Genomic DNA, 144,179 nt, shown 5'->3' on the forward strand with positions numbered 1-144,179 from the left:
CATGTTGCCCTCTATATAATGCAACAGTATAGCATAAACATTTTTACATTTCAATTGAGAAGACCTGAGGCTCGCTCAAAAAAGATCCTTCACAGATCTTCTGAATGGTCCCAACCCCAAAAGTTTATGAACAGTCTGGTGAAATTCATGATCGACTTGGTCGAAAAATGGAAAAAACCTGGGTAATGGCCCCACAAATTATAAAACATTAGACAAATAAACTCAGCAAAAAAAGAAAACGGCCCATTTCAGGACCCTGTCTTTCAAAGATAATTCGTAAAAATCCAAATAACTTCACCAAAAGAAAGATGCCCAGGATCCCTGCTCATCTGCGTGAACGTGCCTTAGGCATGCTGCAAGGAGGGATGAGGACTGTAGATGTGGCCAGGGAAATAAATTGCATTGTCCATACTGTGAGACGCCTAAGACAGCGCTACAGGGAGACAGGATGGACAGCTGATCGTCCTCGCAGTGGCAGACCACGTGTAACAACACCTGCACAGGATCAGTACATCCGAACATCACACCTGCAGAACAGGTACAGGATGGCAACAACAACTGCCCGAGTTACACCAGGAATGCACAATCTCTCCATCAGTGCTCTGACTGTCCGCAATAGGCTGAGAGAGGCTGGACTGAAGGCTTGTAGGCCTGTTGTAAGGCAGGTCCTCACCAGACATCACCGGCAACAACGTCGCCTATGGGCACAAACCCACCGTCGTTGGACCAGACAGGACTGGCAAAAGGTGCTCTTCACTGACAAGTCGTGGTTTTGTCTCACCAGGGGTGATTGTCGGATTTGCGTTTATCGTCGAAGGAATGAGCGTTACACCGAGGCCTGTACTCTGGAGCGGGATCGATTTGGAGGTGGAGGGTCCGTCATGGTCTGGGGCAGTGTGTCACAGCATCATCAGACTGAGCTTGTTGTCATTGCAGGCAATCTCAACGCGTTACAGGGAAGACATCCTCCTCCTTCATGTGGTACCCTTCCTGCAGGCTCATCCTGACATGACCCTCCAGCATGACAATGCCACCAGCCATACTGCTCGTTCTGTGCGTGATTTCCTGCAAGATAGGAATGTCAGTGTTCTGCCATGGCCAGCAAAGAGCCCGGATCTCAATCCCATTGAGCACGTCTGGGACCTGTTGGATCGGAGGGTGAGGGCTAGGGCCATTCCCTCCTGAAATGTCCGGGAACTTGCAGGTGCCTTGGTGGAAGAGTGGGGTAACATCTCACAGCAAGAACTGGCAAATCTGGTGCAGTCCATGAGGAGGAGATGCACTGCAGTACTTAATGCAGCTGGTACTGACTGTTACTTTAGATTTTGAACCCCCTTTGTTCAGTGACACATTATGTAGGTGGAACTTGTGCAGTTTATGTCTTCAGTTGTTGAATCTTGTTATGTTCATACAAATATTTACACATGTTAAGTTTGCTGAAAATAAACGCAGTTGACAGTGAGAGGACGTTTCTTTTTTTGCTGAGTTTATGTTGATGGAGCATTACAAAAAAAATACCAGAGGAAGCGCAAATCTATTGAGTTTTTGGGGATAGGGTCATTGGTCAATTCTGTTATCCACGCATGTTCCAGCGGTAGGAGAGAGGGAACATTTCTCCTGTACAAGGCCGAAGACTCACTCTCAAAGATCAGTTGGGTCATACAAAAATATTTTTTGGGGACTAAATTACATGACAAAAAAAAAATGCATAATCTGTTTTGTTCCATACGTAACATACAAAAAAGCTTTTCAGCACTTATTTGTTATGCAGCAAGCTTGTGCTTTAATCACCAAAATGGACTGATACAACAAACCCTTCAGTTTCCAGGAAATAAAGATATTTTGATGAGATTGTTGAATAAGCAATTATTTACCAGGGATTGCCAATTCCCAAGATGATATTGAATAATACATTTCGTACTTTATCTTTCCATACAGTTAGTGGACATGTCCCTGCTATATTTGGATACAATAGCATTTTGGCAGTTCAGAATTAAACAAAAACGTACATTTCATAATATGCAAAGGTCACCTCTTTTTAAAAGATAATTAAATGCATAAACTATGCCAGTTAAAAACATTTATTAACAAACAACTGTTTTATGCAACAGAAATGCACTTACTTTTGAAGACTAGGAAGACCTGAATGAATATCTTATCCTATAAAAGAAACACACTGCAGATATATTTTTGCGTGTTTGTTTTTGACAATGCAATATTATTGCAATTTCACATTTAGTGCTCACAGTTGACACTGACTCACAAATTTAACTCAATTACTGCACTGGATCTACACCATTTTAAAACTTTAAGATACCATGTGTGATCTGACTCCACTCTCTCTTGAGATGACCGTCTTTGTTGCCTGGGTCTTCCTCAGCAAGGCCCTAACCAGCCAGCTCTATAAGCAGTTTGCCTCATACTTCCAAAGCACATGGATGCTGCTTTACTTCCTTATTTTTTGCCTGAGGTTTTGTGTAAATGGGTCCATAGTTATTGGTCATGTAAGAGTGAGAATGGGGAAAGGGGAGGAAGGTATTGGGGATAACTGAAGGCTCTCCTGTTTTACCTATTTGATTTTTAACGACGATCAAACACCTCAATGTTTCCCCACTGTTAACAAATACTGACACTTTTTCAAAGCCCTGCCCCCCTCAGCTTTTTTGCTTATCTTTTGGTTTTACTTTGCTCTCAGTTAATGCCGTAGAAACGCGGTCTCTGTTCAGCACGCAGTCTTTAGACATCTCTAACCTGCATCCCCAGGAACAGAAGATAACCTAAGATACAACCCCCATGAGAGTTCCGAGGGGAACTGTTGCAGGCACGCACTGGTGTGATGTTATAAATTATCTTACTTTTACCATTACTACTGTTCTTTTCTATCCTTAAATTGGCAAGCCACCCTTTCACCCATGTTTGGGGTATGATAACCTACAGCATCCAATAGCAATATCAGACTTGGGCTGTAGATCTACTATTTACACAGTCTGAATATACATTGGAATCAAGTATGTATATAGATTGGCAATTTCGGTCACCTTTCAAAAGTGAAAGCTAAAGTCTTCTTTTTTATGTTGGGGGGGTTTTCAATCCAAGAGATGGAGTGTTAGTCTTTATTGTCCAAACTGTCGAGAAGAGCTTGCAAAGATTGCTGGGAAGGTTCTGAGGTTTTGCTGTTGTTGGTGCTGCTGTTGTCAATGTTTGTGTTCTCTTCCTGTTCCTCTTCTATCACCTCCTCTGTGCTGTTCGTGTTGGTGACCTTGTTCTCAGGTATGGTGTTAGTGTTGTTAGTACAGCTCTCATCCATGCTCATGTCAGTACACACAAGGTCAGTGGTAGCATTGGTTGTGGCCACTGTAGAGTTCACTGCACCGACTACTGCGGTGGCTTCCGTCACTTCCTCAGCGTTATTGACCTCAGCAACAGGTTCAACACTGCTGCCCACTGCAGTCTCGGTGCTGACCTCGGCAGCAGGCTCAACGCAGATGTCAACAGCAGCCTCAGCACTGACTCCTGCTACCTTGTCTGTGGCAACATCAGCTACAACAACCCTCGTCCCGGCTTCAACATTGGTGCTGTTCAGTGCTGTGACCTCGGCCTTTACCCCATCCACGGACTGGATATGGACTTCTGCTACAGCATGGGTGTTGATGGCGTCTACTGCATTTTCAGCTGGGACAAATGCATCCTTGGCCCCGATGTCTTCTGTGATGTCTTCTGTGAAGGCACCTGTACCCTCGGTCTCCACGGTTTGACCGAAATTGAAAGCCTGAATGAGGCGGACCAAGTGTCTGACCTTCTCCAACGAAACTTGCATTTCGTTCTGCCGAGACATGATGGTGTTTTTGGTCTCCATGCATTCCTATTTAGAGGGGAGGAAACAGGGTTGGGCATTTCAGAATAATGGACATAATAAATTAAGTCACTTAAATGAATCCAATAAATTAAGTGACTTAAAGGTAGACTCAGTGATATGACGTAAATGCAGAAAGTAATCAGCATATTGGGTAAATTTCCGCAACAACCAAGAGCGTTGAAGCGCGAGGTTCAACTTCATCACTGTTTTGGTCCGGTGGCTACCACGCAGTAACAGCGTGAAGCGAACCTGTGCACATGCACAGATACTGTGACTGTGTGAGAGCAAAGTCTTGCATCTCGCTTATCGAAATATCTGCGGTGCTGCTCATGGCAACGTTATTTCGCTGAGTCTACCTTTTAAAAGAACAGTTTCAAAATACAATAATGGCTTGTGGGGTCCCACAAGGCTCAATATTTAGACCGTTATTTTTTATATTTTACATCACTGCACCTCATCTGGTGTCAAATGTCTCCATTTGGTTACACAAATAGTTTTCAGTCAGATTAAGACTCCCAGGAACTAGTCTAAGCTATATCTTCGATTCACGGTGACACCTATACGTAGAATGTATGCACGCATGACTAAGTCGCTTTGGATAAAAGCGTCTGCTAAATTACATTTATTATGTTGGTTCCTGACAGATCCACATTTGCTTCTTAACAAGCCAGATAGCAAGCTAGATGTCTCCATCTCTGGCAATTTTTGAACAATCTCTAATTATAGCACTACTAAATGTATCTTTGGATGCGTTTCTATGACATTTAAAAAATGTATTTAACCTTTATTTAACTAGGCAAGTCAGTTAAGAACAAATTCTTATTTACAATGACGGTCTACACCGGCCAAACCCAGACGATGCTGGGCCAATTGTGCGCCGCCCTATGGGACTCCCAATCACGGATGGTTGTGATACAGCCTGGATATAACATGACACAAGCTAAGAGAGCATCAAAGCCTGGTAAGCAATAGGGGTAGTTACGTGAATTACCTAAGCCACACTATTATTCAAGATCTCAAATACTTCCATCTATTTCAGTACACCCATCTGAAAACAACTCGCTTATATGAAGGTGGTTTGCGGTTACTATGGAGCTTACCGTTATGGAGTTACTGAGTTGTTTGACCCCTTGTTCCAACTGTTCTCGCTCCAGTTTCAGCTCAGCACTCCACTTCATTAGTTTTTGTTTCTCCTCTTCTTTAGCTTTTAGGAAACAGAAACAACACACAGACAATGGTGAGACTTTAAAGAAATCTGGTTGTTTGAGATTCCAGTGAAGGAACTCTTTCATCTACCACCGCTTCAGCTGACTGAAACGGAGCCACACATTTGATGTTTGCCGAGGCACAAGGTCTTTAGTGTGCTATTCCTACCTTCTTTATAGGCGATATAGGAATGAACAATAGCCAATGTTCCTGGCCATTGAATTGAATCTTCTTTTTTCAATATCTGGAGAGAAGAGCACAGCTTTGTTGTATTGTGATTGCAAAGTCACGACATTACCTAGACGTGGAAGAGAACAATGCTGTGGTCATCCTTTGGCGATGTCACAAAGAACAAACAAAATGAATCAGATGGGAGTGTAAGATGCCATCCTCCACTAACAAAATGAAATGGGAAAGAATTACTTAAAACAATACTGAATCATGTTGAAGCGTTCAAAGGAAGGAACAGTCATATCGTCGTAATGTTTTCGCCTAGAAATAAGGACTAGCTGATGAAAGCCTGAGGGGAAAACTATGTCTCTGCCAATGTCAATAGATTATCCACTTAGAAAGAGTAGCCAAATTCTCAGATCTATACTACTGAACCACTGGACTGCTGGGCCAAGCCCCTCGATTGTCGGTGCTGCGTTTACCTGCTCATGACATTTGGGACAGATCCACATGCCTTTAGGAATGGTTTTCAGGGGTGGGTCCAGGCAGTCCAGGTGATAGACACAGGAGCATGTGTCACACATGAGCAACTGGCCACTGCGTTTGCACACAGTGCAGAAATCCTCATGGATGTCTCCCTGTCAGGATGAATTGCACCAATCAGTTTCACTGCCTGTCTAGGCCTGACCAATCACGTGTGCAGAGGCAGGGCAGAGGGGCCATGTGTGTTGATTTGAGGATCATCCAATCATATTACGGTTTCTGTGTTGTTTTAAAGATAACACTTAAATAAATAATGTGTGTAATTCCAACACTGAAATGGGAAAAGCCCATTCTAAAAGCCATTGTGGATACCATTCTGCATTTCCTATTTGAAAAATATAGTTTAAAGTATGTAATAAACTACTTTAATACTGCAGTATGTTTTTAATGGCATTTAAAAGAAGATCTAAACTAACTGATCCTACTTAAAAAGAAAATAGGTAAAGTAACAATTTCACACAGGCAGCATCACTTGTTCCTTTTTGAGAGTAGGGGGGAGTACTGAATTTGAGGCGAGGAGTACTGTTCACTTTGTAAGATTGCATCAAAAATGAAGGATCAGACAGTAGGGAGTAAATCAATAAAAACGTGTCTGTACTTGTCTAGGTCTTTAGACGTGAGGTACTGGGACATTTCAACTCCACCAAAGTATTTGTAACAGCCTGTGGACAATACCACCAATATAAAAAGGGAGGGGCAAGAGTAGGTGAAGTCAGTATGTTAGGATAGAGCCCCAGAAAGTCCAGGCTGCTGTGCTCTCTCCAGCTGCTACTTACATCCCCAGAGCTGGGGCTGGGCAGGGGGAGAGTGTGGTGGGGATGGACATGGAAGGGGAAGCTCCCCCCTGTGTTGGGCCACTCGGAGGCCGGGGAGGCAGTGAGACAGCTGGAGGGAGAGGTCGGGGTGTGGCTGCCCAGCTTCGGAACGCTGCTGTATTTGGGAGGGCGACCTGGGTGAAATGAGACAGACGAAAAACAAAAAGTGGGAAGGAAACAAACAAATAAACCGTCTGTCTGACATACCTTTGACAGGGGGTCCTCGTTGGCTAATGTGAAAAAGGGAGGGTGTTGAGTTGAGGGTGGAAGAGTAGGAGAAGCACAGAGAGCGGAGTTAGTGCACTAAAACTTACTACAAGCTCTACGCAGACGAAAGAGTGTTGCCATGTCCTTTTTCGTCACAAAAGGGGCGGCTCCTTGTAATACGCTCCAGCATGCAACATACTTTTTTACTACGTGGAAATTGAGACACGCCATTTCATTCCTTTCGCAGTCGTAGGGGCAGTGTTGTCGCTTGGTTCCTTGATCTTATCTATAGGCTATTCATCAAAGTAGACTATTTTTCATTGATAACCAAATATAATTTCAGCGACTATAAACAAAAAAAGAATCCACTCAAAAATGTATTTTGTTTAGAAGTAATAACTAGTGATTACAGGCTATTGTGAAATAGTAGAACCTGCTGTAGCCAACTAGCTAGCCATGTGCTTTTTTCTCCCAGACCAAAACATGATGACGTTCTATTTTTAAATGAAGGGAATGAATACACAAGTAGCATGTCAAACTGGGACAATGTTTAGGTTACACCAAGTACGAATATTTGCCAGGGCATATTTTTATATTATAAATCTGATTATTTCACATGGGGATGTGGGAAGCTAAAAAAGTTAGCTAGCTTGCTATGTTTTTAGCCAGCTAGACATGCTGCCAGCTAACTTATTCTAGCAAGGGAAGCCAACTCTTCCTTGCTTTCACAACATTTAAAGACAAGGCAAAAACTTTGCTATAGCCCCCTTGAATGGAAGTGGGACCGGCAAGGATTTTATGTTACCAAAAGCTGTCCTCTACTCCAAAAATCCCACTCCACTAGCGCTGTTGCGGTGACTGTATTACTGCCCTTACGAAAAAAGATTGCAATCAGAGTGCAGTATAACTGCAGTACAATGCAGTCTAACTGCAGTATGTTGCAAATACTGCGTCCAAAATAACACAGTTTTTTTTACTACAGTAATTTTGCAGTGTAATTGCAGTTACAGTGCAGTACACTGCAGTTATTCTGCAATTACTGTCTCCAAAATACCACAGTCGACTGAAGTTACTGCACTTTAAAAACGGCAATCTTTTTTTTTAAGGGCGCCACACTGGCAGTCATGAGTCATGACCGCAGTAAAATTCCACGTGATCGTTGAGTCACGGTAATCTCCTCTTATGCACCCTGGACATGCTTGGTAGTGCCCAACTTGCTAATGACCATCAGGTCGCTAATGGCCTGGTATTCAGAGCTCTATTGTCCCTTTAACCCAACTCACTGTGATTGATCAATTTGAAGAAAGAAGTTCAACAACAGGTTAAAACTTAGTGGAAAACAAGGTCGTTATGGATGTTGTTATAAAGCCCAAGCACGAAAAATAAAACCTGAATTAAAATAATGGGGGGTTTCCAACAGGTCAATCACAAGCTACCAGTAGTTCGCAGCCCACCTGTGAGTAGCTCGTCAAAAATGTAATTTTCACATGTTCTACCGCAAACTGTCATAAACAAATCTCACAAGTCTCAGACACCGCAAGCTCCCAGCTACTATCTAATCAACGCAACATTGTCCCACCCCTGGTTAGCCACTATTGGTTTAAAAAAATTATAATTAAGACAATATCTGCCAATTATTTTCAGGCAAAATTGCTTGTGTCGGTCTGTGTGGTGCGCCCGTTTGTCTATCACTCCGTGTGTAGCCAGTTGATGTTATAACCGTCTTGTGGGTTGACAGAAATACTTTCCCAAAAACCTTCTCAAATAAATATTAACCGCAAAGTAGGCTTACCTGGCAGAAGTATATCATGAGTAAGTATCATTTGTATCTATTAATTGCTATTTGCAAACTTTGCCATGAAATGAGAAGCAGTTGTACAGAACCATCGCTAGACCAGCACATTAGATGGCATATTACTCACTCGCTACATGCCCAATTAAAGGGCCAGATGAGCAATTAAAGGGGAATTACACTCACCAAAAATGTGTCATCAAATCAAAGTTTATTTGTCACGTGCGCCGAATACAACAGTGAAATGCTTACTTACAGGCCTGAACCAACAGGCCCAAAAATAGGTATTAGGTGAACAATCGATAAGGAAATAAAAAACAACAGTAAAAAGACAGTGAATAATAACAGTAGCGAGGCTATATACAGTAGCAAGGCTATAACAGTAGCGAGGCTATATACAGACACCGGTTATCAAGGCGAGACCCAGATGCAGACACAGGAGGCAGATGGTTGGGGTCTTACTTTGATAAATAATCCAAAGGGGTAGGCAAGAGAATGGTCGTGGACAGGCAAAAAGGTCAAAACCAGATCAAAGTCCAGGTGGTACAGAGTGGCAAACCCAAGAAACCGTTGCAACTGCACCCTGGACGTTGGTTGAGGCCAATCCACCACTGCTTTCACCTTTCCAGGATCCATCTGAACATTGCCCTCAGCAATGACATATCCCAGAAAGGTGATTGTAGAGCGGTGGAACTCACACTTCTCGGCTTTCACGAACAGTTGATTCTCCAGGAGGCGCTGAAGGACCTATCTGACATCAAGAACATGTTCTTGGGCAGATTGGGAAATAAACAGGATGTTGTCAAGGTACACGAACACAAACTGGTTTAGCATGTCCCGAAGCAGATCATTGACCAAAGCCTGGAAAACAGCGGGGGTGTTGGTGAGTCCAAACGGCATGACCTGGTACTCATAATGTCCACTGGCTGTGTTGAAAGCTGTCTCTAATCATCCCTCTCGCGTATCCGAACCAGATGGCAGGCATTTTGAAGGTCCAACTTGGAAAATATGGTTGCCACCTGGAGAGGTTCAAACGCCGAGGAGAGGAGAGGTAGGGTGTAACGATTCTTGACAGTAATGTCATTAAGTCCCCGGTAGTCAATGCACGGACGCAGGGTCATGTCCTTCTTCTCCACAAAGGAAAACCCTGCGCCGGCAGGAGATGCAGACGAATGGACGGCCCCAGTGGCCAGAGACTCCTCTATGTACTCCTCCATAGCTTTGGTCTCTGGTCCAGACAGAGAATACAATCGACCCCAACGTGGTGTACTGCTTGGGAGAAGATCAATGGCACAATCATAAGGACGGTGCGGGGGAAGGGAATTAGCATGTGCCTTACTGAATACTTCCAGGAGGTCATGGCATTCTGTGAGGAGAGCAGAGACATCCACAGTCTTGCTAACATCCAGAGAAAGATGACTTGAGGAAGGCTGTGCTGCTTGAATGGAGTGGGAATGGCAAAATGGGCTCCAACCCACGATGAAGCTTGTGGTCCAATCAATCATCGGATTGTGCTTTTGAAGCTAGGAAAATCCCAAAACAACCGGAACATGGGGAGATGCAATGAGGAACTGTATTGTCTCACTGTGGTTACCAGAAACCTGTAATTGAACGGGCACAGTACTATGGGTGACTTCCCCTATAGAGCGGCCATCCAGTTCCCTAGCATCCATGGTCACAGAGAGAGGCTGAGTGGGAATACCAAGCTCTGAAGCTATCGTGGCATCCATAAGACATTCATCAGCCCCAGAGTCAATGAGCACTCGGAGAGACTTAGATTGGTCTCCCAACAGCACAAGAGCAAAAAGGGGTGTGCGTGTGATGGTAATTAGGGAACTCCCAGTCTGACTCACCATAGTACTGGTACCCACTAGAGACAAGGGTTTCCTAATAGGGCAGGTAGCTATAAAGTGTCCTGCCCCTCCACAGTACAGACAACAGTTATTATTCATCCGTTGTGAACGTTCCCCAACTGATAACCTAGCTCTTCCCAACTGCATAGAATCAGGAGTATCCAACTCACCCGTCGTAGATTCCCGAGAGAGCTCGGGTGGCTTCGAATCCTCTCGGAAGAGCTGTCTTTGGAAGGTGAACGCGCCATAGCGGGTGCACGAGTGAGCCCGAGACCAGACCTCTCAGTCTTGCTGGCGTCCATCAATTTTAATGTTACGGGCGATAAGGGAGTCGAGATCCATCGGCAATTCCCGAGCAGCTAGCTCATCCTTTACATCCTCAGATAATCTGTGCAAAAAAGTATTGAAAAGAGACTCCGGATTCCAGGCACTCTCGGCGGCCAACGTGCAACGTAAGTCAAGCAGTTTACTGGCCGCCTTTCTCCCAGAAACCAGAGACTCAAATACCTTTCTCACTTCTGCCATGAAGTCCTCCAGATGACCACAAATGGCAGATTGTTGCTCCCAAACTGCCGTAGCCCAGGAGAGCGCCCTTCCCGACATTAGCGTAATAATATACTCTATCGTCGATCTGTCTGAAGGAAACGAAGATGGCTGTAGCTAAAAAATAAGAGAGCAGTGAGAAAGAAAACCCCGGCAGGAAACCAGGATACCCCGAATATCGCTCTGGAGGAGGGTTCTCGGGGAACCGGGATAGGCTGTACAAACTCACCACAGATAGGGGGAAAGTGAATGGGTGATTGGGGTTTTCAGAGATGGCAGGTAGCATCTGAGCTAACTCCCTGATTTGCTCCATAATAGCCTTTAATCCATGGTTGTGGTGTTCCGTCAAGGAACTGAGCCCTTCCAAAAGGCAATGTAACAACTCCTCATGTCTTCCAATGGTGGCTCCCTGTAGGGAGACAGCGTGGTGGAGCTGGTCCAGGTCTGCTGGGTCTGTCATGGCCAGTTCGTACTATCAAGGCACAAGGCAAGACCCAGATGCAGACACAGGAGGCAGATGGTTGGAGTCTTACTATGTTTAATAATCCAAAGGGGTAGACAAGAGAATGGTCGTGGACAGGCAAAAAGGTCAAAACCAGATCAGAGTCCAGGAGGTACAGAGTGGCAGACAGGCTCGTGGTCAAGGCTGGCAGAAATGGTCAGGCAGGTGGGTACAGAGTCCAGAAACAGGCAAGGGTCAAAACCGGGAGGACTAGAAAAAGGAGAATAGCAAAAGGAGTACGGTAAATACACGCTGGTTGACTTGACTAAACATACAAGACGAACTGGCACAGATCGGAAACACAGGGATAAATACACTGGGGAAAATAAGCGACACCTGGAGGGGGTGGAGACAATAACAGGAACAGGTGAAATAGATAAGGGCGTGACACCGGTTAGTCGGGCAAATTGAGGTAGTATGTACATGTTGGTATGGTTAAAGTGACTATGCATATATGGTAAACATAGAGTAGCAGCAGTGTAAAGAGGGGTTGGGACACGCACGCACGCACACACGCACACACACACACACACAGACACAAACAATGCAAATAGTCCGGGTAGCCATTTGATTACCTGTTCAGGAGTCTTATGGCTTGGGGGTAAAAGCTGTTGAGAAGACTTTTGGTCCTAGACTTGGCGCTCCGGTACCGCTTGCCATGTGGTAGTAGAGAGAACAGTCTGACTGGGGAGGGTGAGGTCTTTGACAATTGTTAGGGCTTTCCTCTGAGGTCCTGGATGGCAGGCAGCTTAGCCCCAGTGATGTACTGGGCTGTATGCACTACCGTCTGTAGTGCCTTGCGGTCGGAGGCCGAGCAGTTGCAGTACCAGGCAGTGATGCAACCAGTCAGGATGCTCTCGATGTTGAAGCTAAAGAAACTTTTGAGGATCTGAGCACCCATGCCAAAACTGTATAGTTTCCTGAGGGGGAATAGGCATTGTTGTCCCCTCTTTATGACTGTCTTGGTGTGTTTGGACCATTCTAGTTTGTTGGTGATATGGACACCAAGGAACTTGAAGCTCTCAACCTGCTCCACTACAGCCCTGTCGATGAGAATGATGGCATGCTCGTTCCTCCTTTTCCTGTAGTCCACAATCATCTCCTTAGTCTTGGTTACCCGGCCAGGTCTCTGACCTCCTCCCTATAGGCTGGCCCTGAGGGGCCCACGTGTTGAGGATTCTGCTTGAAACATGTTGGTATTACAGACTCAATCAGGGACATGTTGAAAATGTCAGTGAAGACACCTGCCAGTTGGTCAGCACATGCCCGGAGCACAAGTCCTGGTAATCCGTCTGGCCCCGCGGCCTTGTGAATGTTGACCTGTTTAAAGGTCTTACTCACGTCGGCTACGGAGAGACACAGTCGTCCGGAACAGCTGATGCTCTCATGCATGCCTCAGTGTTGCTTGCCTCGAAGAGAGCATAGAAGTGATTTAGCTGGTCTGGTAGGCTCGTGTCACTGGGCAGCTCTCGGCTGTGCTTCCCTTTGTAGTCTGTAATAGTTTGCAAGCCCTGCCACATAAGACGAGCATTGGAGCCGGTGTAGTACAATTCAATCTTAGCCCTGTATTGGAGCTTTGCCTGTTTGATGGTTCGTCAGAGGGCATAGTAGGATTTCTTATAAGCTTCCGGGTTAGAGTGCCGCACCTTGAAAGCGGCAGCTCTACCCTTTAGCTCAGTGCGAATGTTGCCTGTAATCCATGGCTTCTGGTTGGGGTATGTACGCACAGTCACTTTGGGGATGACGTCCTCGATGCACTTATTGATAAAGCCAGTGACTGATGTGGTGTACTCCTCAATGCAATCGAAAGAATCCCGGAACATATTCCAGTCTGTGATAGCAAAACAGTCCTGTACTTTAGCATCTGCTTCATCTGACCACTTTTTTATAGACCGAGTCACTGGTGCTTCTTGCTTTAATATTTGCTTGTAAGCAGGAATCAGGAGAATAGAATTGTGGTCAGATTGACCAAATGGAGGGTGAGGAAGAGCTTTATATGCGTCTCTGTGTGTGGAGTACAGGTGATCTAGATTTTTTTTCCTATGTTGATAAAAATGAGGTAAAACTGATTTAAGTTTCCCTGCATTAAAGTTCCCGGACACTAGGAGCGCCACCTCTGGGTGAGCGGTTTCCTGTTTGCTTATTACCTTATACAGCTGACTGAGTGCGGTCTTAGTGCCAGTGTCCGTCTGCGATGGTAAATAAACAGCCATGAAAAGTAAAGATGAAAACTCTCTTGGCAAATAGTGTGGTCTACAGTTTATCATAAGAAACTCTACTTCAGGCGAGCAAAATCTAGACACTTCCTTAGATTTTGTGCACCAGCTGTTGTTTACAAATATGCACGGACCCCCCCCCCCCCCCCCCCCTCGTATCCTGCTAGCTGAATGTCCATGTCATCATTCAGCCACGATTCCATGAGACATAAGATGTTACAGTTTTTGATGTCCCGTTGGTAGGATATTTGTGATCGTACCTCGTCTAATTAATTTTCCAATGATTGTACGTTGGCGAGTAATATTGACGGTAACGGAAGCTTTCCCACTCGCCTTCTCCGGATCCTCTGTGTCCTCTGTACCTGCGTCTCTTTCTCTTTCCAATAACGGGGATGTCGGCCTTGTTGGGTGTTCGCAGTATATCCTGTGCTTCCTGTTGTTGAAGAAAAAGTATTTGTCTAATCCGAGGAGTGATCGCTGTCCTGATATTCAGAAATTATTTTTTTGCTGTAAGATATGGTGGCAGAAACATTATGTACAAAATAAGTTACAAATAACGCAAAAAACCCCACATAATAGCACAATTGGTTAGACGTCGGTAAAACTGCTGCCATTTCTTCCGGCTCCATTTTAAATACCGTTGTGATTTAAGAATTGACGTGGACTCAGAACATCCAATTTCATTGGTTCTCTATGAACAATTGTAATTTTAAGAGTGAAAAAATGTAACATAATTTGGGGAAAAGAATGACAGATTTTATAGGGCCCCCTTTGCAGTTGTTTATTAACCATTATTTTACCAGGTATATTGACAGAAAGGACCCGGAAGGGGAGAGGAGAAGAGAACTAGCTAGACTTTGAAAGCTATAAAAAAATGAAGAAATTGTAGCTCGCGACATGTTACATTTTTTTTTATAGTAGCTCTCATGCTAGAAAAGGTTGGTGACCCATGGTCTATGCCAGAGCTGGGCAATTCCAGTCTTCGAGTGCCTGATTGGTGTCAGTTTTGTCCCAGCTCCAGCTAACACACCTGACTCCAATAATCACCTAATCATGATCTTCCGTTTAGAATGCAATTTGATTAATCAGCTGTGTTTGCTAGGGATGGAGAAAAAGTGACACCAATCAGGCCCTCAAGGACTGGAGTTGCTCACCCATGGTCTAGGCTATACTCCAAAATTAAAAATCTAGTATCGCCTTTAAGTGTGGACTGTATTATTATACCAGTCCACCTTAAACCAGTCCAAACTTTCTATCCAGGAGTCTGGGAGAGAACGTATATAGGCGATGCTGTGGGTTCATTGATTGTGCAGGGCAGCTTACAGAGTTAGCCTACAATTATAGTGAATTTGTATTTGATTTTGAATAGCCTAGTAATAGGGCATTTTTTAAATATTTTCATAATTAATAGGCTGACATATTACCTTTAGCTACAGAATATCTCACCACCGTGCATTTCCGTCTCCTCCCCTCTCTCCTTCATTCCTTTCTTGAGAGTGCAGAGGGGGGCTGTCAATAGTTTAATGAAATATGTTTAGTTGTGAAAACATGTAACTATCGATGTTCCCGAACAGATTTCACTTGGTTTGCCAAATTAGCAAGGGTAACTACAGGAACAGCGTTGGAGAGCTCATGGCATACAGAGTTGGGCGGAATATCACCTGTCACGCAGGGAGAGGCTGCAGGCTCCTCAGTGGTTGATGGGTGGAGTGAAATAAACGTTGCCTACCAGGCATGATTGAAAAAGCTATTTGCGTGCATAAGGATGACATGTTTCTTCCCCCTGCCCATGTTCCTGCCCATTTGGTAATGGGCCATTCTAAATAGAAACAAATGTTACATATTAGTAAAGGCAAGATTCAATTGAGAATAGTCTGATGGCTGAAAATATGATCACTTGAGAGAACAGCGTGTGCAGCCTGAGAGGCAAAGAACAGTGCACAAGCTTTTTTTTGCGACTTTCTCAATAGCCTATAGTCGCATCATGCAGCCCATATATGTTTTGATTTCTAAGACATTGTAAGGTTTGTATCATTCCCAACTAAAGTTGCCAAAAAACTCTCAATCTAGCATATAGGACCCGTTTCAAAAGCTCACGTTTACGCTCACCTTAGCCATTTCATATGCTTACTCGCTCCTTAACTTCTCTAGGATAGGGGGCAGCATTTTCACGTTTGGATGAAAAGCATATCCAAATTCAACTGCCAGCTACTCATCCCCAGAGGATAAGATATGCTTATTATTAGTAGATTTGGATAGGAAACACTCTGAAGTTTCTAAAACTGTTTGAATCATGTCTGTGAGTATAACAGAACTTATTTAGCAGGTGAAACCCCGAGGACAAACCCTTCAGTTTATTTTTTTTGAGGTCACTCTCTTTTTAACGGACTTTCATTGGGAAGCCAGATTTCTAATTGACCTTCTTGCAGTTCCTACCGCTTCCACTGGATGTCAACAGTCTTTAGAAATTGGTTGAGATTTATTCCTTTGTGTAATGAAGAAGTACGGCCATCTTGAACTAGGGTCACTGGAAGTGTCCTGTTAGATAGAGGCGCATGACCAGAAAGCTAGCTACAGTTTGTTTTAATCCTGTATTGAACACAGATCAACCCGTTTTCAATTTTATCGATTATTTACGTAAAAAAATACCTAAAGTTGTATTACAAAAGTAGTTTGAAATGTTTTGGCAAAGTTTACAGGTAACTTTTGAGATATTTTGTAGTAACGTTGCACAAGTTGGAACCGGTGTTTTTCTGGATCAAACGCGCCAAATAAATGGACATTTTGGATATATATCGACGGAATTAATCGAACAAAAGGACCATTTGTGATGTTTTTTGGGACATATTGGAGTGCCAACAACAGAAGCTCGTCAAAGGTAAGGCATGAATTATATTTTTATTTCTGCGTTTTGTGTCGCGCCTGCAGGGTTGAAATATGCCTCTCTCTCTTTGTTTACTCTGTTGCTATCCTCAGATAATAGCATCGTTTGCTTTCGCCGAAAAGCCTATTTGAATTCTGACATGTTGGCTGGATTCACAACAAGTGTAGCTTTAATGGTATCTTTCATGTGTGATTTAATGAAAGTTAGATTTTTATAGTAATTTATTTGAATTTGGCGCTCTGCATTTTCTCTGGCTTTTGGCCAAGTGGGACTGTCAATTACATACTTTTATTTTGAAGGCTAACCGCAAATTCCCCTATTGTGGCTAATCCTTATTGTGGCTAGCTTCACAAAGATGGGTCCGACCACCATTAATAATCAAATAAGAACTGACTTATAAATTAAGGTCGTTTTAGATGTTGACACCTAGCTATAAAGTTTGTTAGCTAACTATAGCTACTGAAATAGATTATATCGTTTTGCTATGTTTTTCGGGAAGAACATTGTTTGCATCCATGAGCTAGCTAGCTTTTTTTTAATGACCAGCACTGTAGGTGCGCGAGACAACTTTACCAGCATCGTAGCATACGTATTGATGAATCGTTGTGACATATGAAATACAAGTGATAGTGTATTCAATATGTAATAACTACGTAAAAAAAAATATGAACTCGTTAAATTATTGTGACATGCAGTCATATTCAGGTTCTGATTGGTCAACAAGCGTATTTGACGTGTATCTTTTTTGACACGCAAAGACCCAAACAGCGTTCCCTAGAAATCCTGGTTGAGAATGAAACGACTGAACAAATGAACAACGAAACAGCACAGCAAGTAAATGAAAGAAATAGGTTTTGATTATGTTTTCCTGGTAATGGGGACATACGTAAATGCCAACAAAATAACTTTTTGGTCAGTGGTGTGTGTGTGTGTGTAACCTCAGGAGCCCCACTCGGGATAAAGAAAAAGCGGTCTTTTTAATCAAGTCTTCGAGGTCAGAATAGAAGTCTCTCAGTAAGTGCAGGGAGACACACACAGGGAGACACACACAACTAGCTAAGGGCACTGCACTAACTCGGCAGCCGTTTCATGTAAACTAATCCATTGTGATTTAATACAGTGCATTCGGAAAGTATTCAGACCCCTTGAATTTCCCCACATTTTTTTTACGTTACAGCCTTATTCTAAAATGTATTAAATAGTTTTTTCCCCCTCAATCTTCACACAATATCCCATAATGACGAAGCAAAAACAGGTTTAATTTTTTCCGCAAATGATTAAAAAAAGAAGGAAATATCATACTGTATATCATCAGTATTCAGACCCTTTACTCAGTACTTTGCTGAAGTACCTTTGGCAGCGATTACAGCCTCAAGTCTTCTTGGGTATGACGCTACAAGCTTGACACACCTGTATTTGGGGAGTATCTCCAATTCTTCTCTGCAGATCGTCTCAAGGTCTGTCAGGTTGGATGGGGAGAGTCGCTGCACAGCTATTTTCAGGTCTCTCCAGAGATGTTCGATCGGGTTCAAGTCCGGGCTCTGGCTGGGACACTCCAGGACATTAAGAGACTTGTCCCGAAGCCACTCCTGAGTTGTCTTGGCTGTGTGCTTAGGCTCGTTGTCCTGTTGAAAGGTGAACCTTCACCCCAGTCTGAGGTCCTGAGTGCTCTGGAGCAAGTTTTCATCAAGGATCTCTGTACTTTTCTCTGTTCATCTTTCCCTCAATCCTTACTAGTCTCCCAGTCCCTGCAGCTGAAAAACATGCCCACAGCATGATGCTGCCACCACCATGCTTCACCGTAGGGATGGTGCCAGGTTTCCTCCAGATGTGACGCTTGGCATTCCAGGCCAAAGAGTTTAATCTTGGTTTCATCAGATGAGAGAGTCAATTAAGTGCCTTTCAGCAACTCCAAGAGGGCTGTCATGTGTCTTTTCCCGAGGAGGGGCTTCCGTCTGGCCACTCTACCATAAAGGCCTCCCTGACCAAGGCCCTTCTCCCCCAATTGCTCAGTTTGGCCAGGCAGCCAGCTCTAGGAAGAGTCTTGGTGGTTCCAAACTTCTTCCATTTAAGAATGATGGAGGCCACTGTGTTCTTGGGGACATTCAATGCTACAGAAATGTATTGGTACCCTTCCCCAGATCTGTGCATCGACACAATCCTGTCTCAGAGGTCTACGGGCAATTTCTATGGATGACCTCATTGCTTGGTTTTTGCTCTGACATGCACTGTCAACTGTGGGACCTTATTTAGAAAGGTGTCTAATCATGTCCAATCAACAGAATTTACTATAGATCAATGGAAACAGGATGCACCTGAACTCAATTTCGAGTCTCATAGCAAAGGGTCTGAATACTTATGTAAAGGTATTTATGATTTTTGAAACATTTCTAAAAACCTGTTTTCGCTTTGTCATTATGGGGTATTGTGCGCAGATCGCTGAAGACATATTTCTTATTTAATACATTTTAGAATGATTAGTTCAAAGTCAAGTTGTTGGCCACTGCCGAGAATTGCAATTCTACAAGTAGAAACGGCACGTTCGTCGATACCAGGTTGGCACGCAGCTCGTACCAGTTTTGTTCTAGCAAGAGAAGGAATGGCCTCTCACTGTGATACGTACCTATTGGCAGTCTATCGACAGTGAGTGTGTTTCATGCTTAAGTGTCCCTGTGCAGGATTCGGCCAGCAAGCAAAGAGGTATCAGCAGAAAATGTGTGTGTGTGTGTGTGAGAGAGAGAGACTCACAGCATTTCGTACCATATACATTGAATAGATTAGAACATACAAGCATCAAATATAGGCCAGCTCAGGAATCTATATTAACATGTACAGGGAACTGCCAAAATAAAGGAAACACTTGCGTAAATGAGGGATACAAAGTAAGCAAATGCTTCCACACAGGTGTGGTTCCTGAGTTAATTAAGCAATTAACATCCCACCATGCTTAGGGTCATGTATAAAAATGCTGGGCAGGCCCACTTGCCCATTACTTTGGCTACCATGGCTAGAAGAAGAGATTTCAGTGACATTGAACGAGGGGTGATTGTTGGGGCACGTTTGGCAGGGGCTTCGGTGATGAAGACTGCTCAACTTGCTGTGTTTCATGAGGAACAGTGGTACTGATTGAACCCAATTGAACACGTATAGGAGATTCTGGAGCGGCACCTGAGACAGCGTTTTCCACCGCCAGCAACAAAACAACAAACTATGGAAGAACTGTGGGAGAATGATGTTGCATCCCTCCAATAGAGCTCCAGACACTTGTAGAATCTACGCCAAGTTGCTTTGAAGCTGTTCTGGCGACCCTATTGAGACACGTTATGTTGGCGATTCCATTATTTTGGCAGTGACCTGTATATGTCCTGGGCATTGGAGAAGGTGTATGTGCAGTTGTTGAGTGGATACTGACCTCTCTTCCTGGTGCCCTGGTGGAGCGGAGTGTTGAGGTAGGTCACTGCACTCTTCTTCCTCTGCACAGCGTGGATGGGAACACGCATGCGGGAGAAGAAATACAGCTGTGATTTGACTGCAAGTCTGTCATGTCACTCACTCAAAAAGAAAACCTGTTTGCTATTCATACGCTACACAGGGCCAGATCCTACCTTCATTCATTCAGATATGCACATTTAAAACAGTGGGTATTATGCTCGCATTTTAAAAAGCATGTGCACTGGCATCCAATTGAATAAGAAACACATTGTGTATCGGGCTGTTGTAATAATGTGTGGTTACACTATCAAAAATGTTTGATAAGTGGAAGAACAGCAGTGCAAGTCCATACCTCAGGCTCAAACACAGCTCCACTGTACACCGGATTGGCCGTTGTTCTTCGCTTACGCTCCTGCCTCCTCCTCTGAATTTCTATAACCACAGAGTGGTATATTAATACAGGCATTGCAGTATACGCTCCTAGGGAATGTGGGTGAATGTAGGAACTGGAATTTACTTCAGGCGAAACTGGCAGTGCTTACCTTCCAAATGGTCATGGGTAACAAGTCCGAGGGACACCATGAAGGCAAGCTTCTGGGGGGAAACAATAAAAGAGTATTAGGACAACCCCCTCCATAAATGGTGCCCTCTGTGAGGAGAATTCCTAACATGAACATATACACTATATATAAAAAAGTATGTGGACATCCCTTCAAATTAGTGGATTCGGCTATTTCAGCCACACCCTTGCTGACAAGGTAATAAAAAAATCGAGCACACAGCCATGCAATCTTCATAGAATTGCCTTACTGAAGAGCTCAGTGACTTTCAACGTGGAACCGTCATAGGATGCCACCTCTCTAGTTCGACAAATTTCTGCCCTGCTAGAGCTGCCCCGGTCAACTGTAAGTGCTGTTATTGTGAAGTGGAAACGTCTAGGAGCAACAACGGCTTAGCGACGAAATGGTAGGCCACACAAACTCACAGAACTGGACCGGCAAGTGCTGGAGCGCGTAAAAATATAGTCTGTCCTCGGTTGCAACACCCACTACCGAGTTCCAAACTGCCACTGGAAGCAACGTCAGCACAATAACAGTTCATTAGGAGCTTCATGAAATGGGTTTCCATGGCTGAGCAGCCACACACAAGCCTAAGATCACCATGCACAATGCCAAGCGTCGGCTGGAGTGGTGTAAAGCTCACCGCCATTGGACTCTAGAGCAGTAGAAACGCGTTCTCTGGAGTGACGAATCACGCTTCACCATCTGGCAGTCCGACAGACGAATCTGGCTTTGGTGGATGCCAGGAGAAAGCTACTAATCGCCTAACATCAGTACCCAACCTCACTAATGCTCTTGTGGCGGGGCCACAGTGTCTCCTGACCCCTCCTGTCTCAGCCTCCAGTATTTATGCTGCAGTAGTTTATGTGTCGGGGGGCTAGGGTCAGTCTGTTATATCTGGAGTATTTCTCCTGTCTTATCCGGTGTCCTCTGTGAATTTAAGTATGCTCTCTCTAATTCTCTCTTTCTTTCTTTCTTTCTTTCTTTCTTTCTTTCTTTCTCTCTCTCGGAGGACCTGAGCCCCAGGACCATGCCTCAGGACTACCTGACATGATGACTCCTTGTTGTCCCCAGTCCACCTGGCCGTGCTGCTGCTCCAGTTTCAACTGTTTTGCCTGTGGCTATGGAACCCTGACCTGTTCACTGTGATTACTATTATTTGACCATGCTGGTCATTTATGAACATTTGAACATCTTGGCCATGTTCTGTTATAATCTCCACCCGGCACAGCCAGAAGAGGACTGGCCACCCCTCACAGCCTGGTTCCTCTCTAGGTTTCTTCCTAGGTTTTGGCCTTTCTAGGGAGTTTTTTCTAGCCACCGTGCTTCTACACCTGCATTGCTTGCTGTTTGGGGTTTTAGGCTGGGTTTCTGTACAGCACTTTGATATATCAGCTGATGTAAGAAGGGCTATATAAATAAATACATTTGAATTTTAATTTGGCTGAATGGAAGCAAGTCCCCGCAGCAATGTTCCAACATCTAGTGGAAAGCCTTCCCAGAAGAGTAGAGGCTGTTATAGCATCAAAGGGGGGACCAACTCCATATTAATGCCCATGATTTTGGAATGAGATGTTCGATGAGCAGATATTTATAACAGTGGCAAGATAAAGTATGTGAACCCTTTGGAATTACCTGGATTTCTGCATAAATTGGTCATGAAATTTGGTCTGATCTTCATCTAAGTCACAACAATAGACAAACATAGTGTGGTTAAACTAATAACAGACACATTCTTGTATTTTCCTTGTCTATATTGAATACATCATTTAAACATTCACAGTGTAGGTTGGAAAATATACGTAGTTTGGAAAATGTAACCCCTCGGCTAATGACTTGGAGTCAGCTAACCTGGATTCCAATCAATGAGACGAGATTGGAGATGTTGGTTGGAGCTGCCTTGCCCTATAAAAAACACTCACAAAATTTGAGTTTGATATTCACAAGAAGCATTGCTTGATGTGAACCATGCCTTGAACAAAAGAGATCTCAGAAGGCCTAAGACTAAGAATTGTTGACTTGCATAAAGCTGGAAAGGGTTCCAAAAGTATCTCTAAAAGCCTTGATGTTCATCAGTCCACGGTAAGACAAATTGTCTATGAATGGAGAAAGTTCAGCACTGTTGCTACTCTCCCTAGGAGTGGCCATCCTGCAAAGATGACTGCAAGAGCACAGCGCAGAATGCTCAATGAGGTTAAGAAGAATCCTAGTGTCAGCTAAAGACTAACAGAAATCTCTGGAACATGCTAACATCTCTGTTGACGAGTCTATGATACGTAAAACACTAAACAAGAATGGTGTTCATGGGAGGACACCACGGAAGAAGCCACTGCTGTCCAACAAAACATAGCTACATGTCTGAAGTTTGCAAAAGTACACCTGGATGTTCCACAGCACTACTGGCAAAATATTCTGTGGACAGATTAAACTACAGTTGAGTTGTTTGGAAGGAACACACAACACTATGTGTGGAGAAAAAAATGCACAGCACACCTACATCAAAACCTCATCCCAACTGTAAAGTATGGTGGAGGGAGCATTGAGGTTTGGGGCTGCTTTGCTGCCTCAGGGCTTGGACAGCTTGCTATCATTGACGGATAAATAAATTCCAAAGTTTATCAAGACATTTAGCAGGAGAATGTTAGGCTACCTGTTCGCCAATTGAAGCTCAACAGAATGGTGTATCTGGTGATGCAACAGGACAACGACCCAAAACACAGAAGTGAATCAACAACAGAATGGCTTCAAAAGAAGAAAATACGCCTTCTGGAGTGGCCCAGTCAGAGTCCCGACCTCAACCCAATTTAAAATACTGTAGCATGACCTCGAGAGCGGTTCACACCAAATATCCCAAGAATATTGCTGAACTGAAACAGTTTTGTAAAGAGGAATGGTCCTCCTGACTGTTGTGCAGGTCTGATCCGCAACTACAGAAAACGTTTGGTTGAGGTTTTGCTGCCAATGGAGGGTCAACCAGTTATTAAATCCAAGGATTCACATACTTTTCCCCACCCTGCACTGTGAATGTTTACGCAGTGTGTTCAATAAAGACATGAAAACGTATAATTGTTTGTGTGTTATTAGTTTAAGCAAACTGTGTTTGTATATTGTTGTGACTTAGATGAAGATCAGATCAAATTGTATGACCAATTTATGCAGAAAGACAGGTATTTCCAAAGGGTTCACATACTTTTTCTTGCCACTCTACTTTGTCATGTAGTGTATACTGTATCTATAAATTACTTTATGTTTACACTACATCTTTGGCAAAGCCTGCCTCCGTTTACAGAGTCATCTGTGAAGAACTTTAAGGTTCTATCAGTAGGCTGACATTCAAAAAAGTATGGTATGTATTTGTTATGCAGGTTTGACCCCAAGTTCAGAATGAAGCATAAGCTCCATCTCCAGTGTACCTGAGGATTGTCCTCTCTCTTTAGTCTGGGTGCTGGAGACAGAGGGGTCCTGCTCACCAACATCTTCTGCCCAAATCCCCCCCGTGCTTTAACAGTCTGGAAACAGAGGGAGGAAAACAATGCTCTTAAAACATGAACGATGAAAGTAACAGTTATACATGTGGAATTACTTCAATTATGAAAAGGGAACAAGTCACTTTCCCATCCAAACTGTCCTGCTGACCTCACAAAATTAATTAATTTTCCTGAAAATGGACGATTATAACTTCCCACCCAAACCGTGGTGCTGACCTTGGTGTCGGAGGCGAGGCCGCTGATTTGCAGTGTTTGCACCGATGCCGGGGCCGTGATGACAATGCCCGTCAACATGCCTGTGGGCTGGCCGCTCTTGGCGGCGCAGGGCTGGCCATTGATGATGCGCACCTGGTGGATGAGCCCGGCGCTGGAGGGCAGCGAGGAGGGGCTCAGCTTGTTGGTCAGCATCACCGGGCCCCGCTGGAGCAGCTGGAGCGCCGTCATCATGGGCCGAAGGGGCGCTGGGGCGATGGTCACGCTGTTGGGCTTCGCCCGGACCTGAGTCGGGAGGATAGGGGTCAGAGGTTAGCCAATCATTCATCAGGTGTCATATTGGAGCTTAGGGGTCTTCACAAATATGTGTAAAAGAGACCGACCAGGGAAAGGTAATTCCAATGTGGTGCTCTGAGATATCACTGTAGATGGAGGCATACTATATAATCACTTTTGGCTTTGCTGGTGTTCCTAACTCTTACAAGCAGGAGGTCATGTGTGCTTTTGACGAGGATGGCTGTGTAGTTGAGGAGCTCCGTGGAACTGAATTGATTTTGGCAATGCTATTTACCCATTTTGGGGCATAGTTATACAAGTGAAAGGCAGATTTTTGTTACAACCAAAATTAACAGTTCTAAACTGGATAGCCGCAAATCACAGCGTGCAAAGGATTCACCGCAGACACAACTGTCCAAGCTTAGCAAGGAAATTGAGGCTGCCTACAGGCCAGATATGCCAGGCACTGCAACTTGCGAGCCCACTCTGACCTTTCTTGCCTCCGAAATCAGAGCAATTTGTTTGTCCACCCAAAACATGGAACAAGTCACATCAGAAATCAAGACCACAATGTAGTGTTGGGTTCTGAGAATATGAAAATATACTTATGTCACTGATGGAGTGCTGAGGTTTAGAGGGTCTACACCAGAAGTTAAGGGTTATAAGAGGAAGGTATATAGTGTGTGCAACTAAGCTTGGAATGTGTTGAAGACTACTTCTGGCATGCATTGATAAGGGGAGAGAGCCATGGATTGGTGATGGAGGGGGGTTGAGGTCAGGTCAGCTTAACTTCTTTGGGACAGGGGGGCAGTATTGAGTAGCTTGGATAAAAAGGTGCCCAGAGTAAACTGCCTGCTACTCAGTCCTAAAAGCTAGAATTTAGATTTGGATAGAAAACACTCTGAAGTTTCTAAAACTGTTTGAATGATGTCTGTGAGTATAACAGAACGCATATGGCAGGCAAAAACCTGAGAAGAAATCCAACCAGGAAGTGGAAAATCTGAGGTTTGTAGTTTTTCAACTCTTTGCCTATCCAAGATACAGTGGAAATGAGGTCATATTGCACTTCCTAAGGCTTCCACTAGATGTCAACAGTCTTTAGAACCTTGTTTGATGCTTCTACTGTGAAGGATGGGGGAATGGGAGGTCTGCCAGAACGGCATGAGCTGACCACGCGCGTTCACGTGAGAGCTAGCTTGCGTTCCATTGCAATTCTACAGACAAAGGAATTCTCCGGTTGGAACATTATTAAAGATTTATGATAAAAACATCCTAAAGATTGATTCTATACTTAGTTTGACATGTTTCTACGAACTGTAATATGACTTCTCATCTGAACTTTCGCCTGGACCTGCCCGCGCGTCATGAGTTTGGATTGTGTACTAAAAGCGCGAACAAAAAGGAGGTATTTGTACATAAATGATGGACTTTATCGAACAAATCAAACAGACAGACAAAATGAGAAAAAAAAATCCAGAAAATCACATTGTAGGATTTTTAATGAATTTATTTGCAAATTAGGTGGAAAATAAGTATTTGGTCATGTCACGATCGTCGTATTGTGAAAGAGAGGAGGACCAAGGCGCAGCGTGATAACAATACATTCTTCTTTTTATTAGAAGACGAAAACGAAACGAACACTATACACACTAATCAAAACAACAAACAGACGACCGTGAAGCTATACAAACAATAAGTGCAGACACTGGCAACTTACACATAGACATGACAGTATCACCCACCAACCTAGGACCAAGCAGCGTGGGAAAAAGCAGCAGCAGCGATCGCAGGACTCATGGAATTGGGAGGAAATTCTGGACAGCGGAGGACCCTGGGCACAACCTGGAGAATATCGCCGCCCTCGTGAAGAGCTGGAGGCAGCTAAAGCCGAGAGGCGGTGGTATGAGGAGGCAGCACGGAAGCGAGGCTGGATAGGTAAGCAGCTTGGTTTGAAGAAATCAACTGTGGGAGCAATTATTAGGAAATGGAAGACATACAAGACCACTGATAATCTCCCTCGATCTGGGGCTCCACGCAAGAGCTCACCCCGTGGGGTCAAAATGATCACAAGAACGGTGAGCAAAAATCCCAGAACCACACGGGGGGACCTAGTGAATGACCTGCAGAGAGCTGGGACCAAAGTAACAAAGCCTACCATCAGTAACACACTACGCCGCCAGGGACTCAAATCCTGCAGTGCCAGATGTGTCCCCCTGCTTAAGCCAGTACATGTCCAGGCCCGTCCAGGCCCGTCTTGCTAGAGAGCATTTGGATGATCCAGAAGAAGATTGGGAGAATGTCATATGGTCAGTTGAAACCAAAATATAACTTTTTGGTAAAAACTCAACTCGTCGTGTTTGGAGGACAAAGAATGCTGAGTTGCATACAAAGAACACCATACCTACTGTGAAGCATGGGGGTGGAAACATCATGCTTTGGGGCTGTTTTTCTGCAAAGGGACCAGGACGACTGATCCGTGTAAAGGAAAGAATGAATGGGGCCATGTATCGTGAGATTTTGAGTGAAAACCTCCTTCCATCAGCAAGGGCATTGAAGATGAAACGTGGCTGGGTCTTTCAGCATGACAATGATCCCAAACACACCGCCCGGGCAACGAAGGAGTGGCTTCGTAAGAAGCATTTCAAGGTCCTGGAGTGGCCTAGCCAGTCTCCAGATCTCAACCCCATAGAAAATCTTTGGAGGGAGTTGAAAGTCTGTGTTGCCCAGCAACAGCCCCAAAACATCACTGCTCTAGAGGAGATCTGCATGGAGGAATGGGCCAAAATACCAGCAACAGTGTGTGAAAACCTTGTGAAGACTTACAGAAAACGTTTGACCTCTGTCATTGCCAACAAAGGGTATATAACAAAGTATTGAGATAAACTTTTGTTATTGACCAAATACTTATTTTCCACCATAATTTGCAAATAAATTCATTAAAAATCCTACAATGTGATTTTCTGGATTTTTTTTTCTCATTTTGTCTGTCATAGTTGAAGTGTACCTATGATGAAAATTACATGCCTCTCTCATCTTTTTAAGTGGGAGAACTTGCACAATTGGTGGCTGACTAAATACTTTTTTGCCCCACTGTAGGTGTCCTGGAGGGCAGGTAGTTTGCCCCCAATGATGCGTTGTGCAGCCCGCACTACCCTCTGGAGAGCCTTACGGTTGTGGCCGGAGCAGTTGCCATACCGTGCAGGGTAGGTTCCATAAGGATAGGTCCCGAGTGGAGGTTTTCCTCTGCGAGATCCAGGTAAAAAACAGGTGTAGGGTTGGTTCCTTCAAGGATAGGTCCCGAGTGGAGGTTTTCCTCTGCGAGATCCAGGAGTGACAATACAGTGTAGGGTAGTTTCCAAATTAGGATAGGTCCCTAGTGGGGGTATTCCCCTGCGAGATCTAGAAAAGGGACAGAAGTCCCAGCTGCAGTGAGTTTTTGTAAGAGTTCTAGAAGCTAGTGAGTTTTAGGAAGATAAAGTGTGAATAATTTTGGTAATGTGGGTTATCAACAACAATGATATTTGAGGCGCAATACTGGAATAAACATTAAGTCATCCGTATTCTCCAGTAATACATTTGCAGACGCTAGAGTATAGGTTCTAATACAAGGTATTAAGTGCCGTGACCAATGAATTATTATCCGGGGAAGTGGGCAGCGCTACGCTGGAAAATGGTTAATAGAAGGTGTCTATTATAGACGGGAGTGAAGAAATCTAAAACACCCTAGACACAGTTGGGAGAGGTTTGGGAATAACTATATTAAAGGTCGACCGAATAATCGGCATGGCTGATTAATTAGGGCCGATTTCAAGTTTTCATAAAAATTTGTAATCAGCCTTTTTGGACACCGATTATGGCCGATTACATTCCAATCCGCGAGGAGACTGCGTGGCAGGCTGACCACCTGTTACCCGAGCGCAGCATCAAAATGACCTTGTGGAGCCAAGGTAAGTTGCTGGATAGTATTAAACGTATCTTATAAAAAACAATCAATCTTCACATAATCACTAGTTAACTACACATGGTTGATGATATTACTAGGTTATCTAGCTTGTTCTGTGTTGCATATAATCAATGCGGTGCCTGTTAATTTATCATCGAATCACAGCCTACTTCAACTTCGCCAAACGGGTGATTATTTAACAAAAGCACAAATGTACCTAACCATAAACATCAATGCCTTTCTTAAAATCAATACACAAGTATATTCTTTTTAAACCTGCATATGTAGTTAAAAGAAATTCATGTTAGCAGGAAATTGTGTCACTTCTCTTGCGTTCAGTGCAAGCAGAGTCAGGGTATATGCAGCAGTTTGGGCCACCTGGCTCGTTGCGAACGGTGTTAAGACCATTTCTTCCTAACAAAGACCGTAATTAATTTGCCAGAATTTTACATAATTATGACATAACATTGAAGGTTGTGCAATGTAACAGCAAAATTTAGACTTAGGGTTGCCACCCATTCTATAAAATACGGAACGGTTCTGCATTTCACTGAAAGAATAAACGTTTTGTTTTCGAAATTATAATTTCTGTTTTTATTTTTTTATTTTATTTCACCTTTATTTAACCAGGTAGGCTAGTTGAGAACAAGTTCTCGTTTACAACTGCGACCTGGCCAAGATAAAGCAAAGCAGTTCGACACATACAACAACACAGAGTTACACATGGAATAAACAAACATACAGTCAATAATACAGTAGCAAAAAGTCTATATACAGTGTGTGCAAATGAGGTAAGATAAGGGAGGTAAGGCAATAAATAGGCCATGGTGGCGAAGTAATTACAATATAGCAATTAAACACTGGAGTGATAGACGTGCAAAAGATGAATGTGCAAGTAGAGATACTGTGGTGCAAAGGAGCAAGATAAATACATAAATACAGTATGGGGATAAGGTAGTTGGATGGGCTATTTACAGATGGGCAATGTACAGGTGCAGTGATCTGTGAGCTGCTCTGACAGCTGGTGCGTAAAGTTAGTGAGGGAGATATGAGTCTCCAGCTTCAGTGATTTTTGCAGTTCGTTCCAGTCATTGGCAGCAGAGAACTGGAAGGAAAGGCGGCCAAAGGAGGAATTGGCTTTGGGGGTGACCAGTGAAATATACCTGCTGGAACGCATGCTACGGGTGGGTGCTGCTATGATGACCAGTGAGCTGAGATAAGGCGGGGCTTTACCTAGCAAAGACTTGCAGATGACCTGGAGCCAGTGGGTTTGGCGACGAGTATGAAGTGACAGCCAGCCAACGAGAGCATACAGGTCGCAGTGGTGGGTGGTATATGGGGCTTTGGTGACAAAACGGATGGCACTGTGATAGACTGCATCCAGTTCATTGATAATTTGTGTGCGATTGAGGGCATCAAGCCTAGATTGTAGGACGGCCGGGGTGTTAAGCATGTCCCAGTTTAGGTCACCTAGCAGCACCAGCTCTGAAGATAGATTGGGGGCAATCAATTCACATATGGTGTCCAGGGCACAGCTGGGGGCAGAGGGTGGTCTATAGCAAGCGGCAATGGTGAGAAACTTGTTTCTGGAAAGGTGGATTTTTAGAGTAGAAGCTCGAATTGTTTGGGTACAGACCTGGATAGTAAGACAGAACTCTGCAGGCTATCTCTGCAGTAGATTGCAGTAGATTGCAGTAGATTGTTATAGTTAGGGATGGAAATGTCAGGGGTTTTGGTGGTCTTCCTAAGCCAGGATTCAGACACGGCTAGGACATCCGGGTTGGCGGAGTGTGCTATAGCGGTGAATAAAACAAACTTAGGGAGGAGGCTTCTAATGTTAACATGCATTAAACCAAGGCTTTTACGGTTACAGAAGTCAACAAATGAGAGCACCTGGGGAATAGGAGTGGAGCTAGGCACTGCCGGGCCTGAATTAACCTCTACATCACCAGAGGAACAGAGGAAGAGTAGGATAAGGGTACGGCTAAAGGCTATAAGAACTGGTCGTCTAGTATGTTCGGAACAGAGAGTAAAAGGAGCAGGTTTCTGGGCGCGATAGAATAGATTCAAGGCATAATGTACAGACAAAGGTATGGTAGGATGTGAATACAATGGAGGTAAACCTAGGCATTTAGTGATGATGAGAGAGATATTGTCTCTAGAAACATCATTTAAACCAGGTGATGTCACCGCATGTGTGGGATGTGGAACTAAAGGGTTAGCTAAGGCATATTGAGCAGGGCTAGGTGAGATCTTGCATGGAGCCTCAGACCGAGGGTGATTGACCGTCATCTTGAACTTCTTCCATTTTCTAATAATTGCGCCAACAGTTGTTGCCTTCTCACCAAGCTGCTTGCCTATTGTCCTGTAGCCCATCCCAGCCTTGTGCAGGTCTACAATTTTATCCCTGATGTCCTTACACAGCTCTCTGGTCTTGGCCATTGTGGAGAGGTTGGAGTCTGTTTTATTGAGTGTGTGGACAGGTGTCTTTTATACAGGTAACGAGTTCAAACAGGTGCAGTTAATACAGGTAATGAGTGGAGAACAGGAGGGCTTCTTAAAGAAAAACTAACAGGTCTGTGAGAGACGGAATTCTTACTGGTTGGTAGGTGATCAAATACTTATGTCATGCAATAAAATGCAAATTAATTACTTAAAAATCATACAATGTGATTTTCTGGATTTTTGTTTTAGATTCCGTCTCTCACAGTTGATGTGTACCTATGATAAAAATTACAGACCTCTACATGCTTTGTAAGTAGGAAAACCTGCAAAATCCTCAGTGTTTCAAATACTTGTTCTCCCCACTGTATATAAAAAAATCGGACGATTAATCGGTATCTGCTTTTTTTGGTCCTCCAATAATCGGTATTGGCAATGAAAAATCATAATCGGTCAACCTCTAATTCATATGGCGACAGACGGCCCCGATTCTCCAAGCGGAGCTAGAGGATTTTAATAAAGCCATTGAGTCGCTGAAAGAAGCGCACGAGCACTCTACAAATTCGGCTCGAATATGTACTTAGCTACAAAAAGACTGGGTACGTGAGTACATTGATATAATTTGTACTTCGGCGTTGATGGCAGGTTTGAAACCTGTGATCAAAACGGCAAATTTGCCAGAGGAAAACGTACTTTGGGTTGAAGAATCTAGGCGAAATGCCAGGGGAATGGATTCTAGAGGTAACAAATTTTAATTATTTGGCCAAACACTCCTTGCAAACTCAGAAAGCCTTGTTTTTTTTTTGATCTCATGAGACATTTTATGTGGTTTTATTCTGAAATAGATTTACATTTTATATCGTCTTATTCTGAAATAGATTTCTAGAATGTAAGAAAGGGTGGAGGGGTAACGAGGAATTAGCAAAGGGGTTACTAAACCTAAAATGAACATTGTGGTGCAGTGGTTATGGAGAATAGTACATGCTAAACAAAAGTTAAATAAACGATACATCGAAACCTGAATCTAAGGGTGGTCTTGCCCTTCCCTCCCTTCAATTGTACTACTGGCCTGCCCAAATCCGCAACATGCTAACATGGATCACAAACAGACAAGAGTCAACGTGGATCCAGATAGAAGCCCAATCCTGTGGTTCATTGCCACTAAGCTCAACTATATTCATTAATAACTTTAGTGAAGTGGGCAACATAGCCAAAACATTTGTGATTTACAGCACCCTACTAGCGTGGAGGGACTGTAAGAAATACCTGGGCATCTCCTCCCAAATATGTTCTCACTCGCCTATAGTAGGCAACCCAGACTTGCCAAAAGCCCTGAGGGATGCCAACTTTAATCTTTGGCATACTCTAGGAATCAGGACCTTTTCAGACCTATTTCATCAGAAGACCACTACACTGAAATCCTTTCAAGAGCTCTGCAGTGAATTCAATGTGCCAAGATCCCATTTTTTAAAAAAAAATATCTTCAAATTAGACATGTCATCTCCTCATTTACTTCCAAGAGGAGGTTTAGAACTCAGTTGAATGAAGTTGAAACCCTTCTTGTCACAGCACAATCCATTAAAGGCAAAATATCCTATATCTATAGACTCCTTTCTGAGAAAGGAGGCTCCTCCTTTACTCCTTTGAAAATAATCTGGGAAAAGGACCTTGGTCTGACTATCAGTGATGAGTTATGGGCGGAGGTTTGCGACAGGGTATACTGCTCCTCTACTAATGTAAAAATGAAAGAATCTAATGACAAATTTTTGTACAAATTTTATTACACTCCCTTGAGACTCCATAAAATGAAAACAGACATTTCTCCTAACTGTAAAAGATGTACCTCTGAAAGTGGAACCTATATGCATGTATTTTGGAGCTGTAGAGAGATTGCCAGATTTTGGCAATCTATACATACTGCTGCACAGAAAATACTAGATGTACAGTTTGATATGACCCCGTGTCTATATCTTCTTAATGCCCAGCAGGACTTTGTTCTTGATCCTGACAGAGAAAATTTGCTCATGACCATTACATACTTTGCTAAGAAATGTATTCTTCTATTGTGGGCCTCTAGTACCTCTCCTACATTTAAAATGTGGATTGACCAGATTGTTGACTTTCTCCCTCTTGAAAAGCTCACTTATGACCTCCACAAGAGACAGCCCAAGTTTGATAGACTCTGGTCTCCACTACTCAACTATATTTCAAATTGGACAGAGTGAATGGGGGGGATCAGGGAGATGAGCAGATGCGTGTTGTGTAAGGTGCTGTAAAATCTAAAAACTAATTATTTGCTCGTCATCTCAGCTAAGGCTGGAAATAGCTAATAAGAACCTTGATAGTGCTGCTGCAAGTTCTATATTTTAAATTTTGTTATAATTATTATTTGTGTGTATGTGTGTGTGTATGTATATATATATATGTATATGTATGTGTATGTATATATATATATATATATATATATATATAAAACAATTTTTTATTATTATTATTATTATATATATATTTTTTTAAGTCTGTCACATCTGTGAATGTGGAATGTGTTTGGTTGGTTGATTGAAAACTTAATAAAGCTTTAAATTGAAAAAAATATATTTTTAAAAAAAATAAACGATACATAAACATCAAGTCAATATGTTTTTAGGTTTCATGGAACATAAGAGTGATCATTGTTCCAGAGGAGGGACTGATGTATATTGACTAATTGATTTGAGAATGTTTTAGTATGTTTATAACTGTAGAAGTGCGCTAGGAGTAGTGACTAGTGTGTTATGGGTTCGATGGACTGATATATGTGCAAATGTATCTGTAGCAGGAGGCGAGGTGTTTGAGACAGAATGTTTACATAGGGCTGTTAAGTGGGATGGAACGTGACTGCAGTGGAGATCTGTGGGGGCTCATTAATTAAGGCCGTGGTGGTAGAGGGGTATCATTCCCAGAGACTATGTATATTGTTACAGGACATAGCTCATAGGAGGGAGGACAGCTAACTGTTAAGTTAAATTGAACATTACACATACCCAGGTCATGGTGAGAGTAGAAAAGATAGTGGTAGCATTTCAGACACTATGGTAAACTTTCAAGAAACCTGTAACTCAGTGTTTTGTTAGATTGGATATTCTTCCAACTCATTAATCTCTTTCCCAATTTCTAACAGCCGGAAAACACTTGACAGATTACATGCAGTAGTTATTCTCACGGCAGTCGCTGTAGGGACCGTAATTGAAGGAGGCTATAGTCATGGGCCATGTTAGTAGTTGCAGGGGTTGCTTTAGTAGCGTTGTTGGGATATCAGTTTATGAGGACTCGTGCCACATGGATTGGTAACTGGGAGACCGATGGGAGTACAGGGGAGGCTATTATTCAAATGTCACAAATTAGTGATCTTGCCATAACAGGAGAGTTTATGTTGTCAGGAAATGACCCATGTGTTGCAGTGTGTATATCCTCAGGTGAAAGCAGAAGATGAGGAGCAGGAGATAACCGAGGGCACGGGCTGAATTCTGGAGATTGAGTGTACATCAAGATATGCCAGGCGGGGGTATTGGGACAGCGTTGGTCTGGTCCACACACAGTACTCCATACAGCACCTGCAGCGGTAAAGATCATCATGTTTCTCCTTGGTAGGTGCATAGTTCTCACGTGAAGTGAGATCCAGCTGCATAATGGGTGAGTTTTAAATGAAAGAGGAAGCTGAGCTAAAGAGAGAGAGACTAGATTCCACTGTAGACATGCAGATGGGTTGGGTCTGGGAGCTACTTTAACATCATAGTTGGGTTGGGTTAGCTGCTTTATTGGTTAATGCATCATATGATAGAGGATAGATGTTGGGGTAATTGTACTCTAAACAACATTTTGAAGGCATTGATGTGAAAGCATATACAGTGCTGAGTTACCTCAAGAGGATGTAGCGTTGATTAGGGATACGTACTTGCCTATCAGGTGACGTGCCTATCAGGTGGCAATGGAGGAGATGGGGAACAAAGTGAAAATGACATGGCTTGGGAACATCTCTCGAAACCTGGGGCCGGAAAGGTGAAGACTGGGCGAAAGCATGAGGAGGCTTTTTAGGGCATTTATTTTTGTGGAATCCAGCAGTAAAGTATCCTGGAGGCATGGAGTCAGGTAAGGAGAGAGTGGGAATTGTCATGGTCTCAAACTTTGGTTTTCATGCATATATAATTATGCACAGTTTACCACATTGTTAATACTGTTATGTTTTATGTGTCTTTTTGTTGCTTTCCAAGTGTTATGCTATCACTCTCTTAGGAACCAGAAAGAGAACGTGGAGAAACTAAAAGCAGCTCCAGCTGTTGTGTGATGAGAGATGGAAACACGATTGTGTATGGTGTGATCATAGAACAGAGACCATAAGTCTCTGAGTTTGTTATCATTGTTTGTTCATTTATAATCATGTTTTATTTATTTTTTGCTAATGTTCTGTTATCATTGTTTGTTCAATTATTAGTAATTTCCAAGTGTATGTAAGTTGAACAGTAGGAAGCTATTGTTCAACAGGGGGGTTCTGAGAATATGAAAATATACTTATGAAACTGATGGAGTGCTGAGGTTCAGAGGGTCTACACCAGAAGTTAATGGTTATAGGAGGACGGTATATAGTGTGTGCAACTAAGCTTGGAATGTGTTGAGGTCAGGTAAACGATTACATGTGGCAGGCATTGATAAGAGGAGAGAGCCATGGATTGGAGAAATAAAAGTTTATGGCCCGTATCACTAGTGTCCTGCCTAGCAGTAAAGAACGATGTGTAGGAGGAGACTCACCCTATGAGGAACCGTTAAATATCAGTGCTTGTGTGAAAATGCTTTAGTCTAATGCAGCTGTATTGATCTTCTGGGCAGAAAAAACTTGTTTAATTTCTTGCGGATTAGTGGGACGCTTTCGACAACATCCGGTGAAATTGCTGAGCGCCAAGTTCAAATTAAATTACTATGAATATTAAACTTCATGAAATCACAAGTGTAATACATCAAAATAAAGCTTAACTTGTTGTTAATTCAGCCGCCGTGTCAGATTTCAAAAAGGCTTTACGGCGAAAGCAAACCATGCGATTATCTGAGGACAGCGCCCAGCACACAAATGCATAACAAATCATTTTCAACCAGGGAGTTGCAACACGAAAGTCAGAAATAGCGATATAATATATGCCTTACCTTTGAAGATCTTCTTCTGTTGGCACTCCAAAAGGTCCCAGTTACATTACAAATGGTCCTTTTGTTTGATAATGTCCTTCTTTATATCCATAAACACTCAGTTTAGCTGGCGCGCTTCAGTCAATAATCCACTCGGTTTCCCTCCTTCAAAATGCATACAAAATTAATCCCAAACGTTACCAATAAACTTATCCAAACAAGTCAATCAACGTTTATGATCAAACAATAGGTACCCTAATATGCAAATAAACGATACAATTTAAGATGGAGAATAGTTATTGTCTTGACCGGAGAAAAATACCAAAGAACACGCGCTACAGCCAAAATGGGAGCCACCTAGAAAAACTACAATTTCAGGATTTTTTTTTTACAAAAACCAGCCTGAACTCTTTCTAAAGACTGTTGACATCTAGTGGAAGCCCTAGGAACTGCAATCGGCACGATTTCGCCCTATTATAAAAGTGCCAGCCATTGAAATCAGTGGTAGGATTTTTGGGATGGTTTGTCCTCGGGGTTTCGCCTGCCATTTCAGTTCTGTTATACTCACAGAGATTATTTTAACAGTTTTCGAAACTTTAATCTACCAATTATATGCATATCCAAGCTTCTGGGCCTGAGTAGCAGGCAGTTTACTTTGGGCACGCTTTTCATCCGGACGTCAAAATACCGCCCCGTATCCCAAAGAAGTTAAGCTTTCATAGTATTTGTAGAGTTTTTTACTCTGAGAATTAGAACCTAACAGTAGGAAATAGAAGGAACATTTATTTGCTGACCACCCGCTTTAGAGAAGCAGAGGACCATGTTGCAACATAGGAGAATGGTGCCATCTCAACGAAAGGTCAGCTATATTAAATCCATAAGGAATTTAAAAAATGACAGGACCATGTTGATAACTTGGATAACAGAGGGTGTCGCTGTAATATTAAAATCTTGGATGTTCCCGAGATGGTAGAAAACAAAGGCATGATACAGTTCCTACAGAGGAAAATCCCAAATGTGCTGGAATGCCAGTTTGAGAGTCCACTTGAGATACAGAAAGCACATACAGTGGGGCAAAAAAGTAGTTAGTCAGCCACCAATTGTGCAAGTTCTCCCACTTAAAAAGATGAGAGAGGCCTGTAATTTTCATCATAGGTACACTTCAACTATGACAGACAAAATGAGAAAAAAAAATCCAGAAAATTACATTGTAGGATTGTTTATGAATTTATTTGCAAATTATGGTGGAAAATAAGTATTTGGTCAATAACAAAAGTTTATCTCAATACTTTGTTATATACCCTTTGTTGGCAATGACAGAGGTCAAACGTTTTCTGTAAGTCTTCACAAGGTTTTCACACACTGTTGCTGGTATTTTGGCCCATTCCTCCATGCAGATCTCCTCTAGAGCAGTGATGTTTTGAGGCTGTTGCTGGGCAACACGGACTTTCAACTCCCTCCAAAGATTTTCTATGGGGTTGAGATCTGGAGACTGGCTAGGCCACTCCAGGACCTTGAAATGCTTCTTACGAAGCCACTCCTTCGTTGCCCGGGCGGTGTGTTTGGGATCATTGTCATGCTGAAAGACCCAGCCACGTTTCATCTTCAATGCCCTTGCTGATGGAAGGAGGTTTTCACTCAAAATCTCACGGTACATGGCCCCATTCATTCTGTCCTTTACACGGATCAGTCGTCCTGGTCCCTTTGCAGAAAAACAGCCCCAAAGCATGATGTTTCCACCCCCATGCTTCACAGTAGGTATGGTGTTCTTTGGATGCAACTCAGCATTCTTTGTCCTCCAAACACGACGAGTTGAGTTTTTACCAAAAAGTTATATTTTGGTTTCATCTGACCATATGACATTCTCCCAATCTTCTTCTGGATCATCCAAATGCTCTCTAGCAAACTTCAGACGGGCCTGGACATGTACTGACTTAAGCAGGGGGACACGTCTGGCACTGCAGGATTTGAGTCCCTGGCGGCGTAGTGTGTTACTGATGGTAGGCTTTGTTACTTTGGTCCCAGCTCTCTGCAGGTCATTCACTAGGTCCCCCCGTGTGGTTCTGGGATTTTTGCGATCATTTTTCATCACTTGTGATCATTTTGACCCCACGGGGTGAGATCTTGCCCCAGATCGAGGGAGATTATCAGTGGTCTTGTATGTCTTCCATTTCCTAATAATTGCTCCCACAGTTGATTTCTTCAAACCAAGCTGCTTACCTATTGCAGATTCAGTCTTCCCAGCCTGGTACAGGTCTACAATTTTGTTTCTGGTGTCCTTTGACAGCTCTTTGGTCTTGGCCATAGTGGAGTTTGGAGTGTGACTGTTTGAGGTTGTGGACAGGTGTCTTTTATACTGATAACAAGTTCAAACAGGTGCCATTAATACAGGTAACGAGTGGAGGACAGAGGAGCCTCTTAAAGAAGAAGTTACAGGTCTGTGAGAGCCAGAAATCTTGCTTGTTTGTAGGTGACCAAATACTTATTTTCCACCATAATTTGCAAATAAATTCATAAAAAATCCTACAATGTGATTTTCTGGATTTTTTTCCCTCATTTTTTCCGTCATAGTTGAAGTGTACCTATGATGAAAATTACAGGCCTCTCTCATCTTTTTAAGTGGGAGAACTTGCACAATTGGTGGCTGACTAAATACTTTTTTGCCCCACTGTAGATTCCCCGACTATCAACGTCTGTCTGATAAGTGCCTTTGACTTTTCATTGCTATGATTAGACTCAGCCCTAGAGCTGGATTTGACTGGACTGTTTCTTACCCGTAGGTTATTTTTATTTTTGTTGGTTTGTTCAACATCACACTAGCTAGCTGGCTAACATTAGCTAGTCAGATAACTTGCTAAATAGCGATTTTCGTAAATTAACTTTATGACAAAATAATATGCACTAACGTTTGTCTCTACATTAACTAACATATTCCTCTCAATTGTAAATGTGTTTCTTGACTCGTTATGACGTTATAACAACTTACATCTGGTTCTTACATGTTTTGTCAGCCATATTTGTTGAAGAACGCCACAAAGGCAAGGGTCGCTCGCTTCAAAATTCATCATTGGAACCACTCGATATGATTGGTCATTTAAAACCTTGGGACCAAAATGCATAATGAGTTTTCTAACTCCCCCTTGTGATGGTCTGGAGCAATGAAGCAATTAACCCGTGGGGAGTGGCTCCAATAATGTATCATCTGCTACAGGAGCAATTGTATATCCCTATAAATAAGATTAAAGTACATATATAGATACAGTACCAGTCAAAAGTTTGGACACACCTACTCATTCCAGGGTATATTTTTTGTGTAAATGTAAGAATGAGCCCAGTGTTGAGGGACTCTGAGATCCCAGGGGCATTACACACCTCAATAGCAGGGCATTAAATCACACATTCACAACCAGGGTTAAAAACAGGTTATCACACTGACAGCCAAAACAACGAGTTTTCACCATAAAGACACAACAGCCGCAAAGGAAGGTATTAACACAGACCAAAGCAACAACATGAGCACACATCATTCTGAAAGCAGAAGAAGACTAGAGGAAAGGGTATGAACAAAGCAGCACAATGCAAACAGTAGCTTGGAGCCATGGAGCCAAGACTGTGACTGCACTGGGTTTGTGTCCTTGTGTACACTGTCGCCCTCTAGTGATGTCTGAGTTAAATGCCTCGTGTCCACTCACACATTGGAAAGTATTGGTGGGGATTAGGGTTAGGGGGCAGGTCTTACTAGGACGCAACTTTGGTTGAAAGGTGGGTTGAGGCGTCATTCTAGGAGAGACAAACTGAGGAACTTTGACTGGCTGTGCTGAGGTGGGGGTGGTGGTGGCCTGCACCTGAGACAAAACCACAGCAAATACTGTATTCTCTACTGGAGCTGCAGACAACAGTTAGATCTGAGAAAATATTTAAATTCCGCAGGTAGTTTTACAGAGAGAAAGATGACTTTGTGCCAAGTGCCACCACTGCCTCAAAGCACCTCCTCATTAAGAGACATTCTCAATTTTGACCATGCATATTTCCATACAAACATGTTCAACCCACTAAGAGACTTTGTAAAACAGAAAAAAAACTGGTTGAATATTTACTGCTTAATTTGAACACATTCTGGGGACCCCAAACTGCCACCAGTTACAAGAGAAAGAGTTTGAAAGAGTTGAACTACAAAGGATGACAATGATAGTACTGTAAAATGTACAGGAAGTGAATGCCCCTTACCACAACTGGATTCTTTGACACCAGTCGCACGGACTCTGAACCCTGATTGATCAACCTGCTGGCCACCTGGAGGTTGACTGGTGTGTTTCGGGAGATGGAGTTGTCAGAGATGATGGCGCCGGGCTTGGAGGTGTGGCTGATGGCAGTGACCGTGGAGGGGGGCTGCACCACGACAGAGGCAGGCATGGTGGGAGTGGCAGCTTTCAGCACTAGAGGTAGAGTCTTAGTGGTGATGACTGGGGTGACTGCCAGCATCTTCTGACAGCGAGAGGAGAGAAAAAATACAAATAAATAAATAGTTGATAAATCGGAGTGCAGAGACAGAAGAGAGAGAAATGAGATGAGATGGGGTCAAAAAAGGGAGTGGAAAAGTGAGCATAATAATGCCAAATCCAACAAATATGAACTAATGTGAAGCCCAGTGACTCACTACTAAGGCTACATTCATTAAACCATTCCCTGGAGGAGGGAATCTTTCCTCCCGATTATATCAAACGCCACAGGAAATCTGCCAGCCGAGCACGTACATCTCACTAAGAGCTGGAGATAAATCTACAGTCATGAATGACGGAGGGTTTACAACATGGCTGTGTCTGTCTAGCCGGGAACGTGGTCCGCGAGGTCATGGGAACGAAGAAGTACTACCTGAAAGAACTGGCATGGCTGAAGGTCATTTGATAACGTAGCTAATGCCAGTACAGAGAACCATCCAGAGTATCAGGGACTTTATCTTAGCATGATTCTTCACTCTCTATCTTTATAGTAGTATATGATTGTGAACACTGACAGGTTTGGGGCTTTTCAGGGCAGGCTAGTGTTGCAAACTTTCCCAAACTGCCTAGGTTTTCCATAAATCCTGGTTGGAGGATTCCTTGAATCAGGAGAGAATAAGTTATCCAACAAGAAATCATCCAAATGGTATTTCTGAAAAACCTGGGAAAGTTTCAGGAATGTTTCTAGGCTACTGCAAATGTATGACACAACAAGCCTTTGTGCAACATAACAAGCAGCTGAGTTGAGCTAAGGTTGACAGTGTCTGTTGACTTGTGTGGCTACCTGCTGCAGGGCCTGGGTGTGTGTGGTCTGCTGTAGGGCCAGCAGAGTGGCAGAGGAGGGGATCTGGAGGACGTGTTTGTCTGCAGCCGGCACCTGCACCGTCACCTCTGGCTCCTGTTTCACCAGCAGGTCCTTCCTCAGCTGCTCCACAACGCTTTTCTGGAGGACAGAAGTGAGAGGGGGAGAGAAAGAGGGGGAGTCAAAGAGGGATGAAGGATGGTGAGAGAAGAGTGGGAAAAGAGCGGTGAAGAGCATGGGGAGTGAGAAGAGGGCGAGAGAGGGAGGGGTGTAGAGGATGGGGAGAAAAGAGAAGAAAGAAGATGAAGGAAAGCGGATTGAATAAAACTCCAGTTGAGTTTAGTGTCACTGTTCCCTTTAAATGTTCTGTACCCTTTTTTGGCCATAACCCCAACCGGTGATTAACAATGTATTATGTTAACTACTCAAAAGTCTCTTATATCAACATTTGCTGACAATTGGTCGTCAAATCAAATCACTTTCATTGTTCCACGTTGACATAGTTGATTAATTCATGTTGAGAATACCGAAATGTGGCTTTAAGACCAAACCAACTTTTGTGACTTAAATTTGAGTCCGGGGGCTCTGACATTTCACTTTGACAACAACTGCAGTTCTCACAAGAGCAAAATACCAAATTAGCATCTGCAGCAATGCCAAGTCATTTCAATAGCTAATTCCGCTACTACGCTAACACAAAACGATTTTCCCGACAGGGAATTAGACCTGCTCTGAGGAGGGGTAGAGACTGGGGAGCAGAGGAACAGGCAAGTATGAAATAAGTACTGTTGGAGTGCACTCTCATTCGTTCTAGTAAACATTAACGCATGGAACAGGCCTTAGGCCATTGAATATGCAGTCACTGTGTCAAACCAATAAGTGTGCGTACTTCCAGAAATGCTTACTTCCGGCTGCTTCTCTTTGTTTTGTTTTGCTCATCATATTAGCTGCAGTATGCATAGAGCTGCCTTTCACACTTTACTTGACACCCAGTGTCATAACACGTTATCTGTGACATTGTCATAACCTGTCATAATATGGTAATAACACTGTCATGACGCATTTAAATCTGTTGTGACATATGGCATTATTTTATGGCGGGTTACAACCCCTACATGAGTGACAAAACCCACAACACCTACCACACCATAGCTTACTTATCAACAGTATGTTTATGTTATATAACATTTTCTGAAACTGACCACATTAAATTATCATTGTAATTGCGCACAAATTGATGTCAGACATCCCTACCCCAATGCTCTGTTGCTGATGACTGGGATGAATACAGGAGCAGGACGAGACACCCTCTTTTTGACTGATGACTGACATAAGGGCATGCACGTGATAGGCCTATCTGGCTTATATGATTATGATGGTCATAATGCTTCTTGACAGTGTCATAAAGTGTATTTTCTTTGTCCAAGTAAAGTGACCGAGGATGGTCATAACCCATGATAAACTAGATTCAGCCACGGGCCAATTTTCTTTTTTTTGCGGATGGTCAGGGGGCCAGAACATAATAAAACAAATAGATTACAAATTAACTTCAAGAAGCCTAAACAGATATAATATTTGACTAAACCTTGATTACATTTGGGGACATTCCCCTCCGTAGGGTGCCGTCTTTTGGATGGGATGTTAAAATGGGTGTCCGGACTCTCAGTGGTGTCATGACTGTCCACGAAAATCCAAAAAGATCAGATTTGCAATGAATAACTTCAATCAGATGGAAATAACTAGTGGGGTTTAACAACTCACGTCCTGATGTAAATCAAGGGATAAGATCCAGGCCTGCGCTCTCCAAATTCACCAAAGGAATGTGCTTTGTCTCAACAGACCTTTTTCCCGCAGAAACTCTAACACGTTCAAAAACAAATACTGGAACAATATTTCTAGTATATAATGTGGGGAATGGTCAGAGGCGATCTATAGAGCACTAATGTCATTTTGTTTGTTCTTTTGTGATGTCATTACAAATTTTATAAAGGAAATACTGTAACTTGGAAAGTATACCCACTACATATTTGAAGTTTCCATACTGTGCGTTGTGATTGTAATATTAAAAATGATTAGTGTTTTTGTTAAGGAAGGGATGTGATTTAAGAAGTTATAAGAGATAATTGTTTTCCATAAGTTTGCACAGTGAGTAATCACCGCCCTGGAATGAGGTCGGGGAGCGTGCCAGCCTGCCGGAGCGCCCCTTTCGAGCAAAAGGTATACATTATGAGTTAAGAAAAAAACACATTGAACCAGAAAAAACGTGAAGCGGCAGCTGCGCATTTAAATGGTTTGAACATTGAATCTCAACATGTGTAACGCTCGTCTTTCTCCTCATCTGAAAAGGAGCAAGGATCGGACCAATATGCAGCGTAGTTTAAAGACATAATCACGTTTATTTAAACGAAGACGAAAAACACTTGAACAAACTACAAAATAACAAACGACGTGAACAGACCTGAACTTGAGAACAAAACACATGAACGCACGAACAGGACGTAACACACGAACGAACGAACGAAACGAAACAGTCCCGTGTGGTACAAACACTGACACAGGAACACTCACCCACAAACAAACAGTGAGAACAGCCTACCTTAATATGGTTCTCAATCAGAGGAAATGTAAAACACCTGCCCCTGATTGAGAACCATATCAGGCTAATGAAAATGAACCCAACATAGAAACACATAACATAGAATGCCCACCCAGCTCACGTCCTGACCAACTAAACAAAGACAAAACAAAGGAAATAAGGTCAGGAACGTGACAGTACCCCCCCCCCAAGGTGCGGACTCCGGCCGCAAAACCTGAACCTATAGGGGAGGGTCTGGGTGGGCATCTGTCCACGGTGGCGGCTCTGGCTCTGGACGTGGTCCCTACCCCACCATAGTCAATTCCCGCTTCCGTGGCCGCCTCCTAACGGCCACCCTCCATATAAACCCCACTGGATTAAGAGGCAGCACCGGACTAAGGGGCAACACCGGACTGAGGGGCAGCACCGGACTGAGGGGCAGCACCGGACTGAGGGGCAGCACCGGACTGAGGGACTTTTTTTTTAGGATTTGGGGTCCCATGCCAAATCCTTTCTGTCTCCTGAGGTTTGAAAAGGTGTTGTCGTGCGCTCTTTACGACTGTCTTGGTGTGTTTGGACCATGATACAGTGGTTCCTCCTTTAAAAGTTGCGAGCTTGCACCACAGGACTTAAGAGGTACCTAGCGTCACAGCTTCATTGCTCCAGACCACCGCAAGGGGAGTTAGAGCACTCATTATGCATTTGGGTCCCAAGGTTTTTATATGACCAATCATATCGAGTAGTTCCAATGATGAATTTGACGCAAGCCCCCCGTCGCTGGTGACTTTCTTCAGCAAAGATGGCTGACAAAACATTAAGTGGAAGCAAATGTAAGTAATTATAACATAACGAGTCAAGCAAAAAACGTACAATTGAGAGGAATATGTTAATGTAGTGTCAAACATATTTTTTTGTCACAAAGTTAATTTACAAAAATCGCTTTTTTAGCAAGTTAGCTGACTAGCTAATATTAGCCAGCTAACTAGCTAGTGTTATGACATGAGTATGAAATTGTAATTCATGTTTAATGTTTTAGGGACTCCTGAGAAAACCAGCAAACCAGGCTGTCGTCTTGTGAAACAGTGGATGTAAAGAATCTAGCTAGCTAAAGCATTTACTGCAAATTGAATGTACAATTGTGTAAGCTTGCTTTGCTTATACTTGCCATGCAATGCAGCTGAAGTAACATAGCTAGCTAACTATTTACTTGCTTATTGTGTAGTGGAGGATAAAAATAAATGTATGCCTATGGATGTGTAGCTAGCTATAGTATGTAGCTGATCTGCGTATGGACCCTAAAACGTTTGGTATGAATATTAGTTCAGAACCTATGAACCTCAGCTATCATAGTTGTTGTATTGACTTCAAACCTGAATGGCATTAATGAAGCCTATGGATTGAGTAGAATATAATAACTTTATTGTGCCAAGGATGCAAGTTCTATATACATGCAGTTATTACCACGCATGAGATCCCCACGTTGTATATTCACTGATCATGTACTCTTCCTTGGCAAATAAAGGTGAGGTTCAGGTATGAATCTCTGTGAGACATTCTTTTTCAGTCATATCCAATACCAGGTGTATCAAACTCCATTCTTTGAATGATGGTGTGTCTGCAAGTATGTATTACATTTATACACTTCAACAGTGTTTACCACTCCTGCTCCTGGGACATCAATGATTACACATTGTAACTATGCAATAGACTAGAGACATGATTTAAGTAAAGGCTGATTTGTAATTCATATATACAGAAAAAAAACAGTACACTACACTTCCTATGCATATCTAACTCCCTTCACCTGCATTAATCTGAGGACACAGGATAGTATTTCAAAGAGATACTTAATTTCAACCAGTGGGGAATGTGAAACACTTTATTGAAAGTTCATTATCCAGGTGTTATAAATACATAATAAATGCATTATAAATATTATAATTGTAATATCATATTCTAAAATACAAGTTCAATCTGTACACTTCAATGCACATATGGTGTGCATTATAAAAAAAAAGAGAGAAAGAAAGATGAGGTGGAAAGAGAGGTGTAGAAGACCGAAAGGGAAAGAGGTAAGAGCAGAGGAGCAGGGAAGACAGCATATGATTAATGAATTACAGTGCTACAGTGCTAGTGTCTCTAGCGGTGTCTCCTAACCAGCCAGTTGGCCCGAAGGTTATCTTAAGAGCGGGTGAGGTGGCGATGATGGAACTGGCTTCCTCTCTCACATCAAAACATACCTGCAGACGAGAGACAGATGGATAGAGAGGGAACATGATTAAGCTTAGTTTTTTTTTATTCTAACACGGTCAGTCATCATAACATACAAATATATCAAGATAGCTAGCTAATATGAAGTTAGGTAGCTGGTCAAATGTAATTAACTTAGCTAGCTATCTATACAGTATGTAAACTAGCTAGCTACGTTAGCAGCTCAATTGAGTTAAAATGCACTGTAGCTAGTTACTGTAGCTAATAATACATTGTTTCTACAACCTTGAATAGGTTCTCCCAGCCATGTGGACGATTGAAAACAGGGCAGCAAACTTTGTTTGTCACCAGAGCGGTTTAGAGCATATTACTATTGCCTGTGAATAACCCGACCATCATACAAACTTGCTGTGCTGTATTCTTGACGCACAACTGAATGTGCTACCATATCCTGCCAGCAAGCCCACAAGCGAGCCACTCAGGCAGACAATGAAACGTGGAAGAGGGCGAGGAACGAGATGGGAGTAACAATCCAGGCTATTTAACAAGTGGAAAGGGGGAAAAGTAGCATTATTATTATTATCATTAACCCTGCATTATAATTATATAAAAGCCCCTTAGATATTTAGTGTTTCGACAGCTGGAGGCATTTTGTTTTCCACAAGCGTACTGTAGCAGGCTGTGAATTCTGGAAACAATGTTTCTAGGAAGGGCTATTAGCTGAACAATAGACTATTCAACCTTTACTAAAGAATTGTCTAATAGCCGAGCTAGGTGTGAAACCCCCCCAACTTGCAACAAATAAATGTTTTTGACCTTTCTAAGGCACTGCATGCATCTCAGTGCAAAAGGGATTACTACGGTTCCTGGTTTGAATACATCCGACCGTGGTTGGGCGTGCCATAGGGCGGTGCACAATTGGCCCAGCGTCATCCGGGTTTGGCCAGGGTAAGCCACCTTGGAAAAAATAATTTGTTCTTACCCGACTTGCCTAGTTAAATAAAGGTTCAATTTAAAAAACAACTGGCGACAACCGCAGCGCAATCAATAGGAGGTGAACAGTGGCTGGTGCAGAAAATATAGCTAACTTGTTATGCAAGTGTTGCACACCAACAGATGGAGAAAACCTACACCAGTCGAGCAATTCATTTCAACAATAATCTTCATTTTAATTTGACTTTACAAACAACAAGAGGGCTTAATTGGAGTCTATTTCTTCGGAGCCTAGAGCTATATTAAATAACTGGCTGAAGCAGGTTCGATACCCATGCCGGCCGCCACCGGGAGACCCATGGGGCGGCTTTTGGTTTTTATTTAGAATCCTCCAATCCTCTATATGTAATTATCGGCGGAGTCACGTCATATTTTTCAATATACTGTAGGCGACATGAGTCTCACTAGTGTTGAGTAATGTGCTGTTAAAAGTGGTGTAGGTCTTATTTATTTAAAGGGCATATTGAAGTTAGAAGCAATAGGATTTGAAGCAAAAGCATATTTTAGCACCGTTTCGCGCTGCTTTGAGACAAGCATGGCGACTGGTCTTGATAAATCAATGAGATTTTTATTTTCACTTAATCTCCATTTGGGTATTGGTTAGACTAGAATAAAAAAAATTGGGTGCAGAAATGCTCTTAGTGTAACCTTTATTTAACTAGAAAAGTACGTTAACTTCACTAGGGTAGAGAGCAGCATTGGGAATTTTGGATGAAAAGCGTGCCCAAATTAAACTACCTGCTACTCAGCCATAAAAGCTAGAATATGCATATAATTAGTAGATTTGGACAGAAAACAATCTAAAGTTTCTAAAACTGTTTGAATGATGTCTGTGAGTATAACAACTCATATGGCAGGCAAAAACCTTAGATATTAACCTTAGATATTAACCTTAGATATAAATGTATTATTGGTGGAGAATCACATCATTGAAAACATTTTTTTTTAGATACTCATTTCGCCTATGGAAGGCCTACAGGGTATTGGTAACACTACAATTAGGGTGAGGAAATGTTATGCCCCTTAGAAATAAATTTAGAATCCTCCGATCCTCTTATGTTGTCGCCTACTCCCGACCGCCACGTTGAACAGCGCAATATTTTCCAATCCATCCTAATGGAAACCCTGAGGGTTTCGTTTAAAAAAATTATCGGAATAGAAACACCATAATATTAATCAAATTCATTAAGCCAAATTTCTTAAAATCAATCCCATGTACTATGTTATTACAAAAAAGGTTTTAAATTCCCTAGTAATGCCAATATGGCAGACTATCAAGTGCTTCTCAAAGATGTCCTCTGATGGTCAACCTAGCACTAAAAAAATGTCTGACAATTAAATAACGTGCCATAGAATGCTGCTGCAGCCCGCAATGTGTGAGGAACCACTGTAGTTCGGTCCACTACACCCCGTTGATGATAATGGGGGCCTGTTAGGCCCAACTTTTCCTGTAGTCCACGATCAGCTCCTTTGTCTTGCTCACATTGAGGGAGAGGTTGTTGTCCTGGCACCACACTGCCAGGTCTCTGACCTCCTCCCTATAGGCTGTCTCATCATTGTCAGTAATCAGGCCTACTACTGTTGTGTCATCAGCAAACTTAACGATGGTGTTGGAGTCGTGTTTGGCCACGCAGTTGTGGGTGAACAGGGAGTACAGGAGGGGACTAAGCACGCACCCCTGAGGGGCCCCAGTGTTGAGGATGAGCGTGGCAGATGTGTTGTAGTCTACCCTTACCACCTGGGGGCGGCCCGTCAGGAAGTCCAGGATCCAGTTGCAGAAGGAGGTGTTTAGTACAAGGGTCCTAAGCTTAGTGATGAGCTTTGTGGGTACTATGGTGTTGAACGCTGAGCTGAAGTCAATGAGCATGGGGCGGCAGGTAGCCTAGAGGTTAGAGCGTTGGACTAGCAACCGTAAGGTTGCAAGATTGAATCCCCGAGCTGACAAGGTCTGTCCTTCTGCCCCTGAGCATGGCAGTTAACCCACTGTTCCTAGGCCGTCATTGAACATAAGAATTTGTTCTTAACTGACTTGCCTAGGTAAATAAATAAAAAACAGCATCCTCACATAGGTGTTCCTTTTGTCCAGGTGGGAAAGGGCAGTGTGGAGTGCGATTGCGTCATCTGTGGATCTGTTGTGGTCTAGGGTATCCGGGATGATGCTGTTGATGTGAGCCATTACCAGCCTTTCAAAACACTTCATGGCTACCGATGTGAGTGCTACGGGGCGGTAATCATTTCGGCAGGTTACCTTCACTTCCTTGGGCACAGGGACTATGGTGGTCTGCTTGTAACAGAGCCTTACAAGCATGCTGCTTGTAACAGAGCCTTACCATGGCTGCCCCATTCCCGAGACATGCCCGGCGAACACAGAGCGGGCGGCGATTCGTGTGCAAAGTATATGTTTACTGCTGTGGTGTGATGTGCGTTTTTGATGTTTGGAAAAGTGTGGCGCTAAGTGAGTGACAAAGGAAATGGTTGCATATCCCAGAACCAATGTGTGTCTGTGAGCAAGGGTTGTGAGAGAGAGCTTTCAAATTTTGTGCAGATGAGGGATATACATTTTTAAATGAATTATACATCTAATTTATTTATTGTCCTATGATGAGGGAATGGTCCCCAACCCTAGACACCCACCTGAATGACCCATACACTAAAGAGAAGTCGCTATCTGTTTTATGGGCTTGCTGTACGCTGCCTATATGTAGCCAAAACAGAAAGATAAATGCGGTCAGAGACCTACTGAGCCTGCCTGGCAAGGTTGGTCCTACAAAGCCAACGCCCCCTGATGGGCTTTGCATAATATACAAGGAAATTCTCAAAGCTGCTAATGAGAACCTTGACGACCTTGTACCTAGCCGGTGGGGATTCCGGTGAGGTGCCTCCACCAAGGAAGTGGCAGTGCTGGCAACACTAGCTGCAGTAAGAGGGGTCATACTATTGTGGCCCTGGTGGCACAAAATAATCAAAGGTCTGACTGCACAGAGATGTTTGGGGAAATGGTCACAAACGGGGGACCAGCGTCTGTGTTTCAGGGGAACAGGGTGGACCTGATCTCCATCACCTTGGACTTGACAATGGCAAATTTTTCATAAGGTTGAATAGTGAAACAATATTTCTGTAATCCAAACAGTTGGAAATGGAGGGGGGGCTTAAACAATCCTGTCGAATTTGTTCTAATTTGTGATGTAACTAAGGACAGTATAACAACATCTCTGAATGTGTATATTTCCCAGTGGTCAGATTCACATCCAAATGTTGGGGAACTTATACTTATATAAATATGAAACTATTTGTGAAAAGATTAAACGTGATGTTAGCCTTATAAATGAGAGAATTGTTTTTCATGTAAAGTCTTAACCAGTCAGCGACCACACCTGCGTGAGCACAGACATTATGTCGGCGTCATGGAACACCCCCTTTTCGCAATAAAATCCACTTCTAATGAAAATGTACATTAGACCAGACAGCATGAAGCGGTGGCTACATGGCTGAGAAATGGTTAAGAAATCTACAAAACTAAAGACCAGAGAACGTGAGGACATGCGTCCCCACAATGAAATGGTTACCACTCTATAGGCCAGCGAGACCAACAGTGTGAGCTGAAAGGTACGGAATGGCTAGACACTCAAACTTTCTTGAGTGAAGAAAATGAAGACTACACAGGAACATTCAGTCTGCAGATGTTTAAGTACTTCATCTACAAAGTATTCGCATTTCCATGAGCATAGTTCTCAGCTGTATGTATGTAGTGGGTCCATTCTGTCCCCACCCCTTTCCATTGTCTACCAAGCCGTCATATTGGGTTTAATCCACAAGGGACTTTTCATTGCATTATGTAGCAAACAATGTGTAAGGTATTCTGTTTGTGTGTTTATGTAATTATGTGCGATTATTTAGTTAGTTAGTAAATAAACAATTTGGGGAAACTCAAAAGGGGTGACGATATTAATTAACAGTAATTTTGATCCGAATGTGCAAATTGTCCAAACAGATCCACAAGGTACATCGAATATTTTAAATATGTTATTGGACCATAAACAGATTATGGCTCATTAACCTTTACGGACCAAACAATGATGATCAACGCTTCTTTGAAAATATATATAACAAATTATCAATCCTACAAGCAATACAAGACTCTATTATTATGGTGGGAGATTATAATACTGTTTTAAATTCCTCAATGGACCGCGAAGGAAATCACACTACATACTATCACCCTCATGCTCTTAAGGAAATCATGAATGTCATGGATATATTGGAACTAATAGATATATGGAGGCTTAATATACATGGCGGAGGCCCAATCAAGCTAGTCATCTTGACTTCTTTCTTATGTCATTCTCGTTGGCACCAAAAGTTTTTTAAAAAGTGTTGAAAGTAGGGCTGGACGATATGGACTAAAAGTAATATCTCTTTTTTTTTCAAAGGTTTGGACGATTCACGATGTATATCTCGATTAGAGGTTGACCAATTATGGCCGTTTAATTAGGGCCGATTTCAAGTTTATAACAATCGGTAATTGACAACAATTTTGGATGCCGATTATGGCCAATTACATTGCAATCCATGAGGAAACTGCATGGCAGGCTGACCATCTGTTACGCGAGTGCAGCGTCAAAAGGACCTCGTGGCTACAAGGAGTCAAGGTAAGTTGCTAGCTAGCATTAAACTTATCTTATAAAAGACAATCAATCTTCACATAATAACTAGTTAACTACACATGGTTGATGATATTACTAGGTTAACTAGCTTGTTCTGTGTTGCATATAATCAATGCAGTGCCTGTTAATTTATCAACGAGTCACAGCCTACTTCAACTTTGCCAAATAGGTGATGATTTAACAAAAGCGCATTCGCGAAAAAAATCACATTCGTTGCACAAATGTACCTAACCATAAACATCAATGCCTTTCTTAAAATCAATACACAGAAGTATATATTTTTAAACCTGCTTATTTAGTTAAAATAAATGCATGTTAGCAGGCAATATTAACTAGGGAAATTGTGTCACTTCTCTTGCGTCCAGTGCAAGCAGAGTCAGGGTATATGCAACAGTTTGGGCCGCCTGGCTCGTTGCGAACTGTGTTTCATCCTGACAAAGACCGTAATTAATTTGCCAGAATTTTACATAATTATGACATAACATTGAAGGTTGTGCAATGGAACAGCAATATTTAGACTTAGGGTTGCCACCCGTTCGATAAAATACGGAACAAATCTGTATTTCACTGAAAGAATAAACGTTTTGTTTTCGAAATGATAGTTTCAGAATTTGACCATATTAATGACCAAAGGCTCGTATTTATGTGTGTTATTACAATTAAGTCTATGATTTGACATTTGATAGAGCAGTCTGAGCGGTGGGAGGCAACAGCAGGCTCGTAAGTATTCATTTAAACAGCACTTTACCGCGTTTGCGAGCAGCTCGTAGCAGTGCTTGAATCACAGCGCTGTTTATGACTTCAAGCCTATCAAATCCCGAGATTTGGCTGGCAATACTAAAGTGCCTATAAGAACATCCAATAGTCAAAGGTATATGAAATACAAATGGTATAGAGAGAAATAGTCAACGCGTCATAATTCCTATAATAACTACAACCTAAAACTTCTTAACTGGGAATATTGAAGAACTGGGAATATTGAACCACCAGCTTTCATATGTTCTTAGATTCTGAGCATGGAACTTAAACGTTAGCTTTTTTACATGGCACATATTGCACTTTTACTTTCTTCTCCAACACTGTGTTTTTGCATTATTTAAACCAATTTGAACATGTTTCATTATTTATTTGAGACTAAATAGATTTTATTTATGTATTATATTAAGTTAAAATAAAAGGGTTCATTGTTCATTCAGTATTGTTGTAATTGTCATTATTACAAATATATATATATATATATATATATATATATATATATAAATCGGCCGATTAAATCGGTATTGGCATTTTTTTGGTCCTCCAATAATTGGTATCGGTGTTGAAAAATCATAATCGGTCGACCTCTAATCTCGATTTCTTGTTTTTCTCTTAACAAATTAAAAAAGGCCAAGACATAATTCTTAATTGAATTTTCTTAATATATATATTTTTTAAATATACAAGGCCTCAAAGCCTATTTGTGCAACACAAATGAACAACACACACCCACATGTCTATTCTATTCTTTAGGAATGTTTGACCACTATCTATTTGAATATGTAATTTATGTAATAATTTTGATTTAAAATGTATTAATTATTTAAATTTGTCATTATTAAAACAGCCTGTGGTTATTTGCTATTGGATTGGCAGAATGACACAACTACTAACACATTAGCCTACAGCTGGCCTGAACATAACTTTTTTGAATGCACTTTAATTATCCAATGTCACACTTACCGATGGGGAGGTGAAGCCTGTGCCCAAAGCACTGCAGGCGGGTCCAGTTGTTCAAGCGCAATGCTTTTATCATGTTGCTCCCGCTGTCAGTTGTCATGCACACCTGTCAGTATTCGCTCATCTTCCATGATGTTTAGAGAGTCTTTGGGGAAGTAAGATGTCTGGAGGCAGACATTGTGCAATTTCTAGTCTTCATTTATGTAGTGGACTGTCAAACTTAGTTATGGCTCTGACGTTCTGCTCGACCATAGATTGGCTGTGGTGGAAAAATAAGAAACACTAGCCAGCTTCTCTGCGACGCTTTCGCGGGTAGCAGTGTATAATCGCGGCAGGGCTTCTTCCGTGAAATACTTGCGGCTTGGAAGCTGATATTTGTGGTCAACTGTACCTAGCCGATTTTTAAAGCCTGGCTTTTCTACTGTAAAGAATTGAACCATGACTTTCGCTATGTAATTGGTCACTGCGTCCGTTATCTCCTTCCACCTCAAACTTTTCTTGTCATAAGCGATAACGTTTGAAAATGAAACGGCTATGGTAGTTTGTCTTTAAGCAGACGTTTTGGGAATCGGCCGACTGGAATCGGCATTACGTAGTCTCACGCATTCCTCCCATTCCACCGCGTGTTGCAGGTGATGGAAGGGGTTGGTTGTGCTGCTGCTTTTCGTAGCAATTGTCTTTAGACACATTTTGCACAGGACATTCGTTTTCTGAACAGCAGACCTCTTAAACCTGAACCACTTCCATATCACTAAAAAACATTGCTACCCTTTTTGGGGTTGATTTCATCCTCACAATCCTCACGAGGCTGAGTTGGCTTCCTCGCTTTCCATTTTGGTGGAACTCTTACCGCCGCTACACTTCTCCGGCGTGGTTACAATTTGTGAAAGGCTGTCTAGGGTTGTGATTGGTGGGTAACCTCTGCATGTGTTGTCAAGCAATTGGGACATGATTCGACACTGGGCTGACAGAGAAGAGACAGTGAGATGCTGCATTTGTAAATTGTCACAACATTATAACAGAACCTCGATTCTTGCGATACAGGCATTTTCAATATCGTGCAAAAAAACTCAATATATCGCCCAGCTCTAATTGAAAGGAGATAGAATGTGGTCGGACCATCAGATAATTGGCATATACATTACTCTTACTGAATTTCCACGTGGGCGAGGATATTGGAAATTGAATAAAAGCCTATTGGATGATAACTTGTTTTTAACTAGGACAGAGGAATTTATAACTGAATTTTTACGACATAACATAGGTACAGCAAATCCGCTTATTGTATGGGACTTATAAATGTGCATTTAGAGGTCATGGAATTCAGTACTCATCTCTAAAACAAAAGCAAGTTAGGTCAAAGGAGTCCTTACTTACAAAGGAAATAGAAGATCTAACAGAACAGATTGATAGCAATAAAAACTGTACCATAGAGGCTCAGAGTAAGTTAGAAGAAAAACAAAAATAAATGGAGGAACTCATTCAACAAAGATCAAGTGTAATATATTATAATAATAAAGCAAACTGGATGGAATATGTGGAAAATGCAACAAACATTTTTTTTCTCTTAAACATAGAAATGCTACCAAAAATAATTTACTGAAACTTGTTAACTTCTTTGATATAGGGGGCAGCATTTTCACTTTTGGATGAATTGCATGCCCATAGTGAACTGCCTCCTACTCTGTCCCAGATGCGAATATATGCATATTATTATTACCATTGGATAGAAAACACTCTGAAGTTTCTAAAACTGTTTGAATGATGTCTGTGAGTATAACATAACTCATATGGCAGGCAAAAACCTGAGAAAAAATCCAAACAGGAAGTGAGAATTCTGAGAGTGGTCGATGTTAAAGTCATCGCCTATTCAATTCCCTGTAATATATGGATCTGTTTGCACTTCCTACGCCTTCCAATAGATGTCAACAGTCAGTAGAACGTGGAATGAAGCTTATGCTGTGTTGTGGGACCGGATGGGAGGTGTTTGAGTCAGTGGTCTGGCAGAGTGCCAGTTCTTGGTCACGCACTTTCCTCATGATATCGTCATGCGTTCCATTACTTATAGAGACTGAAAAGAATGCTCCGGTTGGAACGTTATTGGATATATATGATAACAACATCCTGAAGATTGATTCTCTACTAAGTTTGACCAGTTTATTCGACTTGTAATATAACTTTTTGAAGTTTTTGTCCGACGTTTGCCTGCATCTGCGCGAGCGTTTGGACACATGCTAGCAAAATTAGCTAATTGGACATAAGTAAATGGACATTATCGAACAAAACAACGATTTATTGTGAAACTAGGATTCCTGGCACTGCATTCTGATGGAGATAATCAAAGGGAATATTTATGATGTAATTTCGTATTTCTGTTGACTCCAACATGGTGGGGAAATGTTAAATCTGAGCGCCGTCTCAGATTATTGCATGATGTGCTTTTTACGTTTTTTTTGTTTTTTTTATCTGACACAGCGGTTGCATTAAGAACAAGTGTATCTTTAATTAAATGTAAAACATGTATCTTTCATCAAAGTTTATGATGAGTATTTCTGTAATTTGACGTGGCTCTCTGTAATTACTCCGGATATTTTGGAGGCATTTCTGAACATGGCACCAATGTAAACCGAGATTTGTGGATATAAATATGCACATTATCGAACAAAACATAAATGTATTGTGTAACATGATGTCATATGAGTGTCATCTGATGAAGATGTTCAAAGGTTAGTGATTAATTTTATCTCTTTCTGCTTTTTGTTACTACTATATTTTGCTGGGAAAATGGCTGTGTTTTTCTGTGGCTATGTACTGAGCTAACATAATTGTTTGCTGTGCTTTCCCCGTAAATCCTTTTTGAAATCAGACATGTTGGCTGGATTCACAACATGTGTAGCTTTAATTTGGTGTCTTTCATGTGTGATTTCATGAAAGATAGATTTTTATAGTAATATATTTGAATTTGGCGCGCTAGATTTTTTCTGGATTTTGGCCAAGTGGGACGTTAGCATCCCACATATCCGAGAGAAGTTAACTTCTTTGGCTGGGGGCAGTATTGAGTAGCTTGGATGAATAAGGTGCCCAGAGTAAACGGCCTAATACTCAGGCACAGAAGCTAAGATATGCATATAATTTGATAATTGGATTTGGATAGAAAACACTCTGAAGTTTCTAAAACTGTTTGAATGATGTCTGTGAGTATAACAGAACTCATATGGCAGGCAAAAACCTGAGAAAAAATCCAACCAGGTAGTGGGAAATCTGAGGTTTGTAGTTTTTCAACTCTTGGCCTATCGAATACAGTGTCTATGGGGTCATATTGCACTTCCTAAGGCTTCCAACAGTCTTTAGTGGTCTGTGGTCACCACCTGCAGAATCACTCCTTTATTGGGGGTGTCTTGCTAATTGCCTATAATTTCCACCTTTTGTCTATTCCATTTGCACAACAGTATGTGAAATTTATTGTCAATCAGTGTTGCTTCCTAAGTGGACAGTTTGATTTCACAGAAGTGTGATTGACTTGGAGTTACATTGTGTTGTTTAAGTGTTCCCTTTATTTTTTTGAGCAGTGTATTTTAAAAATTAAAAGGTGTGTGTATATATCTTTTTTTTCAGTTCTGCACACAAATTTTCTATAGGATTGAGGTCAGGGCTTTGTGATGGCCAATCCAATACCTTGACTTTGTTGTCCTTAAGCCATTTTGCCACAACTTTGGAAGTACGCTTGGGGTCATTGTCCATTTGGAAGACCCATTTGCAACCAAGCTATAGCTTCCTGACTGATGTTTTGAGACGTTGCTTCAATATATCCCCAACATTTTCCTCCCTCATGATGACATCTATTTTGTGAAGTGCACGAGTCCCTCCTGCAGCAAACCACCCCCGTGCTTCACGGTTGGGATGGTGTTCTTCGGCTTGCAAGCCTCCCCCTTTTTCCTCCAAACATAACGATGTTCATTATGGCCAAACAGTTCTATTTTTGTTTCACCAGACCAGAGGACATTTCTCCAAAAAGTACGATCTTTGTCCCCATTTGCAGTTGCTAATCTTCCTTGCTGAGCGGCCTGTGACCAAATTTTATAGGTCACATACACATGGTTAGCAGATGTTAATGCGAGTGTAGCGAAATGCTTGTAATGCCTGTACACATGTTACTGTCAAGTTTAACACAACAAAACCACTATCTTTGGGCTACACTGAACATTATTACATTGTACACTTTCTGCCTGTGAACATCTGTCCTACAATGTGCCACCAAAGAAACTGTGTGGTGTTCCTTTCACCTCTATAGTGGCATGCAGCTTAAGCCAGGCCCAGCTCCAGCTACACTTGATCTCTGAATCCACTTGTTGAATAAGAAACGCCTCATTTTCACCTAATTCTCTCATTCTGAAAATTAACCACATACTGTAGAGGGAAAACTTTAGTTAACAGATAGTGGTTAGTTCGTTAGCTAGTTAACATTTCAGATTGCCAGGGTCCAGTAAGCAACTAACGCGTTATAACTTGAGGAACGGCAAGGAGTCGTATACCAGTAAATACTATAGGGAATTGGTTAGGTTACTAATGTTAGCTCATCTGATTTTGTAATGTTAGTTAGGTAACGTTAGCTGTCTGACTTTATTAGCAAGCAAATTTTCACACCATAAACTCAATTATTTGATCAGATGAGTTGGCTAATGTTGCTCAACATTTCTCTGGCTAGCTAACGGAGAATTCCATAGCAAGATATTTAACAATGCTAATACTTGTTCCACCACACTTTCTCCCTCACCTCAAACTTTCCAAACGCCAGTTGTTTTTCGGTTACAGCTCATGAAGTACGCTTCATCACCTTCTCACCCCCATCTCCATGGTCAGACTTCTCACCTAACCTTACCTCTTCGTTATCGTTCAGGAGACGAGATGCTGTAACTGACAAGCTGACTTTCCAGAGTGCGCGCTGATGCTGTAACTAGTCAAGTGGTTGTCTCTTCTTTCTTCAGTCACGTGCTGCGCTGCATTCTGTTGTTATGCAAACGACTGGCTGAGCCTTGGATACAGCCAGTATTGCTCCAAACGCGCATCACTCATTCGCTTACAGCCAGTAGTGATCCCACCCCCCCCCAGTTTGCATCCCTGCATGTTTGTTTTTTTGCGTCAACCAAAGATAATAAGAGGAGACAAGATGAGTTTGTCTGTTTGCAGTATGCATGTTGAAGGTGGTGTGTTGTCTACGATCATTTGCTTCCCTTCATTCACTTCCGGAAGTTTACATGAAAACATTAATAAAACTGTAAATACATTAAGCCCCATACATACATACATACTACAGTAGAAACGGAAACACCATATACAGAAAGTAAGGTACTTTGATAGGAACGTACAAGTCCAAAGTTATTTGTAAGAAAAACAATGGAGGCAATGCGAGCGCCAGCCAGAAAATGTGCCAGTTCGTGCAAGACTGCATACAAATGTCTGCATATGTGCAGAAAAAAATGGGGAAGGGCTCTCCCTGAAGAGGGGCATTTGACCGGCTCAGTAAAGCCTCAAACATAAATTGTCCGCAACACTGAAATGTGCTACTTCTATGTGAATTAATGAGGTGGCAGAACACACCTCAATTCAAACTGTTGTTAGAAAATACAACTTCTTAGAAAATTATTTGAAATTGATCAATTGAAACATAGCTTATAGATAATTAGCACAGTGAGTGCATTCTGACATGACGTGCATAAAACAACTCACGCTGGGGCGACCGTTAGAGATATTTGGAACTCAAGTATGAAAAAGTTAAACAAACTAAATTAAACGTCTTGGCTGGGATTTTTTATTTTTTTTTATAAATGTGGGTCGAGACACTTGTGTAAATATATGTGTCAAGACAGTGTTATGACCATATTATGACATGTTATGTCAGCTGTTATCACATGGCCATGACCATGTCATAACGTGTTATGACGCTGGATGTCAAGTAAAGTGTTAATGAAAAGTAGAATGCTCCTTATGTGGTTTAGCAGGGCCACTCTTTTTTGAAAAAAAGGGAAATTCAGCAAATCCCTCTTCTGCCTTTCATGCTTCAGTCTGTTGGCAGTTCTTTATGAGACCGTTTCAGAGAGACATGGCTAGGTGTTCTTGCCAAGAATCCAATTTCCATGTTAATCAAGAGTGATTTAAACAGTAGCCAAGGGAAAAAAGCAGACGATTTACTGTGTTCGTCCTTTTAACAGGACTTGGCATGGGGCAGCCCTAAATACTGTTAATCAACAACTGCAAACAAGACAACCCTTCTAGGAAAATCTGGGGGAAGAGCTTTCTGGTTGGTTGAGTATAAATACTAGCCCATCGAAGGGCAACCCTCAAAGATGTGATTACAGGACGAGCCCGTTTCAGACACTTGAGAGCTACACTTGAGCTCCTAGTAACCTTTGTTAGACCCCTCCAGGGAAGGGAGCCAGCCAGGAGGGCTCAGCTGGACGCAGAGGGAGGGAAGCTTTTATCTGCAGGGATAAAACCCAGCACATAGTCCATATAGCACATATAGGCCTACTACAGCCTGGCTACTTCAGACATCGCCAATCTCAGACACCAAAATACCCAATATACAGAAGATACACAGAGTCATAACCAGCCCATAGCCAGCTAAGTCATTATACATGCTTACTGTCTTGGAGTCTAAAGGTTTATTCTAAGCAAATCAAGTCTATAAGTAACAGTTAACGTTTCATATAACATTTGTTCTTCAATTATGCTCTAGAGGTAAAACCTGAAATGCACACTAGCCCTGTTGGACTGGACTCCGCGCAGTGTCAAGTGTGTGTGTGGGCTCATTGCCTGAGAGGTGACAGGAATATCAGTGTGACGCCTATGGACCGCAATAAATCAAAATACACCCGAGTGCTGTAGTAACACAACAGGTCAGCATGCGTAGACACAAACGTGCCGACTCCATTCCAGAGACATGTGTCTGTTGCTTAGCAACACGGTGCATCCCAGTGCAGCACAGGTGTAAACTGTAAACTCTTTCCTCAGTGAGACAGAAGAAGAGTTGTACTGGTGAGGTAGGCCTACTAAATTTGTGAGCTGAGATTATTAACACCTACCACCCACAAGTGGATAAAAAGGCCACAGCCATCTATAAGAATACCAAAGACACCGACCTCTACAACGTGTAACAGACATGTCAGCAGTTGGCTGTTCTAGCATGACTTAAATGTTAAATGCAGCTGTTTTGATCTCAACATCAAATCATTTCTGAGTAACAATTAAGCACCTTACTGTGAAATGGTCAAAAATAAATACAAATAGCTTCTTAGCAAAGAGCAATTTCTAAAACAAGAATTTAGCTAGGACTGTCTGGGAGGTAGAAACTAGCCGTTATTGGCTGAGAGGTTTGGAACTCTGTTTCTTATCTATTAACTAATTTACCGCCTGGTGATGTCACCGGGCAAGCCAAAACTCCATCCCAGCAAAACAGGTTGAAATTTCAGGCGATCTTTTCAAACAGCTTTTACTCTAAAATGGCATTATCATTTTCACAATATCACACTATTATTCCAACCTCAGTGTGGAAATATATATAACACACAGGAAATCACGTTTTTGACTGCACTGGGCCTTTAAGATTTGTAGAATGTGCAGGGCTCTTCCTTCACTGAATGGCCCACTCCCACGTCCTAGCAAAGAAACAATCATCAAAAAACTCACGTCAAAACATGCCTCTTTTCTGGTTCATCTTCAGACATCGTTACTCGAGTTTACTAGGGACACTTGTGGTTTGCCTTAAGTATGCCAGTTGAGAATACCTACCACTTTAAGTATGCCAGCTCAAAAGTCCTACAATGATATATTTAGAAAGTTAACACAAACACACATCATCCACAATCCAATCAAAGATAATCTTCCATACACTGTCACTTAGCCACTCATTTTCAATAGAGACACAACCTTTATTTTTAAAGGGAATCAATGCAGAGACCAAGGTCTCTTTTCCAGATGAGCCCTGCACAGCATCAAATTACAATAACCACATTAAACTTCACATTCATATACACATAAAAATAACACACAAAAAGCAAAACACAATCATAAAAAGACACGTTCTACAATAAAAAGGACCCCTAACAACCATCTGAAATGCCCTAGAGGCACCAATTCCTCCAATTTTAAAGTGCATTCCAGATCATTCCACACGCAAGGAGCAAGGAAACCAAAGGGTGGTCAACCTAACTCTCTAGACACCAAAGGAGTCTCCTGAGTTAACCAATCCAATGAACGGGTTTGATAAATTGTCATTTTAAGCCAGAAGTTGGTGGACAGGGCTTTGTAAACAAAAAGAGCGTAATGATGTGAACTTCGTGACATCAAAGAGGTCCAGCAAACTAACAAGAACACTAAACTAGGGCTGACCACAGTTAGTCGACTGGTCAATTGTTTGGTTGAAAAGCTATTGGTCAACCAAGATACTTTTCAGTCTAGTAGCAAATAAATAATAATAATAAATAAAATATATATACAAACACACACACAAATACATATACAGTACCAGTCAAAAGTCTGGACAAACCTACTCAATCAAGGGTTTTTCTTTATTTTTTACATTGTAGAATAATAGTGAAGACATCAAAACTATGAAATAACACACATGTGGTAACCAAAAAAGTGAAACAAAACGAAATATATTTTATATTTGAGATTCTTCAAAGTAGCCACCCTTTGCATTAATGAAAGCCTTGCACACTCTTGGCATTCTCTCAACCAGCTTCATGAGGTAGTCACCTGGAATGCATTTCAATTAACAGGTGTGCCTTGTTAAAGTTCATTTGTGGAATTTCTTTCCTTCTTAATGCGTTTGAGCCAATCAGTTGTGTTGTGACAAGGTAGGGTTGGTATACAAAAGATAGCCCTATTTGGTAAAAGACCAAGTTAATATTATAACAAGAATAGCTCAAATAAGCAGGGAAACGACAGTCCATCATTACTTTATGAACATCTCAAGAACTTTCAATGTTACTTCAAGTGCAGTCGCAAAAACCATCAAGCGCTATGATGAAACTGGCGCTCATGACGACAGCCACAGGAAAGGAAGACCCAGAATTACCTATGCTGCAGATGATAAGTTCAATAGTTACCAGCCGCACAAATCAGCAACTGCACCTCAGATAGTAGCCAAGAAAAATGCTTCACGGAGTTCAAGTAACAGACACATCTCAACATAATCTGTTCAGAGTATAGCTGCAAAGAAACCACTACAAAAGGACACCAATAAGAAGAAGAGACGTGCATGGGCCAAGAAACACCAGAAAATGACATTCGACCGGTAGACCATTAGACCTGTCAAAATAAAGGTTGTGTGTCTATTGAAAATGAGTGGCTCACTATAACTCTACAATGTAGAAAATAGTCAAAATAAAGAGAAACCATTGAATAAATAGGTGTCCAAACTGCTGGCTGGTACTGTATATACACAGTGCATTCGGAAAGTATTCAGACACCTTCCCTTTTTCCACATTGTTACGTTACAGCCTTTTTTTTTTTATGGAATAAATACATTTAAAAATCCTCAGCAATCTATACACAATTACCCAATAATGACAAACCGAAAACAGGTTTAAATATTTTAGCAAATGTATAAAAAAAATACTAAACAAAAACGGCTTATGTATACTATGAGACTCGAAATAGAGCTGAGGCACATCCTGTTTCCATTGATCATCATTGAGATGTTTCTACAACTTGAATGGATTCCACCTGTGGTAAACTCATTCAATTGGACATAATTTGGAAAGGCACGCACACCTGTCTATATAAAGGACCCACAGTTGACAGTGCATGTCATAGCAAAAACCAAGCCATGAAGTCGAAAGGAATTGTCTGTAGAGCTCTGAGACAGGATTGTGTCGAGGCACAGATCTGGGGAAGGATGCCAAAAATGTCCGCAGCATTGAAGGTCCCCAACAACACAGCGGCCTCCATCATTCTTAAATGGAATTAGTTTGGAATCACCATCGTCTTGGAACACCTTACAACATAATTTTAAACTGGAAGAACTTGTCCCGATTGGTGTTTTTAAATCACTGATGAAGGATTTTGAGGCTGATTCCCTGACCTGTCAATGTTTTTAATTTGCTGTTTTTGATTTTGTTATACTCTTGTGAATTCAATGGTTTTCACTAGATGACTTGTAGTTTTTCATGTTGGCTGTCTGTAATTTTTGTAATGACTTGGTGCTGCCCATCTTGGCCAGGACGCTCTTGAAAAATAGATTTTAAATCTCAATGAGCGCTTCCCGGTTAAATAAAAGTTAAATTTAAATTAAATTAAAATCACCAAGAATCTTCCTAGAGCAGGCAGCCCGGCCAAACTAAGCAATCGGGGGAGAAGGGCCTTGGTCAGGGAGGTGACCAAGAACCCTGTGGAGATCCATCTCTGCAGAACTTTATGGTAGAGTGGCCAGAAGGAAGCCACGAATCAGTAAAAGGCACGACAGCCCGCTTTGAGTTTGCCAAAAGGCACCTAAAGGACTCTTAGACCATGAGAAACAAGATTCTCTGGTCTGATAAAACCAATATTGAACTCTATGAATGCTAGCTTTGCACACTCTTGGCATTCTCTCAACCAGCTTCACCTGGAATGCTTTTCCAGCTGTCTTGAAGGAGTTCCCACATATGCTGAGCACTTGTTAGCTGCTTTTCCTTCACTCTGCGGTCCAACTCATCCTAAACCATCTCAATTGGGTTGAGGATGATGATTGTAGAGGCCAGGTCATCTGATGCAGGACTCATCGCTTTCCTTCTTGGTCAAATAGCCCTTACACAGCATGGAAGTGTGTTGGGTCATTGTCCTGTTGAAAAACAAATGATAGTCCAACTAAGCACAAACCAGATGGGATGGCGTGTCGCTGCAGAATGCTGTGGTAGCCATGCTGGTTAATTGTGCCTTGAATTCAAAAGAAATCAGTGTCACCAGCAAAACACCCCCACACCATCACACCTCCTCCTCCATGCTTCACGGTGGGAACCACACATGCAGGGATCATCCATTCACCTACTCTGCGCCTCACAAAGACACGGGAGATGGAACCAAAAACCTCAAATTTGGACTCATCAGACCAAAAGGACAGATTTCCACCGGTCTAATGTCCATTGCTCGTGTTTCTTGGCCCAAGCAAGTCTCTTCTTATTGGTTTCCTTTAGTAGTGGTTTCTTTGCTGCAATTCGAACATGAAGGCCTGATACACACAGTCTCCTCTGAACAGTTGATGTTGAGATGTGTCTGTTACTTGAACTCTGTGAAGCATTTATTTGGGCTGAAACTTCTGAGGCTAGTAACAATTGAACTTAACCTCTGCAGCAGAGGTAACTGAGTCTTCCTTTCCTGTGGCGGTCCTCAAGAGAGCCAGTTTCATTATAGCGCTTGATGGATTTTGTGACTGAAATGTTCTTTATGTCTTAAAGTAATGGTGGTCTGTCGTTTCTTTTTGCTTATTTGAGCTGTTCTTGCCATAATGTGGACTTGATCTTTCACCAAATAGGGCTATCTTCGACCACCCCTACCTTGTCACAACACAACTGGTTGGCTAAAACGCATTAAGGAAAGAAATTCCACAAATAAACTTTTAACAAGGCACACATATCAATTGAAATGCATTCCAGGTGACTACCTCGTGAAGCTAGTTGAGAGAATGCCAAGAATGTGCAAAGCTGTCATCAAGGCAAAGGGTGGCTACTTTGAAGAGTCTCAAATATATTTGTTACTTTTTTGGTTACTACATGATTCTATATGTGTTATTTCATAGTTTTGATGTCTACATTGTAGAAAATAGTAAAAATAAAGAAAACCCTTGAATGATTAGGTGTGTCCAAACTTTTGACTGGTACTGAAATCTATATACAGTTGAAGTTTGAAGTTTATACATACACTTAGGTTGGAGTCATTAAAACTTGTTTTTCAACCACTCCACAAATTTCTTGACAATAAACTATAGTTTTGGCAAGTCGGTTAGGACATCTACTTTGTGCATGACAAGTAATTTTTCCAACAATTGCTTACATATTATTTCATTATAATTCACTGATCACTATTCCAGTGGGTCAGAAGTTTACATACACTAAGTTGATTGTGCCTTTGAACAGCTTGGAAAATTCTAGAAAATGATGTCATGAAGCTTCTGATAGGCTAATTGACATCCTTTGAGTCAATTGGATGTGTACCTGTGGATGTATTTAAAGGCCTACGTTCAAACTCAATGACTCTTTGCTTGACATCATGGGAAAATCTAAAGAAATCAGCCAAGACCTCAGAAAAGAAAATTGTAGACCTCCACAAGTCTGGTTCATCCTTGGGAGCAATTTCCAAACGCCTGAAGGTACCACGTTCATTGTACAAACAATAGTACGCAAGTATAAACACCATGGGACCACACAGCCATCACACTGCTCAGGAAGGAGACGCGTTCTGTCTCTTAGAGAATAACGTACTTTGGTGCGAAAAGTGCAAATCAATCCCAGAACAACAGCAAAGGTCCTTGTGAAGATGCTGGAGGAAACAGGTACAAAATTATCTATATCCACAGTAAAACGAGTCCTATATCAACATAACCTGAAAGGCCACTCAGCAAGGAAGAAGCCACTGCTCCAAAACCGCCACGAAAAAGCCAGACTATGGTTTGCAACTGCACATGGGGACAAAGATTGTACTTTTTGGAGAAATGTCCTCTGGTCTGATGAAAGAAAAATGGAATTGTTTGGCCATAATGAACACCGTTATGTTTGGAGGAAAAAGGGGGAGGCTTGCTAGCCGAAGAACACCATCCCAACCGTGAAGCACGAGGGTGGCAGCATCATGTTGTAGGGGTGCTTTGCTGCAGGAGGGACTGGTGCACTTCACAAAATAGATGACATCACCATACTTTACAGTTGGGATGGGGTTTTGCTGTTGGTGTGCTGTGCCTTTTTTCTGCACACATAGTATTGTGTGTTCCTTCCAAACAACTCAACTTTAGTTTAATCCGTCCACAGAATATTTTGCCTGTAGCGCTGCGCAACATTGGGGTGTAGTGGCTTCTATGGTGTCCTCCCATGAACACCATTCTTGTTTAGTGTTTTACGAATCGTAGACTTGTCAACAGAGATGTTAGCATGTTCCAGAGATTTCTTTAAGTCTTTAGCTGACACTCTAGGATTCTTCTTAACCTCATTGAGCTTTGTCATTCTTTTGTAACCCTTCCAAACTTTATGCAAGTCAACAATTCTTAATCTTAGGTCTTCCGAGATCTCCTTTGTTTGAGGCATAGTTCACATCAGGCAATGCTTCTTGTGAATAGCAAACTCAGATTGAGTGTTTTTTATAGGGCAAGGCAGCTCTAACCAACATCTCCAATCTCGTCTCATTGATTAGACTCCAGGTTAGCTGACGCCAATTAGCTTTTGGAGAACTCATTAGCCTAGGGATTCACATACTTTTTCCAACCTACAATGTGAATGTTTAAATGATGTATTTTTCTTGTCTATATTGAATACAATAATGTGTGTTATTTTAAGCACACTAGGTTTGTCTATTGTTGTGACTTAGATGAAGATCAGATCAAATTTGATGACCAATTCATGCAGAAATCCAAGTAATTCCAAAGGGTTCACATACAGTGGCAAGAAAAAGTATCTACTACCCCAGTCAGAAGAACTAATGGATACCATTTTATATCTCTGTGTGCAGTAAGAAGGATGTTAGAGGTAGTATTGCAAGCCAATGCTAACTAGTGCAATGGCTGGAAGTCTATGGGTATCTGATCCTTCATACTGAACAGAGAAATAAAACTGGGATCCACAAGTTCATCTGACTCTGGGAAAGTAGATCCCGAAGTATCCCTTTAACTAAAAGAGCCACCACTCTATATATATTGAATAGATTCCAGGTTCTTTGAATTGTTTCAGAGAACAGTCAGTGTGTCACAAACCACATTGATTAGTCAGCTCCCTTGACAGGATGGAGAAAGCAGCAGGAAAACAAGTCATTGTGCAAGTCACACTAGGTGAGTCTCACAGTGGGCAGAATACTGCTAACAGAGACAGAGCACATTGGGAAGAGAACACACATTCCAAGTAATAATGTGCTTTCATTTCTGCCTCAGAGCATCCATCACAAGAAATTAGCCGCGTAAACAGTATGTTTGTGTGCGTGTCTATTCCGTGTTCACTTGCCCATGCACACAGCTCTGCACAGAGGGAGTGACAAATTACTCATTGGGATTTATAAAGCCTTAAACTAAATAAACATTTAAACATACATGATTCATTTGTGCATATCTTCGAATATGATGTTCAAAGAAACAAATGAGTCTGTCTAAAAGGACCAACTGGTTACACATTTTAATTTGTAAAAATCCTGTGTTTCAAACGCATATCAATATTGGTGTGTCTGCTCTCATATAGGGCAACCTGGGACAGCCTTATGTTATGTCAGCATCATCTCCTGAAATACCTGCTTCTCGCTAAGCGCTGTGATCTTAGCCTGAAGTTCGTGGAGCTGCTTCTTCAGATCAGCATTCTGCAAAGGAAGGCAAAGCTCTTTTTAGGGCACTTTCATACCAAGTTCCAATAATTTACATCCAGGTTCACTTGAAAAGTCAGTTTGGTTCATTTCAACCAAAACTACTTTATTTCAAATTGGAATATTTATGTCTCCACACTGATGTTTCACATGCACATACATCTCCAAATGAATGGAAATCAGTACAAACATTTATTTTATCAAGCTATCCAGGTGTCAAAACACCATTTGGAGCTAGTCACAATTTTGTGGAAACATTACAAATCAAATCAAATCTTATTGGTCGCACACACATTTATCAGATGCTATTGCCGGTGTGGGAAAATGCTATTGCCGGTGTGGGAAAATGCTTGTGTTCCTAGCTTCAACAAGGCAGTAATAATAATGGAATTAAGAAATATTTAATATTAGGACGAGCAATGTCATAGTCTGGAGAATAATATACATAGTCTGTGTGTATATACACTGCTCAAAAAAATAAAGGGAACACTAAAATAACACATCCTAGATCTGAATGAATGAACTATTCTTATTAAATACTTTTTTCTTTACATAGTTGAATGTGCTGACAACAAAATCACACAAAAATTATCAATGGAAATCAAATTTATCAACCCATGGAGGTCTGGATTTGGAGTCACACTCAAAATTAAAGTGGAAAACCACACTACAGGCTGATCCAACTTTGATGTAATGTCCTTAAAACAAGTCAAAATGAGGCTCAGTAGTGTGTGTGGCCTCCACGTGCCTGTATGACCTCCCTACAACGCCTGGGCATGCTCCTGATGAGGTGGCGGATGGTCTCCTGAGGCATCTCCTCCCAGACCTGGACTAAAGCATCCGCCAACTCCTGGACAGTCTGTGGTGCAACGTGGCGTTGGTGGATGGAGCGAGATATGATGTCCCAGATGTGCTCAATTGGATTCAGGTCTGGGGAACAGGCGGGCCAGTCCATAGCATCAATGCCTTCCTCTTGCAGGAACTGCTGACACACTCCAGCCACATGAGGTCTAGCATTGTCTTGCATTAGGAGGAACCCAGGGCCAACCGCACCAGCATATGGTCTCACAAGGGCTCTGAGGATCTCATCTCGGTACCTAATGGCAGTCAGGCTACCTCTGGCGAGCACATGGAGGGCTGTGCGGCCCCCCAAAGAAATGCCACCCCACACCATGACTGACCCACCACCAAACCGGTCATGCTGGAGGATGTTGCAGGCAGCAGAACTGTTATGGGATTTTTGTGTTTAATGACTAAAATATGTATACATTTGACTTAGATGTTACTGTATGAATGAAACTTATTATAATCATAATGCTGAATATTATGTGTTCCTTATTAGAAAGAATGGAGTTATCTTCAGACAGGCTGGAATGCTGTGTTCCTTACAGGACATTCTGTCTCTACCCAGGGAGGGGAGAGACCTTGGGTTGGTTGCAGTTTAACAGGTGGCAGACAGTAATGAGAACGCTAACTATACTGCCATTGTATTCTAGAGGATGGACATTAAAACCTATGACATCATCTTTATTATATAACCTGATGTAAATTGTGCTATGATTCAGTACTCTCGAGAATAAACGCTATTGATTGATTGATTTTGAGACTGGTTTCTGTCCATTTTATGCTGATAAGTATCTTACGTATGGGCAGAGTGTTTTAATTGAATTGGTTGATAAACATAGGAATTAAATTCCTTTAACAAGAACGTTCTCCACGGCGTCTCCAGACTCTGTCACGTCTGTCACGTGCTCAGTGTGAACCTGCTTTCATCTGTGAAGAGCACAGTCTTGGTGTTCTCTGGCAAATGCCAAACGTCCTGCACGGTGTTGGGCTGTAAGCACAACCCCCACCTGTGGACGTCGGGCCCTCATACCACCCTCATGGAGTCTGTTTCTGACCGTTTGAGCAGACACATGCACATTTGTGGCCTGCTGGAGGTCATTTTGCAGGGCTCTGGCAGTGCTCTTCCTGCTCAAAGGCGGAGGTAGCGGTCCTGCTGCTGGGTTGTTGCCCTCCTACGGCCTCCTCCACATCTCCTGATGTACTGGCCTGTCTCCTGGTAGCGCCTCCATGCTCTGGACACTACGCTGACAGACACAGCAAACCTTCTTGCCACAGCTCGCATTGATGTGCCATCCTGGATGAACTGCACTACCTGAGCCACTTGTGTGGGTTGTAGACTCCGTCTCATGCTACCACTAGAGTGAAAGCACCGCCAGCATTCAAAAGTGACCAAAACATCAGCCAGGAAGCATAGGAACTGAGAAGTGGTCTGTGGTCACCACCTGCAGAACCACTCCTTTATTGGGGGTGTCTTGCTAATTGCCTATAATTTCCACCTGTTGTCTATTCCATTTGCACAACAGCATGTCAAATTTATTGTCAATCAGTGTTGCTTCCTAAGTGGACAGTTTGATTTCACAGAAGTGTGATTGACTTGGAGTTACATTGTGTTGTTTAAGTGGTCCCTTTTTTTTGAGCAGTATATATATATATATATACACACACACACACACACACACACACACATATACATACACACACACACACAGTACCAGTCAAGTTCGGACACCCATTTTCTCCATTCTAGATTAATAGTGAAGACATCAAAACTATGAAATAATACATTTGGCATCATGTGATAACCAAAAAAGTGTTAACAAATCAAAATATATTCTGTTTGAGATTCTTCAAAGTAGCCACCCTTTGCCTTGATGACAGCTTTGCAGACTCTTGGCATTCTCTCAACCAGCTTCATGAGGTAGTCACCTGGAATGCATGTCAATTAACAGGTGTGCCTTGTTAAAAGTTCATTTGTGGAATTTCTTTCCTTCTTAATGCGTTTGAGCCTAACGCTTAAAACATGAAAGTCAGTCAATATGTAAAATTAAGAACGTCAAAAATGTGCAGTCGCAAAAACCATCAAGCACTATGATGACCCTGCCTCTCATGAGGACCACCACAGAAAAAAGAGCCATAGTTACCTCTGCTACAGAGGATAAGTTAATTTGAGTTAATTGCACCTCAGATTGCAGCCCAAATAAATTCTTCACAGAGTTCAGGTAACAGACACGTCTCAACATCAACTGTTCAGAGGAGACTGCGGGAATCAGGCCTTCATGGTCAAATTTCTGCAAAGAAACCACTACTAAAGGACACAGATAAGAAGAAGAGACTTGCATGGGCAAAGAAACACCAGCAATGGACATTAGACCGGTAGAAATCTGTCCCTTTTGTCTGATGAGTCCAAATATGAGATTTTTGGTTCCAACCACCGTGTCTTTGTGAGACGCAGAATAGGTTAACGAATGATCTCCGAATGTGTGGTTCCCACCGTGAGTCATGGAGGTGGTGTGATGGTGCTTTGCTGGTGAAAGTGTCAGTGATTTATTTAGAATTCAAGGAACATTTAACCAGCATGGCTACCACAGCATTCTGCAGCGATACGCCATCCCATCTGATTTGCGCTTAGTGGGACTATCATTTGTTTTTCAACAGGACAATGACCCAACACAACTCCAGGCTGTGTAAGGGCTATTTGAACAAGGAGTAGAGTGATGGAGTGCAGAGTGAAAGAAAAGGGGAATATCTAGTCAATTGTAGAACTGAATGCATTCAACTGGAAAGCAGCCAACATGTGCTCAGCATATGTGCGAACTCCTTCAAGACTGTTGGAAAAGCATTCCTCTTGAAGCTGGTTGAGAGAATGCCAAGCGTGTTTAAAGCTGTCATCAAGGCAAAGGGTGGCTACTTTGAAGAATCTCAAATATATTTCAATTTGTTTAACACTTTTTTGGTTACTACATGATTCCATGTGTGTTATTTCATATCTATGTCTTCACTAATATTCTACTGTATATACAGTGCATTCAGGAAAGTATTCAGACCCCTTCACCTTTTCAACATTGTTACGTTACAGCCTTATTCTAAAATTGATTAAATTGTTTTTACTCATCAATTTACTCACAATACCCCATAATGACAAAGTAAAAACAGTTCGTTTTTTGTGCAAATTTATACAAAAATAAAAACTGAAATATGACATTTATATATGTATTCAGACCCTTTATGCAGTACTTTGTTGAAGCACCTTTGTCAGCTATTACAGCCTCGAATCTTCTTGGGTATGACACTACAAGCTTGGCACACCTGTATTTGGGGAGTTTCTCCCAAACACAGCAGATCACAGTAGACTCAAGATTGGGTAGGAAAAATATTCCATTCAAAATCCAATGCTAAGGCAAGGGGAACAGCAACACTTATTTAAAAGAAAGTACATTTTACTGCTGCGGACATAATCTCAGATCCACAGAGGCATTTTGTTATGGTATCTGGTTCTTTCTTTCACACCTCTGTTTAAATTGTAAATGTTTATGCTCCCAAATGGGATGATGTTGATTGTATTAACAAACTTGTTTCTTTGCTGCCCAATCTCAACTGGCACTATTACATTTTTGGAGGCGACTTGAATTGTGTGATCCACCCAGTCTCGGACCACTCAAACCCTAGATCAACATCTCCCTCAAAATGTCCAGCGCTATGTCTGCATTTATAAGCTAGGCAGGATGTGTAGATCCATGGAGATTACTTTTCCCCAGTAACAAATCATTTTATTTTGTTTCACATGTGCACCACTCCTATTCTAGAATAGACTACGTCTTCGTAGATAAGCTCTTCTCCCCTCTGTTAAGTAGAATACACTGCCATTGTTTTTAGTGACCATGCTCCTCTGTCGCTCGACCTCTCATTCTCATTGAACGATACAGACCCCCCCCCCCCCCCCCCCCATGGAGACTTAACTTACTTTCAAACAATTCATTCTGCACCATTCTATCGAATGCAATTGCTGTCTTTATTGAAACAAATAAAACCGAACCGATCTCTCCATCTACACTTTGGGAAACACTTAAAGTTGTTCTTAGAGGCAAAATAATTTCCTATTCCTCTCTTCTCAATAAACGGAAAACTAAAACAGCTGATCAACGCAATTCTGGAATTAGACCAACAATACTCCGCCTCTCCATCACCCTAACTTTACAAAGAAAGGCTGAGTCTTCATACTCAGTACAATTTAATATCCACAGATAAGGCTGAGCAGCAGCGACTTGTTCTGTTTAAGAATATAGAGAAAAGGCTGGTCGACTTCTAGCTCATCAACTCAAGTGCAAATCTGCCTCACAGCTGATCCCTCAAATTCACAACACCTCAGGTGTCTTAACAGTTAGTTCTTCTGAAATCAACACTACTATCACATTTTTATTCTGATCTATACACATCAGAAGCACCTGAAGACAATTCAATTATGAATGATTTTGACAATTTGGAAACTCCTACCATTACTACAGAGAAGAGAGGAAATTGATCTATCTTTGCAGATAGAGGAGATTATTAATTCAATAACAGCAATGCAAAGTGGGAAATCACTGACGCAGATGGCTACCCAATTGAATTCTACAATATGTTTGCTGCCAAACTGCACCCCCACCTGCTTGAAATGTTTGAAACCGATACAGACCGATCTCACTTTTAAATGCAAAAATATTTGCGAAATTGCTTGCCTCTCGACTATGACAGACATAACAGATCAGACAGGGTTTATTAAGGGTCGACACTCCTTTTCTAACATTCGATGTCTGCCTAATGTCATACTCTCCTGCATCTTCGGATGTTCCTGAAGTGGTTCACTCTTTAGATGCGGAGAAGGCATTTGACAGGGTAGAATGGGAATATTTATTCTCTGTAATGGGAAAATTTGGCTTGGTGCGAACTTAATTACCTGGGTCCGACTTTTGTACTCATCACCCAAGGCATCAGTACTTTAAAAAAAACTTTGTTCACAGTATTTCCCATTATCAAGGGCCACACGCCAGGGATATCCAATGTCCCCTCTGTTATTTGCCCTGGCGATAGAACCCCTTTCCATTATGCTAAAGGCCACACCCTCAATACATGGTATCTACAGATAGGGACTGGAACACAAAGTTTCCTTGTATGCAGATTACTTGCTTTTATATATCTCAGACCCTGAAGCGTGTGTCCCTGTGGTAGTGGGCCTAATGCGTAGGTTTGGTGTGTTTTTGGGTTATAAATTGAATTTCTCAAAAAGTTAATGTTTTCCTATTAATGAATTAGCATTACAAATTCCACGGGATACTATTCCATGTCATATGTCCAAGTCCGGCTTTAAATATTTAGGGGTCCAATATCACCCATACCTTGTCTTCCCTCCATTATGAGAACTTTATTCCCCTAATCAGCAAACTTCAACTAGAATTTCAGAGATTGAGTATTCTCCATTTAACTTACATTTTACTTACTTTACTATATGTAAAACCCTTTCTGAAGCATTTGATATAAAGTTGCAGCCAAATGCAGAAATGTTTTTTTCGGAGTACCAAACAATCATTCTCTGACAAATAGACAGCTGCATGCCATTGCCTTTGCCTCCCCATTAGCCTGCAGAAGGATTTTATTGGATTGGAAATCTATCAACCCTCCCTTAGCATCAGATCTTGCAGGCTGTTCCTAAAATCAAAATGTTTAAGTATACCATTTGAGGGTCAACCAACATTCATTGTGAATAAAATATCACACACACAACACCGTTCAAAAGTTTGGGGTCTCTTCGAAATGTCCTTGTTTTTGAAAGAAAAGCACATTTCTTGTCCATTAAAATAACATCAAATTGATCAGAAATACAGTGTAGACATTGTTAATGTTGTAAATGACTAATGTAGCTGGAAACAGCAGATTTTTTATGGAAAATCTTCATAGGCGTACAGAGGCCCATTATCAGCAACCATCACTCCTGTGTGCCAATGGCACATTCTTAGCTAATCCAAGTTTATTATTTTAACCTCTTAGTGAATAGGGGGCGCTGTATTCACTTTGGGAAAAATTTGTGCCCAAATTAAACGGCCTCGTACTCTGTTCTAGATCATACGATATGCATATCATTATTACTATTGGATAGAAAACACTCTGAAGTTTCTAAAACTGTTTGAATTATATCTGTGAGTAAAACAGAACTCATTTGGCAGCAAACTTCCAAACAGGAAGTGAAAATTCTGAAAATGGGGCTCTGTCAGGCCTTGCCTATTCAATTGCCTTTTATTTATGGATCTGTATGCACTTCATACGCCTTCCACTAGATGTCAACAGGCAGTAGAATGTTGAATGGGGTGTCTAGCTTGATGTGAGACCGAATGAGAGCTTTTGGAGTGACAGGTCCGCCCTATTGGCAGTATTTAGCCGCGCACCAGGGAACCCCACATTGTCTTCTGAAATGCGTTAGGTATACACGACGAAATGCTCCGTCTTGGAATTTATTGGATACATATGAGAAAAACATCATAAAGATGGATTTTCAACCGAGTTTGACCAGTTTATTCAACGTTTATTGTGACTTTTGGAATTTTTCGTTCCATGCGCCAAGAGTTGATGGACATGTTCGCGCCACAATGCTAGCCAAAGTTGCTAATTCGACAGAAGAAATGGACATTCTAAAACAAAACAACGATTTATTGTGGAAATATGACTCCTTGCACTACATTCTGATGGAAGATCAAAGGTAAGAGAATATTTAAGATGTTATTTCGTATTTTTGTGGTATATGTTGGCTCCAACATGGCGGAGAATTGCTGGGCGCTGTCTCAGAATATTGCATGCTGTACTTTGTACTAAAGTAATTTTTTTAAATCTAACACAGCGGTTGCATTAAGAACCAGTGTATCTTTCATTTGCTGTACAACTCCACTGCGGCCCCGTTGATGTGGATCGGGGCGTGCGCCCGCTGCTGTCTCCTGAAGTCCACAATCAGCTTCTTCGTGTTGATGTTGAGGGAGAAGTTATTTTCCTGGCACCACTCCGCAAGGGCCCTCACCTCCTCCCTTTAGGCTGTTTCATCGTTATTAGTAATCAGGCCTACTACTGTTGTCATCTGCAAAAGTTGATTTATTTTTTTACCCCTTTTTCATGGTATCCAAATGGTAGTTAGTCGTCTCATCGTTGCAACTCCCGTATGGACTCGGGAGAGGCGAAGGTCGAGAGCCGTGCTTCCTCCGAAACACAACCCAACCAAGCCGCACTGCTTCTTGACACAATGCCCACTAAACCCCGTAACCAATGTGTCAGAGGAAACACCGTACACCTGGCGACCGTGTCAGCATGCACTGCGCCTGGCCCACCACAGGGGTCACTAGTGCGCTATGGGACAAGAACATCCCTGCCGGACAAAGCCTCCCCTAACCCGGACGACGCTGGGACAAATTGTGCACAGCCCCATGGGTCTCCTGGTCACGGCCAGCTGTGACAGAGCCTGGACTCGATCCCCGAATCTCCAGTGGCACAGCTAGCACTGCGATGCAGTGCCTTAGACCACTGTGCCACTCAGGAGGCGTGTCGTCTACAAACTTGATGGTTGAGTTGGAGGCGTACGTGGCCACGCAGTCACGGGTGAACAGGGAGTACAGAAGGGGGCTGAGCACGCACATTTGTTGGGCCACTGTGTTGAGGATCAGCGTAGTGGAGGTGTTTCCTACCTTCACCACCCGTCAGGAAGTCCAGGATCCAGTTGCATAGGCCTGGATTCAGACCCAGGGCCCCGAGCTTAATGATGAGCTTGGAACGTGCTATGGTGTTTACGGCTGAGCTGTAGTCAATGAACAGCATTCTTACAAAGGTATTGCTCTTTTCTAGATGGGATAGGGCAGAGTGCAGTGCAATTGCGATTGCTTCATCTGTGGATCTATTGGGGCGGTATGCAAATTGCAGTGGGTCTAGGGTATAAAGGTAAGGTGAAGATGATTTGATCCTTACCTAGCCTCACAAAGCAATTCATGATGACAGAAGTGAGTGTTATTGGGCGATAGTCATTAAGTTTGTTACTGTACCCAAGAAAGTGCAGGTAACCAATGGTGGTGATAGCAGACTGTGATAGGGAGAGATTGAATATGTTCGTAAACACTCCAGCTAGCTGGTCTGCGCATGCTCTGAGGACGTGGCTAGGTATGCCGTCTGGGCCCGGCAGCCTTGCGAGGGTTAACACTAACATTTATTACTCACGTCAGCCACGGAGGAGGAAAGCCCCCCGTCCTTTAGGAGCAGGCCGCGTCGGTGGTCCTCAAAGCGGGCAAAGGTGTTTAGCTTGTCTGGGAGCAAGACATCGGTGTCCGCGACGTGGCTGGTTTTCCCTTCGTAATCCATAATTGTCTGGAGTCCTTGCCACATACTGAATTGCGACTCCAACTCTCTGTACTGACGTTTTGCCTGTTTGATTTTATGTTTTTATGGAGGGCATAACTGGACTGTTTGTATTCGACCATATTCCCAGTCACCTTGCTGTGGTTAAATGCCGTCGTTCGCGCTTTCAGTTTTGCAAATAGTGCCATCTATCCACGATTTTTGGTTTGGGTAGGTTTTAATCATCAGTGGGAACAACATCCCTTATACACTTCCTTATGAACTCGGTCACCGTGTCAGTGTATACATCAATGTTATTCTCAGAGGCAAGCCAGAACATATCCCAGTCCGCGTGATCAAAACAATCTTGAAGCATGGATTCTGATTGGTCAGACCAGCGTTGAATAGACCTCAGCATGGGTACTTCCTGTTTGAGTTCCTGCCTATAGGAAGGAAGGATCAGAATGTAAGTCGTGATCTGATATGCCGAAGGGAGGGCGGGGGAGGGCCTTGTAGCCATCCTGGAAGGAAGAGTAACAATGGTCGAGAGTTTTTAAAGCGTGAGTACTACAGGCAATTGGTTGATATAAATGCTACCGGAGTTTTCTTAGATATACTTTGTTAAAATCCCCAGCTACAATAAATGCGGCCTCAGTATATGCGGTTTCCAGTTTGCACAAAGTCCAGTTTAGTTCCTTGAGGGCCGTCGTGGTATCGGCTTGGGGAAGAATATACATGGCTGTGACGATAACCGAAGAGAATTCTTTGGGGAGGTAATGCGATCGCCATTTTATTGTGAGGTACTCTAGGTCGGGTGAACAAAAGGGCTTGAGTTCCTGTATGCTACCACAATCACACCATGCATAGTTAACCTTTTGTGGGTTCCAAATATCTCTAACGGTCGCCCCAGCGTAAGTTGTTTTATGCAAGTGATGTCAGAATGCACTCACTGTTTCAAAATGTGACTGTTACGCAACAGGACAGTTAACACACGCTGCATGCTAATGATCTATAGGCTGTTTTTGTCAATTTAGAATTATTTTCCAACAAGTTGTATTTTCTAACAAAAATTTGAATGGAGAGGTGTTCCGCTTCCTCATTAACTCACAAAGAAGTAGCCCATTTCAGCTGCTGTACGGATGAGGACAGTATATCCGGAGAGAGCCATGATTACGTGAAACAGAGTATGTTACAGTCCCTGATGTCTCTCTGGAAGGAGCTCCTCGCCCTGAGCTTGTCTACTTTATTGTCCATGGACTGAACATTAGCAAGTAATAGACTCGGAAGCGGTGGATGGTGTGCACGGCTTGAGTCAAACTACAAGTCCATTCCGAATACCTCTTCTCTACCGGCGGCGTCTTGGAGCAGCCTCGGGGATAAGTTAAATTGCCTTGGGGATACGAACGAAGGATCCAATTCGGAAAAGTCGTATTTCTGGTCGGAATGCTGGTGAGTTACCGCCGCTCTGATATCCAAAAGTTATTTCCGGCTGTATGTAATAATGCAAAAAAAGTTGTGCGCTAATAATGTAAGAAATAACTACTAAATATATTCTCCAAAGTTGCTTAGGAGCTAGAAACAGAGCTGCAATTTCTATCGGCACCATCAGTCTACTGAAAACAAACAAAACCAAACAATTATTAACTGAAATTGCATTTACCTGTGGGTCCTGTTTCATCTGGGTGACCAGTTTCTGTAGAAGAAAGAGATACATGTGGGTAGGATAACAAAAGCATTCAGGGACATTCCGCAAGACTACTTCAGCCCGTGGACAGTGAACCCTATATGCAAAACATTAAACTGTATTAAACCCAGTGCACCTGTCCCATACCCAATTGTGACAGTGGCCATCATTCAGTCTGAAAAAATAGCATATACAACACTTTTGTATTTTCATCATTATAGTATATGATTATTATAATTTGAATATTTGATTAGGTTATGACTTTATAAAATACTGAAATATGACTTCTTACATGTAAATTACATACTCGTACATTTTACATACAGTATTTACATTAAACTTTATAAAGACATACTATAGGCCTACAGTATGAGGCCTACAGAGTTAGAAATTGCCTACTCATCCTGAAGATAACTAAAACAAATCGATAAATGAAACAGAGTTGATAAGAGCTGTAATCGACAACAAAGTATAAAAATAACCCTAACACGCTAAAGAACCACATACCTTCATTAACTGGGTGCTAAACGTCTGGTTCCTATTGCTATGAGGTGACGTGGGACATTACTAGGCAGAGGACTTACTAAGCTGGCCTTTCAAAGCGCTGTGGCCAGGTCTACTCTATGTGGCTGACCACTCCTCTGGGAGAGTCCTGTTCAATGTGCTGGGAGTGTGGTTATGGGGCATTAGGGACTGAGCACAATTGAAGATACTGGCCTGACCCCACTGGTGCTCAACAGCAAGGAGGCTTAAGACCTGGCCTGCGTAGTGAATAGGGTGTCATTTGGGATGAATCCATTATCTAGCACACTCATGCTTACTCACTAACAAACATGTAATGAAAAGGGATGCTTGAAGTTGACACAAATAGCGCATTCGGAAAGTATTCAGACTCAACTATTTCCACATTGTTACGTTACAGCCTTATTATGAAATTGATTAAAATTGTTTATTTTCCCCCCCTCCATCTTCACACAGCACAGGCTGTACACACTCCAATAATCTCTCATTCACAATTTGACAAGGACTTGATAATTTCTCGAATTTCATCGCGGCTTCCCCTTTGTGGCCGCAATGCACCCTAAAGAAATACATGCCTTTTGCAGCCCGGACTGCTGCGTTGTGCCCTTCTCCCCATGTGTGCTGCTCAATCTGAAGCGTCTCTCACTCACATAGCTCTCCGTCACGTGATCGGGTCTTTCTCACAGGCTACATTAAAGTGAAGACAGGCACATCAGGGACACAACTACACGCGTCCTTATCCAATTCCGAGGTGCATATTAAAGATAATGGAAGAACGTTCCACATTTACTTTTCGGCAGCCAACAAGATGAGTAGGCCTAACGAACAGCAAAAGCACTAGCCTGTCAATCTACTGTCCCCCAATAGTACAAAAGTCGACCTATTCTGTGCGAGAAATAAATATTCCAAACAGTCTGGGACAGTTGTGGGATGCGATAGATCCTAAACGAATACAACCACAAGCATTAAAACTTTTTTTAATGAAATGTGACTGATGCAACAGATCAGAACATTTAGCTTAAAATGTTGATCAACTATTAGGCTTTTTCTTCACATTATGAGCGCAGCAATGTGCACATGATAGTAGGCTACAAGCGCGAATGTTCCATTATCAGGAAAACACCATTATCGAAAGTCACCACAAATGCAATTATGCATGTAATGCTTTTATTATAAAAAGGTGCATTTTTATGGTGAAAATTATCTTCCCAAAACTTGAAACTCACACGCTGCTTATATATGCCAGTTAGGCTCTACACCCCTTGTAAATCAGATTAATGTGCTTAATTAAGAAGTTATTTGGCCACTTTAGTTGTGATACAAACTTTATTAAAACAAAGGCTACATGAGGTGTGCGACTATGATTAGAAAAAGTCGCCAAACAAGGCACTGTTTCTTATGCTGGGCATCATTCACAAGTAATACATATATTTGATAGGCTAATAGTCACCCATCAGGCTATTCTCAATTTAATCTGGTCTTCACACATATAGTCGTATGAAAAAGTTTGGGCACCCCTGACAATTTCCATGATTTCCATTTATAAATAATTGGGTGTTTGGATCAGCAATTTCATTTTGATCTATAAAATAACTGATGGACACAGTAATATTTCAGTAGTGAAATGAGGTTTATTGGATTAACAGAAAATGTGCAATATGCATCAAAACAAAATTAGACAGGTGCATAAATTTGGGCACCCCAATAGAAAAAGCACATCAATATTTAGTAGAGCCTCCTTTTGCTAAAATAACAGTCTCTAGACACTTCCCATAGCCTCTAATGAGTGTCTGGATTCTGGATGAAGGTATTTTGGACCATTCCTCCTTACAAAACATCTCCAGTTCAGTTAGGTTTGATGGTTGCCGAGCATGGACAGCCTGCTTCAAATCATCCCACAGATTCTCAATGATATTCAGGTCTGGGGACTGGGATGGCCATTCCAGAACATTGTACTTGTTCCTCTGCATAAATGCCCGGGAAGATTTTGAGCAGTGTTTTGGGTCGTTGTCTTGTTGAAATATCCAGCGCCGGCGTAACTTCAACTTTGTGACTGATTCAACATTATTCCCAAGAATCTGCTGATATTGAGTGGAATCCATGCGACCCTCAACTTTAACAAGATTCCTAGTACCGGCACTGGCCACACAGCCCCACAGCATGATGGAACCCACACCAAATTTTACTGTGGGTAGCAAGTGTTTTTCTTGGAATGCTGTGTTCTTTTGCCTCCATGCATAACATCCCTTGTTATGACCAAATAACTCAATCTTTGTTTCATCAGTCCACAGCATCTTATTCCAAAATGAAGCTGGCTTGTCCAAATGTGCGTTTGCATACCTCAAGCGACTCTGTGGCGTGTGTGCAGAAAAGGCTTCTTCCGCATCACTCTCCCATACAGCTTCTCCTTGTGCAAAGTGCGCTGAATTGTTGAACGATGTACAGTGACACCATCTGCAGCAAGATGATGTTGTAGGTCTTTGGAGGTGGTCTGTGGGCTGTTTTTGACTGTTCTCACCATCCTTCGCCTTTGCCTCTCCGATATTTTACTTGGCCTGCCACTTCTGGCCTTAAAACTTCTTGATAGGGGGCGCAATTGAAACATATGGCAAAATATGCGTACCCAATTTAAACTGCCTATTTCTCATCCCCCGAAACTAGAATATGCATATAATAGTCAGATTAGGATAGAAAACACTCTGAAGTTTCCAAAACTGTAAGAATTTTGTCTGTGAGTTAAACAGAACTTTTATTGCAGGTGAAAACCTGAGAAAATTTCAAGCAGGAAGTGGCACTAATTTTGAGAGCTCTGTGTTCGAAAGCCTTCCTATTGCATATGTGAAGTCTCATCAATAAGACCTCTTTTTCTATGTCTTCCCTAAGGTGTCAACAGCTTTTAGACGTAGTTTCAGGCCTTTATTTTGAAGGATGAGCTTGTAAGAGCAAATTGAGCAAGTGGACAGGTGGGGGCTCTCCGGGTGAATCATGCGTAAATCTGAAAAGGTAGCCATTGTTTCTCTCGCTCTAGTGAGAAGCCAACTGTGCCGGTCGATTTATTATCGAATAGTTTTGTGAAAAACACAATGAAGTTGGATCAGAAACAACGGTTGGCATGTTTGTGGACATTATGGATATCATTTGGAATTTTTTTCGCCGTTGTCGCGAACGCTTTTTCCTGTGAATTCCTGGGTCATGACGCAACAAACAAACGGAGTAATTTGGATGTGAAACATATCTTTATTGAACAAAAGGAACATTTGCTGTCTAACTGGGAGTCTCGTGAGTGAAACCAACCGAAAATCAACTAAGGTAAACGATCCATTTGATTGCTTTGCTGGATGTTGTTACCGAGTTACCTGACGCTAGCTGTTCTTATTGTTTTGTCGAGCAATCGATACATTTACACAAATGCATGTATTGCTTTCGCTGTAAAGCATCATTTCAAAATCTGAGACGACAGATGGATTAAGGAAAGGCTAAGCTGTGTTTTGCAATACTCCACTTGTGATTTCATGAAATTATATTTTATGATTACCCTCTGGCGCTAGGCTAGGCTATGCTAGTCAGGGTTTTTAATGACAGAAAACCCGGATCCGGGATGGGTAGCAATGAAAGGTTAACAAGAACTGTGCCTGTGGTCTTCCATTTCCTCACTATGTTCCTCACAGTGGACCTTGACAGCTTAAATCTCTGCGATAGCTTTTTGTAGCCTTCCTCTAAACCATAATGTTGAACAATCTTTGTTTTCAGGTCATTTGAGAGTTGTTTTGAGGCCCCCATGTTGCCACTCTTCAGAGGAGAGTCAAAGAGAACAACAACTTGCAATTGGCCACCTTAAATCCCCTTTCTCATGATTGGATGCACTTGTCTATGAAGTTCAAGTCTTAATGAGCTCACCAAACCAATTGTGTGTTCCAATTAATCAGTGCTAAGTAGTTACAGGTATTCAAATCAACAGAATGACAAGGGTGCCCACATTTTTGCATAGCCTATTTTTCACATCTGATTTACTTTCATACAACTTAATATTGCTACACTAAAAATCTTTGTTTGGACAATACCCCAGTACTCAGCTTTTATTATAAAATGAATGGCATGCCACTGTGATCATTTTCTGTGACGACAGAGTAAATTATTATGCAGCCTCAGAGGGGTGCCCAAACTTTTTCATATGACTGTATATACAAATTAATGTGTGTGTGACATTTGTTTCGATTTAGAATGGGCCACTATCATGCACCTGTATCGAAACAGGAGTAGCAGGAAAACAATACATGTCATCTATGCACTTAAATAGCGAATGGAGGACGCTTTTCCCTGTGGTTTATTTTCATGCCAGCCAGGTAGGCTATACTCCTGTGGTAAATAAGCAATGTGCTTATTATTAGGAAAGTTGAGAAATAAATATAGTAGCGGCCATCATTCTGTTCACTCCCGCAATTGTACAGCCTATTGAAATTTTGCGCAACATGAGCTCATGTGTGTGAAGTGTTTAATTAGATTTTCAATAACATTTGCATTGATGTCAGAGTGATAAGACTGACAGAGTGCTGAGTACCAGGCAGTTAGCAAGTTTGGTAGGCTACTAATGTCCATCAGCAGCATCAGAGCTTGGAGAAGCCTAAATACTGTGACTAATTGGTCATGTGGAATTTGACTGCCTTCATTACTCGTGACCGCCGGTGTGGCGGTAATACGGTCATCGCAACAGCCCTAGATGTGACGTTTGGCTTTCATGCCAAAGAGATCAATCTTGGTTCCATCGGACCAGAGAAACTTGTTTCTCATGGTCAGAGTCCTTTAGGTGCCTTTTGGCAAACTCCAAGCGGGCTGTCATGTTCCTTTTCCTGAGGAGTGGCTTCAGTCTGGCCACTCTACCATAAAGGCCTGATTGGTGGAGTGCTGCAGAGATCGTTGTCCTTCTGGAAGGTTCTCCCATCTCCACAGAGGAACTCTGGAGCTCTGTCAGAGTGACCATTGGGTTCTTGGTCACCTCTCTGACCAAGGCCCTTCTCCCCCGATTGCTCAGTTTGGCAGTGCGGCCAGGTCTAGGAAGGGTCTTGGTGGTTCCAAACTTCTTCCATTTAAGAATGATGGAGGCCACTGTGTTCTTAGGAACCTTCAACGCTGCAGAGATGTTTTGGTACCCTTCCCCAGATCTGTGTCTTGACACAATCCTGTCTCGGAGCTCTACAGACAATTCCGTCAACCTCATGGCTTGGTTTTGCTCTGACATGCACTGTCAACTGTGGGGCCTTATGATTTGGAAAGGCACACAGCTGTCTATATGTCCAATCAACTGAATTTACCACAGGTGGCCTCCAATCAAGTTGTAGAAACATCAACGATGATCATAGGAAACAGGATGCACATGAGCTCAATTTCAAATCTCATAGCAAAGGGTCTGAATACTTATGTAAATAAGGTATCTATTTGTTATTTGTAATATATTTGCTAAAAAGGCAACCAAAAATGTTCCGCTTTGTTATTTTGGGGTATTGTGTGTAGATTGAGGATTTTTATTTATTTATTTAATACATTTTTGAATAAGGCTGTTACGTAACAAAATCTGGAAAAAGTGAAGGAGTCAGAATACTTTACAAATGCACTGTAAAAGGAAGTTAGGATTCGCCCCTAATTCTAATATGTACCTAGTTGTGCATTGACGTCAAATCGGAGTAAAAATTCTACTTAAGTGGAAGTATGGATTCACCCCATAATGCAATGGTCTTCAGTGGATCTTCTCAAACATACACTGACTCGGTGACTGGGTTCATCAGGAAGAGCATAGGTTACGTTGTTCCTACTGTGATGAAAACTTATCTATTTCAGAAACCGGGGAGACATGGCAGCATTCGCACAAAACAGAAAATGCAAACTACCACAAGGTGCCTGAGAACATTGACTATTGCAAACAGACCAACTATGACCACCGAAAGGAATTCAGAGAGACAAAAAGTCAGAGCAGAGACAAAGTGGAGTCACAATTCAACAGCTCAGACAAGACGCATGTGTCAGACTCCAGACAATCATGGATTATAACAGGAAAGCCAGCCACGTCACGGACACTGTGCCTCGCTTCCAGACAAGCTAGACACCTGCTTTGAGGAAAACAACACAGAGCCACCGATGTGGAACCCCACCGCTCACGAAGACTGTGTACTCCTGATCTCCCTAGCCGAAGCAAGTAAGACATTTAAACAAGTTAACCCTCGCAAGGCTGCCGGCCCAAACTGCATCCAAAGCAGTGTCCTCAGAGCATGCCCAGACCAGCTGGCTGGAGTTTTTATGGACATTTTAATTTTCTCACTATCCCAGTTGGTTGTCCACACTTGCTTCAAGACGTCCACCATCATTCCTGTAACCAAGAAAGCAAAGTTAACCGAACTAACCGAACTAAATGACTTCGCCCCATAGCACTCCTGTTATCATGAAGTGCTTTGAGAGGATAATTAAGGATCATATCACCTCCATCTTACCTGACACCATAGACCCACTACAATTTGCATACCGCCCCAACAGATACACGGACGCAATCGCCATTGCATTGCACACTGCCCTATTCCACCTGAACAATAGGAATACCTATGTAAGAATGCTGTTCATTGCCTACAGCTCAACCTTCAACACCATAGTGCCTCCAAGCTCATTACTCAGGGCCCCGGATCTGAACCCCTCCCTGTGCAACTGGGTCCTGGACTTCCTGATGGGCCAACCCCAGTTGGTGAAGGTAGACAACAATACCGTCGCCAAGCTGATCCTCACACAGGGGCCCCACAGGGGTGAGTGCTCAGCCCCCTTCTGTAATCCCTGTTCACTCATGACTGCGCACGTCGCCAACTCAATCATCAAGTTTGCTGACGACGCAACAGTGGTAGGCCTGATTACAAACAACGACGAGACAGCCTACAGGTTTCTCGTCAGTTTCTCTAATGACTGCCTCGCCTGGTTCACTAACTACTTCTCATATAGAGTTCAGTGTGTCAAATCGGAGGGCCTGTTGTCCAGGCCTTTGGCAGTCTCTATGGGGTGCCACAGGGTTCAATTCTCGGGCCGACTCTTTTCTCTATATATATCAATGATGTCGCTCTTGCTGCGGGTGATTGTTTGATCCACCTCTACGCAGACGACACCATTCTGTATCTGGCCCTTCTTTGGACACTGTAAACAAACCTCCAAACGAGCTTCAATGCCATACAACATTCCTTCCGTGGCCTCCAACTGCTCTTAAATGCTAGAAAAACTACATGCATGCTCTTCAACCAATCGCTACCAGCACCTGCCCGCCCGCCTAGCATCACTACCCTGGACGGTTCTGACTTGAATATGAATATGTGGACAACTATAAATACCTAGGTGTCTGGCTAGACTGTAAACTCTCCTTCCAGACTCATATTAAGCATCTCCAATCCAAAATTAAATCTAGAATCGGCTTCCTATTTCGCAACAAAGCCTCCTTCACTCATGCTGCCAAACATACCCTCGTAAAACGGACTATCCTGCCGATCCTTGACTTCGGCGATGTCATTTACAAAATAGCCTCCAACACTCAACTCAGTAAATTGTATGCAGTCTACCACAGTGCAATCCGTTTTGTCACCAAAGCCCCATATACTACCCACTATTGCGACCTGTATGCTCTCGTTGCCTGGTCCTCGCTACATATTCGTCACCAAACCCACTGGCTCCAGGTCATCTATAAGTCTTTGCTAGGTAAAGCTCCGCCATTTCTCAGCTCACTGGTCCCCATAGCAACACCCACACGTAGCACGCGCTCCAGCAGGTATATTTCACTGGTCATCCCCAAAGCCAACACCTCCTTTGGCTGTCTTTCCTTCCAGTTCTCTGCTACCAATGACCGAAACGAATTGCAAAAATCACTGAAGTTGGAGACTTATATCTCCCTCACATCTATCACTCCAGTGTTAATTGCTAAATTGTAATTACTTCGCCACTACGGCCTATTTCTTGCCTTACCTCCTTACTTCATTTGCACACACTGTATACAGATTTTCTATTGTGTTATTGACTGTATGCTTGTTTATCCCATGTGTAATTCTGTGCTGTTGTTTTTGTCGCACTGCTTTGCTTTATCTTGGCCAGGTTGCAGTTGTAAATGAGAACTTGTTCTCAACTGGCCTACCTGGTTAAATAAAGGTGAAATAAAAAATAAATAAAATACATTTCAAAAACAGGGATGAGGTGGGTGCCTTGGCGGAGGTGGTGCCAGGAAAATAACCTCACCCTCAGCGTCAAAAGAAAAAAAGGAACTGATCATGGACTACAGGACACAGCAGAGAGCACGCCCCCATCCACATCAACGGGCCGCAGTGAAGAGGGTAAAAAGCTTCAAGTTCCTCTGCGTGCACGTCACTGAAGACCTGAAATTCACACCAACAGCGTGGTGAAGAGGGCGCAACAGCGCCTCTAACCTAAGGAGGCTGAAGAAATTTGGCTTGGCCCATAAGACTCTCACAAACTTCTAAAGATGCACCCTAATGTAGCTGTTCTTGTCTATTGATGTTTTGTATTGTGTCATGTTTCATGTGGACCCCAGGAAGAGTAGCTGCTGCTTTTGCAACAGCTAATGGGGATCCTAATAAAATACCAAAATAATTGAGCATCCCGTCAGGCTGTATCACCGCCTGGTACAGCAATTGCACGGTCCGCAACGGCAGGGTTCTCTACAGGGTGGTGCCGTCAGCACAACGCACCATCGAGGGCACACTGCCTGCCTTCCTGTGACACCGGGTGCTGTAGATGTCCTGGAAGGTCAAGAAGCTCATCAAGGACTGTTCACCCCACTATCATCAAGAAGGCGAGGACATTACATAAACAGCTTCTATCCCTAGGCCATCAGACTATTAAACAGCCAAAACTAGACGGCCTCCGTCTAGTACCCAACTCTGTCCCTTAGTCACTGTCACTAGCCAGCTACTCAGGGACGGTTGCCCTACGTACATAGTCATTGAACACTGGTCACTTTAATAATGTTTACATACTATTTACATATCTACTGCTGTACAACATTTTTAGCATTTAAAAATGTTTCATTATTGTGTGCTTGTTGGATATTTACTGCATTGATTGATAGAAACATAGCATTTCTCTGCACCCGCCATACCATCTACTAAACTGTGTAAGCGACCAATACATTTTTACTTTATTTGATAGGACTAATAGCGGTGATTCAACTTGACAGTTAGCCAAGTTGATTAGAGTACTTTGTCATCATTTGCAGGCCTAACAAAGAGCCTGAACACTGAGCTGATGAACAAGAGAACACCTTGTTTTTTTCCCCTCCTACCTGATGGACTTGTATTTCCACTTTCAAGGCCTCCTGTAATGTTTGTAATTCCATCATTGAGCCAGTCAGTGTGCCAGTCAGTCCGGGGGAACGTTCAGCCTGTGTACAGAGACAGAAGGAGAATGGTAAAAACATCAGACAACAACACCTTTAATTCTCACAGTTGAATCAGTGGTTTCAAGCTTGCAGTCATCACAACCAGAGAAGATTCAACATTTCCAAAGCTCTGTCACACAATCCATGATGGAAACCATTTTAATGTCAATATGCGGAGTTCAAACAATTACACTGTCCCCATCCGATTCGGAACAAAATACTCTGGAGGTGATAATCATGGCTTGGGTTTAATAGTCTAGTCTGCATGTTAAAGAATACAGTCCATTGAATACAGTACATTACATAAGTCCTGAAGGACATACAGTGCATTCGGAAAGTATTCAGACCACTTCCCTTTTTCCACTTTGTTACATTACAGCCTTAATATAAAATGTATTAAATTAATTAATTTTCCTCAATCTTACACACAATACCCCATAATGACAAAGCAAAAACTGGTTTAATTTTTTTTGTAAATGTATTATTAAAAAAATACCTTAATTACATAACTATTCAGACCCTTTGCTATGAGACTCGAAATTGAGGTCAGGTGCATCGTGTTTCCAATGATCATCGTTGAGATGTTTCTACAACTTGATTGGCGTCCACCTGGGGTAAATTCAATTGATTGGACATGATTTGGAAAGACACACACCTGTCTATATAAGGTCCCACAGTTGACAGTGCGTGTCATAGCAAAAACCAAGCCATGAGGTCGAAGGAAATGTCCATAGAGCTCTGAGACAGGATTGTATCGAGGCACAGATCTGGGTAAGGGTACCAAAACATTTCTGCAGTATTGAAGGTCCACAAGAACACAGTGGCCGCCATTCTTAAATGGAAGAAGTTTTGAACCATCAAGACTCGTCAGAGATCTGGCCACCTGGCCAAACTGAGCTATCTGGGGAGAAGGTCCTTGGTCAGGGAGGTGACCAAGAACCCAATGGTCACTTTGACAGAGCTCCAGAGTTCCTCTGTGGAGATGGGAGAACCTTCCAGAAGGACAACGATCTCTGCAGCACTCCACCAATCAGGCCTTTATAGTAGAGCGGCCAGACTGAAGCCACTCCTCAGTAAAAGGCACGACATCCCGCTTGGAGTTTGCCAAAAGGCACCTAAAGAACTCTGACCATGAGAAACAAGAAAAGGTTTTACGAAACCAAGATTGATCTCTTTGGCATGAATGCCAAGCGTCATGTCTAGAGGAAACCTGGCACCATACCTACGGTGAAGCATGGTGGCAGAATCATGCTGTGGGGATGTTTTTCAGCAGCAGGGACTGGAAGACTAGTCAAGATTGAGGCAAAGATGAAAGGAGCAAAGTACAGTGTCATGACTCTCCTGGTCAAGGATCAAAGGCCTCAGATCAGCTTGGTAAATAGCTTACAACAACCAGACCCTCTTAACCACAGAAGAGGTTTTGACACCTTAACACTCGGTCATAAATTAGGCAGGAGACGAATCTCTCCCTTTGCTCCTCAGTATTGGGAAAGGAAGGTCTTTGTTACAGAGACATTTTGCCGCCCAAAACTATAAACACCCAAAGAGTGAACTTTGGAACAATATTTATAAGATAGGAATGTGCTTTTGGTTTTCTAAAGAGATGGTTTTCATTGTCTGTTGCACATTAACTAAGCCACGCCCCTAATGAGGTCAAAAGAGCATGTCAGTGTGATGGAACCGCCTTTCCGACCAGAGTGCTTAAAAGGACTCATTAAGAAATAACATATAAGACCAGCAGACAGACAGCGTGAGCTGATGTTACAAATGGTTGAAATTCTAAGACTCAACACGAGGTGAGAAGATAACCTCACCTATCAGACCAGAAAAGTGTGGAGCGTTGGCCACACATTGAAATGGTTAGAAACTCTGGAACTCTCAACACGAGTGAAGATAAAGACTAGACCAGAACATTTGACAGTCTGCAGCTGTGCATGTAAAGGGTTCTAGAACTGAACTGTCTACCCGAGAAAGGAAGGAGACGAGCCCATCTCAGACGATCATTGGTCCATCTGAAGAAATATCCACTACAAGCCGGAACACCTAAGGACATTGTGACCTCTGGTGGACAACAAGAGCCTTACATCCATCGAGCCACTTCCCATAGAAGGATCGATTGGTTTCAGAGAGACGAAGGACAAAGACATCTACACGTAAATACATTACATTCCTTACCCCAAACAGGCGGTGGTTTGTGAGCAAAGTATTATTATTATTATTTTGAGGGTAGTTTCCAAATGTATGATACATTTGACTCTCAATCTCTTATCTACCCCTCCCTCTCCATATGTGTAACAAGCCATCATAACTTTTTAGTCCACTGGGGACTTATATCATGTAAGTGTGTATGTGTATTCTGTGTTATTATTTAGTTAGTAAATAAATAATTAAATCAAATTGGTGTAGTACTGAATGATCAGAAAAGGCTGGGGTTCTTGTGGATTCAAGAGGTCTGCGATGTTCAAAATGAGACCGATATGAGGTAATGATTAATAAATGACTGTTGTTGATGAAAGAGATATCTATACATCTATAGAGTTTAATTTGGGAGATGGTAACTCATAAAAAGACTTTCCTGTGGTGCCCCAAATTCGCAATGAGTTAATTGTTACATGATTAATTTAAATCGAGTAACAATTAAACCTAGTTGATTCGATAACAGTGATCACCTTAATGATAGCCACGACAACAGAGATCCTTGATGAAAACTTGCTCCAGAGTGCTCAGGACCTCAGACTGGGGCGAAGGTTCACCTTCCAACAGGACAACAACCCTAAGCATACATCCAAGACAACGCAGGAGTGGCTTCGAGACAAGTCTCTGAATATCCTTGAGGTGCCCAGCCAGAGCCCAGACTTGAACACGATCGAATATGTCTGGAGAGACCTGAAAATAGCTGTGCAGCGACACCCCCATCCAACCTGACAGAGCTTGAGAGGATCTGCAGAGAAGGGAGAAACTCCCCAAATACAGGTGTGTCAAGCTTGTAGCGTTATACCCAAGAAGACTCGAGGCTGTAATCGCTGCCAAAGGTGCTTCAACAAAGTACTGAGTAAAGGGTTTGAATACTTACGTAAATGTGATACTTTTTTATTTATACATTTGCAAAAATATCTAAAAACCTGTTTTTGCTTTGTCATTATGGGGTATTGTGTTTGTAGATTAATGAGGGGGCAAAAATGGTAATCCATTTTAGAAAAAGGCTGTAACATAACAAAATGTGGAAAAAGTCAAGGGGTCTGAATACTTTCCGAATGCATTGTACATCCTGGCAAAAAAAGCAAGGTTATGAGTCGAACACCCTGAAAAAAAACAGCTATTCACTTTTTCTTTGAGTCTTTTAGGATATTTATCAACATAACCTTGGATGTACAAAAGGCTGAATATTGTAACCTTGTGAATAGTAAAAAATAGTGAAGGAATGTGATAATTAACTCCCACCCTTACCTTCACACCGTCTCCAGGTTGAATACCATCCAATTGAAGCATTAAAAGAGCCGCTGTACGTAAAACAGAAAACACAGTAACTGACCTTTACTCCAACAGCAAAGAAACAATTCACCTTTCAGTAACAAAACTAAAAATAAGTGGTTTCTATTAGGGCACACGTCTTCAAAAGGTTTCGGAACAGAAAACAAAAATGAGCCTTAAGTCCAAGAAGTCCCTCCCGTGTTGCTGTCCATTTTCCCCCGTTTGGTGCCTAATGAACCTGACCCTGATATAGAGGGTCGCCTATGGGCTTCTCAAAAGACCGTCTTCCGTCCCGTCCCCTCTTCTCTGTGACACGGAAACCGATAAGCGGTCGAGAAGGAGCATGTAAATTCGTTAGAAGGCAAACGTAAGTGTCCTCCCCTCCTTGATAGCCACCTTTCATCAAGGATACTCACGTGTATCCTATCGTGGAAGAGTTTTGAAATCTGCCACACCCCCTTTGAGTCAGCTTTTGTTTTGTCAGAGGAGAAAAACATACACACGTTTAAAAACAATATGCTACTTATTGTTTTAAATCGATAAAATGTCTTGCACAACTAACTTCATTTGTTTTTATCACTTTACACATTTATTTAGTTTGGGATCCACCCCTGTAAAACGTCATTTACCTAACGACGCGTGAACGGAGAAGGACCGCCTCATTTCAAGCAAGCTCATTTCCATCCACGTTCACTTTCCTCGATTCACTTTGACCATTTTCAATAGGAGGCGCGAGAGGACGAAGGATAGAGGACGCAGGAGGTGAGAAAATCTGATACATGGCATATGACTTGTGTTCACTGCTACTCTGACCCTAATTCCAACTGCCCACCTGGCAGATCTAAAGGGACTGTAATCAGGCTGGGGCGGTATCCAGATTGTCAGACATTCATACCGACCTTGTGCCATCCTGGGATTTTTGGTAATACCGGAAGATGCTGATTTTGGAAGACGCTAACCAGCTAGATAACTACTAAGTTAGCAAACCAAATGCACAACTGCAGAGCATTTAGCACATTATAGACAGTTATCTCAATAGTATAAGATACACTACATGACCAAAAGTATGTGGACATCTGCTCGTCAAACATCTCATTCCAAAATCATGGTCATTACTATGGAGTTGGCCCCCCCCTTTGGTGCTATAACACCCTCCACTCATCTGGGAAGTATTTCCACAAGATGTTGGAACATTGCTGCGGGGGCTTGCTTCCATTCAGCCACAAGAGCATTAGTGAGGTCGGGCACTGATGTTGGGCGATAAGGCCTGGCTTACAGTCGCCGTTCCAATTCATCCCAAAGGTGTTGGATGGGATTGAGGTCAAGGCTCTATCCAGGCCAGTGAAGTGCTTCCACACCGATCTCATCAAACCATTTCTGTATGGACCTCACTTTGTGCACAGGAGCATTGTCATGCTGAAACAGGAAAGGGCCTTCCCCAAACTGTTGCCACAAAGTTGTAAGCACAGAAATATCTAGACTGTCATTGTATGCTGTAGCGTTAAGATTTCCCTTCATTGGAACTAAGGGGCATAGCCCAAACCATAAAAAACAGCCCAAGACCACCAAAACCTTTACAGGTAGCGTTCTCCTGGCATCCTGCCAGATGGTGAAGCGTGATTCATCACTCCAGAGAACGCGTTTCCACTGCTCCAGAGTCCAATGGCGGCAAGCTTTACAACACTCCAGCTGCATTGTCCATGGTGTTCTTAGGCTTGTGTGCAGCTGCTCGGCCATGGAAACCCATTTTATGAAGCTCCCGACGAACAGTTCTTGTGATGACGTTTCCAGAGGCAATTTGGAACTCGGTATTGAGTGTTGCAACCAAGGACAATTTTTACGCACTACAGCACTCGGCAGTCCCGTTCTGCGAGCTTGTGTCTCTTACCACTTCGCGGCTGAGCAGTTGTTTCCCCTGGACGTTTCCACTTCACAATAACAGCACTTACAGTTGACCGGGGCAGCTCCAGCAGGGCATAAATTTTACAAACTGACTTGTTGGAAAGGTGGCATCTTATGAAGGTGCCACGTTGAAAGTCACTGAGCTCTTCAGTAAGGCCATTCTACTGCCAATGTTTGTCTATGGCGATTGCTTGGCTGTATGCTCGATTTTATACACCTGGCAGCAACAGGTGTGGCTGAAATAGCCAAATCCACTAATTTGAAGGAGTGAAAAACATACACTACTTATAAAAAGTATCCAGCTGGCAAATATTTAGTTGCGCATTCCATACTGTAATTAGATTGTTGTGCTGCATTCGCCAGGCAGTCAGTGACTCACAAGGCTCCGGTCTATCCTTGTTTGTGTTTGTAAACAAACATGTGACTGGGGACTACCGGTAAATTTTATAATGAAAAATAATGTGAGGGATGAAATGATGATCGTGATCTGCTTTATCTCCTAACATATTGCACATGTTTAACTGCAGGTATTTACTTAAAAAGTAGCTACCAATATTAAAAACGTCAAAGAAATAGTTATCAGAATTCTGTGTTAATGCAACCCGATACCATTAACTGGGTTATTTGGAAATAGCCACAAGATGGTTTATCAATACCGTTGGAACTATTTCTTTGAAGTTTTTATTTTATAAACTTTGAATATTTGTAGCTACTTTCCAAGTGAATACTTGCAGTCAGTCAACTTGTGCAATACATTAGGAGATAAAGCAGATTGTGTTCCTCATTTCACCGGTCACATAGACAAAAGGTAAAAAAATATCTTGCTGCTTTTTATAAACGCAGATCTAAAATGTAACTCATTGTATTTTCTGCTTGGCTTCAGACTAATTTAAGCACTTCTCCACTCGGATGAAAAATGTTTGCTCTTGTCATTCATCAGTCAGACAGCGCTCTGACTGATGTGTAGCTACTGTTCTCCAGTAAAATGCAAGATTACCTTCAAGCAAAACATTACGAAATGTAGCTGGCTTCATTCTTTCTATGATAAACAGAAATATGATGGCCATGCATCGTCTTTTTCATTGTAAGCTAATAGTTGCATGCCCCGGATCACTCTATTGAAGCAAAAAAATATGTCAAAGTTCAATATAAAACGTAAGTGAAATGGTTTAAAAACGCAGATTGTATGATGGTCTGTGTTTTGAAAATGCTGATTTCTGAAAGCTAATGTGACCCCTGGGTATATACACGATATACCGCCCAAGCCTAACTGTAATGATGATATGAATCTGCGTAAAGCTCATTGTTTCAAAGGCCCATAGTATTACTTTCAAAGTGACGGCACTTTGAATCCTGCACAACCACCTTGGTTTATGGATCAACTTGCAACGTCAAAGAAAGCCAATAATTCTTCTACTGAATTAGAATTTTTGTTCTTAGCATGCACAAGAGTAAATAAAACAACTTGGAAATGACATTCGCAGGGCACTGACGTGAAGCTCACAAAAGCATACATTTGGCTGGTTCCGTGGGACAACAAACAAACAGTGAGAACCGGGAAACCAGCGAGTCCGCCCGAGGCAATGTCACAGCCGTCCAGTCTGATTGATTTCCGGGCCAAAGCTGCCAGCCAAGAGAACAATTACAACAGGAGCTGTTGCAGGACTCACCACCTGGCAGTGTAACTGGTCTCCACTCTCTCAGACTCCCTGCAAGACAGTAGATGCAGAGCCCACTAGGCCTACATGAGACTCCCCACCACCACAAATTGGGCTTTCAGGATGGCTAAGTCACGCCAAAATTGAAAAATTACCAGAGCAACCGAGCCAAGTTCACCTGTAAAGTCAGTCATGTTAAACATGGGTGGACAACGTGCAGGATCATTTGCAACTAAACGTGGTTTGACCAAACATGAATTTTCATACATGGTTCTGATCATAACAGACAGTAATAGTATATAGGTAGCAGTGGGTGGCAATAATATCCCTTGGCCACTTTCAGTTTCCCTACTTCTGAACTAAACCACCCGTACAATCCATGATTCCTAATGACACAGATTGGTTTGAAACCTACTAGTGTGAAACGTAATCAGGAAAGCTTACCTAGTTTATTAGGTGGGCTACAGTTACTGTCCATGATAAAATATTTTATTTCCTGTATAGAGGTTGATTCTATGCAGCTAGAAGAGCTGTGCATGTACAGTAAGAGTATGTGTAATTAAGCTAGAATCACTTCCAATCGCCATTCTACAGCATGGAGCCAGCCTGGAGCCAGACCAACAGCAGAACAGAAGAGTGACATGATTAAAAAAAACATTACTTGGTTTATATACGCTTAAACAAAAACCTTTTACTGAGTGACAGTTCATAAGGAAATCAGTCAATTGAAATAAATTCATTAGGCCATAATCTATGGATATCACATGACTGGGCAGAGGCGCAGCCATCAGAATGTTTTTCCCCCACAAAAGGGCTTCATTACAGACAGAAATACGCATCAGTTTCATCAGCTGTCTGGGTGGCTGGTCTCAGACGATCCCGCAGGTGAAGAAGAAGGAAGTGGAGGTCCTGGGCTGGCGTGGTTACACGTGATCTGCGGTTGAGGCTGGTAGGACCTACTGCCAAATTATCTAAAACGACATTGGAGGCAGCTTATTTGTAGAGAAATGAACATTCATGCTGCATGAACATTCATGCTGCCAAACATACCCTCGTAAAACTGACTATCCTACCGATCCTCGACGATGTCATTTACAAAATAGCCTCCAACACTCTACTCAGTAAATTGGATGCAGTCTATCAGTGCCATCCGTTTTGTCACCAAAGCCCCATATACTACCCACCACTGCGACCTGTATGCTCTCGTTGTCTGGTCTTCGCTACATATTTGTCGCCAAACCCACTGGCTCAAAGTCATCTATAAGTCTTTGCTAGGTAAAGCTCCGCCTAATGTCAGCTCACTGGTCACCATAGCATCACCCACCCGTAGCACGCGCTCCAGCAGGTATATTTCACTGGTTATCCCCAAAGCCAACACTTCCTTTGGCCGTCTTTCCTTCCAGTTCTCTGCTGCCAATGACTGAAACGAATTGCAAAAATCACTGAAGTTGGAGACTTATATCTCCCTAACCAACTTCAAGCATCGGCTGTCAGAGCAGCTTACAGATCGCTGCAGCTGTTCACAGCCCATCTGTAAATAGTCCATCCAACCAACTACCTACCTACCTACCCCATCCCCATATGTTTTTTTCTGCTCTTTTGCACACCAGTATTTCTACTTGCACATCCTCATCTGCACATCTATCACGCCAGTGTTAATTGCTAAATTGTAATTACTTCGCCACTACGGCCTATTAATTGCCTTACCGCCTTACTTCATTTGCACACACTGTATACAGGTTTTCTATTGTTTTATTTACTGTACGTTTGTTTATCCCATGTGAGACTGTGTTGTTGTTTTTGTCACACTGCTTTGCTTTATCTTGGCCAGGTTGCAGTTGTAAATGAGAACTTGTTCTCAACTGGCCTACCTGGTTAAATAAAGGTTAAATAAAAAAATATATAAATAAATAAATGTAAAAAACAGGGATGAGGTGAGTGCCAGGAAAATAACCTCACCCTCAGCATCAACAAAATAAAGGAGCTGATCGTGGACTACAGGACACAGCAGAGAGAGCACGCCCCCATCCACATCAACGGGACGCAGTAAAGAGGGTAAAAAGCTTCAAGTTCCTCCTCCCCCATTGTTTTCCAAGCAGAGCAGGCAGGCCCGTTGCCTTACGACTCCAGACTCCACACAGACAGTGTGTACACATGCTGCTTCAGAGACAGTTAATTTTTTTATTTTAACTTTATTTAACCAGGTAGGCCAGTTGAGAACATTTCGTAATGTCACTGAAGACCTGAAATTCACACTAACAGCGTGGTGAAGAAGGCGCAATAGCGCCTCTAACCTAAGGAGGCCGAAGAAATTTGGCGTGGCCCATAAGACTCTCACAAACTTCTAAAGATGCACCCTAATGTAGCTGTTCTTGTCTATTGATGTTCTGTATTATGTCATGTTTCACGTGGACCCCAGGAAGAGTAGCTGCTGCTTTTGCAACAGCTAATGGGGATCCTAATAAAATACCAAAATAATATACAAAATAGCCTCCAACACTCTACTCTGCAAACTGGATGCAGTCTATGACAGTGCCATACGTATTGTCACCAAATCCCCATATACTACCCACCATTGCGACCTGTATGCTCTCGTTGGCTGGTCCTCACTACATATTTGTGGCCAGACCCACTGGCTCCAGGTCATCTATAAGTCTTTGCTAGGTAAAGCTCCGCCTCATCTCAGCTCACCAGCATCAGCTGTCAGAGCAGCTTACCAATCATTGCACCTGTACACAGCCCATCTGTAAATATTCTGTAAAAAAAAATTCTACTCCTTTGCACCCCAGTATCTCTACTTGCACATTCATCTTCTGCACATCTATCGCACGTCTATCACTCCAGTGTTTAATTGCTAAATTGTAGTTATTTCACCACTATGGCCTATTTATTGCCTTAACTCCCCAATCTTACTACATTTGCACACACTGTATATAGACTTTTTCTATTGTGTTTTTTCTATTGTGTTATTGACTGTACGTTTGTTTATCCCACGTGTAACTCTGTGTTTGTGTCGCACTGCTTTGCTTTATCTTGGCCATGTCACAGTTGTAAATGAGAACTTGTTCTCAACCGGCCTACCTGGTTAAATAAAGTTAAATGTAAAAAATTAACTGTCTCTGAAGCAACATGTGTACACAAGGTCTGTGTGGAGTCTGGAGTGGTAAGGCAACGGGCCTGCCTGCTCTGCTTGGAAAACAATGGGGGAGGAGCAAACGGGGCGAGACAAACGGGCCGAGACCATTTTGTGGGCTGTAGTGGAGCAGGTTGAGAACTTCAAGTCCCTTGGTGTCCACATCACTAAACTAACATGGTCCAAGCACACCAAAACAGTAGTGAAGAGGGTACGATAACACCTATTCCCCCTCAGGAGACTGAAAATATTTGGCATGGGTCCTCAGATCCTCAAAAGGTTCCACAGCTGCACCATAGAGAGTATCCTGATGGGTTGCATCACTGCCTGGTATGGCAACTGCACGGCCTCCGACCGCAAGGCACTACAGAGGGTAGTGAGTACGGCTCAGTACATCACCGGGGCCAAGCTTCCTGCCATCCAGGACCTCTATACCAGGCGTGTCAGAGGAAGGCCCTAAAAATTGTCAAAGACTCCAGCCACCCTAGTCAGACTATTCTCTCTGTTACCGCACGGCAAGCGGTACCAGAGCGCCAAGTCTAGGTCCAAGAGGCTTCTACCCCCCATATTTTACACTGCTGCTACTCTGTTATTATCTATGCATAAGTCACTTTAATAACTCTACTCACATGTATATATTACCTCAATTACCTCGACTAACCAGTGCCCCCGCACACTGACTCTGTACCGGTACCCCCTGTATTTAGCGTCGCTATTGTAATTTTACTGCTGCTCTTTAATTATGTTAGTTTATTTACTTATTTTAACTGCATTGTTGGTTACGGGCTTGTAAGTAAGCATTTCACTGTAAGGTCTTCACCTACTGTATTCGGCACGTGACAACTAAAATTTGATTTGAACCGGCTCCTCTGCTGTCTGACCCTGGTGCAGCTGTAAGCAAGCCGGTTGGATCTGCTGGCTAGCGTGCAGTCTATAAAATGACTACATGAGCATAAATATTGATTCGTTTTCCTAACATAAGGGCCTCAATTCAAATTTAGCACTATTTGGACCTCCTTTGCACAATGCCATGCTACCAGATGCATTGTCTTTGTCTGAAAATGCATATTATTTCAGCATGAACGAGTGTTTTATAACTTTCATTTACAAGAGCACAAATCGCCATGTTGCGCAGTGCAGCCGCGCGCACACGTTCAATTCGCGTTCGTTAGCCAGGTAGCTAGTAAATTGTTGTTACATATTTGGTGCAAGCTAATGAAAAACATCTGATTATTTGCTAGCTAATGGCAAGGAGTCAGACTTCAGTTCCATTTCACAGTTTAAAACTCCTTTTCAAATAAAATATCACTACAGTTGATATGCCATGACATCCTCGTCAACTACAACTAACGACGTTAGCCGGTTATTTCAGCTTGCGAGGCTAGCTAACACAGGGAGAGTTTTCACAGCATCCAGTCACTAGAGAGCAAGCTAGCTCTAAACTAGTTAGCGATAGCTAACTACATATGGCACAAAACTGTAGCAAACAAGCTAGCTGTCAATATAGGTAAGTACTTATAAAATAAAACAGTAGCATAACATAAGAACAATATTTTGGGGATGGCTTCAAATAAATAACAAAATCCTCACAAATAGGCACGCTTTGGTGGTTACAAGTTAGAATTGGCCCCTTTCTAGCTAGCCATGACCACTGCCCTCCAATAGCAGTGCACTCCGCTAGCTAGACTAGTGTTCCCAACCAGGAGTACTAGGACCCCCGGGGGTACTTGAATACTCATGAGACCATAGGCCTACTGGTAAAAATGCACATGAGAGTATTTCAGGGGTACTCCGTGCAGAGCAAAATTCAGTTGGTGGTACAATAACCGAAAAGGATAGGGAACCACTGAGCTAGAGAATATCATCCAACTCCTATAAGAAATAGCTATGAACAAAAACGGTATCCTTCAAACCGTCCTGCCTATCCTAACACACGATTAATTACGGGTACAGGGATCAAACGCATGTGAAAACAACCAAAGTTTCTAAACAATGAAAATGAAACTTATAATAATAATTTTCAAAAATCCCTGTGTACTTACCCTTCACTCACATGAACAGCAGCAGTCCTCTCCTCAGATATTAATGAAATATTTACAAACAACCCAATACTCTACCGAATCACCGATACAATTGATGTGAATATTCAAATATCCTCCATTGATTAGTCTGAGATCTCCGTAGTATTTGTTTAAATTCAATTTGTCCAAAAAGAGAGAAACTGAGATACAAAACAAGAACTCTTCTTCAATCTCATTCACCACAGCCTGAGCACAACAGTTATCCATGCGCTCATGAGGAGTGAGAAGAAAGGGGTAGGACAACTATTTCTAAAATGTAACAATTGTAGCCGTTGTATCCCAGATTGATTAATTCATTAATAGTATATGGTTAGTTATACATTTTGAGTCGAGGGTCGTCGCAAGGTGAAACGAAAATGTGTTTGAAAAGCGAACTATTTTTTGTCATGGTGCGGCGAATTTATTTCACTTTGCCTAAGGAACAGGGGTACTACGTCTTCCATTGCCTAGGGAAAAACCCCGGATGTAAACTCGGTGAAACTCATCTGGAGAGAAGTAGCACTCGGGTCGTCACTAGTTACCACAGTCACAAAGTCTTAATCTCCGCCTATTTCTACTAGTTATCTTCTTAAAATGTGATTTTAAACTTAACCATGCACTATGCCTAACCCTGACCTTAAATTATGACCAAAATGAGCAAATGTATGTTTTCATTAAATTGTACGATACAGCCAATTTTGACTTTGTGACTGTGCTATCTAATGCAAATCTAGCACTCTTTGCAAAGAAATTCGCGGAGCAATTTGTTGCTACTTACACTTGCCACGGCCCATATCCTGCGCCTCACTGTCGATGGATGAAAAAGCACCACTTACTTTCATATCTTTTACTAGCCAGCTGGTGATGGCTGGCTGTGGATGTGAGGCGTGGGCAAGCGACACTTTACAAGTGCGCCATGATTTTATTCTAATTAGAAAATAGTTGTTTATGATATGTCATATCATCTATATTTATTAAGTATTGTAGAACGACATACTATTATTATTATTATTATTATAGATAGCTAATGTAAATTGTCAAAAATAATACTGATGTTACAAAAACTGATGGATTCCATAATAGGCCTATACAATACACAGGTTTATGATACAAGACATAGTGGATAACAGGCTAACAATGGTGTAAAGTACTACTCCATACATTTTACCTGACACCCAAAAGTACTCGTTACATTTTGAATGCTTAGCAGGACAGGAAAATGGTCCAATTCAAGTACTTATCAAGAGAACAACCCTGGTAATCCCTATTGCCTCTGATCTGGCAGACTCACTAAACACAAATGCTTGGTTTGTAAATTATGTCTGAGTGTTGGAGTGTCCCCCTGGCTATCGATAAATAATTAAACAAAAATGTGCCGTCTGGTTTGCTTAGTATAAGTAATTTCAAATTATTTTTACTTTTGATAGTTACGTATATTTTAACAATTATATTTACTTTTGATACTTAAGTATATTTAAAACCAAATACTTTTAGACTTTTACTCAAATAGTATTTTACTGGGTAACTTTTCCTTGAGCCATTTTCTATTAAGGTATCTTTACTTTTACTCAAGTATGACAATTGGGTACTTTTTCCACCACTGCAGGCTAAGCATGCTCCCAGGCTAAACACACTACCCTGTACTTACAAGTTACAGTAAAAACAAACTGATATAACATACATCTCTTTTATATCCTCTCATGCATGTAATTTGATGTGTTTGTCCCTGCATGAGTTAAAATATCTATACAACTGTAATACTGCAAAAGGTTTGAACCGCTTGGTGTAATGGCTAATGTATTGGGCTGACAGCCGTGAGGACCCAGGTTCGAGGCCTGTTCGGGCTACCCCCTGGCCTGAATGCTTTACACTACAATAATCAAACTTTAAAACATGCTATAGCAAGCGTCTTGTCCCTTTGGCCATTATTGTCTCTGGACCGTAAAATAATTCTGTGCGCTCTGAAGTCTAATTTGTCATTAACCTAAAATGAAAATCTCGGGGCCACAATCCAACAAAATTGGACTGCTGCGTTTACTTGACCACACTAATGGGAAATTAGAGTATTATGGAGAGTAAAACACAGGACATTCTCTTTCAATAGACTAATATATAGACTTAGTGTCACCTGTTTTGTAAATAAAAACATTGAATGGTAAATTAATGAGGCTACAAGTTGCTAGTCAAGTGTTCAAATTATTTTCACCATCATGGGCAATGTGGTTGTAGGGATAATACTGTGTCATATTGATTGGATTGGTTTGAATTGGGCAAATAATGACGCACCATTGCTAATTTACTTTTTAAACACGCCCAAAAGATTCCAAGAGCAGGTGATGACCTTTGAATAAAAGCAAACGGCACCTCATTCAGGAAACACATTTCCATTTGTTATAATGCATGCATGAAGGCTCTCCAAAATAATACAGTTGTAATTGAATGGCACACTAGTAACTAACTAAAAACGTATCGACTTTTTTTGGTCCTCCAATAATCGGTATCGGCGTTGAAAAATCATAATCGGTCGACCTCTAGTGCCAAGCTTATAGAGATGTACCCCAAGAGACTTGCAGCTGTAATTGCTACAAAAGGTGGCTCTACAAAGTATTGCTTTTGGGGGAGTGAATAGTTATGCACACTCAAGTTCTGTTTTTTTGTCTTGTTTGTCTCCCAATAAAAAATATTTTGCATCTACCAAAGTGGTAGGTATGTTGTGTAAATCAAATTATACAACCCCCCCCAAAAATGTTATTCCAGGTTGTAAGAAAACAAAATAGGAAAAATGCCAAGGGGGTGAATACTTTTGCAAGGCACTGTATATTTTGGTATGGGTGGCCCCAGCAGGAATCAAACCTATAATCCTGGCATTGTAAGCAAAATGCTTTACCAACTGAGCCACAGAGGACCAAAACTAACTTAGAGCTATAATCTGCAGGTGAAACATTAACAAAGCGGCACCCACCTCTGTTTTGGTAAAAAGCTGAGGTACGGGCAGGGAGAAATGTGACCACTCTCAAATTCATAGACAGTGCTATCGACACAAGGACTGACCATCGATTATATAAAAATGATGCAGTGTTTACATTTACTTTGTTAACAAACATTGTTGTAAAACACACTTCTATTTTTGGTTCTGATGGGGTACAGCAGTTTAACTAAACTCATGAGGCATTCATTAGTTTATAAGTTATGTCCAAAAATCGATGTAGCGACTAAGGATTCTAGATTTAACTAACTGAAAATATCACGCTGGATGTTGTTAATGTCCCATTAAATTTGGTTCAGTTTACTGTTTGGTTCAACTTTGAATTGTTATGAGCTACACATACGATGAAGTAAAATTATAACTTCTGAGTTCAATATTACACTTTACATAAAGCCTTCAGGTATACTGCTTTCAGAAAGTATTCATACCCCTCAACTAATAAAAAAAAATGGTGTTACAGCCTGAATTTAAAATGGATTAAATGTACACTACCGTTCAAAAGTTTGGGGTCACTTAGAAATGTCCTTGTTTTTGAAAGAAAAGCAAAGTTTTTGTCCATTAAAATAACATCAAATTGATCAGAAATACAGTGTAGACATTGTTAATGTTGTAAATGACTATTTTAGCTGGAAACGGCAGATTTTTAATGGAATATCTACATAGGCGTACAGAAGCCCATTATCAGCAACCATCACTCCTGTGTTCCAATGGCACGTTGTTAGCTAATCCAAATGTATAATTTTAAAAGACTAATTGATCATTAGAAAACTCTTTTGCAATTATGTTAGCACAGCTGAAAACTGTTATGATTAAAGAAGCAATAAAACTGGCCTTCTTTAGACTAGTTGAGTATCTGGAGCATCAGCATTTGTCATATTCGATTACAGGCTCAAAATGGCCAGAAACAAATAACTTTCTTCTGAAACTCGTCAGTCTATTCTTGTTCTGAGGAATGAAGGCTATTCCATGCGAGAAATTAGCAAGAAACTGAAGATCTCGTACAACGCTGTGTACTACTCCCTTCACAGAACCGTTCAAACTGGCTCTAACCAGAATAGAAAGAGGAGTAGGAGCCCCGGTGCACAACTGAGCAAGAGGACAAGTACATTTAGTGTCTAGTTTGAGAAACATAAGCCTCACAAGTTCCCAACTGGCAGCTTCATTAAATAGTACCTCTAAAACACCAGTCTCAATGTCAACAGTGTTACTCCGGGATGCTGGCCTTCTAGGCAGACCCTAGCCTGAAGAAGTTTTAACCTCTATCAGATCGGTGTCCCTAAACTGGGACAGTTCTGGCTCAATATGCGATAATGACTAGAAAACGTTGCATACAACAGCTAACTTTCCGGGACATAGACATGTCTTATATGGGCAGAAAGCTTAAATTCTTGTTAATCTAACTGCAGTGTCCAATTTACAGTAGCTAATACAGAAAGAAAATACCATGCTATTGTTTGAGGATAGTGCACAACAACAAGACACTTTTATCACGGCAACTGGTTTGCTACATTCACCTCTGAAGGTAAATAATGCACTTACAGTGGGGAGAACAAGTATTTGATATACTGCCGATTTTGCAGGTTTTTCTACTTACAAAGCATGTAGAGGTCTGTAATTTTAAAAATCTAAATTTAAAAAAAAAAAAAAAAAATCTAGAAAATCACATTGTATGATTTTTAAGTAATTAATTTGCATTTTATTTGCAATTCCTATGGCTTCCACTAGATGACAACAGTCTTTGTTCAAGGGTTCAGGCTTCTTTCATCCAAAACGAGGTAGAATTTTTAGTTTTGGTACCGGGAGTCACAGTTGGAAATCAGTCTGTGCGCGCGCGACGAAGAGGATGCGCACTTGCTAATTTTACTTTTCCATTGAACATACTTCTTTCCGTATGAAATATTATAGTTTCTTTACATTTTAGGGTACCTGAGGATTTAATAGAAACGTAGTTTGACTTGTTTTAACAAACTTTATCTGTAGCTTTTTGGATTCCTTTGTCTGCATGTTGAATGAGTCGATTACTGAAATCGATGGCGCCAACTAAACTGACTTTTTGGGATATAAAGAAGGATTTTATCAAACAAAACGACCAATCATGTTGAAGCTGGGACCCTTGGGATTACAAACAGATGAAGATTTTCAAAAAATAAGTGATTATTTAAATCGCTATTTGTGATTTTATGAAGCCTGTTCTGGTTGAAAAATATGTTGATGTTGGGCGCCGTCCTCAAACAATCGCATGGTATGCTTTCGCTGTAAAGCTTATTGTAAATCGGACAATGCAGTTAGATTAACACGAATTTAAGCTTTTAACCGATATAAGATACTTGTATGTTCATAAATGTTTAATATTACGATTATTTATTTGAATTGCGCTCCCTCCAATTTCACCGAATGTTGTTGACAGGTGTCCCGCTGACGGGACGCCGTGCCCTAACTTGCCTAGTTAAATAAAGGTTAAAGTTTTAAAAAACTGTGTTCACGTGTCAATTTATTATGAACGATATCACCATGAACGACTTGTCGTCTACATGTACAGTGCCTTCGGAAAGTATTCAGACCCCTTGACTTTTTTGACATTTTGTTACGTTACAGCCTTATTCTAAAATGGATTAAATCGTTTTTTCCCCTCATCAATCTACACATAATGACAAAGCAACAAGAGGTTTTTAGATTTTTTTGCAAATGTATTACAAATAGAAAACTGAAATATCACATTTACATAAGTATTCAGTTTCTTTACTCAGTACTTTGTTGAAGCACCTTTGACAGCGATTACAGCATTGAGTCTCCTTGGGTATGACGCTACAATCTTGGCACACCTGTATTCGGTGACTTTCTTCCATTCTTCTCGGCAGGTCCTCTCTAGCTCTGTCAGGTTGGATGGGGAGCGTTGCTGCACAGCTATTTTCAGGTCTCTCCAGAGATGTTCGATCGGGTTCAAGCCTGGGCTCTGGCTGGGCACCTCAAGGATATTCAGAGACTTGTCCCGAAGCCACTCCTGCATCGCCTTGGCTGTGTTCTTAGGATCGTTGTCCTTCTAGAAGGTGAACCTTCACCCCAGTAGGAGGTCCTGAGCGCTCTGGAGCAAGCTTTCATCAAGGATCTCTCTGTACTTTCCTCCGTTCATCTTTGCCTCGATCCTGACCAGTCTCCCAGTCCCTGCCGCTGAAAAACATCCCCACACCATGATGCTGCCACCACCATGCTTGTGCCAGGTGGTGCCAGGATTCCTCCAGATGTGAAGCTTGGCATTCAGGCCAAAGAGTTAAATCTTGGTTTCATCAGACTTTTACTGAGGAGTGGCTTCCATCTGGCCACTCTACAATAAAGGCCTGATTGGAGGAGTGCTGCAGAGATGGTTGTCCTTCTGGAGGTTTCTCCAATCTCCACAGAGGAACTCTAGAGCTCTGTCAGGGTGACCATTGGGTTCTTGGGGACCTTCATTCCTGCAGACATTTTTGGTATCCTTCCCCAGATCTGTGCCTCGACACAATCCTTTCTCGGAACTGACAGTTCCTTCGACCTAATGGTTTGGTTTTTGCTCTGACATGCACTGTCAACTGTGTGACCTTATATAGACAGGTGTGTGCCTTTCCAAAACATGTCCAATCAGTTGAATTTACCACATGTGGATTCCAATCAAGTTGTAGAAACCTCTCAAATATGGTCAATGGAAACAGGATGCACCTGAGCTCAATTTCTACTCATAGCAAAGGGTCTGAATACTTATGTAAATAAGGTATTTCTGTTGTTTTTTTTATTTTATTATACATTTGCTAAAATATACAAAACGTTTTTTTTGCTTTGTCATTATGGGGTATTGTGTGTAGATTGCTGAGAATGTGTTTTTATTTAATCCATTTTAGAATAAGGCTGTAACGTAACAAAATGTGGAAAAAGTCAAGGGGTCTGAAAATTCTTGCCAGAGGCACTGTACATGATTTTGTAAAACATATTTTTCATTGCCAGAGTAATCTAATCAATTTTATTTGTCGATTTATCTAAAATAGGCATATCACCTCAATACAATTGATTTGCAGCCAGCCACCATTACTGTGTAGGTGTGCCTATTTCTGAAATCAATACGCACACAAGGGCTTCTTTGTTGGAGGTAGCCCTATTCACAAATAAGAGGTACCCTAGGTCTCTAGTGGCGCATTAGGTCTCTAGTGGAAATCTCTGACTTCCGACTTCAGTGCGTTCAAGACAACTGGGAACTCGTACGAGTTCAAACTATGAAAAATAGTTTTGAACGGTCATTCAAAGCAGAATTCCAATTCAGAAACTCGGGCATCTTTCTCTGACCTGAAAATCACTTATGTCCTTAGGCTATACATTTCTGTGGAGATTTTTATGGTTAAAAGCAGGGCTTGAATTCAATTTAAAATATTAGTGGTAGGCTATGCCTACAGCAAAAGACCAAAAATGTCAGTGCAGTTGCATTCTTAAAATTTGCCTAAACGGAACCGATCTGTTTTGATCACAGATCATGATGAAGCCTGAACATTTCAGCTATATTGGTCATTGATTTAGCCCACAATCGCCTACAGATTTGATACACATGAAGACCTATATTTAATCTGGATTGGACAAACAATAGTCCAACTAGGATCCTTTGACTTTTCCCCAAGTTATATTTGTTCCCATTTAGGCTAAATATAGTCCTATTAATAAGCTTTTAATGTTTTCCTATTTTCCTATACCAATTTGGGCTTCCAATCTCTCCAAAAGAATGTGGTGATCAATGGTATCAAAAGCAGCACTAAGATCTAGGAGCACGAAGACAGATGCAGAGCCTCTGTCTGACACCATTAAAATGTCATTTACCACCTTCACAAGTGCAGTCTCAGTGATATGATGGGGTCTAAAACCAGACTGAAGCGTTTCATAAACATTGTTTGTCTTCAGGAAGGCAGTGAGTTGCTGCGCAACAGCTTTTTCTAACATTTTTGAGAGGAATGGGAGATTCGATATAGGCCGATAGTTTAGTTTTTTTATATTTTCTGGGTCAAGGTTTGGCTTTTTCAAGAGAGGCTTTATTACTGCCACTTTTAGTGAGTTTGGTACACATCCGGTGGATAGGGAGCCATTTATTATGTTCAACATAGGAGGGCCAAGCACAGGAAGCAGCTCTTTCAGTAGTTTAGTTGGAATAGGGTCCAGTATGCAGCTTGAAGGTTTAGAGGCCATGATTATTTTCATCAATGTGTCAAGAGATATAGTACTAAACAACTTGAGTGTCTCCCTTGATCCTAGGTCCTGGCAGAGTTGTGCAGACTCAGTACAACTGATCATTGGAGGAATACACAGATTTAAAGCGGAGTCCGTAATTTGCTTTCTAATGATCATGATCTTTTCTTCAAAGTAGTATATGAATTTATCACTTCTGGAGTGAAAGCCATCCTCTCTTGGGGATTGCTGCTTTTTAGTTTGCTTTGCGACAGTATCAAAAATACATTTTGGATTGTAATTATTTTACTCAAATAAGTTGGGAAAATAGGATGATCGAGCAGCAGTGAGGGCTCTTCGAAACTCCACGGTACTGTCTTTCCAAGCTAGTCGGAAGACTTCCAGTTTGGTGTAGCGCCATTTCCATTCCAATTTTCTGGAAGCTTGCTTCAGAGCTCGGGTATTTTCTGTATACCAGGGAGCTAGTTTCTTATGACAACGTTTTTTGTTTTAGGGGTGCGACTGCATCTAGGGTATTTCGCAAGGTTAAATTGAGTTCCTCAGTTAGGTGGTTAACTGATTTTTGTACTCTGACGTCCTCGGGTAGGTGGAGGGAGTCTGGAAGGGCATCTAGGAATCTTTGGTTTGTCTGAGAATTTATAGCACGGCTTTTGATGATCCTTGGTTGGGGTCTGAGCAGATTATTTGTTGCGATTGCAAACGTAATAAAATGGTGGTCCGATAGTCCAGGATTATGAGGAAAAACATTAAGATCCACAACATTTATTCCACAGGATAAACCTAGGTCTAGAGTATGACTGTGGCAGTGAGTAGGTCCAGAGACATGTTGGACAAAACCCACTGAGTCGATGATGACTCCGAAAGCCTTTTGGAGTGGGTCTGTGGACTTTTCCATGTGAATATTAAAGTTACCAAAAATTAGAATATTATCTGCCATGATTACAAGGTCCGATAGGAATTCAGGGAACTCAGTGAGGAACACTGTATATGGCCCAGGAGGCCTGTAAACAGTAGCTAAAAAAAGTGATTGAGTAGGCTGCATAGATTTCATGACTAGAAGCTCAAAAGACGAAAAAATTTGCTATCATAAATGTTAGCAACACATCCACCTTCGCGGGATGCGCGGGGGATATGGTCACTAGTGTAACCAGGAGGTGAGGCCTCATTTAACACAGTAAATTCATCAGGCTTAAGCCATGTTTCAGTCAGGCCAATCAGATCAAGATTATGATCAGTGATTTGTTCATTGACTATAACTGCCTTGGAAGTGAGGGATCTAACATTAAGTAGCCCTATTTTGAGATGTGAGATATCATAATCTCTTTCAATAATGGCAGGAATGGAGGAGGTCTTTATTCCAGTGAGATTGCTAAGGCAACCACCGCCATGTTTAGTTTTGCCCAACCTAGATCGAGGCACAGACACGGTCTCAATGGGGATTGCTGAGCTGACTACACTGACTGTGCTAGTGGCAGACTACACTAAGCTGGCATGCTGGCTAACAGCCTGCTGCCTGGCCTGCAACCTATTTCATTGTGGAGCTAGGGGAGTTAGAGCCCTGTCTATGTTCGTAGATAAGATGAGAGCACCCCTCCAGCTAGAATGGAGTCAGTCACTCCTCAACAAGCCAGGCTTGGTCCTGTTTGTGGGTGAGTCCCAGAAAGAGGACCAATTATCTACAAATCCTATCTTTTGGTAGGGGCAGAAAACAGTTTTCAACCAGCGATTGAGTTTTGAGACTCTGCTGTAGAGCTCATCACTCCCCCTAACTGGGAGGGGGCCAGAGACAATTACTTGATGCCGACACATCTTTCTAGCTGATTTACACAATGTCCGTACTGTGAGACGCCTAAGACAGCACTACAGGGAGACAGGACGGACAGCTGATTGTCCTTGCAGTGGCAGACCACGTGTAACAACACCTGCACAGGATCGGTACATCCGAACATCACACCTGCGGGACAGGTACAGGATGGCAACAACAACTGCCCGAGTTACACCAGGAACTCACAATCCCTCCATCAGTGCTCAGACTGTCCGCAATAGGCTGAGAGAGGCTGGACTGAGGGCTCACCAGACATCCCCGTCAACAACGGGCACAAACCCACCGTCGCTGGACCAGACAGGACTGGCTAAAAGTGCTCTTCACTGACGAGTCGCGGTGTTGTCTCACCAGGGGTGATGGTCGGATTTGCGTTTATCGTTGAAGGAATGAGCTTTACACCGAGGCCTGTACTCTGGAGCGGGATCGATTTGGAGGTGGAGGATCCGTCATGGTCTGGGGTGGTGTGTCACAGCATCATCAGACTGAGCTTGTTGTCATTGCAGGCAATCTCAACGCTGTGCGTTACAGGGAAGACATCCTCCTCCTTCATGTGGTACCCTTCCTGCAGGCTCATCCTGACATGACCCTCCAGCATGACAATGCCACCAGCCATACTGCTCGTTCTGTGCGTGATTTCCTGCAAGACAGGAATGTCAGTGTTCTACCATGGCCAGCGAAGAGCCCGGATCTCAATCCCATTGAGCACGTCTGGGACCTGTTTGATCGGAGGGTGAGGGCTAGGGCCATTCCCTCCAGAAATGTCCGGGAACTTGCAGGTGCCTTGGTGGAAGAGTGGGGGGAAATCTCACAGCAAGAACTGGCAAATCTGGTGCAGTCCATGAGGAGGAGATGTACTGCAATATTTAATGCAGCTGGTGGCCACACCAGATACTGACTGTTACTTTTGATTTTGACCCCCTCTTTGTTCAGGGACACATTGTTCCAGTTCTATTAGTCACATGTCTGTGGAACCTATGTCTCAGTTGTTGAATCTTGTTATGTTCATACAGATATTTACACATGTTAAGTTTGCTGAAAATAAACGCAGTTGAGAGTGAGAGGACGTTTCTTTTTTTGCTGAGTTTATATAGTTCATTAGTACACCCTTGTGGTTGAATGTATATCTATTGTAGGTCCTATGATACAACAATTAATAATGTTGAACTAACAAATACCATCAAGGGATACCTTACAATTTTCAACAATGAACAAGCTCTGAAAACCAACCTGGCAATATTTACGATTATATATTTAAAACTTAGATTTTTTGTCCTCACATGGCAATCATAGACTGAAATACTGAATTCTGGTGTGTGGAATAGAGCGGAGGTGGGTGCTATGTGGGTGGGAACCTGTCTGTCACTTGTTCTCAACAAAAGGAGGGAGACTGAAGTCCATGCACTGCTGCTCTCTTTGTTCTGAGTGCTAGTGTTTTTAGCTAATCTGTGTATCTCACATTATGTTCCCAATATGATCGTTTTCTTGCTCTTTCTTAACAGATAATGACAACATGACAATAACAGATGATGTAATGAAAAGTTGGAGGGTGGTTGGTAATGGAGGACATCAGGTAGATCCACGTCTGGGTGTTGGGCAGAACCCCTAGGTCCTGGAGAACCGGAGCAGAGTAAAGGGAACAGGGTAGGAGACAGAGATGTAAACAAGCAAACACACAAGTTACAGGTTGATCGGGTATGTAAAAATACAGTTATTTAATTATTTAATTTAAAATGTTTGATTAGACATGCAATAATGTTAACGGCAGACAGAAAAAAAAGGATACCTGTCGTTATTTTTTTTTTATGTCAGTGGGGTTGATGAGGGAGGTGTGGGATGGTCCCTGGAAAAGATAAGAGAGAGGTGAGTTGTGAGAGAAACTCCAGGGTGGTGTTATGACCACTGGAGTCATACACCTTAACAGCACCTACCTGGAAGCAGAGGTTACTTAACGTTACCCAGTGATTAGCTTTGAGATTTACTATTTGGAGAAACTCCTGGGCCACTGCTGACAACATGGCGATGCCGCCCACAAACGAGGAGGCAAATGCGAATGGTTATCATCTGAGATTTTTTATATTCACCTGAACGGATCGTGACCCCAGCTAGGAGCGAAAGAGCAGCAAGGTCTCGCCTTCCTTTCATCCTTCTTCCAAGCCAAGTAATTCGACCGGATGTCGAAGCACTTGGTCCTCTTCTTGATTCTCCTCTGGTGGTTTTCCTTCTGTTTCTCCTGCACCTTGTCCGTTTTCAGTCTCACCTTCATTGACAATAGAAATAAATACAATTATATTTCATCTTATTAAAAATACATCTCTTACATATCTCTTGGAGGGCCTGAAAATAAATTAACAGCGGACAATCATTTTTCCTGGTCAAATTCCTCCAAATCCTTCTCTGCCCATGCCTGAAGGTGGTCCTCGAAAGCGTTCTGATCTGGTTTGACAACTTCCACGACATCAGGTGGCGTTTCAGTGATCTCAAAGTACATTATACAAAAATAGCAATAGACAACACTAAGTCAATCTGAAATGTTTAATACTACAGTATATGCAATAATTGTATATACAATTGCATCGTTTACCTCAGTAAACAGCTGCGGCTCCCGTCCCTACAGAAGGCGATAGGGTGAGTACTCTGGAGGCCTGGATGCTGCTGTTGTGTGCAAAGAGATCTAACTTTGCAAAGCATCAAGCTAGCGAACTGTTAAATGCTATTTTCATACAAATATTAACACTAACAGATTTTATCAAGACATCCAATATTTACATAATTACCTGAACTAAACTGAGCCTTTGTCCATAGAAAATAAAACAAATAGGATTTAGAACATTGTTGAAATAAATGACAGAAAGTTCAGACACCATCTTAATCCCTTCTCTTACATGTAAACCGTTAGTAACCTAGCCAACCTCCATTACTTACAATGGGGAAAACACCAACCAGTTTTTCACTCGGTTAAAACTCCCTTCAATTGTCTTCAAACATCACCAAACTCATGGACTATGTAGTTTACCATGCTACCTCAATATTTTGAAAGTCATATTACACTTTTGCACAATACATACCTGAATTAATAGGGTAAAATGATGAGACGGAGACACTTTCGTTTTCAGTAGTAGGTGTTCTCCAAGATTGAAGAAGAAACCTCCAAGAACTCACAATGGCTCCCCATTGACATCACAGCTCCACCTAACGGCAGTAATCATACACATTACTTTAAATGCAAATACCTGGGAGGCGTAGAAAATGATAGAAGGGATGGCTCCATAAAATAACAAACAAAATAAAACATACATATGTGTGTGTCACATACATATACACATGGCATATGCTTGGGTATCACCTTGACATCTCTGATCTGCTTGCCTCAATAAATGAATGCTAGAACATTGGTAGCCAGGATTAACTATTTGTATCTAGTCTCTTAATAATTGCATAACGGTGCAAATGTAACCGATGTGAAATGGCTAGCTAGGTAGCGGTGGTGCGCGCTAGCAGCCTTTCAGTCGGTCACGTCACTTGCTCTGAAACCTTGAAGTAGTGGTTCCCCTTGCTCTGCAAGGGCCGCGGCTTTTGTGGAGCGATGGGTAACGATGCTTCGTGGGTGACTGTTGTTGATGTGTGCAGAAGGTCCCTGGTTCGCGCGAGGGGAAGGAATAAAGTTAAACTGTTACATTGATGCTGTTGACCCGGATCACTGGTTGCTGCGGAAAAGGAGGAGGTCGAAAGGGAGGTGAATGTAACCGATGTGAAATGGCTAGCTAGGTAGCGGTGGTGCGCGCTAGCAGCCTTTCAGTCGGTCACGTCACTTGCTCTGAAACCTTGAAGTAGTGGTTCCCCTTGCTCTGCAAGGGCCGCGGCTTTTGTGGAGCGATGGGTAACGATGCTTCGTGGGTGACTGTTGTTGATGTGTGCAGATGGTCCCTGGTTCGCACCCGGGTCGGGGCGAGGGGACGCCATAAAGTAAAACTGTTACACAAGTTAGACATGTTATCTTTTGTTTGCATGTGAGCATGTCTTTTGTCGGTCCTGTGAATGTTGAGTGATCACACATGCCTCAGCACGCATATAAGGTTACTTTGCCTGCTTGCAAATGTGTGCTAAAAGTGGGGATGTTTCATAGTATTTTTGATGATCTTAACTTCCCACCAACAGGGAACCCAATTGTTTGTTTTTTCTTCAGAAAACCACAGAACCACCTCTGCAATATAGGCCTACACTCAGAAAAAAAGGTGCATCTACAACCTAAAAAGATTCTTCATGCTCCCCATAGGAGAACCCTTTTTGGTTCCAGGTAGAACCCCTTCTGTGCATAGGTAGAACTGTGGCCCACTTATTAATAAGGGAGCAGGTCAATACAGCACACACATATAAAGTGAATCGATTGAGTGCTCTACGATAATGATTGCTGGTTGACGAATCACCCTCAGATGATTTGTTGAGAGCCCGAGACAAAAGTACAAAGGTCTTTTATAGCCAAGATACACCACTTTCAGTCTACATGACGAACAACAGATGTATGGAATGGGTAACAAGGTTAAGATTTGTATGAAATATACTTATAATTCACAGCAGACAGTATCTGCTGTAAAAACAGTACTCTTTGTGTACAGACCAGGGTCTGGCCCTGGGGTCATCTCTCCCTGGTACCTTATAGAAGAGAAACATTAACTCATGCTCTGGAATGCGGTCTCTTTAGGTTTTATCACCCAAAAGACATCATAAATCTCCTGTCAGTGTTATTTCCCAGAGGCCCACTTTCAGTTCACACAGACACAATAGAGTTATAATAATCCTATATTCTGTTGCATAAAACAACCATTTGATGCAATAAAAGTATTATAACATAATCTTGTAATTTCCAACATACCCTGCTGAGCTCTCAAATACCGTGCCCGTCTCGCACGGTCACTGCTATCCAGATTCCTTGGGACGTCCCTACCTTGAACCCTACACTAGAACCCTTACCTAACCTAAACTTAATGAAGTAGAAATGTAAAATGGTTGACGTAGGGATATCCCAAAGATCCCGAATAGCACGGACCCTCTGGGAGAGCCTATGAACTCCTCTATTCGCTGAAAGCCGTGGACACCTCTTATTGGTTGTCTGATGTAGGCTACTGGGAACAACAGTCTGATTGGCTAACCACATTTAGATCTGTTTACAGTACCAGTCAAAAGTTTGGACACACCTACTCATTCCAGGGTTTTTCTTTATTTTGACTATTTTCCACATTGTAGAATAATAGTGAAGACATCAAAACTATGAAATAACACATATGGAATCATGTGGTAACCAAAAAAGTGTTAAACAAATCTAAATATTTTTTTATGTTTGATATTATTCAAAGCAGCCAAACTTTGCCTTGTTGACAGCTTTGCACACTGTTGGCATTCTCTCAACCAGCTTCATGAGGTAGTCATCTGGAATGCATTTCAATTAACAGGTGTGCCTTGTTAAAAGTTCATTTGTGGAATTTATTTCCTTCCTAATGTGTTTGAACCAATCAGTTGTGTTGTGACAAGGTAGGGGAGGTATACAGAAGATAGCCCTATTATTATGGCAAGAACAGCTCAAATAAGCAAAGAGAAACGAAAGTCCATCATTACATTAACTTCTCTGCGCTACGGATCCCTTTTACAGGATCACTTTCCTAAACAACAGCTAGAATTGCAGGGCGACAAATGCAAAAAGAATTACAAAAAATATTTAGAATCATGCAATCACAAGTGAAATCTACCAAAACACAGCTTAGCTTGTTGTTAATCCACCTATCGTGTCAGATTTTGAAAATATATTTGTAACGGCTGTCATCATCTTCTTCCTCTGAAGAGGTGTAGCAAGGATCGGACCAATACGCAGCGTGGTAGGTGTCCATGTTTTAATATGGAAAACTGAACATGAACACAAAAACAATAAACGTGAACAAACCGAAACAGTCCCGTGTGGCACAAACACTGACACAGGAAACAATCACCCACAAAATACCCAAAGAACATGGCTGCCTAAATATGGTTCCCAATCAGAGACAACGATAAACACCTGCCTCTAATTGAGAACCAATCTAGGCAACCATAGACTTACATAAACACCTAGAATGAACACAACCCCATAAATCTACAAAAAAACCTAGACAGTACAAACACCCTAGACGAGACAAAAACACACATACCACCCTCGTCACACCCTGACCTAACCAAAATAATAAAGAGAACAAAGATAACTAAGGCAAGGACGTGACAATATTTTACAGCGAAAGAAATCCAAGCTTTTGTGAGAGTAGCTTTTAATGCTACAACAGCTAGCCCCAAATTAGCATGATCACGAAAGTCAGAAAAGCAATAAGATTAATCGCTTACCTTAGATAATCTTCGGATGTTTGAACTCACGAAACTCCCAGTTATCACAAAAAAACGCCATTTGGGTTGCGCGTTATGTTCAGAAAACCAAAGCCATATTCCGTTCGACAAATTCCAAAAAGTATCCGTAATGGTCGTAGAAACATGTCAAATGTTTTTTATAATCAATCCTCAGGTTGTTTTTAACAAACATAATCGATAATATTTCAACCGGACCATAACCTATTCATTAAGAGACAAAAGGAAAATGGAGAGCTCCCCTCTGGCGCACAGGCACTATTCAGAGGACACCTGACTACTTTTGAAAAATCTCGTTCATTTTTCAAAATAAAAGCCTGAAACTATGTCTAAAGCCTGGTCACAGCCCAAGGACGCAATTGGAAAAGGAATCTGGTTGATACCCCTTTAAATGGAAGAAAGGAGGTCCAGGAAACACAGATAAAAAAAAAAATCACTTCCGGGTTATATTTTCTCAGGTTTTCGCCTGCAGAATCAGTTTTGTTATACTCACAGACAATATTTTGACAGTTTTGGAAACTTTGGAGTGTTTTCTATCCCAAATGATATGCATATTCTACGATCTGGACCTGAGAAATAGTCTGTTTACCTTGGGAACGTTATAAAAAAAAATATGACCCCTAGCGTCAAGAGGTTATTAAGACATGAAGGTCAGTTGCAAAAATCCTCAACCTCTATGATGAAACTGGCTCTCATGAGGACCACCACAGGAAAGGAAGACATAGAGTCACCTCTGCTGCAGAGGATACGTTTGTTAGAGTTACCAGCCTCAGAAATTGCAGCCCAAATAAATGCTTCACAGAGTTCAAGTAACAGACACATCTCAACATCAACTGTTCAGAGGAGACTGCGTGAATCAGGCTTTGAAATTGCTGCAAAATTGTCGAATTGCTGCAAAGAAACCACGACTAAAGGACACCAAGAAACACCAGCAATGGATATTAGACTGGTGGAAATCTGTCTAATAATTTGAGATTTTTGGTTCCAACCGCTGTGTCTTTGTGAGACACAGAGTAGGTGAACGGATGATCTCCGCATGTGTGGTTCCCACCATGAAGCATGGAGGAGGTGTGATTGTGTGGGGGTGCTTTGCTGGTGACACTGTCTGTGATTTATTTAGAATTCAATGCACAATTAACCAGTATTGTCACACCCTGGCCTTAGTTATCTTTGTTTTCATTATTATTTTAGTTAGGTCAGGGTGTGACATGGTGAAGTATGTGTTTTGGTTTGTCTAGGGGTTTGTAGGTTTAATGGGGAAATGTCTTGTCTAGGTGTTTGTATGTCGATGGCTGCCTAGATTGGTTCTCAATTAGAGACAGCTGTGGTTTATTGTCTCTAATTGGGAGCCATATTTAAGGCAGCCATGGGCATCATGTGTTTGTGGGTAAATGTCTATGTTGAACGTTTGTTGCTTGTCTGTGCACTTACGTTATTTAGCTTCACGGTCGTTTGTTGTTTTGTTAGTTTGTGTATAGTGTTCGTTTTCGTGTTTTTCTCTCTTCCAAAATAAAGAGATGTATTTTGCACACGCTGCGCCTTGGTCCACTGTCTATCAAGAAGACGATCGTGACAGAATTACCCACCAACCATGGATCAAGCAGCGTGAGAGGAACCAACAACAGCGGCAAAGAAACCAGGACTCGTGGACATGGGAGGAAATTTTGGACGGAAAGGGACCCTGGGCTCAACCAGGAGAATATCGCCGCCCCAAAGCTGAGCTGGAGGCAGCGAAAGAAGAGAGGCAGCGATATGAGGAGGCAGCACGGAAACAAGGCTGGAAGCCCGTAAGTCAAACCCAAAAATTTCTTGGGGGGAGACTCTCGGGTAGTTTAGTTGGGTCAGTCGGGAGACGTGAGCCAACTCCTCCTGCTTACCGTAAGGAGCCGGTGAGGGAGGATTTGGAGGTGAGTGACACAGAGACAGTAAAGGAGTTAATGGAGAAATTGGAGGAGAGAGTTATGAGGGATGTACTGTTTGGTGCATGAGGCACGGCATTCGTCCGAATGAACGTGTTGGTGAGTTAATGTCACCGGGAACAGCTCTCCATACTCGTCCTGAGGAGCGTGCTAGCCGTTTGGTTAAGACAGTGCCTACAGCACGCACAAAGCCTCCTGTGCGTCTCCAGAGTCCTGTGCGTCCTGTTACCGCTCCTCGCACTAGCCCTGTGGTGCGTGTTCCCAGCCCAGTACCACCAGTGCTGACACCACGCACTAAGCCTACTGTGCGTCTCCAGAGCCCTGTTCCTCCTCCACGCACTCTCCCTGTGGTGCGTGTATCCAGCCCAGTGCCTCCAGTTCCGGCACCACGCACCAAGCCTCATGTGCGTCTCCAGAGCCCTGTACGCACTGATCCTTCTCCCCGCACTCGTCCTGAGGTGCGTGCCCTCAGCCCGGTACCACCAGTTCCGGTACCACGCACCAGTCCTATAGTGCGCCTTGAGAACTCAGTGTGCCCTGTTCCTGCTCCCCGCACTAGCCTTGAGGTGCGTGTCTCCAGTCCGGTACCACCAGTTCCGGTACCATGCACCAAGCCACATGTACGTTTCCAGAGCCCTGTACGCACTGTTCCTTCTCCCTGTACTCGCCCTGATGTGCGTGCCCTCAGCCCGGTACCACCAGTGCCGGTACCACGCACCAGGCCTATAGTACGCCTTGAGAGTCCAGTGTGCCCTGTTGTTGTTCCCCGCACTAGCCTGAAGGTGCGTGTCCTTAGCCCGGTACCTCCAGTTCTGGCACCACGCACCAGGCCTACAGTGCGTCTCAGCCGGCCAGAGTCTGCCGTCTGCCCAACGGCGCCTGAACTACCCGTCTGCCAAGCGGCGCCTGAACTGCCCGTCTGCCAAGCGGCGCCTGAACTGCCCGTCTGCCAAGCGGCGCCTGAACTGCCCGTCTGCCCAACGGCGCCTGAACTGCCCGTCTGCCCAACGCCGTCTGAACTGTCCGTCTGCCAAGCGCCGCATGAACTGCCCGTCTGTATTGAGCCTTCAAAGCCGCCCGTCTGCCATGAGCCTGCAAAGCCGCCCGTCTGCCATGAGCCTACAGAGCCGTCCGCCAGACAGGAGCCGCTAGAGCCTTCCGCCAGACAGGAGCCGCTAGAGCCTTCCGCCAGACAAGAGCAGCCAGAGCCTGCCGCCAGACAGGATCAGCCAGAGCCTTCCGCCAGACCGGATCAGCCAGAGCCTTCCGCCAGACCGGATCAGCCAGAGCCTTCCGCCAGACCGGATCAGCCAGAGCCTTCCGCCAGACCGGATCAGCCAGAGCCTTCCGCCAGACCGGAGCAGCCAGAGCCTTCCGCCAGACCGGATCAGCCAGAGCCGTCAGCGAGCCATGACCAGCCAGAGCCGTCAGCGAGCCATGACCAGCCAGATCCGTCAGCCAGCCATGAGCAGCCAGATCCGTCAGCCAGCCATGAGCAGCCAGATCCGTCAGCCAGCCATGAGCAGCCAGATCCGTCAGCCAGCCATGAGCAGCCAGATCCGTCAGCCAGCCATGAGCAGCCAGATCCGTCAGCCAGCCATGAGCCGTCCAGCCAGGATCCACCAGAGCCGTCCAGCCAGGATCCGCCAGAGCCGTCCAGCCAGGATCCGCCAGAGCCGTCCAGCCAGGATCCGCCAGCCAGCCAGGATCTGCCAGAGCCAGCCAGCCAGGATCCGCCATTCAGTCCGGTGCTGCCCCTCAGTCCGGTGCTGCCCCTTAGTCCGGTGCTGCCCCTTAGCCTGGTGCTGCCCCTTATCCTGGTGCTGCCCCCTATCCTGGTGCTGCCCCTTATCCTGGTGCTGCCCCTTATCCTGGTGCTGCCCCTTATCCTGGTGCTGCCCCTTAGTCCGGTGCTGCCCCTTAGTCCGGTGCTGCCCCTTAGTCCGGTGCTGCCCCTTAGTCCGGTGCTGCCACTTAGTCCGGTGCTGCCCCTTAATCCAGTGGGGTTAAGTTGGAGGGTGGTCATTTGGAGGAGGCTACGAAAGCGGGTAGTGACTATGGTGGGGTGGGGACCACGACCAGTGCCAGAGCCGCCACCGTGGACAGACGCCCACCCAGACCCTCCCCTAGACTTTATGCTGGTGCGCTCGGAGTTCGCACCTTAAGGGGGGGGGTTATGTCACACCCTGGCCTTAATTATCTTTGTTTTCATTATTATTTTAGTTAGGTCAGGGTGTGACATGGTGAAGTATGTGTTTTGGTTTGTCTAGGGGTTTGTAGGTTTAATGGGGAAATGTCTTGTCTAGGTGTTTGTATGTCGATGGCTGCCTAGATTGGTTCTCAATTAGAGACAGCTGTGGTTTATTGTCTCTAATTGGGAGCCATATTTAAGGCAGCCATGGGCATCATGTGTTTGTGGGTAAATGTCTATGTTGAACGTTTGTTGCTTGTCTGTGCACTTACGTTATTTAGCTTCACGGTCGTTTGTTGTTTTGTTAGTTTGTGTATAGTGTTCGTTTTCGTGTTTTTCTCTCTTCCAAAATAAAGAGATGTATTTTGCACACGCTGCGCCTTGGTCCACTGTCTATCAAGAAGACGATCGTGACAGAATTACCCACCAACCATGGATCAAGCAGCGTGAGAGGAACCAACAACAGCGGCAAAGAAACCAGGACTCGTGGACATGGGAGGAAATTTTGGACGGAAAGGGACCCTGGGCTCAACCAGGAGAATATCGCCGCCCCAAAGCTGAGCTGGAGGCAGCGAAAGAAGAGAGGCAGCGATATGAGGAGGCAGCACGGAAACAAGGCTGGAAGCCCGTAAGTCAAACCCAAAAATTTCTTGGGGGGAGACTCTCGGGTAGTTTAGTTGGGTCAGTCGGGAGACGTGAGCCAACTCCTCCTGCTTACCGTAAGGAGCCGGTGAGGGAGGATTTGGAGGTGAGTGACACAGAGACAGTAAAGGAGTTAATGGAGAAATTGGAGGAGAGAGTTATGAGGGATGTACTGTTTGGTGCATGAGGCACGGCATTCGTCCGAATGAACGTGTTGGTGAGTTAATGTCACCGGGAACAGCTCTCCATACTCGTCCTGAGGAGCGTGCTAGCCGTTTGGTTAAGACAGTGCCTACAGCACGCACAAAGCCTCCTGTGCGTCTCCAGAGTCCTGTGCGTCCTGTTACCGCTCCTCGCACTAGCCCTGTGGTGCGTGTTCCCAGCCCAGTACCACCAGTGCTGACACCACGCACTAAGCCTACTGTGCGTCTCCAGAGCCCTGTTCCTCCTCCACGCACTCTCCCTGTGGTGCGTGTATCCAGCCCAGTGCCTCCAGTTCCGGCACCACGCACCAAGCCTCATGTGCGTCTCCAGAGCCCTGTACGCACTGATCCTTCTCCCCGCACTCGTCCTGAGGTGCGTGCCCTCAGCCCGGTACCACCAGTTCCGGTACCACGCACCAGTCCTATAGTGCGCCTTGAGAACTCAGTGTGCCCTGTTCCTGCTCCCCGCACTAGCCTTGAGGTGCGTGTCTCCAGTCCGGTACCACCAGTTCCGGTACCATGCACCAAGCCACATGTACGTTTCCAGAGCCCTGTACGCACTGTTCCTTCTCCCTGTACTCGCCCTGATGTGCGTGCCCTCAGCCCGGTACCACCAGTGCCGGTACCACGCACCAGGCCTATAGTACGCCTTGAGAGTCCAGTGTGCCCTGTTGTTGTTCCCCGCACTAGCCTGAAGGTGCGTGTCCTTAGCCCGGTACCTCCAGTTCTGGCACCACGCACCAGGCCTACAGTGCGTCTCAGCCGGCCAGAGTCTGCCGTCTGCCCAACGGCGCCTGAACTGCCCGTCTGCCAAGCGGCGCCTGAACTGCCCGTCTGCCAAGCGGCGCCTGAACTGCCCGTCTGCCAAGCGGCGCCTGAACTGCCCGTCTGCCCAACGGCGCCTGAACTGCCCGTCTGCCCAACGCCGTCTGAACTGTCCGTCTGCCAAGCGCCGCATGAACTGCCCGTCTGTATTGAGCCTTCAAAGCCGCCCGTCTGCCATGAGCCTGCAAAGCCGCCCGTCTGCCATGAGCCTACAGAGCCGTCCGCCAGACAGGAGCCGCTAGAGCCTTCCGCCAGACAGGAGCCGCTAGAGCCTTCCGCCAGACAAGAGCAGCCAGAGCCTGCCGCCAGACAGGATCAGCCAGAGCCTTCCGCCAGACCGGATCAGCCAGAGCCTTCCGCCAGACCGGATCAGCCAGAGCCTTCCGCCAGACCGGATCAGCCAGAGCCTTCCGCCAGACCGGATCAGCCAGAGCCTTCCGCCAGACCGGAGCAGCCAGAGCCTTCCGCCAGACCGGATCAGCCAGAGCCGTCAGCGAGCCATGACCAGCCAGAGCCGTCAGCGAGCCATGACCAGCCAGATCCGTCAGCCAGCCATGAGCAGCCAGATCCGTCAGCCAGCCATGAGCAGCCAGATCCGTCAGCCAGCCATGAGCAGCCAGATCCGTCAGCCAGCCATGAGCAGCCAGATCCGTCAGCCAGCCATGAGCAGCCAGATCCGTCAGCCAGCCATGAGCCGTCCAGCCAGGATCCACCAGAGCCGTCCAGCCAGGATCCGCCAGAGCCGTCCAGCCAGGATCCGCCAGAGCCGTCCAGCCAGGATCCGCCAGCCAGCCAGGATCTGCCAGAGCCAGCCAGCCAGGATCCGCCATTCAGTCCGGTGCTGCCCCTCAGTCCGGTGCTGCCCCTTAGTCCGGTGCTGCCCCTTAGCCTGGTGCTGCCCCTTATCCTGGTGCTGCCCCCTATCCTGGTGCTGCCCCTTATCCTGGTGCTGCCCCTTATCCTGGTGCTGCCCCTTATCCTGGTGCTGCCCCTTAGTCCGGTGCTGCCCCTTAGTCCGGTGCTGCCCCTTAGTCCGGTGCTGCCCCTTAGTCCGGTGCTGCCACTTAGTCCGGTGCTGCCCCTTAATCCAGTGGGGTTAAGTTGGAGGGTGGTCATTTGGAGGAGGCTACGAAAGCGGGTAGTGACTATGGTGGGGTGGGGACCACGACCAGTGCCAGAGCCGCCACCGTGGACAGACGCCCACCCAGACCCTCCCCTAGACTTTATGCTGGTGCGCTCGGAGTTCGCACCTTAAGGGGGGGGGTTATGTCACACCCTGGCCTTAATTATCTTTGTTTTCATTATTATTTTAGTTAGGTCAGGGTGTGACATGGTGAAGTATGTGTTTTGGTTTGTCTAGGGGTTTGTAGGTTTAATGGGGAAATGTCTTGTCTAGGTGTTTGTATGTCGATGGCTGCCTAGATTGGTTCTCAATTAGAGACAGCTGTGGTTTATTGTCTCTAATTGGGAGCCATATTTAAGGCAGCCATGGGCATCATGTGTTTGTGGGTAAATGTCTATGTTGAACGTTTGTTGCTTGTCTGTGCACTTACGTTATTTAGCTTCACGGTCGTTTGTTGTTTTGTTAGTTTGTGTATAGTGTTCGTTTTCGTGTTTTTCTCTCTTCCAAAATAAAGAGATGTATTTTGCACACGCTGCGCCTTGGTCCACTGTCTATCAAGAAGACGATCGTGACAAGTATGGCTACCACAGCATTCTGAAGTGATACGCCATCGCATCTGGTTTGCGCTTAGTGGTAATATCATTTGTTTTTCAACAGTACAATGGCCCAACACACCTCTAGGCTGTGTAAGGGCTATTTGACCAAGAAGGAGAGTGATGAAGTACTGCCTCAGATGACCTGGCCTCCAAAATCACCCGACCTCAACCAATTGAGATGGTTTGGGATGAGTTGGACAGCAGAGTGAAGGAAAAGCAGCCAACAAGTGGGAACTCCTTCAAGAAGGAAAAGCAGCATATGTGGGAACTCCTTCAAGGCTGTTGGGAAAGCATTCCAGATGAAGCTGGTTGAGAGAATGGCAAGAGTGTGCAAAGCTGTCATCAAGGCAAAGGGTGGCTACTTTGAAGAATCTAAAATCTAAAATATATTTTGATTTGTTTAACACTTTTTTGGTTACTACATGATTCCATATGTGTTATTTCATAATTTTTATGTCTTCACTATTATTATTTTACAATATAGAAAATAATAAAATAAAGAAAAAACCCTGGAATGAGTAGGTGTGTCCAAACTTTTGACTGGTGCTGTACAGCGAGATAAGATAACATACCATCCCATGAGGTGTTGAGGAAATGACAAATTACCTATAGATTAGATATAATCTTTTCTAGGCCATTAGCGATAACAGGAAATACACAAGCTGTAGGCTACACTAAGGTGGCTACATCGGAATGTTGGCTTGCACAGGAAACAAACAGTATGTTTCTAACATTATGGTTGAGATTTAATTAATATGAATATAAACTATGCACCTTATGACTTTCATTAACACACAGGCGTCACGCAGATGTTAGTAAGGCGTTGTTATAACGACATGTTAGTTACACGTTCAATGGTAGGCGATAGCCACACGGAGGTACTGTTGCCTAGGTTTATTAACATGCCTTTTAGGGCCAAATCTAAATCAAGTCTCAAATGCCTTTTGGCAATGGCTTTCTGCCTGCTGTGGGTTAGGTCTATAAACCTTGTAAATGATTTGAAGAGACTCCCTTGTTCATTATCCAAAACTTGTATGAAAAAGCACTTCAGGCACTATTTAAATCAAAATACATTTCCTTTTAAAATGTAGATAGTTTACATCAATAAAAGTAATTGTACCAGATATGAAAAAAAAGCAAACATAACATTTTAAAGTACATGTTGCAATGCCTACCAATCAGACTCTCCTTCAATTCAGCTTTATCTTCATGTGGTATGAGGACATCTGATCAAGCCAGAACAGGCAGAAAGATGGGTCCAGCTGTGCAGCCATTATGTATACATGGTCACCAAATGGAAGTTTGGTGACAGTTGTTGCCTGTTCATCTGAGTGCTCCATTCTGACATTCACAAACACCCCCTGGAATCGGCGTTTGAGTGACTGCTGCAATGCTTTTACTAGACTGACTAGGTGACGACTTGTGCTCAGTATACTTTGCAGATGATAGTTGAGTGACAGTACACAAGGAAGGGCAGCACTGAGAGTCACCACATTCTCCCCCTGAGTAAGGTTGGTGGCCTGGACAAAAGGCTCCAATAGCTGGCACCATTCCCTTGGTGATAAGCAGAGCTCCTTGTGTTCTTGGGCCTCAAGTAGAGTATTGAGACTTTGTTCATTCCGATTGGTGGCTGCTTTAACAAGCCGGAGGATAGAATTCCATCTGGTAGACACAGCAGCAGGGACACTACTATTGACTCCAAACTCAGCTTCAAATGCTTATTTCAGACCACAGGTAGTATGTAGTAAGCTGCAACGTTTAGTTATCTTAGCCATCATACTGTGTATCATTGTTGTTATCACATATGACATAATCTAATTTATGTTTTATATGAAAATGATCACATATTACTTCAAATGTATCACTGATTCTAAAGTAATACTGCAAAAAAAAACACAGCAAAGGAATACACTTTTTGACCTAAATGCAGAGCCTTATGTTTGTGGAAAATCCAACACAACACATTATTGAGTAACTGCCTCCTTATTTTCAAAAATGGTGGTGGCTGCATCATGGTATGGGTACGCCTGATATCGGCAAAGTTTTTCAGGATAGACAGACACTGATTCTGTCTTCTCTAGGGCACTTTTGATTGTAGCCTCTTTGTTCAGTGTTAAGTAATGCAGGCGCCTGATCAACATGGGCCTACTTACTGGTCTATATTTGTCATCTACCACTGACTTGAAATGCCTAAAGTGAGGGCTGTCCACTAAGGAAATGGTCAGCTTTTGCAGTATAGCCTCTGTTATGGCTTTCTGCCTGGGGTGGCCCTGGCTGTACACATGGTGGTCAAGAATGAGTCAATGCTGCTTTGTCCTTCTGTCCCTGCGCTGGCCACCTTTGCTTTGCAGAATTCAGTGAACCTGCAGATGAACAACATGATGGATAGTTGTTGCTGACTTGATGACTTGATATGGAAGTACAAGGACACAAACAAATATATATGGTCGATGGGATTTTTCAGCAGAAGTGTCCAAGAAGTTGCATGCTTTGAACTCTCGTTTTATACTAAGTTACTTCCTAGGACCAGGCTACAACAGAAAGTATATTAAATCTCAGAGTGATATGCATATCGCCGAGATGTAACTTTATTTTTTATTTTTTATTTCACCTTTATTTAACCAGGTAGGCTAGTTGAGAACAAGTTCTCATTTACAACTGCGACCTGGCCAAGATAAAGCATAGCAGTGTGAACAGACAACAACACAGAGTTACACATGGAGTAAACAATAAACAAGTCAATAACACAGTAGGATTTTTTTTTTGTCTATATACATTGTGTGCAAAAGGCATGAGGAGGTAGGCAGTAAATAGGCCATAGGAGCGAATAATTACAATTTAGCAGATTAACACTGGAGTGATAAATCATCAGATGATCATGTGCAAGTAGAGATACTGGTGTGCAAAAGAGCAGAAAAGTAAATAAATAAAAACAGTAAGGGGATGAGGTAGGTAAATTGGGTGGGCTGTTTACAGATGGAGTATGTACAGCCACTGTGTGGCTCCATAATAATCTCTGCTAACAAGTAGGCCTAGCTATCTGACAACCCACCTCTTAACCTTTCAATAAATATTCGACAGTAATACATTTCCTGTTAGCTAAAAGATGACACACAAGAAAGCTAGCTATATCAAGCTGGCATCTGCTAAACAGGCTATTATTAGTCTAACCACATTGTAACGTTGCTGGCTAGCTAGCCTAACTGACATTTCGTGTTTAGTTTTCAAATGTCGGATGAAGTTAGATGTAGTTGCGCCAGCATCTTTAATGTTAATTCCACAAGTTTTGCAAACAGCATTTAGTTTTTTGCCACTGGCATTATACTGCAGGTTCTTGTAACAATTTAATAAGGAAAGCCACACCACTTGATGACATTGTTGCCGATTACGATTGTTTAGCTGTAGTACTATTACCGCAAAAATGTAAATGAAAGATTCTTAAAGAGCATCTTGGAAGTTAACACCTGCAATTAACATTCATTAACAGTAAATTACAATTTAGTCTAGAAAACTGGGACAAAATGTGAAGTTTGCCCGATGATGGGTTCCAAGATAATGCCACCAGCTAAAGTTAGCCAAACGAGCTAAACTTTCTTTACTACCAATAAGGTTGTACTCACTCACAGGCAATTTTCACAACAAAGCGGCCTTTCATACGATGGACAAGAGTGCAGACACGGCACCCCTATCTTGAGGTAGCACCGATCCTTGGTCCTGAATCCTATGTTGTACTCAATCATGTCACTAGCCACATAGTCTTCATTTGTGAAATGTGCACCACACACACCACGGATTGTTTGGGCTGCACAGAGGTCAGAGGCAGCAGTGACGGCAAGCCTCTTCCCCTGCACAAATCTCAGCCAAGCCTGAAAAGTTGTGCTCTTTTTGCTTGGAAATCTAAACACTTGGACATCTAAATTGTCCATACAATTTGGAGAAATCACCAGACACAAACATTTTTTACGGCATTTTGGAGGGCGCGCGGATTAAATCCCTTTAGAAAACTCTTATTTTTTCATCATAGTGGTCAGAAAAATTTCAGAAATATTTTTTCCTTTTTAATAATGCCACCTAGACCAGTACAATAACCTATTTTTAAAATAAAAAAGGGATGGTTGCTCTTTAAGTTTACTAACATGGTTCACTAGGTCAACAGTCAATGTGCTTTAAAAAAAAATCATAAATAAAGTTATTTGCAAAACACTGTCATAATTATATAATTTACAGCATATTATTTAAATATGACATGATTTCACATACTACGATAAATGCTAGCTAACTTTTGCTTGCGTTTTAATGTTCTGATCTATATAGCAATGGCATACACAATGTCCTCTCAATCAAATAAGGACAAAGTGCAAATATGAGTAACCACTATCCTCCCATTGAAATAGATATGTCCTTTTCTGCATATTTCTTTGCGGAACACAGACGTTCTAGAACGCTTTTCAGCCCTCTGTAATAAACAACTGTCTCTGTGTTACAATGCCGCATGTTCCATGTTATCTGACAGATTGCACAACAAAAACTTATCCCAGTACTGACTTGCATTGTTCACGAGTCTCTCATCTAGAGTCCAAGTCAAGTCTCAAGTCAATTGATCACGAGTCTAAGTCAAGCCGCAAGTCATGTACTTTGCGATTTAAGTGTGACTTGAGTCCGAGTCTCAGACTCAAGTTTCCATCTCTGTACCATGTCATGTCAGTCAGACGTTTATGGGGGGTGATAAGAGACTTAATTAACCCTAGGCAACCATACCACTGTGTGGCTGCGTTATTAACGTCTGCATTAATTAAGCCTAGGCAACCGTAACACCGTGTGCCTGCCTTACTAACGTCTGTGTGACGCCTGCGTGTAACGTTAACTAACATGTCATCATACCAACTCCTTACTAACATCTGCATTTTAATGAAAATCATAAGGTCAATGATGATATATATATTAATTAAATCTCAACCATAAATGTTAGAAACCCACCGTTTTTTCAGTGCAAGCCGACATTCCGAAGTAGCCTCCGAGTGTAGCCTACGTCTTGTGTATTTCCTGTTTATTGCTAATAGCCTAGAAAATATTATGTCCAATCTATAGGTAATCTTTCTTTCCCTCAACACCTCATGGTATTGTATGTTATCTTATCTCGCTGTATACAGATCTAAATGTTGTTAGCTAATCTCAGACTGTGTTGTTACCTGTTACCAATAGCCTACATCAGACAACCTCTCAGACTGTGTAGGTCTCCCCAGCCTGGTGGGTCCTGTGGCAGCGCCAGGCTGTCGCTCCGTCTCCTCCCTCCAGGTTCTCCCGTCTGTCCTGAGCTGCCAGAGCCGCCCGTCTGTCCTGAGCTGCCAGAGCCGCCCGCCAGTCCGGAGCTGCCAGAGCCGCCCGCCAGTCCGGAGCTGCCACTCAGTCCAGAGGCGCCCGTCAGTCCAGAGGCGCCCGTCAGTCCAGAGGCGCCCGTCAGTCCAGAGGCGCCCCTCAGTCCAGAGGTGCCCTCTACTAGGGTCTCCAATCCAGGGTCGGTGGCGAGGGTCGCCGCTCCTAAGGTGTCACAGAAGTGAGCCGTGACTATGGTGGAGTGGGGTCCTCGTCCCGCTCCAGAGCCGCCACCGCGGTAAATGCCCACCCAGACCCTCCCCTATAGGTTCAGGTTTTGCGGCCGGAGTCCGCACCTTGGCCAAACTCCTAAATCCCCCAAATTGGAGAATTAAACAATATTTCCACTTTTGAGAATGTGGGAATGGTCCATAGACACTTAAGGGACAGTTATGACAAGTGTGTTTCATTTGGTGATCTCATGAAGGACAGGAAACACATAACGGTATCTCTTAAAGTGTACATTTCCCAGCTATCAGGTTTACATCTAAATATTGTGAAAAGTATGTGATTAAACATGAAACTATTTGTGAAAAGATGTAATGTGATGTAACTAGCTAACATTGAACCTATTTGGTTAACTTTAGCTAGCTATGAAATCGGTTTGTATTGCTAGTACTCTATGGATTGGGATTATGCTTCATTGTTTCTTTAGCTAGCTAGCTACAAGTCTTAACAAAAATCACCCAAGTTAAAGCTTACTGTTAGCTAGCTAGCTGATGTTAGATGGCTGACTCGCGAGCTAACATTACGTTTATGATCTGTGTGTAGTAATGTTGTCTCAGAATGCCGTTTCGCATTGCTAGTTACAGCCTAATGGCCTAATAGTTAACTAGCTAACATTGAACCTATTTGGTTAACTTTAGCTAGCTATGACAATCGGTTTGTATTGCTAGGAACATTACTGAATGTATTATGATTATGATTCATTGTTTAGCTAGCATGTCTAAACAAAAGACTCCAATTCGCCAGATGTGTGTCTGACGGTGATTACGGCTATCTATTGTATAATAATTCCAAAATATTTGTATCTGGAATTTGTCTTTCAGCATCAGTAGAACACGATTGACTCTCCTCCACCAGTCATACAAGGAGAATGGTCTAATGCCTCCCATCAAAAAGAGAGCTGGCCCAAGCAAATACAGGTTACACCTGACGCATGAGGACTTACAGCGAGTTGTGAACTTCATCAACAACAACGCAGAGGATAATGCAATAGTATTACCAGGACGCCACCCAGGACACAAACACTTGGTGGAAAGTTGCTGCCATCCCATGTGACAAAAGCAGCATTGTGGTGTCTCTACAAGGAATCGATGACAACACTTGGTGCAGTGCCTTGCAAAAGTATTCATCCTCCTTGGCAGTGTTCCTATTTTGTTGCATTACAACCTGTAATTTAAATTGATTTTTATTTGGATTTCATGTAATGGACATACATAAAATAGTCCAAATTGGTGAAGTGAAGCAAAGAAAAATACTTGTTTAAAAAAATTCTAAACAATATAAAACCGAAAAGTGGTGCGTGCATATGTATTCACCCCCTTTGCTATGAAGCCCCTAAATAAGATCTGGTGCAACCAATTACATTCAGAAGTAACATAATTAGTTGAATAAAGTGCACCTGTGTGCAATCTAAGTGTCACATGATCTCAGTATATATACACCTGTTCTGAAAGGCCCTAGAGTCTGCAACACCACTAAGCAAGGGGCACCACCAAGCAAGCGGCACCATGAAGACCAAGGAGCTCTCCAAACAGGTCAGGGACAAAGTTGTGGAGAAGTACATCAGGGTTTGGTTATAAAAACAAAACCGAAACTTTGAACATCCCACAGAGCACCATTAAATCCATTATTAAAAAATGGAAAGAATATGGCACCACAACAAACCTGCCAAGAGAGGGCTGCCCACCAAAACTCACGGACCAGGCAAGGAGGGCATTAATCAGAGAGGCAACAAAGAGACCAAAGATAACCCTGAAGGAGCTGCAATGCTCCACAGGGGAGACTGGAGTATCTGTCCATAGGACCACTTTAAGCCCACTTTAAGCACGCGCTCGAGCAGGTATATTTCACTGGTCACCCCCAAAGCCAATTCCTACTTTGGCCGCCTTTCCTTACAGTTCTCTGCTGCCAATGACTGGAACAAACTGCAAAAATCACTTTAGCTGGAGACTCATATCTCCCTCACCAACTTCAAGCACCAGCTGTCAGAGCAGCTCACAGATCACTGCACCTGTACATAGCCCATCCAACTACCTCATCCCCATACTGTTATTTATTTTATTTATTTTGCTCCTTTGCACCCCAGTATCTCTGCTTGCACACTCATCTTCTGCACATCTATCACTCCAGTGTTTAATTGCTACCTCCCTTATCCTACCTCATTTGCACACACTGTATATAGATTTTTCTATTGTATTATTGACTGTATGTTTGTTTATTCCAATGTACCAAAATGTACCATTTTCATCGGCAGGGACTGGGAAACTGGTCAGAATTGAAGGAATGATGGATGGCGCTAAATACAGGGAAATTCTTGAGGGGAACCTGTTTCAGTCTTCCAGAGATTTGAGACTGGGACCGAGGTTCACCTTCCAGCAGGACAATGACCCTAAGTATACTGCTAAAGCAGCACTCAAGTGGTTTAAGGGAAAACATTTAAATGTATTGGAATGGCCTAGTCGAAGGCCAGACCTCAATCCAATTTTGCCTTGAAGAATGGGCAAAAATCCCAGTGGCTAGATGTGCCAAGCTTATAGAGACATACCCCAAGAGACTTGCAGCTGTAATTGCTGCAAAAGGTGGCTCTACAAAATATTGACTGGGGGGGGGGAATAGTTATACACGCTCAAGTTTTCAGTTTTTTTTAAATTATTTCTTGTTTGTTTCACAATAAAAAATATTTTGCATCTTCAAAGTGGTAGGCATGTTGTGTAAATCAAATGATACAAACCCCCCAAAAATGTATTTTAATTTGAGGTTGTAAGAAAACAAAATAGGAAAAATGCCAAAGGGGTGAATACTTTCCCAAGGCACTGTATGTAAAGCACAAATAATTATTTAATTTACCTCCAACATGATTGGCACTACTTTTATTAATCTCACATCATTTTTTTTTGTTATTTCTTCTTTCACAACTTTGATGCTCTGGAGCCTGGTGCTGTTGTCGCCAAGGAGCGTTCGGATTCAGTCGGGACCAGGTTTCAGCTGCTGCACAACGCTGACATCCTTCCTTCCATTGATGGTCTGCCTGTACAAGCACCACCTGGACCGGACACAGCTAGACAAACGTATCTTTTTGAGAAGATCAGGGAGTTTTGCGGCAAAGTGTCATGCCTGCTGCCGCACTTCCTCCCTTGCGCTCATGGGCGCCAGCCTCCCCAGCATTATGCACTCCTGCCACCATCATTATGCAAACCACCCCCGCTCTGTTCCCCGCTTCAGTATTGACTTTCGAATGTTGTTGTTTGGACCGTGTGCTGACGCTGTGCCTGTCTAGTTTCATGTCTGGTCCTTATTAAATGTTGACTCCCCGTACGTGCTTTTCATCTCCAGCGACGGTCCTTACAGAATGCAGCAGTCTTCTAAAGAAGCATCGGGGAGTGGTGGCGTTGCGGTTGGTGGTGACGTTGTGTCCAAGTGCCGCCGCCAATGGAACCGGAGGTTCCTAAGCCAGCTCATCGCGCTTCCACGCCTTAACCTCTCGAGCTAGCTTTCTTGTCCCCATTGACTCGGCAGGCACCCATGCCATCCCACGTCAGGCCTCAGCCGGATCACCAGGGTTTTACTCCTCAGCCGGCTCGCCAGGTTGTCTACGCTTCAGCCGGCTCATCAATCTTAGTCCTGTATTGACGCTTTGCATGTTTAATGGTTCGTCAAAGGTCATAGCGGGATTTCTTATAAGCTTCCGGGTTAAAGTCCCGCTCCTTGAAAGCGGCAGCTGTACCCTTTAGCTCAGTGCGGATGTTGCCTGTTATCCATGGCTTCTGGTTGGGGTATGTACGTACAGTCACTGTGGGGAAAACGTCATCGATGCACTTATTGATGAAGCCAGTGACCGATATGGTGTACTCCTCAATGCCATCGGAAGAATCCCTGGACATATTCCAGTCTGTACTAGCAAAACAGTCCTGTAGCTTAGCATCTGCTTCATCTGACCACTTTCTTATTGAGCAGGAATCAGGCAGGAATCAGGAGGATAGAATTATGGTCAGAATTGCCAAATGGAGGGCGAGGGAAAGCTTTGTACGTGTCTCTGTGTGTGGAGTAAAGGTGGTCTAGTTTTTTCCCCTCTGGTTGCACATTTAACATGCTCGTAGAAATGAGGTAAAACGTATTTGAGTTTCCATGCATTAAAGTCCCCGGCCACTAGGAGGGCTGCCTCTGGATGACCATTTTCCTGTTTGCTTATGGCTGTATACAGCTCATTGAGTGTGGCCTTAGTGCCAGCATCGGTTTGGTGGTATATAGACAGGGATGAAAAATACATATGAAAACTCTCTTGGTAAATAGTGTGGTCTACAGCTTATCATGAGATACTCTACCTCAGGCGAGCAATACCTAGACTTCCTTAGATTTTGTGCACCAGCTGTTGTTTACAAATATACATAGACCGCCACCCCTTGTCTTACCAGAGGCCACTATTCTATCCTACAGAAAAAGCTTAAAACCCGCCAGCTGTATGTTATTCATGTCGTCGTTCAGCCTCGACTCTGTGAAACATAAGATATTATATTATTCCTCCAGTAAGGGGTGAGTAATCGCTGTCCTGATATGTAGAAGCTATTTTCAGTCATAAGACACAGTGGCAAAAACATTATGTACTGGATCGTAAAACGGCAGCCATCTCCTTCGGCGCCATTCAGAGTTCATATATATATACTGCATTCTACTGTATTCTAGTCAATGCCACTACGACATTGCTCATCCTTATATTTATATATTTCTTAATTCCAATCTTTTACTTTTAGATTTGTGTGCATTGTTGTGAATTGTTAGATACTACGTATTGTTGGAGCTAGGAACACAAGCATTTCAACACACTTGCAATAACATCTGCTAAAAATGTGTATGCAACCAATACAATTTTATTTGAATATATCATAGAATCATGTAGACGTTAAATGTATCTTTACCTGTACAGAGTCTGATAGGATAATGTAGGAAATAGTCGGAATGGCTTTGTCCTAGCAGGTAGAACTGAGAAGCTATGAACTGTCAGTGCTCTCTGAGTAGAGCGAGGTCGTGAAGGGGGTGCGATGGATCTCTCATGTCTTTGAGGAGTAAAATGATGGCTTCCTATCTACATTCTGTTAACTTTTCACGCCTCTCAACCCCGGATCCGGGATCACCCCCCACCCCCCCCACACTGATTAGCATCGCTAGCATAGCGTCACAATTAAATAGTAGCATCTAAATATCATTAAATCACAAGTCCAAGACACCAAATGAAAGATACAGATCTTGTGAATAAAGCCACCATTTCAGATTTTTAAAATGTTTTACAGGGAAGACAAAATATGTAAATCTATTAGCTAACCACGTTAGCAAAAGACACCACTTTTCTAACTCCATCAGTTTCTTACTCCATCAGGTGCTATCACCAATTCGACCAAATAAAGATATAAATAGCCACTAACCAAGAAAAAACTTCATCAGATGATAGTCTGATAACATATTTATTGTATAGCATAGGTTTTGTTAGAAAAATGTGCATATTTCAGGTATAAATCATAGTTTGCCATTGCAGCCACCATCACAAATCTCACCAAAGCGACTAGAATTACTACAGAGAGCAACGTGTATTACCTAATTACTAATCATAAAACATTTCTTAAAAATACACAGCTCACAGCAATGGAAAGACACAGATCTTGTGAATTCAGACAATATTTCAGATTTTCTAAGTGTTTTACAGCGAAAACACAATAAATCGTTATATTAGCATACCACATATGCAAACGTTACCCGAGCATTGATTCAAGCCAAAGAGAGCGATATCGTTATCATCGCCAAAATATATTAATTTTTTCACTAACCTTCTCAGAATTCTTCCGATGACACTCCTGTAACATCATATTACAACATACATATAGAGTTTGTTCGAAAATGTGCATATTTAGCCACAAAAATCGTGGTTATACAATGAGAATAGTAGCAAAACTGGTCTGAAAATGTCGGGCGCCATCTTTGAGAGTGATCTAGCCTAATCGATAACTAATCATAAACTTGACTAAAAAATACAGGGTTGACAGGAATCGAAAGACAAATTAGTTCTTAATGCAATCGCTGAATTACATTTCTAAAATTATCCTTACTGTGCAATACAGGGTTCGCCAAGCGAAGCTATACCAAAAAAATGGCGGAATATGCGTTTAACATTTTTCGACAGAACAACGATTTATCATCTTAAATATTTCTTACTATGAGGTGATCTTCCATCAGAATCTTGGGCAATGTATCCTTTCTTGGGTCTAATCTTCTTTTGGTCGAAAGATGTCCTCTTGTCCGTCGAAATGCCCACTAACGTTCGACCGGGACCCCGAAACGTGCCCGGCGCTTCAAAGTGCATCACATAGAAATGCCTCAAAATCGCACTAAACGGATATAAATTGCTATAAAACGGTTTAAATTAACTACCTTATGATGTTTTTAACACCTTTAACGAGTAAAAACATGACCGGCGATATATTACTGGCTAAACAACAGCTTGGAAAGAGAGCAGGTCCGACGTCCATCGTGCGTCAGGCGCAGGGAGCAAAAGAACGGTACATCCGGTCTTTGGCCTTTTATACAGGCCCTGATTGCGCAATCGACTCCATTCAAATTGTCACCACTTACTGACATCTAGAGGAAGGCGTGGGCAGTGTTTGTATCCTCATAGGATTTACAGGGACTTTAAAACTGACCTGGGACCAGAGGCCAAGATTTCTGAAATCTCACTCCCTGTCAGGAAAAGTGCTGTAGAATGAGTTCTGTTTCACTCAGAGACATAATTCAAACGGCTATAGAAACTAGAGAGTGTTTTCTATCCAATAATAACAATAATATGCATATTGTACGAGCAAGAATTGAGTACTAGGCAGTTTAATCTGTAGAGCAAATTATGCTAATGCGAAACAGCACCCCCTATAGTGGCAAGAAGTTAAAGTCACCATCCATGGCCAAAAGCGTGAGGGTAGAGCTGAGCAGCAGGGTGGCAAAATATATCCATCTGCATTGTACTCACATAAGCTCATTCTCTAGCTCTTTGGTGCTACTGACAAGCTGAACATCACCATACTCCAGCACAGCATACTTGAATACATGAGCCCTTGTAATATTGTTATAAGATTGTTATAATATTCTTATAATCTATATACTGTATATCAGCGCCATGTCACCAGGTCAAATTCCCGGTACATGTAAATATTATTGGTGATGCTTGTTCTGATTTTACAGCCCATTGTAACAAAATTATTTACAAACAGAAGCAGAATCACCATTACTGTCACGATCGTCATAATGATTGGACCAAGATGCAGCATGATATGTTTCCATCCCTTTTATTATGAAGAGAAAACACAAAGAACAAAACAATAAAGCGAACAAACGAAACGTGAAGCTAAATATAATGCTCACAGGCAACTATAGACAAGATCCCACAAAGCACAATGGGGAAATGGCTACCTAAATATGATCCCCAATCAGAGACAACAATAGACAGCTGCCTCTGATTGGGAACCACACCAGGCCAACATAGACATACAATTCCCCTAGATAACCCACCCTTAATCACACCCAGACCTAACCAACATAGAGAATAAACAGCTCTCTATGGTCAGGGCGTGACAGTACTAACCCTAACCCTAACCCCCCCCCCCCCCCCCCCCCCCCAAAAGTGCGGACTCCGACCGTAAAACCTGACTCAATAGGGGAGGGTCCGGGTGGGCATCTACCGTCGGGGGCGGCTCCGGTGCGGGGTGAAGTACCCACTCCGCTCGTGGACACGTCATAGGAGGAACCGGACCATGGCTCGTCGCAACAGGTTCCGGACTGTGGACCGTCGTTGGAGGTTCCGGACTGTGAAACGTCGCTGGAAGCTCTGGACTGGGAACTGTCGCCGGAAGCTCTGGACTGTGAACTGTCGCCGGAAGCTCTGGACTGGGAACTGTCGCCGGAAGCTCTGGACTGGGAACTGTTGCGGAAGCTCTGGACTGGGAACTGTCGCCTTAAGCTCTGGACTGGGAACTGTCGCCTTAAGCTCTGGACTGGGAACTGTCGCAGGAAGCTGTGGACTGGGAACTGTCGCCGGAAGCTCTGATCTGTGGAGGCGCACTGGAGGCCTGATGCGTGGGACCGGTACAGGTGGCACCGGGCTGATGACACGCACCTCAGGGCGAGTGCGGGGAGGAGGCACAGGACGTACTGGACTGTGGAGGCGCACTGGAGTCCTGATGCGTGGGACCGGTACAGGTGGCACCGGGCTGATGACACGTACCTCAGGACGAGTGCTGGGAGGAGGCACAGGACGTACTGGACTGTGGAGGCGCACTGGAGGCCTGATGCGTGGGACCGGTACAGGTGGCACCGGGCTGATGACACGCACCTCAGGACGAGTGCGGGGAGGAGGCACAGAACGTACTGGACTGGACGCATCAGGCCTCCAGTGCGCCTCCACAGTCTAGAGCGTAGAGCTGGCACAACCCGTCCTGGCTGGATGCTCACTTTAGCCCGGCAATTGTGGGGCGCTGGCACAGGACGCACTGGGCTGTGAAGGCGCACTGGCGACACAGTGAGTAGAGCCGGCGCATGATATCCTGGACCGAGGAGGCGTACTGGAGACCAGGAGCGCTGAGCCGGCACAACCCGTCCTGGCTGGATGCTGACTTTTGCACGGCAAGTGCGAAGAGCTGGCACAGAACGCACCGGGCTGTGGATGTGCACTGGAGACACATTGCGTATCTCCGCAAAACATGGTGCCTGACTGATCCCACGCTCCTCACGGCGACTGTCTTGCTCCAGACACCAAACCATCCACTCTACCTCATCACTCCCCTCAACTATCTCACAATACTCCTCGCTCAGTCTATCCCAATATTCCTCTTCGCTCTCAGACTCGCCCCTCGGCTTCACCGACCACCCCGTTCCCCCCCAAAAAATTTTTAGGCTGCCTCTCGGGCTTCCGTTGTGGCCGCGAACCCCGGTGTCGTCGTTGTCCTTCCTTCACAGCTTGCGTCTGCTTCCATGGAAGGCTTTCGTCTCCTGCCATTATCTCCTCCCAAGTCCAGGATGTCTTTACCTCCTGGATAAACTCCCAAGCCCAGGATACCTGCTCCTCCTGGCCACGCTGCTTGGTCCGTTTCTGGTGGGATCTTCTGCCACGATCGTCATAATTATTGGACCAAGATGCAGCGTGATATGTTTCAATCCCCTTTATTAGGAAGAGAAAACACAAAGAACAAAACAATAAAGCAAACAAACGAAACGTGAAGCTAAATATAATGCTCACAGGCAACTATACATAGACAAGATCCCACAAAGCACAATGGGGAAATGGCTACCTAAATATGATCCCCAATCATAGACAACGATAAACAGCTGCCTCTGATTGGGAACCCCACCAGGCCAACATAGACATACAATTCCCCTAGATAACCCACCCTTAATCACACCCCGACCTAACCAACATATAGAATAAACAGCTCTCTATGGTCAGGGTGTGACAATTACAATAACAACACAGTAACATAACAATAGGGTACCGAATCAGCCAACAAATCATGGAAACAACCTCACTAGTAAGTCCTAGCAATAATCAGTGCAGTAGGTTTTTAGTGTGTTACTGGCTAAGGGCACAACGCTTATACTGAAACATGCCTTATTGCATCATACATCTATGGCTGGATGTGAATAATGTGAAGTCAGTAACATCTGCCGTGGGGCTTGCCTAGCGTGTAATCTTGTATTATGCCTTAGTGATTTCTTAGCTGATTATGGCCCACTTCTCATATGAAGTCTGTGATAAGTATACTGATCCATATATAACACTGGATTAGGATATGTCTTAACAAGTGTCATTCTGTTCTCAGGACAAAGAAGATCGTACATTTTTCCTGATCAAAGAGAGGTTTTGAAAGCCTCATTTGACCAGGGATTGACCTGGAGAGGGTCGCCTGAGGCAGCCAACAGAACTGGACTGTCTGAGAGTGTGGTGGAGGTGAGGGTCATTAGTGTTCTGTTTTGTATTCTGTGAACATAAGAAATGGTTTTGTATTTTTGTAATATCTCCCTGGGTTCTGGCCAAAACATTTGTCTTAAGACTACTTCATATGGCCTTACTGATGATTCACCTTTTATATTAGACATTAATTGAAAGCATCCTAACCTTCTGCTTCCTTGGGTGGTATGGTTCGCCAGTGTCAAGTCTCAAAGCATCCCATCACTCTACAAATCAAGAACCATCCATAAATCCAGACAATTTTACTAAGACACACCCACTATATGACCAGTACCAACTCCTGCTGTCAGGTCGAACGTTCAAAACCCCACTCTGTAGAACAAACAGGGCACACAAGTCTTTCATATCAACCAGCATCAGGTTCCTAAATCCAGGAAGACTAAACCGTAACTCACCACCTACAGTACACCTCTATCTATTTGTCTGTCTGACCTTGTCTTGGGAAGTATGTCCTGTGATATTTATATTGTATTTAAGTGAAGTGTTGAATGTCCTGTGATGTGTTACGTGTGCCATTATTCCCAAACAAATGCCACTATTGAACAATGAAGTATTCATTCATCCATTGTTGTCTGGCTATTGGATTCCCTCACCTGGTCACAATGCACTCCATACCTCTTCCCCTTGGCTAGCTATCAGAGGGTTATGACTTCAAATTCATTAAAAAAATAACATGCAAATCCTGGATCCTATCCTCTGCTGTTGTGATAATAATGGTGTTTCTTGTGTTATTTAAACTTTTCCAGTAGCTATTTGTGTTTTTCCTCTAGTTTCATATTGCCTGGTAAAAACAGATTCAGAACACTCCTCGCTGCCCCTCTGGTTGTGACACAATACAGATACTTCATAGTGTATGAGGGCTTCTTTTTCAATTTTTATTTTATTTTTATTTAACCTTTATTTAACCAGGTAGGTTAGTTGAGAACAGGTTTTCATTTACAACTGCAACCTGGCCAAGATAAAGCAAAGCAGGGTGACACAAACAACAACACAGAGTTACACATGGAATAAACAAACGCAATAGAAAAACGCAATAGAAAAAGTCTATATACAATGTGTGCAAATGGCGTAAGGAGGTAAGGCAATAAATAGGCCATAGTAGCGAAGTAATTACAATTTAGCAAATTAACACGGGAGTGATAGATGTGCAATTAGAAATACTGGTGTGCAAAAGAGCAAAAAAAAGTAAATAAAACAATATGGGGATGAGGTAGGTGGTTGGATGGGCTATTTACAGATGGGCTGTGTACAGCTGCAGCGATCGGTAAGCTGCACAGATAGCTGATGCTTAAAGTTAGTGAGGAAGATATAAGTCTCCAACTTCAGCGATTTTTGCAATTCGTTCCAGTCATTGGCAGCAGAGAACTGGAAGGAAAGGCGGCCAAAGCAGGTGTTGGCTTTAGGGATGACCAGTGAGATATACCTGCTGGAGTGCATGCTACGCGTGGGTGTTGTTATGGTGACCAGTGAGCTGAGATAAGGTGGAGCTTTACCTAGCAGAGACATATAGATGACCTGGAGCCTGGAGGTGTGGACTCGAGTCACATGACTTGGACTCGAGTCAGACTCGAGTCACAAATATGATGACTTGCAATTCGACTTTAACACCAATGACTCGTGAATTAACTTGGACTTGAGCCTTATGACTCGACCTAATTTGATACCCTCCCCAAGCCCAAATATTAAAAATGATGCTATTAAAAAAGTGTGTAAAAAAGTGCGCAGCGCATCAACTCTTCATTTAACGGATTACAGTTTGAATCGGACAGTAGCCAATCAAATTGTGCCAGCTGAGAAAAAGTTGTGTGTGGCAGTGCAGAGGAACGTCGGCGGGTGAATTCGGATGGAGCCCTTGGAAAGATGATACCCCAAATTATTATTTTCGGATATAAAGACGACGCTGTATCAACAAAAAACGGATTTCTACTTGCAAAACATGTGGGAAGAGGCACAACAATTTCCAACTTTGTTCGACATTTGAAGCTGCACAAAGAACGGTAAGTCGTGGCTAATATAGCCGACAGCTATATATTTTATTACTTTACTAGTGTATCATGTAGGCTAACGTAACGTTAAATCAATGAGCCTCCACACAGTCAGTCAGTGCTGGAATGTGATCAGTGCACCGAAGATTGAGCTACAACTGGCTAGGCCTGATGTTACTGCTGTTCCTATAACCATTGACATACGTTAGCCTACTGTAACCACACAGAGAGAGAGTGTGTGTGAGTGTGTTTGTGTGTTAAGGTTGGGCGATTGTGTACAAGGCTACATCGCCCGATTGCGCCACATAGCGATCCTCGATAGTTGATCACTATGGGGGGGGGGTCTTTCTCATGGTTACCCATGTATTTCCATGGAAATATAACATTTATTTGGAAAGTAATAAATATATAGATATTTTTAAAAGCATTCATGATTTGCGTAAATGTAATATACTAACTATTACTCTTGTTAAAAATATGAAATGGTATTACATTTGGTGAAGAGCACATTATGACTTGTTTAGGACTCGAAACTCAAAGTTTAGGACTTGAGACTTGACTTGATACGTGACGATCCTGACTTGAGACTTGACTCGGACTTGCCTGTCTTGACTTGAGACTTAACTTGGGACTTGAGTACTAAGACTTGAGACCTACTTGTGACTTGTAAAACAATGACTTGGTCCCACCTCTGCCTGGAGCCAGTGGGTCTGGCGACAAATATGTAGCGAGGGCCAGCCAACGAGAGCATACAGGTCACAGTGGTGGGTGGTATATGGGGCTTAGGTGACAAAACGGATGGCACTGTGATAGACTGCATCCAGTTTGATGAGTAGAGTGTTGGAGGCTATTTTGTAAAGGACATCGCCGAAGTCGAGGATCGGAACGATAGTCAGTTTTACGAGTATGTTTGGCAGCGTGAGGGAAGGAGGCTTTGTTGCGAAATAGGAAGCCGATTCTAGATTTAATTTTGGATTGGAGATGTTAAATATGAGCTTGGAAGGAGAGTTTACAGTCTAGCCAGACACCTAGGTATTTGTAGTTGTCCACATATTCTAGGTCAGAACCGTCCAGAGTAATGATGCTAGTCGGGCAGACGGTTGCGGGCAGTGATCGGTTGAAGAGCATGCATTTAGTTTTACTAGCGTTTAAGAGCAGTTGGAGGCCACGGAAGGAGTGTTGTATGGCATTGAAGCTTGTTTGGAGGTTTGTTAACTTCTCTAGGGTAGGGGGCAGCATTCGGAATTTTGGATGAAATGCATGCCCAAATTAAACTGCCTACTTCTCGGGCCCAGAAGATATGATATGCATATAACTGGTAGATTTGGATGGAAAACACTCTAAAGTTTCCAAAACTGTTAAAATAGTGTCTGTGAGTATAACAGAACTGATTTGGCAGGCGAAAACCTGAGAAAAATCCATTCAGCAAGTTTTTTTGTTTTTGTTTTGTCGTTTTCTATTCAATGCCATTACAGTATCCATTGACTTAGGACTCAAATTGCAGTTTCTATGCCTTCCACTAGATGTCAACAGTCTTTAGAAATTGTTTCAGGCTTGTATTCTGAAAAATGAGGAAGTAAGAGCAGTCTGATTGAGTGCGCGAGACCGAAAGAGTGCCTT

General features: G+C 42.8%; 1 protein-coding gene across 1 annotated transcript; it reads right to left on the reverse strand.

Moving 5' to 3' along the window:
- Window positions 1-1,267: 1,267 nt before the first annotated feature.
- Window positions 1,268-101,299, reverse strand: LOC120054201 (PHD finger protein 21A-like). The gene is made up of 17 exons (XM_039001657.1): window positions 101,081-101,299; window positions 92,322-92,374; window positions 88,779-88,877; window positions 78,926-78,958; window positions 68,014-68,079; window positions 41,380-41,538; window positions 40,324-40,581; window positions 24,285-24,566; window positions 23,994-24,089; window positions 20,563-20,614; window positions 20,373-20,452; window positions 20,001-20,061; window positions 6,553-6,725; window positions 5,716-5,871; window positions 5,231-5,306; window positions 4,957-5,060; window positions 1,268-3,862 (listed from the first exon to the last, which is right to left on the reverse strand). Exons 2-17 carry the CDS (start codon window positions 92,361-92,363, stop codon window positions 3,107-3,109), a joined length of 2,493 nt encoding a protein of 830 aa, XP_038857585.1. The 5' UTR covers window positions 92,364-92,374; window positions 101,081-101,299; the 3' UTR covers window positions 1,268-3,106.
- Between the last annotated feature and the right edge of the window lie 42,880 nt (window positions 101,300-144,179).

The sequence above is a fragment of the Salvelinus namaycush genome, chromosome 9 (assembly GCF_016432855.1).
Source record: "Salvelinus namaycush isolate Seneca chromosome 9, SaNama_1.0, whole genome shotgun sequence".
NCBI classification, from domain to species: domain Eukaryota; kingdom Metazoa; phylum Chordata; class Actinopteri; order Salmoniformes; family Salmonidae; genus Salvelinus; species Salvelinus namaycush.

Excerpts from the sequence above, each read along its gene's own strand:
- LOC120054201 (XM_039001657.1), bottom strand. The coding sequence starts at position 92,363 with ATGCTTCAATTGGATGGTATTCAACCTGGAGACGGTGTGAAG. Across the intron at positions 20,615-23,993 it reads AGAGAGAGGACAATCCTCAG|AAGCTTGCCTTCATGGTGTC; the intron begins GTACACTGGAGA and ends GTTTCCCCCCAG. Across the intron at positions 20,062-20,372 it reads GAGCTGTGTTTGAGCCTGAG|AGGAAGAAGAGTGCAGTGAC; the intron begins GTATGGACTTGC and ends CACGCTGTGCAG.